We start from the raw sequence: 144179 nt of genomic DNA on the forward strand, positions 1-144179 counted from the left end.
TGACGTGACGCATTTAATCAGTGATGCAATCCGAACAAACCTAAATGCAGTGAAAACTTCAGTGTTTTCACACACGCGTAAAACTGACCGCTTGCATTTTCATTACTGTGCTGAAGATTTCGCTTTGCCTCGAATTACTGCAGTCATGGCCTTGATGTGCTCCTTGGTAGCGCACTTACCTCCACGCCGCATGCTAGATCCATCCATCCATCCATCCATCCATCCATCCATCCATCCATCCATCCATCCATCCATCCATCCATCCATCCATCCATCCATCCATCCATCCATCCATCCATCCATCCATCCATCTAACCGCCCGCCCGCCCATGTCTGTCTGTCTGTCTGTCTGTCTGTCTGTCTGTCTGTCTGTCTGTCTGTCTGTCTGTCTGTCTGTCTGTCTGTCTGTGTCAAAAAGCGAGCTTTCGAGCATTTGGGAGCCGATATAGGATAAATGCTCAAAAAGAGCAGTACGAACAGAATGAAGACACCACACAGCGCAGGGCGCTGTTTGCAGGGTCTCTAGCGAATGTCACCTCTGCAGGTCACGCTGCAAGAAAAATATACGCTGTGCTCCTAGTCCTTCCTGAAACTACCATGAACTGTCGGTCGCCCATGGTTATGCAAATGCCTCGGTGGTGTGAAAAATGGCGCGTGTAAATCTAATAGCCTGGATGTTGATAAAATACCAATGATGGATGCTTAGACATCGCTTGCATCCTGCAGGCTAACCTTCCTGACGCAGGGCTGCAGGAATCGGGAGGGCTGCCCACCTTATGCATTTATTCTGAAGCTGATCCCTGGAAAAGTTAATTGGCTGTCCTGAACATCGTTTGACACTAATTTACCGGGATTTCTCTGGTCCAGCTAGCTGTCCTCGATTAAAACCACCGTAACACGCTGGTTTTTTAGTACTCTCAGCTCCTGTCGCAGGCGCTATCTCCTGTTGAGGGTGCACAGTACTTCTATTCTTCCGGCGTCAATATTTTCAACCGCTGTTTAGTTCAGACGTTCGCAGGGTATGCCATGTTTTCTCTCCCGTGAAACGGTATGGCATATTTTTTTCACTGTTCGCCGGATGGAATTAATTTTTTGCCTTCCCTTGGATGCGCTATGGCTTCAAGAAACGCTCCGCGTTCATTTGAGGAACAGGTTACATGCAGGAACCCATTTCCTGTCCCGTAATGCTGTTCGAAACGAGAACTCTGGGCTTTGGACAAAAAAATATCAATGCCTCAATTCTAACTCAAGCACCGCCGACCATGCCACGGAACTTCCCGCCCCGGGACTCTGACGCCCCTCCGGGTAAAATCATTCATACCTGAAAATGATTCGAAAAATCATATACCTCAAATTGGCCATGCTGCAGATGACGCTTACACATATTTACAGATTTTACTCTGCAACTTCTCACATTTATACCGATGGATCGGCAACGCCTGAACGCAGGTATACACGGGAATTTTTATTCCATCAGCTGACAAAACATTGTCATATCGGACCGACTTCGCCTGCGTCGGCGGAGCTATACGGGATTAGAGAAGCCCTTAGACCTATCTACACCAGCCGCCAACATGTTGGACGAAAGGAATGGGGAGGGAGGGTAAGGGAAAATAAACAAATGCTGGTCGTTCTCATTAGAGTTAATAACTGGGCCAGTACGCGGAATCTGCAGTTAATGGTACAGCTCGTGGTGATCCCAATAGGGAGTCAGGAGGTCGTGCAGGTTTGCTAGTTCGTTCGGGGGAGGACCCACTCAAGAAACCCGCGCTGGACAGCTTTTAACTGAATAAACTGCAATTTCAGATAATAGTTGTGCATCAGTTTGTTGTGGATCGGGACAGTTGTAAGAACAAAGGCATTAAGCAAGTACCTGCAAAGCCCAAAATGGCATGGACTGACTTCTTTTTCTCAGCTTTCGAAAACTGCGCGCACTCGAAGAGACTTCCGCCTTGTCTTCGTCGCATTGACTGATAACATATCGGTTCATTCCTAAAGCAATATAAGTCGGAGGGAGTACCAAGAAACGGATTTCTCAAGTAAACTTCTAACTGAAAAAAAAAAAAAACTACTCATTTACAAATTCTCGTTACTGGTTTCAGTTATCAACGTATCGCGAACACTCAGTCACTTTAAAACAGTCGTCTGCTCGGCCGAAAGCAATAAAGCATGCGTTGAAAGTTGAGTGCCACTTCCGGATCCGTTTTGTAATGGTTATCAGCATATCATCATCGCTACCACATCGCCGTAGCTTGCCTGCGCTGCAGAACTTCATTTTGCACTTCCACTCCTCTCCTCTACTCTTTTTTAGATGCAGAGCATCTGATTCACTCGCCTTGTACCCCTGGCGTCGTTGTCGTCGTTGTCGTCGGCGTTGTCCACCCCTCCCCATTCTCCTCGCCGCGCCAGCTGCGCTCTCCGCCGCTCACCCCCTCTCCTCTCCGATAGCGAACACTCTCTCGCTAGAAGCATTGGATTGGATTTGATTGGATTGGCTTGGATTGGCTTGACTTGGATTGAATTTGGATTGGATTGGATTAACGTGGATTGTGTTGGATTGTGTTGCGTCATAGCCGCGGCACGTTGCGTCATAGCCGCGGCAGACGCGCTGGGGCCGGCGCATGTGCAGTACTCTCTCTTCCGCGGTTTCCTCTCCTTCGGGCGCGCTGCGCATATAACCGGTGTGCCGTTCTCCGGCGAAGCAACATCCACGCTTGGCTCAAACACCTAGAGTCCACGACGCTTTACAAGTACGCCAACGTTGCCATCGACTGGGACCGGCTTACGCAGTCCCCTCAACGTTATGCGCGCTATAAAACGCGGTCCCTTCGGCGCTCCGCCTATGCGTCGCATCTACACAGGGGTTCCCGCGAGGGGAGGTGGGAGTTTTATTATCTCTCTTCACCGTACTGACTAAATAATTTCTTCTGCTAAACTAGTTTCATCTCATCTAATTGGTTTCCATGGCTACGGCAAATTCTTCTTGGCGAATCCCCCGAAGTATGCATGCGCCATTTTCTATGGGCCACCACCACCGCCACCGCCCAGGTCTCGAGCCTGAGAATCCCGCTTGCTGGCCTGGCGGCCGGTACTCATCTGTCGCCATGAGTGCCACCAAACGACAGCTGACGGGCTTCGGCGAGTTCCTGGACTGGCGCCCGCTGGAGTTTGTCGGCGAAATTCCCCACGTTTTCGTCTGCGTCATCTGCGGCGTTCTGGCGGCGTTCCCGAGAATGCTTTCAACCTGCTCCCACGTATTTTGCCCGTCGTGTTACGAAAAAATCGCCAGCAAAGGACACGTCTGCCCGGTGGACCTCCACTCGTTCTCGAAGCAGGCGGTCCAGGTGCTCGATTCGACCCGTGGCGGCATCAGAGACCTCACTGTCCGGTGTCCAAACGAACCCCGCGGCTGCAAGTTCGTGAGCAAGCTGTCCGAGCTCCAAGCGCACTTCTTGGAGCAGTGCTGCCGCGGAAAGGTTCACTGCTCGAGATGCGGGCGCGCCATGCCCTATTCTGCGGTGTTAGACCACTACATCCAGTACTGCCCCGAGAAGGCGAGAGGCAAAGACACGCCACAAAAGTCCTCGAAAACGTCACCCAGCTGTGATAACGGCCGGGCAGCGACCGCAGGGCGCTCGTCTCTCGTGGATTCTTCCCGAACCCGCAAGTCACGCTCGCTGGATGGTTCACCTTCGGGAAAAGGCCAGGGCACAGCCGGAAGCGGTGCAGGCATCGGGGCCCGCCAAGTCTCCTCAGCTGACTCCTCTCCTGCGGCACACGCAGTCGGGCGAGCTTCGACTTCATCCGCTGTAAAGCAGCAGCTTCAGCGCGGTCCCATTGGTCCCGCTCGTTCCGTTTCCGGCAGTTCCCTCCGTTCAGCTCCCAGCAGCGTCCCATTGGAAAGACCTTCGCCGAAAAAGATTAGCATCTCGATTACACACGGACAGCTTAAAACTGCAACAGCTTCGAATAGCAGCGAAGGCCCCGCGAAGGTTCCCTCTCAAAAGGCACCCTTTCCGGAGAAACTGAACTCAGCCGTCACGGAGACACAGAAAACGCCGTCAGTCACGCATGCGAACAAGCCGTCCATTTCCGGGACTTGCCCAAGTAAGCCATCAACGACGACGGTTGGCTCAGCGTCTGCGTCCTCGGACAGTGCCGGTAATAAGGTCACCGCTCTCCCGTCAGGGTTCGCGTTCTGCTACATCACGGGCCTCACTGACGCCCAGTCGAGTCTTTCAACGTGCGAGGAAGTGGTACTGCGTAGCGACAGCTCTCGTGTGGCCGACTGCGAATTCCGTGTCCACGCCAGGCTTCGCCGGAGCGCGTTCGGGACCGTACTCGTTGGATTTTCGCTCTGCCTTTGTGGCGGCACATGGGAGTCGATCGCCTCTTGGCTCCTAGCCAAGGAAGTCTACGTGGTCCTGGTACATCCGTGGGACCAGTCGAGCAACGTCCGTATGGCGCTGGCGCCCAACACAGACACCGTGCACGAGGGAGGCCGCCTGGTCGGCCGGTGGGACTTCTGGCGGCCCACTAACGAACTGATGATTGGCGACCTCGAATCGCGCGGGTTCGTACCGAGCGGTACGATCTGCGTTGCCGTGGAAATCGAGTGACCACGGCCAATTATGATGCTTTCGAAACTTGTAGAGCGTACTGAAGCCCCGACTAATAATGTGTCAAACACCGAGTAAACTCGCAAATGTTTGAATCTGCGGGTTTCAAGGTGTAATCTTACTTTTATCCGCATACTATACGTGGGAGGAAACGATACTCATCAGCGAGAATACAAAGCTGCAAAAATTAGCAGTGGCTTAGCTCGGCTATGCCAGGATATACGTAGCGTGACCTAAGATTCAGCTGATTATTCATAGCTGTCCTGGTTGTCTAGGATTAGCACGATTATCATGCTTACTGCTGCTTCAATGACACACACACCGTATACGCATTATGTGACATTTATATTTCTCAAGCGGCTCCACATTGAAAGCTGACCTTGAAAGTGTCCTGCGTCGACGCGACTCGAACTGTACAAAAACATAACGAAGCCCAGAAGAGAAGCAAAGCAGGGCAGCCGTGTATAAGAGATGATTAATGATTACTGAAGGTAATTTATTAATTAGTGACTAGTTGTAATTATTAGCAAGGTAATTTAGATTATGCGAATTCTGTGGCTAATTTTTTATTATAGTGATAATTAGCAGATATTAGTCAAGAAGGACCGAGATTTACTGATGTAGATTATGGTAAATGATGATAAAAAGATGCGGATTAAAATGAATTAGGGTGTATGATGATGAATTGAGGACGGTGAAATACCTTGGGCGCTGTGCAGACGGATTCACTTGTATATAAAACGTGTCCGTCACAATAGTACGCGAGGCCTTCGCTTTCAAAGCACGTAAGCTCACTTAGCCGAGAAATTTTAAAGCGAAGCTTCCGTGTTCTCACTGATGGCGTCTGTAACACGAATGCGCCTTGCAGGAAAGACAACTTTCTCTGATGATGATGTAAACCAGACAACTCAGGCCTTGAAGTGAACCAAAGAACGGTAGGCCGTTTGGCCTTAGGAGTGCGTGGAAAAAACTACTAACGAAGCAGTGCAGGGGGATATGGGCTGGGCGTCGTTTGAAGCTCGAGAAGCGCAGAGTAAAAAAATGTTTTGAGAGGAGGTTGAGAACAATGGATCAACGTAGGTAGGCAGCTAAGGTGTTTAGGTGCCAATACTTTAAAAGCGTGGACACGCAGTAGTTAAGGAAGACTATAAGGCTAGCGATGAAATGCGGAAAGAATACTGGAGAATCCAAAACAGCCAAGGTAACCAAAAAAGAGACAAGGCAGATAGAAACGGATAAATGGAGAGAACAAATGGAAGCTAAAACGTCGTTAGAGATGTACCATTATGAGCAAAATGAAAGGGAACGCACGAACGCGTAGAAAATACCCTCAGACCCAGCTATGAGTGATACGCAGCGGCCACCGTCGGAAACAAAGTGGAAAGGGGACGCTGTTCTAACAACTGACCCCATTCCCGTCGTGCGTCTTATCGGCTGTCGGACGATGCCATATTATCGGCGACATGGCATAAGCTGCTGCTTTGCAGAAATGCCAGCGTGGTGGGAGTGCCGACAGTTATTGGAAGAGCACCCTCCTTTCCCCCTTTGTTTTTCACAGCGCCATCCGCGTATCGCTCCGAGTCTGTTTCGAGGCTGTTTGCCACGCGTTCCTGTGTTCCCTTTCATATTGCTCATAATAGTACAGGGCGGATAAATTGGACATCAGAAAGGAAAAATTCTACGATAATTCCCAAAGCAGTTCTCTGCTTTTGAGGCTAGAGCAGGTTGCTTGCAAACTAAGAGCTTTGTGGGGAAGCATTCATAAAATGATAAGGTATGCGTGGTCTGCAGAAAAGAAACAGAAACTATGCGGCACATAGTGTTAGGACGCGAGGGTATCCATCCAAATCTACACGAGGGAAATATTCGGCTTCCAGAAGCCCTAGGATTTAAGGGTAGCACAGAGGAAGTCAATTTCAAGGCGGTCGAGGCGACGAAAAGAAGATTAGAATGCTGGTAGACGCAAAGCAGAGAGGGGAATATTGCCTAGGACAGTTACCACCTGTAACAGGGGAAAAAATATTTTGTGCCTAATAAGCTTTTTGTGCCTGCCCTAAGCAGAGCTAGTATTAAACCAAGAGTATAAAACATGGGTATATTAGTCCTTTTTGGTAAGATGACACGTTATCACACCGCTACAAAGGGGAAACCAATAGCAATCATCATCATCATAATCACGATGATGGTGGGTGAAGTGTAGCAAACTGAAAACGCTTCTTTGCGAAGCTTGGCGACAGCTCCGTTACGTCCCCTCCGCTAAAGGTTGATGTGCAGCAGAGGGAGGAAGTGATGCAGCCGTGCGACATGGCGACGCAAATAGGCCTAACATCATGTTGTGAGGCGAACATTGACAGCCGTTACCCACAGGTCGACGTAGAATGAGAATGGCGTTGCTCTGCGTGCCGTAAGGCTGTCAGCCAAAAGACGTTAGACCTAACTTGCTTTTTTTTTTAGGTTTAGGGCGTTAGGCCTAACGTCACATCTTGGGGTTTAACACGTACTATCGGCGTCAAATGAAACGTGAACACGAAATATATGAACCTGAACACCCAAATAGCGCGATTTCTTTCCATGCAAGCCAAAATGAAGCGTGGCTTAGTTACAAAAAAACAAAGTTGGGAAATGTGGATTTCCAAATATACCAGGAGCGTGCCATTATATGAACTCTACAAGCAGCATTTTTCAATTTTGCACGTTCTGGTTTATATTTTCGTGTTCGCGTTTCATTTGACGCCGATAGTGCCTCAAACCGGCACCCGCTCAAAAATTCCCCGCATTTCCCCGAGGGGAAGAATGTGAAAGTGCGAATGCACGAGTTGAATTTGCGCGGTTCGGTAATGTTCGCGAAAGAGAGATCACACACACACACACACAACTACAAAGAAAGAAAGATGCATTTATTCACAGACACCTATTTGTGTTGTCGTTGTACTTGATTGCTAGAGCGGATCTCAGCTTTGAAATTTCGTGTCAGTACTCCTTTAAGCGGGTGCATTAGCCCTTCTCACGCCCGATTCCTGGCCAATCCCCCACGTGGGTATGTGCCATGCACAGACACCTATTTGTGTTGTCGTTGTACTTGATTGCTAGAGCGGGGATCTCAGCTTTGAAATTTCGTGTCAGTACTCCTTTAAGCGGGTGCATTAGCCCTTCTCACGCCCGATTCCTGGCCAATCCCCCACGTGGGTATGTGCCATGTCAGCGGCCAGGCAGCGCGCGCCCATCTCCCCCCGTTGCCAAGGAAGACGAGGAGATTCGTGGCCAATCCCCCACGTGGGTATGTGCCATGTCAGCGGCCAGGCAGCGCGCGCCCATCTCCCCCCGTTGCCAAGGAAGACGAGGAGCGCGCGCACCCGCAGCTGTTGCTATGCGGACGGCGGCGGACGCTTCAGGCTCGCTTAAGAAGTGCATTCGCACTTAAAAATTGCTCACTGAACGCCAAGCAGTGCAGGTAGCGATTCGCTCCGTACACCCCGCACCCAAACGTTAGGCTTACGGAGTGCACACCCGAGAGTTGCTGTGGGTATTCCAGAAAAGTTGTGCGTACTCCCACAATAACACATACTCGCAGTTTGGGATTGGCCAACCAAAGAATCCATCACGAGAAAACTTCGCGTTCAACCATCGTCGTCGTTTGAAGGAGGGGTGCATGATTTTTTTTTTAATTGTAGGAACCAACGGCAGAATGTTGCACTCAAGCGCGCCAACCTCTATGAACAATAACCCGCGAAAGCCTGGGCGTGAACGAGCGAAGCTCACACGTACCGCGCAGTCGAAAATGAAATGACGGCTGGCCGCAGAAGGCCAATGGCGTGACTGCACCAGGCAGCTAGATACGCGCCACTGACATAAAAAAAAAAAAAGAACTGATGGCACCAGTACAACAGTGAATGCTACGAAGTGAAGACACAGCGTCGTGTTCACCAGCCGGTGCGATGCATCATGCCAAGCTGACACCGGTACGGCACAACGAATGTCACCCACCGCAGTCTGTTGCCCAAAGGCCCGTTCACACTTGCGACGAAGCGACGCGATTTCTGTCGCGGCAACAAAAACTGGTCCAGACCAGACCACAAAAACGATCGCCGCGCGACAAAGCGACAGAATTCCCGTCGCTTTCGCTCGCTTTCGTCGCAAGCGGGCAACAGCCAAATGGACACGCAAACGACTCCAGATAAGTAAAGAAATAACATGTGCTAAAATATCACATCCTATTTTAACGGGCTGAAACTGAGTTTCTACTTGCAAGCGGTGCTGCGCCCAGCCTGGTATAGCTGCGTCTTGCTGCGCTCTTGCCTGTTGGTTGTCGGGACTGACGCGCCAGTCAATGCGCGCTTGTCCACCGCACGCTCTCGTGCATGCATGCGTCGTCTCTCATTCGGCATCTGCTATGTTTTCTATGTCCCGGTTACCGTTTACGTTGCACCCAATCAATATTTCCAAGGGACGACGGTTAACCGAACGCGAGTGTCCAATCACCGTTTACTGGCGCCCAATCAATCTCTAAGCCAAAGTGCCGATGGGTGGCCGAACGCTCGGACGCCAAATGTAAGTTCATTGCGTGTCCAACGATTGGTGCGTGCACTGCCGCTTGGGCTGGCTCTCGCGAAAAACGTTCCCTAAGTGCAGTGGGTCCACGCGGGCGAATATCAAGGCAGCGATCGCGTCATTAGGCCGTGCTGGGCAAGACTCACATCACGGGACGGACGAAGCTTGGAGAGTATCTTAAAAACCGTATACACTCCCTCAAAGATACCGCATTTTCGCGCGTATAACCCACACCAAAAAATGCGAAAATTTCAGTGGCAAAGTAGGGGGCGGATAGTACGCAGGGTTTTTCCTTTAGTGCAGCTTCACGGCAATGCGCGTTGTGCCGTGAAGCTCCTACGCAGTAACACTGACAGCTCTAGCGAGAGCAGTGACACTTAGTACATTGTGACTTTCGCCTTGCAGTCAGTGTATTCTACTTGCTAAATATACGCTTTTTCTGTCTACAATGCATGTGATGTGTTGCTTGAGCAGTAGCTTTGGTGCAGCCTTTCCTGTTTCAAATGTGCGGGCAAAACGGGAGGATTTCTTTTTCTTTTCTGGCGGGCTGAAAGTGGGGGTGCGGATTATATGCAGGGGCGGGTTATACGCGCGAAAATACGGTACACAGCTCTACATTCAGGACTGGATAAACCAACTGCAGAGAGGTCCCGGCACGCACCTAACTCACGCGGACAATCATAGCAACATCGAATTCCGTCCCCCTCACGTGTAGGAGGCGAGAAAAAGCTTGCAACGGAGGTGATATAAGCAAAACCATAACTTCCGTCGCGCAGCAGGAGAAACCGCAATGTACACAAAGCTCCCCTCTCTATGCGAGGCACCCTCAGCAGTGCTGGGAACTTCTACGCTACATGTTGAATTCCTCAAATAGCAAGGCAGACTCCCAACACAACGTGGCTAAAATCATAGATCAACTTCCTTAGTACACATCCGACCAGGAACAGGTGTCTGTTAGCATACCACTCAAAACCCCTCGGCAGTGCTCGGGCGCATCGAACCCGCGGCGCGTGATGAAGACATCCAACTCCACAAACACAGAATTGCCAGACATATGTGAGAAGACGCACAGCCCCGGAGATGGAAAGGATACTTGATAGAGTATTCGTCAACCTTGACGACCCGTCATTTCTAGAGGTCACTAACTGCTTAAAAAATATCTGGAAGACAGGAACTCTACCGAATAAATAGAAGACGTTACTTGTCAAACCCGATTATAACGAACCCGGATAGAGCGGATTATGCTATATATCGAACAAAAACAAAGCAGTTACAACAATACATGCGAAACATATTCCGTATAAGGAAGTTCACATCGGATATATCAAACTCGGTGAACCTATAGACTTGCCTCCGAAATGCATGGTCTCACAGCGGTAATTGAGATGTTGATTGGCCGCGGTTGAGACGTTTACCCTCACATGGAGCGACGTGACGCCCGACAAGTTTCGTAACTGAAGCAGAGTGGAAAGCCGGGCTATAGTTGAAAATGGTTCGTGACTACAACTGCGCACAACAAAACGGCCGACCATAGAATTTTTTCGGGGATCTCCCGAGTGTCGTCGACGACCAGGTTGCCGTCACTGTGAGCCCCTCAGATGTAGACACCGTCGTCGATGTCATGGCTTGATTTGATTTGATTGTAGGGTTCAACGCGCCGACGCAACGCACGCGATGAGGCGCGCCGTAGTGGAGGGCTCCGGATTAATTTTGACCACCTGGGGATCTTTAACGTGCGCCGAAATCTCGTACACACGGGCGTTTTTGCTTTTCGCCTCCATCAGAAAAGCGGCCGCCGCGGCCGGGAATCGAACCCGCGACCTCGTGCTCAGCAGCGCAACGCCTTAGCCACTGAGCCACCGCGGCGGGTCGATGTCATGGCAGCTGGAGCTGTTGAAAGTTCTAAAGAGGCAGAGGATGTCGCGAGGGAAAGCCGTCGAATGCTTAATGAAGCGCTTTCGGCAGTTGACGTGCGCAGACATCATTGCTTCGATATTGAAGGACACGGACTAGAATGCTGTGCTAGTTGACGTCGTCAAAATGAAAGTGAAAACTTGAATCATTTCTTTTTTGTGAAGTAGGCTGTTGAGGTGGAAAGTAGCCTTATTGCTTGAAATAAATGGATTGTTTTGCGCATGGTAACGGCATACTTCATATTGTGTTGGTTTCCACATGCGGGGACGGGAGGTGCCCCACGTATTGCGAACTCGTTACAAAAAACTCGTTATCGGCGGATTTCGCTATATCGAACTATTGGATATATCGAACTAATTGCGGCGCATATTACAGTACGCTATAACCGGGTTTCACTGTAGTGTAAACGTAGTCTTTGTTAGAAGAAATGAAAAACTAAAGAATAAAATGAACGGAACGAGAATATCCTGCCGTGTATACTGTCTTCGCGTGTGCAAATCAGATGACCCCTTTTTACACCATTAGTGCAAACTCTTATTCTCTTTCTTCTCCGTAACTCGTACGGCGAGGGAAAAGAAATGGCCAGCTGTTTTCGGGGTACAAGACGCGCGCCAACATACGTGGTCGCTTACCCACCACCGCTCTTTCCGCCTGGACAACATGCGGTCGCCTACATGCGAAGGGAAACTGCTGGCGGGAACAGATAATATTTAACAGACTTTCATCTTTTCTGGAGGATAGGGGTAGATGACCCCTATCAATGGTTGGTTTCCGGTCCCACCTATATATATCCACGCAAGATATACACCTCGAAAGAAGGCACCGCAATTTCCAAAGACGGCAATATCGGCATTCAATTTAAGGGGTGCCTTCGACAACGTCAAATATACCTCCATCCTGGCAACCTTGCCGAACACTGTGAACTGATGCGTCATGACTAATGAGTACATCAATCACGGATCAAATCAAACCAAGTTTGTTAATTGGTCACAAATCAATGTTGCGGCCTCTCTGGCAAAAAGCTGTAACAACAGCTTGACAAGGCCAGAGAGCAGTGGTACTTGAGCAAACAACAGTGCATGAGGGCAATTTTAATTTCTCGTAAAGGTCTGCAGTGCAGCAATAGATAAGAAAGTGCTTTCCGGTACCAAGATCATATAAATTACTACCATACGTAGAAAAGCACGTGATAGTGCATACAAATCGTTTTCTCATAATAGGATACCACGCCTGTGGCGCCGCCGACCTCTCCGTGGAACTCCTAAAGGGGCTGGACTGCCCCCTTTCTTCTTTAATCCTGGTTTATAGCACCCCCCCCCCCCCTCCCCCTGGAATGCTTAACTATATTCGCGGCATCAACCACGACTTCTACGGAAACGACATCTAGTACGTTGTACGGGTTCGCTGGGAGCAACGCAGGACGGCTACAGAAGGCAGCGGACGTAGTACGTAGCTTCTCCAAGTACCCGCCGCGGTGGCTCAGTGGCTAAGGCGTTGCGCTGCTGAGCACGAGGTCGCGGGTTCGATTCCCGGCCCCGGCGGCGGCTTTTCTGATGGAGGCGAAAACCAAACACGCCTGCGTGTGCGAGATTTCGGCGCACGTTAAAGATCCCCAGGTGGTCAAAATTAATCCGGAGCCCTCCACTACGGTGCGCCTCATCGCCTGCGTTGCGTCGGCGCGTTAAACCCCACAATCAATCAAATCAAGCTTCTCCAAGTCCTGTGGGCTCAGCATGCGCACCCCACAAATCCGAATTATGGCCCGTGTCTCCAAAGAAAAAAATTGCAGAAGCCCCTGAGTGGGAACGACGGGACAAACGCGTGAGCTGCTCTGCTATACAACGAGCCTTTACTGCTATACGCGTATGCAATTCTGGGAAGGAAGGGGTTTTTACAGGGGCATAACAAATCCCCCCGTCTAACGACGACGATGGTTGAAACGCGAAGCTTTCTTGTGTGTGAAAATCAAATGGCGAAGTGCCAAAGCCAAAGCTGCTGCAATCAAAGTACAAGCGTCAACTACCAAAGTACAAACCGCCTGAGAGTTTTAAGTACAGCCGTCTGCGATCAGAAGTGCAAACTGCCTGCGATTCCAAGTATACAAACTCAGACGACAGCAAACGAATCCCTCACGAAAGCTGAGGGATTCGTTTGCACGGTCACAAAAACGATTTTCTTTGTGTTGCATACTTCAGCACTTTCCGTGAAGACATGTCAAAAAGAGAGAGGCTTCTTCGTACCTTGGGACACTAACTGCAGGATATGCAAGAAGCCTGAAACAACAGAGCATTGTAGTATTGATTGTTGGGATCCTGTGTTTTCAGGAGTGTGTTGCAGCGTACATTAAAAAAAAAAAGATTTTGACCTCAACTTTGCTATCATGCGATTTCTCACAGTAGCAACTGACAGAAATGTTCCCAATGATCTCCTCTTTTAAATTGTTTGATTGATTATGAGGTTTAGCGCGGCGACGCTTCACAGGTGATGAGGCGCGCCGTAGTGGAGGGCTCCGGATTAATTTCGACCACCGGGGGATCTTTGTTGCGCGTATCGAACACACAAGCGTTTTCGCTTTTCCCCTCCATCAGAAAAGTGCGCGCCGCGGCCGGGAAACGAACCCGCGTACTTGGGCTCAGCAGCACAACGCCTTAGCCACTGCTCCACCGCGGCGGGAATCTTTTAAATCTTCCTTCATTGCCTATGGCGAGCTAAGACGCTATGGTCACACCGAGCCTGCGCGATCAACGAAAAGCCTCTTTCAAGAAGTGCGCCTTAAGATTCAAGCGATGCTCTTGACTGACTGGTTTTAGTGTTTCACTCGCTGCCTGCCAATGCCCGGCTCTTAATGCGAGTTATTGGGATGTTACGACTGTTGTTGCAGCTGGGGTTTCGTTGTAAGTTTGCTTTGTTGTTTGCCGCGTCCGATATGCGACTAAAGTTCGCCTCCCTGCTGCTGGGGTTATTCGAGTCGCGTTTGCTTTCACGTAATAAAAACGCGACGATGACGTAATCGGATAGACGTCGGCTTTGTAACGCGAGGGACTCAGGTTTGATTCTGACCACGGGAAGCGCTTTTTTTTTGTTTCACCATTGACATCATCGTTAACACCACGCGTGCCCTCCCATTGTGTAAAGTTGGCTTTCCTGCAGTGAGTTTTGCTTACGGCGCCACGATCAGGGAGTCCAAGGAAGCTTCGTTTTACTCGGCGGTCTGATATCGAAGTAGGAAGGCCTCAGAGCGTTTTATTATCAATACCATAAGAGCCCATATACAGGGTGATCAAAGTTAAGTCGACAGGTTCTTTTTTTAAAATAGGCGCTTAGATTTACGCGGAGACCACCTCTACAGTGAGGTTATGCCCCCAGAGGGTCACATAATTAGGCGGTAATTATCGATGTAGGTGGCTTCATTAATTAATTGATTAATTAACTTTTTAGTGGCTGCAGTAACCAGGCGTTTGTATTGCAAAGTTATACGCAATCGTGTTTCTGCGCAGTTTCAATTGGAAGAATTCTTCTAGCGCATCCGTAGTCCGAGATATCCAATGGCGAATTCTAATTGCCGTTCGCATGATTACGCAAAAGACCGGCGCATAGCTCCTCCCTTTTGTTCTGTGTTTCGATAGCGGTTCCGAGTACTGCAGATTGCGATAACGCCAGCCAATAATGAATGGGTGCCAGTTATCACTTTTTCCTGTGCCTCCACCCCTTTGTCGAACCGTATGGAGCTTTGCGCCGGTGCAGACTGTCTTGCATGCGTAATCATGCGAACGACAATTAAACTTCGCCGTTTGATATCTCGGACTACGGATGCGTTTGAAGAATTCTGCCAATTGAAACAGTGTAGAAATAAGATTGCGTCTAACTTTCCAATACAAACATACCTGGTTACTGCAGCCACTAAAAAGTTCATTAATCAATTTTAGTTAATCAAGCCTCTGAAATTAATAATTACCTCTGATTTATGGGTCCCCTTGGGTGCATAACCTCACTGTAGAGGTCGTATTCGCGTAAATCTAAGCGCCTATTTTAAAAAAAGAACCTGTCGACTTAACTTTGATTACCCTGTATACTTGCGATATATACACCTTGCTCCTTTGAAGTCGGCTTCACTACTACGCGAAGATGCATTGCTGGGAAGACATTTTTCCAGTTTAATGTAAGAGGTCGGGTGTCAAATTATCCTGTGCCTTTTATTAAATGCTTCCATGGGACCCCACGTAACCGTAGGAACCCTATACATACATTACGTCGTCTTAAGGTCGGCTTCACTGCCACACACAAAAGGATTGCCGTGAAGACGTTCGTTCAGTGACGATATGGCCCATGGGCGTTCTTGTCTTAAATTACGAAAGCCCTACGGCCTTCTGTAAGCAGCATTTAAGGCAAGAGCCTGAAACCTCCATGATTGAAGCACGCGCGTTGTGAAGTGCAGAAAATTGCTGGTCCAAATTCGGACCGCTTCCACCCTGTGAAGGCGGAATCCCAGCGAATCTGGTGCTCCGGGTGGATTTGCTATGTTGGGGTTTACCAATACTGGGGATTTGCTATGATGAATTATATAAGGACAGTGGCCCGATCTGCAATGCGTCACAGACTAGGGACACACACGATTGGTGGGTAGAGTAGTAGTAGTAGTAGACTTTATTGGAGCCCGAAAAGACGGCGGCACCTTTAAACGGGGCGGTTCCCTGTTCACGGGACCCGTATGTGGCCAGCAGCTCCTGGCCCCTGGCCGCTAGCACAAGTTGAGTCTGCAGGGCGGGGCTGGCCAGCAAGGTCTCCCATCGCTCGTGGAGTGGGGGTGGGGGGTTGGGGAGGGGGGTGGGGGGTAGGGGTGCCTGGGGTTTAGTGCACTCTGCGATTATGTGTGCAAGAGTGCCAGTGCTGTTGGTGCAGAATGGACAGAAAACGGCGTTTTATTGTGGCGCGGCTACGCCAATCGCGGTGAAGGCGATAGTGCACCGCACAGGCGGGCGCCGCCATGTGGAGGAAGAAAAAAAGCTTTGTTGAAAACAGTTGGCAAACTCAAAAACGTTTATTCTCTCTCCCCTCCATGGCCGCCGCACAGCGCGTGGCATTGCGCAATGCCCGGGGTTGGGGGGGGGGGGGGGGGGGAGGGGGGAGGGGGGGCAGCGCATGGCGAGGAGAAGCGACGACTGTGGAAAGGGCCGGCGGTAGAGAGGAGTACAAAGTCGGGCTGTAACAATGCTCCCTCCGTAGATGGGTATGCTTCAGTGGGGAACACACAACGTGGGAAAACCAGCTTAACAAAGACCAATAAAGGAGACCACCGGCCTCCTTAGGGTTGGCTTCACATTTAAACACAAATGCATTGCTGGGAAAATTTTTTCCCGAGGGCAGACCGTCTTCACGAGTGGGCATCGCCTCCTCTGGGCCGGGCGCTACAAAAAGAGACTGCGATGTCCCTGTGCACTTTTCGCATGTAAAGGAGGTGGGAACGTCTACACAAGAGAATGTAAACGCTCTCACCTCCTTTACCGCCTTCCTCATCCCTGACTAGACCTTGAGTCACCCCTTATAAATAATAATAATAATAATAATAATAATAATAATAATAATAATAATAATAATAATAATAATAATAATAATAATAAAGATATGCAAGCCCTTGGACATTTTTTTATTTTTGTGCATTTTTTCATACGGTGAGAGTAGTTGCTCTACGCTCGGTCTACTGTCGGAGACGATCTTCTGGATCCTATCCATAGACAGCTCCGCCCTAAAAAAGTTTCATTACCGAGATCCGGGGAGTGGGAGCCAAGAAAAGGAAACAGCAGTGAGGGAGGAGATTGTTTTCATGAGCTCAATAACCCTTTCTCGAATAGTTATTGGCAGGGAAAATAACTCATATCTATGAGAACACTAGCCCTGGCATCATATGGAATGTTTTGTTAGCATTCATTGGTAGTTGGGTTTTATTCCAAATGAGAATAAATGGTGCCCTACAAATTTCATGCCATGATGTAAGAGTAGGATCCATGTTCTTTTACAAGTACTCGGTGAACCAGACCCACGGCACTTGGAGTAAATAAAACATATGGCTTTGCACTTGGGTGTTTGTTGTAGGGCCTCAGACTATTGATATATATTATAGCGTCAGACGTATAATATACGTATAAGGTAGATTTAGTTTTTATCGCGCTGTGCGCATATACCAGTTGGGGCGACCCGGTCTTCAGGTGCTTCATATGTATTTTTCATTGATGAGTCCGCGTTTTGGCTGCGCACATCATTCGATGTAATTGCACAGCAGTAGTTTTGCTATTCTTGTTTTTTCAGACCTGTTTACACACGCAGTTTTATCGCTCGTGCCAAAACAAGTGAAAGAAAGCGCAAAGTCGTCGTATCTTCCTTCGCAATCTCTCAAATCACGCACGCACGCACGCACGCGCACGCACACACACACACACACACACACACACACACACACACACACACACACACACACACACACACACACACACACACACACACACACACACACACGCGCGCGCGCGCGCGCACACACGCACACGCACACACACACGCGCACACACACACACACACAGATTTGAATTGCGCGCGCTGCTTCATGCCCTGTCGGCGGTGAGGCATCTTGCGATTCTCCTGTACGAGTTGTCCGTCCGCGCGTTGATTTCGTGAGAAACGAACTGCGGGAGGAGGCAGAAACCTGTTGCCTTACAAACACTCCACAGCGTACGCGCGTCAGGAAAGCAAAGAAGCGAAGCGCAATCTGCAAACACAGCCGCGCACGCAGCGACGCGAACACGCGCCCGAGAGCAGACCGCGCGCGGCCCACCGACAACGGCTCGGCTGCGCGATCGGGCGCCGCGTGGTCGCGTACCCCACGAGGTGCCGGCGTGGAAACGGAGCCGATGCGCGAACATGATATAAGGGCGAGACACAATGGGCTAATAAAACGAGAAGCGCGCGCGGAGATAACCGAAACCTGTGTTTTTCGCCCGAGCTTCTCTAGCGCAGTCGCGCGGTCGGCAGCCGCCGTTGGTAGGCGCGCTCTGATTGGTCCGCGCGCCGACTCCCAGCTTCTCCTGTGAGGCGCGCCGCGATTGGCCGTCGAGGAAGCGTTGCGGTTTGTGGAGTCCTCTCGAGAGTCGTCTCCCGGCAAAATGTTGGAAACGCGACTGGTGTTGCCCCTCGGAAAAAGCTGCGCGTAGCGCGTTTTTTCCCCACTGGAATACACACGGAGCACGCCCGTCTACGTCCCGGCAATCCAGATGAGATGATCGTGAAGCAACCATGCCTACTAGTGGCTCTTCTCCTCTGCCTACGGAGCCCCGAGTCAGGTAAGGCTGTCACAGCTTGATGGCCGGTCAGCGCGCTAAGCCTAGCCGCGCTGCCACTGGACGCACTCCTCGCGATCGCCGAAGGCTGCCCGGTGCTCGAAATCGCCGGTCTCGGACTCGGCCCCGCGGTCGCGCCCTTGAGCGGGACGCTCGCAGGTGTCCGCGACGGGCCCCCCGGGGCCGCACCGGCGGTGCCGCCGTGTGGTTTCGCTGCTTTCTCCACGGGGGCGGGGACGCGCGGCGCTCATCTCCGTTCGAACCTGTTTCTCCACTGCTGGTCCTGCAGCTTCGGCTATCAAAACGGCGCTGACCGCTAGATCGTCCCTTCGTATCGAGGGACGTTCACTTCTGGTCGTTGCCGCTTCGTGAAGTACTGCGCGCCTACACGCGCGCATATTCCGTCGCGGTATTGGACGTCGCAGCAGCAGCCGCCGCCACAAGCGCGCTTCACCGCTAGACACGAGCATCGAGTGCTCGAGCACCGATTCTCCACTGTTTTATTCCTTTCGCGAATCCATTTGAATATCACTTGAGGCTGTACAAAGGGTGAAGCTCGGAGGCTGTAGCGTTTGTGGGCATGCTGGGTAGCTATCCGTGCGCGGAAGCTTCGCTGCCGGCGCAAAATCGAAAGCGTCTGCGGTGTCGTGCATGTTTATCCGATCGAGCTTCGGCGCCATCCAAGAGGGGGAGAGGGCGATCGCCGACACGCGCTCGGTCGCGCTCTTTGATCCGGTGACTACTTAGTTTAGGTTGTTACACTCGCGCGCGCACAGCATCCAGGCAAGCGCGCTCAGAAACTGCGAGCGCGACGAAGCGGAGAGCGCGCCGCGCGATTCCGATGCAGATAGGATCGACGCGCGCAGGCTCTTATGCCGCGCGGCCGTCTCTCGCTTGATCCGACATTACTGTCACTCGAGCGTGTGAACCGACACATCGCTCCTGCGAGCGAATTCCGACACTGCGCGCTCACCACCTTTGTTCAGCGCGAATATACCCGGGCAGAGTCCGACGCGCGAATGGGATCGTCCGCCAAAAGTTTCGACTTTAATAAAAGCCGCCGTCGGGAATCGCGACGCGCTGTTTTATCGCTCGCCGCAGCATACGATTTGCGTGCGTTTTCCGCGGGCATTCCGCACGGCGCAGCATGTCCGTATTCTGTGGGAGATTATATTTTGACTGCGTGTATCGATCGATCAGCGGCCAGAGCCCGCGTATACGAATAAGGCAGCGCCGGTGAGCACCCACTCTAGTCTGTGCGGCCCCGGGGTGGTGGAGTATGTTTTCCCGTGCCTCCGAGGACTCTTCTTTGCATTCGACGATCGACTTTTGTCTGTGCCGCTGAAATCTGTGGCACGACTTGCCAATGTGCATAGCCAAATAGGCAGCGCCTCACCGGAATTCTCGCGTCCTTTTTTTTTTCCTCGTTTTTTCTCTCGCGTTTACACCTCGAAGTGCGGTGTTAAGTAAAAAATAATGCGATGTGCATTAAAACAGCCTGCTTCACACATGCCTACCGATTGCGATGGTCTCTTCTCTTTGCTGTCTGTTTATTAGATTTCCAGCAGCCACTTTTGCCGTCCTTTTTCTTTTTTTTTTGTCGAGAAATTCAGCATCGCGCAGTTTTTCTTGAGAGGTGAATCTTTCTCGTTTGTATTTTTCATTCATAACTAGGTGATGGAATGCTGAGCATATGCATGCGTTGCGAAAAAACAAACATGACTGCAACGTTGCGTGCATGAGACATGAACGTCCGAAGCGACATGTTCTCCGAAAAGTTGCAGGCTTGACATTTTTTGGCTCTGCGTATAGAACACATTCACCGCAAAAGGTTTTTGTTACTGTCTCTTTTATTCCCGACAAATAAAAAGAAACTATTATTGACGATGCTGGCTACGTTAGTTTGGCTAAAATGCCAAGCTTGGCACCCCAGACGTACACAAGTAAAAAAAAAACAGAAAAAGCAACTGACACCCAAGGAACTCGCATGCACGCAGAAAATTAAGTGGTTAACTTCCGCTTTGGGGGAATTGGTGGTAAGATTCGGAAAGTGGTGGGTGGTGTACGCATATATGCATGCACATACTTCCTTCAATTACCTTATCATTAAGGCTAGGAGCAGGTGACACTGGTAATCAGGAGGGAGAGGGGTAATAGTGAGTCGCTTCCATGTGATAACGATCGTGCTCTCTATACCTATATCTCTCCACGCTGCCGGGAGATATGGGTAGTAATGATAATAATCCATTGTGACGTACATGTAAATGTACGCATGGAAAAATGTTCTCTTGTAGCTAGGCATAATTCGGTACAACAAAAAGACAGTGGGGATGATTTTAGGGCAGCTATTAACACACGCACCAGGTTATTCTACATTGTAGGTTCGTGGGTGGGGCTTTCGCTGCATGAGGTGCTCGTCTAAGGCATGCTTGGCGGCCTAAGAAGTCTCTCAGTGCTAGTCCCGGGGCTTACATCTTTCTCTGGATTAACACTTTGATCGCTTATGCTGTTAGGCAACTCGGTCTTAAAGTTCGAATTTAGATTGCGACGTAGTGCAGCTAAAGAACACAGTGTTTGTGGCGGATCTTTACTGCTACACGTTGGGAGCCTCCTTTCTATGCAGCTGTGACTGTGTCCACAACGACTTCTAATACCAAACTTATAAGTCCATAACCAGCAGGTCTTCCTTCAACATTGATCGATAAATAGCGAAAACTCTTAATTTCTACATATGTGCATGCAACTATCCACAGTAACAAAACGTACATTTAGCCATGTTAAGTATTTTCGATTCTCAGTGGCATATTTTAAAGCTATGAAGAAACATTTCTGGACCTAACTGTAGCAGATGTTTTTTCGGCATATGAAATCTGGACCTAACTATAGCAGATGTTTTTTGGCATATCAAATCAAACTGAATAAAATCACGTTGTGTGTAAGAACTAAAAAAATTATACACGCCTCTTGTTCAAGCAAACACCCCGAATTTAGGAAACTAAAATGTGACCTTTGATGCTTCAGTACAAACCTAAGTTATAAAGATTAAGCAGCAAGAAAAAGGTATAGTGTCTTTTGCGCTGCAGACAATGCAGAAAATCGAATGCTAGTCTAATAAAATAGATATAAATCTAGAATGCTACGAGTGCAAGGGATACAACGAGTCATTATCTCCCTTCAGGCAGAGCAACAACATGCATAATTTTATAATATTGCATTGATAGAGCTTGTTCAAAATTTAATCCATACTTTTTGCATAACAATTGTAGGTAGAAAGGTGCAGCTAGCGGGAAAGGTCTTTTATTTCGTGTTTCTTTGAACCTAGTATTAGTGTGTGTGCTGTGCCCACAGCAAACAACACTTCATATTTAAATTTGTGCCGTCACTTTGAAGTTCCAGTCCATGTTCATTTTGTAAAAACGTTTGCACGCAATATTCTCCCTGGGAGTCATTTATTATGCAAATTGAGGAACCTGAAGTTGTGTAGGTGCTCTACGTTGCATTGTAGAGGAGCATATGTTGACCGCATAATGGAGCATTCAGATTCTCTAGCTTTTGTTGTTTTCTTGTCTCATTTTATGCTTGCTGTATTTTCTTCCTGGACTTCAAACACACTGAAGAACCTTTCCGTTGCTGATAAAAGAAGCTCGATTGTTGTTTTTTGGCTGCTTTGAGTGCTCACGTTGTTTGTTGGCCATTTTTGTTTGTGGCATCCTTTTTGTTCTTGCAGCATTTAAGGGGGATACTTGCAGATATATGTTAGAAGTATCATACGTGAGCACCAAATTTGGACTTGGTTTCGCATTGAAAACAAGCTAAGAGGTCTTCTAATAGTGAATATATAAAAAAAAATATCGTTAAAACATTGTAGTTACAACTGAGGACTGTTCCCAGAAGACCATTCTTTCTTTCGTTCTTCTTTTTTGCAGATGATCCGCATAAACATTTTTGTGAGACGTATAGGTGCTGTTTTTCAATTCTGACACTCGATGCCCTTGTTTGCGTCTCGTGTTTCGTGGACCTGCCATCCTATCAGCCCTCTTACTTTTGATGTTTGAACCATGAAACTTGAGGTCTTCACATTTCCAGTCTACATCTTGCAGGTCATCCATTTTGTTTTGCTTCTGCTGCTGACTCAATCGGCGCTCTTCCGCGCTTCCACCCCCCCACCCCTTCTTCATTCCCCAATCTTCGAAAGAAAGAAGTCTACTTGGTCATCGTTTTTTTCTCATGCATAGGGCACAATGTTGTTTGCATGAGGTATCCGTCAAGGAACATCTCTGATTTGCGTCACAGTTATGCCCTTCATTGCATTAAAGAGGTGCGGGCTCAGTGCTGAACTTTGTTGAGTTTCACCGTTGTCGGGACGCTTTCCGCTTTTTTTCTCAGATAGTGTGGACTTTTGTGGCCGTGTATCTGTAGATTTCCTTCAATTGGTGGGATGCACTTGCCAGGTTACTTCATTCTCAAAGGCTGTTCCAATCCATTTGCCTTAAGACTGCTACGTCATCAGCTTTCTCCAGAGAAACAGATACCGTGTAGAGTTGTTAATTGTACTGCATGACCTCTTTTAGCCGAAGTGTTAGGTGCCTTATCAAATGCAAAAAAAGTGACCCTAGTTGTAGTCTTCGTTGTCATTGTCGTCGTCGGTGCTAAAGAGAATGTTACGAAATGGTCGCCGCTGTGAGAGGAAATAAGTTGGCTTCGTGTGGGAAAATAGAAGAGCCGCAAACGCACTGTAGCAGTAAAGATGTCTTTGATAATTGCTAGGTTTTCGCTTTCAAACCATGTAAGCAGACTCCAGTGACCGAGGAATTTCACTGTTTTTTTTTTCTATGGTTGCATTTTGTGCATTTTTGTTGACAGACTTTTGCCGTGGAAAGAAATTCCATCTGCGAATTTCATTTCCAGCCTCCTATATATAGCTGGTGCACTCATCAGCGGGAAGAGAAATGATTAGCTAGTGCACTCTTTAGCAAGCAGTTATAAGTACAGTCGAACCTCGATATATAACAAAGTAGAATCGGGACTGTAATTTAGTTCAATATAACCGATCTGCGTTGCGACAGAAGAGCTAAAAATCGGTTCAAACTAATCATTAATCTGGCTCCAGTGAAAATCTTTGATAAGAAACACGTTACTTTAATCTCGGAACCTACTATAAACAAGGTAACCATTATCTTCCTCCTTGTGGCATTTCAAGCTCAGTGGACCGGAACATGAAACGGGAAATTACAACATAACAAAGTTCATTTGACAAAACAGGCCTGCGTTCCTATTTTTTTGAGGAATGATGTGGTCTTTGTATGGTGGCTCTTCACAGCACTGAGCAGCATAAGTTTTCCACGGTGTCCACGAACACGGGGGCCTTTTCTACTTCTCCAGTTTTGGATGGCGGGAGTTTTTCCTCTCAGCCTACTGGTCAAATATTTGTTCATCATATTTGATAGTGCGCGCGGCCCACACAGTTTCACTTTCGTTATAAACGAATAGGTGTCATTGAAATAAAGCGGCACCAGCCAAAGTTCCTATTTAGTTTGCCATAGCTGATAATTCGGTATACCAGTGTTCATTATAACGAGGTTCAACTGTACAGTACTAATGATGGTTGTTAGAGCTAGTTGGAGGAGGAGCAAAGTATGTAATGGAAGGAGAGAGAGAGAGAGAGAGAGAGAGAGAGAGAGAGAGAGAGAGAGAGAGAGAGAGAGAGAGAGAGAGAGAGAGAGAGAGAGAGAGAGAGAGAGAGAGAGAGAGAGAGAGTATCATTCCCACTTTATGGCTGGTTATCTTGTAACACGATCTCGAATTAACTATCCTACTCAACTGATAAGCCCACTCAACTGACAAGTGACCGTAAGAAAAAACTGCTTATTGCTTGAAACAGTTACGCCTCCACAGGGCACCTTATTCAAATTTGCTTTGTCCAGTGTACAGTGCACAACGCACCTGTCTATAACAGTGTGCTCAACCTCTGAGAGTTGCGGACACAAGCTTTTCTCAAATATGTCGAGGACAAAAGTGGTAGGCCTAGACTTCAAAACGCCGCAGTAGTTTTCTTCAAGTTCTTTTCGGACGAGGCAGGATGAGACCTGAAAGTATGAAAGCTGCGTCATAGACAAGTGTGTTGCCCCCTGTTCGTCGATCCCACAGAGGCCAGAAGATTTAGCGGAGAACCCGGCTCTGGGCCCACAGGCCATGTGCTAGAGTAATAATAGGACATGTTCCGGGTTTCTCCCCCTCGGGCGCTTTATAGAGCAGTCCCAAGTGGGTTGCCAAGCACGTACAAGGCATATGGTGGTGGTGCACACAGAGCGGAAGAGTGGTCAACCAAAGAAGCGTCGTGTTTGGACAGCGTAAGCCAGCACGTGCTCTGTGTTTACCCTGTGGCTCAGGGGAAAAATAAACGCTCTCCCCCCATTCTCTAAAAGGGACGCCTTTTTTGTGTGCCTGGCCACGGCTATTAAAAGGCCCCTCCAGTCCGACTTTTGTTATGGTTTCCTAGTTCTCTGGGCTGTGCCCCTTCCAAACATGCACTACAAAGCGACGTCTGCTTTTGTGCTGGAGGTGTTAACACTGACCAGAAGGCGGCTCCCTCGGAATAGTCATTATCGTCATCACCGCCATCAGGTTATTTGTGTCCACCGCGGGACGAAGGCTTTGCTCACTTTCAACTGCTTTTATCTCGCGCTCTCCGAATTCATTCTTTGCCACTGAACCTCCTCATCCCATCTCCGAAGAGTCATCGGTCTTCTCCTGCTTCTAGTCCTCTCTTTCAGTGGCCACTGAATTGCCCCATAATCCACCACTTGCCAGTTTTAATTACTCCCATGCCCGACTGCTTAAGCTGATATCTCTTGATTTCAGCTAGAGTATCGTTCACTCAAGTTTTGCTTGCACTCTACCAAGTCACCCACTTCCTATCTCTAAGCTTTCCTCTTATTACTCTTCTTCCTGTTCCAGCCTGAGTTTTCGGTCAAGGTTCTTAGGAATTGCTCCCAAGTGTTGTCTGTGCCATGCCATGAATCATCACTGGCAGTATGCATGGGTTATGTGTATAGATTTCTTTTTATTGAGAGGAGTAGTCTACTGTTAATTGTTTCAGAGTGTTTGCCAAATGCTGGCCAGCCCATGGTAATTCTACACATGGCTGCTTTCCTTCTCATGCTTTGGGTCACTAATCTCAACTTGCCCGAGGTTGTCACAGTGTTCACCAAACTTATTCTTGCATATGATTGCCTAGGCCCTAGGGGGTGCTTTCTGCATTTCTATTTAGCGCTAATTTCATCTTGCTCATATTTATCTACAAGCCTACGGAAAGGCTTTCTGAGTACAGTTCATGAAGCATTGTTTGCAGATCTTCTCCCGTGTCGTCTGAACAAGACGATGTCATCCACAAATCTTTAAGTGGCCTAAATATCCCCCAGTTACTTGCATCCTGAATATCCCCTCTAGGCAAATGCCCTCAGGCCACCGTCTAAAAACCCTTAATGTGTGTCATAGATTATATTCTGTTTGAGAAAACTTCTGCTGCTGTCAAGCTGCAGGCCTCCGCTTTGGAGCTCTGTGTTCATTTTCAAATTCAGGATACCGTATTTTGTGCATATAACCCGAACCAAAAATGCGAAAATTTCAGGGGTGTGAAGTAGAGCTGTGGACTATATGCGAGGTACCGTAAAAACCCACGTATAATACGGACCCGCGTATAATACGGACCCGCGTATAATACGAGGTGTAATTCGGGGACAGCAAAATCAGAAAAAAAAAAAGTTTTCATCCACATATAATGCGAGGTAAAGAGCACAGAAAACATTTATTTGCACTGCAGTTACCGTACAGTCATTCTCAGTTTTCACTGGCACTGTCTCCCGACGTCCGTTCAGTCATCGTCACGTTCGCTGCTGCTGTCTCCTGAAGTCGCCTTGTCGGAAATGTCTTCCCACAGAAAGTGGTCCTCAGTGCCATCAAGGGCGTTCGAGATGCCGCATTTCTTAAAAGAACAACTGACGAGCTCCTCTGGGATGCTGGCCCATGCATCCGCGATCCAGCCACAAAGCACCGCTGGCGAAACCCGCGTCAGCCATTTGGTGGCTGTCACTTACGGGTCTCCTGACCTCATCCACTCTTGGTAGCAGGACCTGATGCAGTCTTTGAAAGGCTTGTTGATGCAAACGTCTAGTGGTGGCAGCTGGGATGTCATTCCTCCTGGAATGACAATGAGTTGGGTGCAAGGTTCGCGCAACAACTTCTTCACGGAATCGGCCAGGTGGCAGTGAAAGGCGTCCCAACACGAGCACTGACGGGAATCCACAACAGTGCTCCAGGCCGCCGACACCACACAGACCTTATTCAGTCAAGCACCAGTTGCTTTCTCCACCCACGAATGCTGCCTTCGGTGACGCCGAATTGCCGTCCTGCGGCGCAATTCCTGATGGTCTCGGCACATAAAATAACTTTTCTTTTAATTGCAGCCGAATACTGTTTTTGTGCACCCGACATCGTGATAGACTTGCGGTGAACGTGCTGAGATCCTTCCCGTGGTCAAAACAATCAAAATGGCACCGGCTGAGAGAAGCAGCAGCCAGCTAATGCCACTGCAAGATGGCACACCCTCCACTGAAACCGAAAGTGCAAATTTTCGGCTGAAAACTTTGGGATCCACATATAATACGAGGCAGAAATTTTACATAGTAAAATTTGGAAAAAACCTAGTATTATACGCGGGTTTTTACGGTATTTCCTTTGGTGCAGCTTCACCGCAATGCGCATTGGACCGTTATGACCTACAGCAGTGATAGCGACTAAGCCATTGTTGTCCCATTGCCAGTGGTTATTTTGCACACGCAATACACCAACCTGAAAAAATGTATGCGGCAAGTCATCTGGTTATGTAGTCAGCTAGGTAAGTTCTTTTGCATAAACAGACGTGCAGTGTTGCTTGAGTAGTAGATTTGGTCCATCCTCTTATGTATGAAATATGTGGGCAATATGCGGGGATTTATATTTTTTCATTCGTTGACGGAAAGGGCGGGTGCGGTTAATACAGGGGCGGGTTATACGTGCAAAAATAAGGTACCAGCAATCGAATGATGATCTTTGAAATCCCCTTCATGACAGGTTTGTTTGTATGTGCAGGCAATCGGGTTGCTTATGATTCAGCAGCTCTAACAGGGGTGTGGTACTGCAGTTTATCTGATGGAAAATTGGGAGCAGGCCTTGTAATTTTGCACCGCGTTCGAACAGCTTGGGTACAAGTTGGGACGAGCAGAACAGCTGTGTTTCGGTCGTAAGAACAACGAAGCTACATTCAGGTTGGGCAGAGCTTAGCAAACAGGTTTACATTTTCTAGTTTGTGGCGCAGGAAATGGATCACAGGACCCAATGCATTCAGGGGGATTAGCTAAGACAGATTGGTTTTAAACCTACGAGGAATTTGATGTGGCACGGCTTAAAAAAAGGAATGCGAAATGCAAAAATAAGCAGTTCGCATTAAAATGCATCTGAAAAGCGGTAAAGACATGACCTATGTAAATTAATGTACTACGTAGAAGAAGAAAAATGGGGGAAAGCATAGATGTGTGGAGGGTCCCACACAAAAGGGGGCCAGTTGTCATTAGAGTCCTTCTTTCCCCCTTAATCCCACCCCCTAAAATGTTACCTTGGCATCATGCAAGGACTTAATTACTTGTTACTGATAATTTGATATTTGTTAATTAAACTGTTTGTTAGTTAAAATACTCGATTAATTATCTCTAAAACAGGCCTTGCTTTGCACTTTTGCCACTCTCACTCTGCGCTCTGAATGGCTTGCGCCCCCTTTCGAAAGAACTATGCCATCAGTGAGGCACCTTGGCAGTTTACAGTTTTTTTTCGCGTTTCGTTTCCCCTTGAGATGCTCGTTGTTCAAAGCCTTCGTCTAGCATTGAAGCAACTGATCTGCTTTCCCTGGCGCAGTCGTAAGCATGACTGTCAGATTTTTCATGCTGGTCGATCTCCTGTTGTATCACTTTCCTCCATTTTCCAAACCCAGCGGACACAAAGGAGGAGCTCTTTTTTGAAGTGAGCCAAATCCACCTGAAGAGAATTGCAGAAAAAAAAGCGAAATTTTTGTTAGTGGGCCTAAATGCATTGCTGTAAATGCTAACTTCCCCTAGCTGACATGTGGACCATATCATATAATATAGCTTTTACGGCGTTGCACTTACGCCGGGTCACAGAATGTTTGCTGGTTTCTGCAATTCCGTTCGGGTGAATTTGACTCATTTCGAAAAAGAAGCTCCTCAAATGATGGGTCCGAATTCCTTTTATATATACCACTCCACCGTGGAAGTGCACAGCAAGGAAAGCAAAAAGCACCATTTTTCGCTGGACCTCACTGAAGCCAGTAAAATGTTTCAAACCAGTGTGCACAAGATCTGCCCTTTCGATTGTTTGATTCTGTTTGTGCATGGCTGCCCAGATGAGGCCGGAAAGATCCTTGGATGGCCCTTGGATGGCCCTCTTGTCGATCTCGTTAATTGGCATTGCTAGTGACGGTACATGGTTCATGCTCGCGTGGTTCTCATTGCTGAAAGGCATTGAAGAAGGCCTTAAGAGTTCATTTGGTGCATCTCTAGTGCTGTTGGTTCGGGGGATGCAGTCAGCAGCTTGCTGCCGGAAAGTCTTTTTCGATGCGTCATATACGGGCTGCTCTCTGGAGTTAGTGAGCTGTACTGCAAGAAAAAAAGTGAAGCTTTAAATTATCCGTCCCTTTTTACGTAAAATAGTTGTTAGAACGGCTCAAAAATAATTATGACTGAACCAAACCTTAAAAACACAGTAATAATACGCGAGATATTCCCAAGTGCTTTAAATTACAACTTTAGTACTGACACGTTTAGTTTGAGTGCCATCTTTTTTTTGTTTTTTTGCTTGAGTCCTCATTCCACTAGGCAAAGGTAAGCCTTCTGCTACTCGCAGCTGTGCCAAATACAATTTACTGATCCCTCTTTGTACTATTGTATGATAAATCCCGTTCAAAAGAGCATGGTTGTTTTAGTTGGTGCATAAGTCAAATTGGCAAAGCTTCTTAGAAGCCATTTTTTATGGTGGTATTGTGCGTAGTGTGAAAGATACTATTTGCCAAACAAAACAGCATTTCCTAGGTCATAGTAATTTCCCTGAATAATTTCTCTGACTCTCTCTGAATAGATCAGAGAGAGTCAGCAGAAAATGTAAAGCCAAGGGCTGTAAGTTGCTCAACTAAAATTAAATTTTTTACTTTTTAAAAAGTCGTCACAAATTTTGCACCCTTCCCTAGTAGTCGAAGGGGCCTTGGCCCTTTGAACCTCCCAGTGGTAATAGGAAGTGTGACAGAAAGAACCAGGTCATTGCAAACAGGGAACCCGTATGGGTTCTGAAATGTTTCTTAACTATTTTTGACTTGGCCATTGACTGCGTTACCATTTCTTCAAAGAACCAGGTTTGATTAATTTAGTTTGGGGCCATGCATGTTGGTACACAGATGTTGACAGGGATAAGGAGCCACACTGATACAGTTGACACATATATTTTAGGAAATGCTTAAGCATACCAAGAAAAGAATAGACTTCAAGAGCCCCATCTGCAATCTAATTATCTGTTAACTCATTTATTACTGCAAACCTCGCTTCCGAATTCTAGGAGGTGGTCGGTAATGTTAAAATCTGGAAAAAAAGAATAAAATGCAGGAGAAAAATACGTGAATGTGTAGGGAGCCAGAAATTCGAATGTTAAGGTAAGACATCAGTGAAGTTGGTAAATGCATGTGCTAATAGTGTGCATGGCTAGGGGTGTAGCTTTTGCTTTCCACAACGTCTATGTTCACTCTTTAAACACAAGTATCCCAAACTACTGATTGACCAGTCTAGTTTTTCTGTTAGGAGTGAACTAACCCACAAAAAGTATTCTGACTGCTTGTCCAAAAGTGATGAAAGAACTTGTGGAGAGCTCTAACGAAAACTACATGACTATAGCAGCTAAAACTTTTCGTATAGGTATGCAGCCATTATATAGGGCAAAATGAGAGCAACAAAGTAAAATGGTGTTTTGTTGGTATTTCCCAAAGACAGTTTAAATGCATAGCTTGTCTTGTACATCACTTCATATACAGCGCCTGAATATGCAGAGGAATTCTGCATATCCGAGGCAGTATGGAGATGGAAGGAGGTTGTTGCGAGATCAATATTTGCTTAGTTATTTGTATACCAGTTACGTACAGTTGATAGTCTGTTTGCCGCTGGTATGTCTGAAGCACAAAACGAAACAAAACGGCAGCTAACGCACACCAACCATTTTGTCACTGTAGGCCTTTCTTGCTTTACAGGGTGGCACATATTTCTGCCTTATTTATCTTAGGCATGAGGGGGATTTGGGGACAGAACAAATTTTGTCGCCTCGTTTGAACTCATTTTTGCGTGTTTGTTATTCTTTGCCATTGTCGGCTTTTGCCGTTACCATATGCCATAAAGTCATTGTTCTCTATTAGATGGTCTTGTCTGTTCAGAAGTTTTCTAGGTGCAGTGGATTTCTGGGCAAAGTATTAAAGCTGTCGAGCATCTGTTTGCAAAATTAAAGCTGTCAAGCATCTGTTTGGAGGTGTGATGTGGCCTGCGCTAATCTGAATGCTGTTTAAGCAGTAAAAGAGGTGGACGCAGTGCCATCGATTGCATTCTGCTATACAACCCCACCGTCTGTACCTGCAAATTAGCTTATAATTGCCAATTCTGGGTTATCTGCCCAGATAGCGGGTTGCACGGCCCTATGCTGTGCTTTATGGGAGACGGGGCTGCTCAGTTATTGGGTTGAAGAAGGTTGCTCAGAAATAGAGGCTGCCTAAAATCAAGGCACTACAGTGTCTTGCTCATTGCAGAGCTGAAATTTCTGAAACACGGTGAAGGATTTCATGTGGTGTTTCTTGTTATGAACTGCTACTGGTGTGCCCACTTTAGAACAACGCTTTGAAACTCTGCAGAAGTTATTTTTGTGCTGTGTGCACTGTGTGAAGAGATTTTTTATGCAGTGCACATATGCACCCACACGTGCATGCAGGCATGCCCAAGCACATGGGCACACGCAGATAGGTACATGGCAGGTGAAGCAATTTTTTTTAAAGGTGCAAATGTGGGGATGGCAGTCTGCCAGCCAGGCATGATGCAATTGTGCACCAACATACGTCGATTAAAACTGTGGCAGGCAGATTTCAGGGTGAGGCGTGAGCAGGCACTGCACCCTTGAAGGTATTGTGGGTTTCCATGTACTATGCTTTAACAGTACTAGTAGCAAACAAACTGCATTAAGGTTCGCTTAGGTTGGCTGCGAATGCAGATGTGTTTTTTAAAACATACAGGTACAGTTTTACGAACTATGCTGATAATTTTTTAAAATTATGGGGAAACAGTCAAAGATGTAGCACTGGATGTGAAATGTGAAATTTTTGGTAATGGCCAGCTTGGTCTGCTAGAACTGCCAACCGTTTGCACCGAAAATATACCTCAGTATCTTCCTGTGCAAAAAAGAAAAAGAGAGGGTAGGAAAAGGAAAGGAAAAAAAGAGAAAGGAATGTGCATTATCACATTTTTCTGTTGAAACACATTTTCTGCTAATTTAAAAAGGCACTTTTCTTGGCATTTTTGTTGCACTTGGCACATTTTCACAGGCACAAAAATGTTCTCAGCAAGTCAGTTACGAAGCCAATAGAAATCTTTTCTTTCCTCAATTCCTGTGCTGAAATAGATGGCCTTGAAGCTACAGGCATGAGCACTTCTTGCAAGAAGCCCAATACGTACTGGCTTTAAGTGTCTTCATAGTTCGGAATAGGGGTTCAAAAGTAACACACAATACTTGTAAGCATATACGGTAAAACGCTAAGAGATAGCCCACCCAAAAATAGCTCCAAATCTAGTGAGGACAAGGGAATGGGCTATTCATCGGTGAGAAACGAGGAAATGTGAAGGTGTGTGGAAAAAAAAAAATCACAACAAATTTTAGAGTATACGTTACCTTTCGGTGGTGGGGCATCTTGCAGGGTTTCGCAATAGGTGCGAAGATGAAATTTGGAATGCTGTTGAGCAACACTAAGAATTTACACCTGGCTTTCATTGTAGATGCAAAGAATCGCTCCTAAATCACCGGCTTACTAGCTCCACAATGCAACTTAGTCGGTCCATGAGAAACTATTTCACAAGGACGTCTTAGGCAGGGCAAAAGGAGCAGTCTGACGGGATATTTTTCTTTTAATTAAGACACAAATTCAAAACTTCTGCAAATAAGTGTTCACATCCAAGTCATGTTTTAGGGAGGCATCATTGTGTGTTCGCGTGGCACGTTGTTTTACTGCGTCTGCTGTTCTAGCCAGAGCATTTTCTGACATTAATGAGTTGCATTACGGAAATAAGATTTAGCTCATGAGTTGTGTGCTTTGCTTGGCCTCAACTTTTGCCAATCGTAAACTTTTGGATTCTTTTGCATTTTGTCCATCTCACATCAATAAGGCCTGTGTTGCACTAATCCAAAACTTTGGATTCTTGCACATTTTGCATTTATTATATCAATAAGCTGTGTTGAGCTAAGCCTAAGCTTCTGCTAATCCTGAACCTTGGATTTCTTCCCATTCTGCAGTTCTCACATTGGCGAAGCCTGTGTTGCACTAATCCTAAACTTTGGGTACTTTCGCATTTTGGATACCTCGCATCGTTGAGGGACGCGTATGTTGTGCCCAGTTAGTCCTAAGCACGACGCCAGTCCTAAACCTTGGGCTGCGGCTGCTCCCTCCTTGCTGCAGGTGCGTCTGGGCTTCCCCTGTCGGAGCCGGAGCACATGACGGCCCTGCTGGGGCAGGACGTGATCCTGCACTGCCCCTTCGAGTACCCCGACGGCATGCCCGTGCCCTACCTCGTCCAGTGGCACAAGAAGGACCACAAGATACCCATCTACATCTGGTGCGTGCACGCCTCCTTCCTCTCCAATGGTAGACCTCTAAACTGAACAACGGGACATCCCGCAGTGACTGGGGCGGTGCATTTCGCGAAGGCATTACACTGTGAAAGCAGATAAAGACTAAGAGACAGCACAGGACAGGTGCAGCCCTTCTCGGTCTTCTTAGTCTTAGTCTTCTCTCTTAGTCTTTGTCTACCTTCACTCTGTGATGTTTTCCACAGATTCATGAGTACCAACTTGCCCAGCAGCATGTTTTTCTGCATTCTGGGAAGTTTAATTCTCAGGATGTAAAGAGTTGGAACCAAAAAAAAAGAAAAATGAGAAAAAAGTGTATTTCTATTGTCTACCAAGCAGTAACCACTGGACATCCATCGGACGTTTCAGATATGCCTGTCCTGGCTGTGATCAATATTTGTAAGGCATATGGTTAAGAGCCCACAGACGCCTCGCATACATATGTAACATATCAGTTTATGGCAATTCTATACAGGTTGAGCAAGTTAATCACAGCACAAAAAAAGAATGGCGGATGAAGGGAGGTGACATGAACAAGCGATCGTCTGAGTCACCCCTCTTTTTTCGCGCTGTAAATATTTTGTTCAGTGAAGTGACTAACTGACCCAGACTTCCCTGTTACTTTGTATGTTTTGGCATGCCTCTGGGATCTTATCTTTTGCAGAGGCGTATTTGCATTCTACATGTTGCATTTATATCTACAGTCGAACACGGATATATCGAACTCCAAGGGGATCGTGAAATAGTTCGATATATAAAAAATTCGATATAAAAAATATGGGCTCTGAGACCTCACCTATGGCGGACGAGCACTTACCGATCGTCGCATTCAAGAATGACAACTAATTCCGCACTCACGACGCAACAGGACGCTTTATTTCCGTAAAAAAAAAAAAAAAAAAAAAAAAAAAAAAAATTCGCTGACTTTGGCCTGCTTCTTCGTCCTGGAAATTAAATTAAAGAAGCTGGTCTCGATCTTCTCGAGGCTGCACAACTACAAAATTCCAGCAGTACGCTGCGCCTTCGCACACCATGCACAACACGCACGCAAAAGAAGAACAGCGCGCGCACCACAAGAACTTTGAAGGTAACAATTCCAAGGCTCTCTGAACGGACTCCAACAAAGCGCTCGCGATGGCCATCTCCGAGAGAAACAGTGATCTCCGAAAGGTGCGAGACAACTCGCCAAACAGCAGCAACAGCATCAAAATGCAAAAGGAGGAGGAGGCCGCCAGCTCCTTTGTTCCCTCTTCCCTTTCCCGAGACGACATCGGGGGAAGACAGACCCAGAGAGAGATAAAACAAAACTCTTTTTCGGCAAGCCGGGGAACGTACGCAGCCGCAAAAAAAAAAAAAAAAGGACGTGCGCGGTCGGGGCATCCCTACCTCGCACTGTCACATTTTCCGAGCGTTCAGGCTTCTGTGCCTAGAGAGATTCAGCATACCGGGCTCCGTCCGCTAACGCTACGGCGGCCGGTAGTGGGGCCCGACTGGGCAAGCGCAAATTCGTTCCGGTAAGAGTGATTAGTTCCGCGAGCCAGTCTTCGCCATGCCCCCCCCATTCCTCCACATCCTCCTAAACCTCAATCGGGGGTGCAGCGACCGCCGAAGAGCACCTTCCAGCTCGCGCGGCGTTCGATATAACCAATGTCGGGAAAAATGCGGTTCGATATAGAAGTACGAATTCCTATACTTTTACATAGAATTTTCAAGGGGATAATTTATGAGTTCGATATAGACAATAATTCGATATAGCCGTGTTCGATATATCCGTGTTCGACTGTATATGTATCTTGTAAGCCTCCAACGAGCCGTTTGTGAGCACCGAAGTTGATGAATAAATTGGAGCGTTGCTTCGCAAAGGGAATCCGAATTTCACAGGTGCACACTTTCTCTCTGCCGTCACTGTTTGTATGATTCAGTAGTTCTCGAATGGAGGTCCGGGAACTTCTAGGAATCCACGAGGGAATATCAGGGCTCCATGAAGCCCTTGCCAAAATCCGCCCCTCCCTATCCATTCTGTTTTCCTTTTTGCCAAATCTTGCCAGCAATGCAAAAATGTGGCTTTTGCTGCATGTTGTCTACATTTGCTTTTCCGCGTGGCACATGTTTTAAGGTTGGCTTTTTGCGCAGCACACCAGTTGTGTGGCAAAGCCAGACACACAATGGGCAGCCATATAGTAATAGGTGTTTTGGTGACTTTTAGCTGCTAGAGCCAATTGTTTGATATTGTGACACGGACGGACGTAGCTTATTGTGAGGTCCTACATCACTCTTGCAAGCCTGAAGGGAGTCCCTGGCACACTCATGGTTTAGTACCCAGTACCTATTTATTTACGTATTGTTTACATAATTGTTTATTTTATTCTTTGCCTATTGGTTCCTTTTATTTTCTAGCCCACTTTAGGACAGCTCAGTTATGTACAGTATTGTGCCGTAACAGCTGTGCGTTATCACCGAGGTTCATACACCTGTGGTGGGAATATTTAAGGTTATAGCATATACATTCACGTGTAAAAATGAAAGCGGTCTCACTAAGGTGAATGTGAGTGGTAGTGCGCAAGCGGAACAGTGGCAGGTAAGGCCATAAATGCTAACCCGCAAAAAGAAAGCTTGGTAAATAACTTCTGATATGTTATATATGTTATCCTAGGTGTATTCTTGTTCACACAAAAATATGCTTCTGTGCACTGATATACATACACACTCACACACTGACCCACACATACACACATGCGTGCGTGCGTGCACACACACACATACACACACACACATATCATATATACATATATTTCTTTCCATGCATATTGACATGCAGTGTACCACACACCAAGGAGCACTCGATCATGTAAAGAAGCAACTAAACACAAGGCACAGTAAACAGGGACATCGAAGGGCATGTGGACTGATCTCATATTATCGTTAGTGGAGTACACTGTGGGCATGCAGTCCTGAAATATTTATGCTTGGCTATTCCATATAGCCAGTGCTGACGCAATTGCTGAAATGCCCAGTTTCGCAGCCCCCTCAATTACGACAGTACTAGTAGTATCTACTGACAACAGCCGCTCATTGCCCTTACAGTTGGCCAAGGGGTGTTGCCAGCCTTGGTGGGGCGCTTGGACGAGCGAGGAATTTGGAGTCAGATATTTTGCTAGAAAGATTAATCAATATTCTGTGCAGGTCAGCATGTTTTTCTGCAAAAAAATTCTGATAGAAAAAAATTACCCCGCATTTCCCCGAAGGGGAGTATGAGGAAGTGCGAAGCACGGGGTGATGCTATGAGGGGGAGTTTGTTGAAGTTTGGTGGCATTTTGCCCGTTAGTTACATTAACACCCCCTCGTGATCACGTTCGGCTTAACACGCCTCGTTTGTCCCTCTGCGGAAATCTTGGTGAATTAACGTGTATGTTCGAGAGGAGGAGGGCACCGCACCGCAGCGCACCGCAGCTGCGAAGCGCCGACCGGAGTGAAGGGAGAGGAGGCGCAGTCACGTGAGAGAATGCAGAACTAGCGGGTTTGTAGTATCACGTGTACACCACGCAGTTATCAAGCCGCTATAACGCCGCTGAGTCGCCAACGCACGCCGCCGCCGACGTAGTTTGAATGCGTTAAAGATATAAGGCGTGTTACTAACACTGATATCAACGTCGCGTCCGTGGCTTAGTCGGTAGAGCGTCGCGCTGCGGCCGCAAAGTCCGCAGATCGAAACCTGGCGCCGGATGCTGTTTTTTTTTTTTATATAGTGTAGTGGCCTGGCTGGCGCGCCGAGAGAGGGTGTTGCGAGCTGGAGAGTAGTAAAGGGGCTTTAGGAGAGTAGGCGAGGGGGGAGAGGAGGCGCTATGCGAGCGCGACGATTCAGGCTCGCTTAAGAAGTGCATTCGCACTTATTCCTGGCCAATCTCCCACGTGGGTATGTGCCATGTCAGCGGCCAGGCAGCGTGCGCCCATCTCCCCCCGTTGGTAAGGAAGACGAAAAGCGCGCGCACCCGCAGCTGTTGCTATGCGGACGGCGGAAGGTTCGGGGTCGCTTATAAAGTGCATTCGCACTTAAAATCAGGTTTCCATTGTCCTGCAGTTTTTATGCACAATTTTTGATCCTTGTTCAAAGTGCACGTCGTGGCTAAACATTTCATCCATTAGGGCATGTGCCTTCCTTGAATGTCCCGCACTGTATTTTCTTTGCACATTTGTTTTTGCATATCTTCTGTGCATTCACAAATGTGTACCCCTAAGTGGATGTCCCTCCCATATTGGCACTGCATGTTCAGATCTTCGGACGCGGGTTCGATTCCCAGCCGCGGCGGCCGCTTTTCTTATGGAGGTGAAGAACAAGAACGCCCGTGTGTATGAGATTTCGGCACCTGTCAAAGATCCGCAGGTGGTCAAAATTAATCCGGAGCCCTCCACTACGGCGCGCCTCATCGCCTGCGTTGCGTCAGCGCGTTAAACCCCACAATCAGTGTTCAGATCTTCAGCGAGAGTGTTAGGATCGTTTAGAGCAGGGGTCGGCAGCCTGCGGCCTGGAGAGCAGCATTGTGCGGCCCCCAACACGTCGTCAGAACCCCAACCCCTCCCCCTGTTACTTCCTATCCGAAGGCCGACATGCCAGTTTTGACCTCAAATGGGGTTAGACAGGAAACAAGAACAAAGAATTGATCACTTCCAGTGGACGTTGTCCCCCATCTTCACATTTAGCCAGATTATTGTCAAATATTGTCAAATATTATTGTCAATTTTCTGAATTTTACGTTTGCTTGCAAGAGAAAAAAAGATTTCCCCTCCCCCCAATTTCCCCCTTGGCCTTCTGCTATGTTGGCTTCATGCAACTTGGCCATCCACCTCAAAACGTTGCTGGCCCTTGGTTTAGAGTATGGCACTGCATGCCCCAGCAGATGGCCACTGCACTGGCCTGTTAGGTGACTATTCCCCCCATAAACATGCCGGAGCTCCACCTACTTTGGGTATAATTAGAATCAAGTAACCCCCTCTCTTCAGTTGCAGCATACGATTACCTGAATAGGGCAAAAAGGTTCCTGGTCGCACCTGGCAGAAGCAGCCAGGAAGCAATATTTCCAAGCTTTGGGACGCTCATCCCATTTCTTTTTAAAGGATAAACACTGTAACCCTGGTGAGTATTTTGCTTACCAGGTGGACAGCAATGGAGTTCTACGCAGAGCGAAATGTATGACTGTTATATTTCCAAAGTATCTGTCCATCTGCCTTCTACCGTAAAATTCCGAGCAAGCGCCCCCCCTCCCAGCAAGTCGAAATTACCGGTTAAAGTGGAGGGGGGCGCTATCCCGGAACGGCACCGAAATTCAAGATGGCGGCCACAGTTGTTTTTACGAAAAAAAAAAAAAAAAAACAGTGCGCGTGGTTTTAAACTTTTATTAAGAAGATGAACTTTTTTACGCAAAACATGTTACTGTTGGTTACTTTGGAAGCCATTGAAAAACTTAGCAGCAAAAAAAGAAAGTTCGCAGCACTCTGCTGCCCTGGTCTTCGGGTGCCACGCCTTGATCTTACTATTGTTCGTCACTTTCGAAACCATCGAATAACTCCTCAGAGTCAGTAGCAAAAAAAAGTTTGCCGCACTCGGCTTGCAGTCCGCCCCGGTCTTCTGGCGCCACGGCTTCGACATCTGCCAGCCCGCCGTGCAGGTCGCCGTCCTCGGAGCCGAAATTTTGCTGCAGGAGATTGTCGAAATTCTTCTCCCATTCCCGTATGCGCTTTCGGCCGAGCTTGAATTGTCGAGAGGTCTGGTGCACGTTTTTCCCGTGCTCTCGATGCCATCGGATCACCTCAATTTTCTTTGCAACTGTGTAGGAATGCATGACCTATCACTGCCGAAACAAAGAAACAAATGGCGCGTAGCATTTGGGAAGCAAAGTTGAAGTAGGATTGGATTGGATTGGATTCTTAGACTGGATGCGGCAAGCCAGTGTTGCCTGGGCGCGGTGCGTGATAACTGCGCAGAGGGATGTGGTGGGGGGGGGGCTTTCCCGGAACGGCGCAGAAATTTGAAATTAGCACTGAAGTGGGTGGGGTGTGCTCGCACGGTTGGGGGCACTAGCTCAAAATTTTACGGTAATCTAAAAAAATTTCTGTAAACCACGTTTCACTGCAACTAAGTGCGCTATGAGGGAAAGCCAACTTTGGGAAGGAGGTTAATGTAAACTTCGAGGAAGTGCGGTAACCACATTTCAACACAAAGATAGGGCTAGCATTCACAGACAGAGCACTGTGATGGCACATACTTTGTGAAAAGAAGGGCCAGGAAGTTAGACGTAACATTTCAACTTTTACCCAGATGCACTGCTGCTTATTGCCTGTGGCTGTATGCGTCCAGATGCCCTAGAGAAGAACTCATACGGTTGCTGGAGTTGGCATCACGTGTTCGGCTGCTTAGGGTGCTTGCTGTATGCCAGCAAAATCCTCAGTCACCTTCAGAATCGCTGTAGGGAAAATGTAGGTCTGCGAGAATCTGTTTAACAGAGCAGTGTAGTCTACTCAAGCTTAGCTGAGAATGCTATTGCATTGTGATCGAGAAATGGTGAAGGAGAATGTTGTGTGGCTACTGAGCTTTACTGTAAGTCCAATTTTTAAAATCGTTCTATTCATTCGTACCCTCTTGTCACGAGACATACTTTCAACATATTTTCAACAAACAAAGGCATGAATTTAAAATTACTCGGCCTCGTTTTCTTCAGGAAAGAATAGATTAGTAAAATTTCGCCTGTTTGATGTGCTTTGTTTAGTAGCAGTTTTATGCTCACGGGAGTCTAGTTTGTATACTTTACGGCCAGTTGGCTGTAAAGTATACAATTTCAGCAATTTCTGGGGGTGTGCGAATATTAGAAAATTTCGAATATCGAATTTGAAGTGACTACCACGATATTCGATTTCAGTTTCACTACGTATGAAAACTTCAGAATATTTTTGAAGTATATTTTGAAGTTTGAAAATACAAAGTGACACTTGTTTCAATAAACTTAGATAAATGAAACTATGTCGGGTCAAAAATGAGAAATGCCCTGCTAAAGATACCTGAGAAATACATTCTTTACAACTAGTTTGAACTAGTTTGGCTCTGGATGTATTGCGCTTTGAGTGTGCGATACAGCACCAGCACCTGCACCTGTTTTTCATGCTAGCGGCACCAGGCTTTCCTGCAAAGCACTGGTGACGTGACAATAAGGTGCTTTTGGGACGCGCTTCTTATCTCCTTGGCACTGGGCGTCTCTTTTCGCACACTGATGAGGTGTTTGAGCTCTGAAGCTAGCCTGGTCAACACTCCTAGTTGCATAGTGATATAGTCAGGGGTTTTATAGCCAAGTGATGGGCAGTGCTTATCTTTCTTTTTATTTGCAATGTTCATTTTTTTATAGGACATATAGAAATGCCATAAACGAGACTAGTTTCGTGTTCCAAGTCACCAAGATAAAGCTTTCTGTTCAAGGAGGCGTTGGCACTGTGGGGAGTTTTATTACCAGGCTCTCCTGCCAATTTTGGTCTCTCTCTCTCTCTCTCTCTCTCTCTCTCTCTCTCTCTCTCTCTCTCTCTCTCTCTCTCTCTCTCTCTCTCTCTCTCTCTCTCTCTCTCGTACCCTTTTGTATATGTTTATATTTATGTTTATATTTTTTATATGTTTATATTATATTTTATTTATGTTATATTACCGAGTTTTCATCCTGTAACTGACAGGAACATGTGTAGATCTACCATTTATATTGTACTTTTAGAGGCATTGTGTTAATCACATGCATATAGTTTGTCAGAATATCTATCCTCATTGCAGTAGTACCGAAACAGCTTCGGTTGAAGCCAACACATGAGATGAAAGTTGACCCCGTAGAAAATACAATATCATAAAGACACCAAAAGCTGAAGTATAGCTTGCGTACGCTTGTTTTATGCTATTGAAAAGCTTTGTAAACCTTCTTTTAGCAAAAACTTTGCAGACCTTGAGCCTTTCATTCTTCTACGGACTAGTTACTGAAGCTTACCCAAAAAATTGTAAATTTCATTTTTCTTATTAAAAATTGGGAATTATTCGCTTTTGAAAGCAGAAATTACTATATGGACACCACTAGCGACTTTTGCTGAACTGGCAGTCAGAGTGCCGTACAAATTCCCCAAATTCAGCCCTTAAGCACCCACTAAAAATACATCACAAAGCTTGAAACAGTAATTGAGTGAAAGAGAGAAGTCAGAACACTGGTTTGAGCTTTTTTGTAACTTCTCTGTATCTGTATATCACTCCGTAATATGTCAGAACGTTATGTTTTCCGATTTGTGTCTGGCCATATGCTCTGAACTGTCATTACTGCAGGTGGTACTAGTTTTGTAAAGAACATAGAGTGGCAATAAGTGAATTACCACACATCTCATTTCAGGCATTCTCTCTTGTTTGTTTTTTGTTTAGAACACTCCGAGTGCCGGCACCTTTTCTTTGAAAGTGTTTCTACAAAGTAAAACAGAATAACAAGGCACTTAGGAATATGGCAAATGGAATGGAATGGTCATAAATTTATTACGGATAAAACCGCATTAGCGAACGATCGGCAAACCAAATATCACCATTGATGTTCATTTCATGATCAGCAGGAAAGCCTTCGCTTTCATAAGATCTTATGCACATAACTGGTGGCAAAGAAATTTCCTGTTTCAAGAATTGGTTCAAATTTTGTGAGCATAAAATGCGTAACAGGATACATTTTGAACTTGAAAAGCAATTTTTTTTGCATTGGGACTGTTTTTGTAGCTTGTGAATGATAAGAAAAACGAATAAAATGAACGAGATATGAGCATGGTTGTTCCAAACGAGTTCACAGATTATGGAGGAGTTTTCGAGCTATTTTAGCATTCTTCCTAGTTAGGGATTTCTTTTTTCTTTCTATTGACCTATGCGACAATAGGCCTTTGAAGCAGCCTTCCAGGTCAAGAAATGTTGGGTACCCTGGGCCCGTTTTGTCAGGTGCCACTGTTGTTTGGGTTTTCTGGGGAAGAGGAGGTTGCTTTACAAGGTATCTATTTCAAGCTTTTTGTAAAAAATGGTGTTATGCAACAGGCAGAGTAAATGTTGAGGAGATTTCGCGGTGTCACATGAAGTAGAAATGCCAGTACCTTTCGTCCCTTATTTAAGCAACCGCGGACTTCTGTGGCTGCATGGATAAAAGTGCGGGTAAAAATTAAATGATTGACACCAAGGAACGGCACCACTGCATGCCTATATTGTTAAATGTGCATCTGCAGATGCATGATGGGCATCCAAGCGTGGATTGGCAGTGGATGTCCATTTTTAACATTCGAGGGCTATCCTGTTGTGTACAGAGCTGGACTTCTAGCAAAATTATGCAATTAGAAAATTTACTGGACACTGTGCTTTTTAATTAGAAACCTTTTGTTAGTAACCATATTGACTTGTCTCTTGTGATCCATACATCTGTTTATAACTTGCAGGAACGGTATGTAATTAGAAAATCTATGGGAAATTGTGCTTTTTAAAAACCTTGTGTTAGTAACCATATTGACTTGTCTCTTGTGATTCATTCATGTGTTAATAACTTGCGCTAAAATGTTTTTTTCTGATCGAGTTCTGTGCGTGTACAGTAGAAACTAGTGTGTGCCGGATATCCAGCGGATGTGTGGCGGTTATGATGTTCCTTAGCATTCGGCATTCGAAAGGCCTTGTATCCTCTGTCAGGAAGTGTCTCTGTCGTCTTGTTTGGCCTAATTCATATTTGGCCCAAGATACTTTGACTACTTAACCAAGAGAAGAATTCATACTGTTGTGCAGTCATCGTAAATTTTATGTTTCGTTGTCGATCTGCGAGCGAGGACAGAGGTCGTAGTTGGTATGTCGTCACTATCTCATGTGATGCCACGTAACAGCATTACTGGCTGCTGCTGCTGTTATGGTTGCTGGGCACCGCCTAGTGTGGCTTAATTGCTGAGGTCATAGCACTTTCAGTTGCAATGGTGATACAACATCTCCCACTGGAAGCTGTAGGGCTACTCGCCGTATGGCTACTCAAAAAAATATGCGTTGCACCGAATGGCCATCAACTTGTGGGTGTCCCTGGCCTGTGATCCTTTGATACTATTTAATGTATATAAAGTATATGATATAATAAATAATAAAGACAATAAAAATAATAAAGTATATAATATAAAGTGTAAAGTATAAAGTATAATACTTTTAAGTATAATGCTATGCTTTCGAATATTCAGTTGTCAAATGCTATGGATGACTTATTTCTCAGTTTTGACAAGGATTGAGGAAATGTCCATATACCGTGGCAGCCTAGCAATCGAGTCCCAAAAGTCTCTAACGCATTACTGAATCCTACAACAGTGTCCCAGTTTCTGGATTAATGGACAGTCTAAATAGAAGTAGTATTGACATCTGCGAAAATGGTTATTGACTGGTTCGGGGCTGTGCACGTGCCCATGCAGGTACGACGGCTACCCCCCGCACGCGGCCGACGACTACAAGGAGCGCATCTCCCTGTCGGGCCAGTCGTCGCTGAACCTGACCAGCGTGCGGGAGACTGACAAGGGCTGGTACGAGTGCAAGGTCTTCTTCCTCAACCGGGAGACCATCCGCAACGGCACCTGGATCTACCTCGACGTGCTCGGTGCGTTCCCCAAGGCAGATTGTGATGGAAAGTCTCGCTTGGCTCAGCACCTGCTTTTTTTTTTTTTATTAAAAATGACAAGTGGAGGTTACTGTTATGCTGATTTTACATTAGAACAACTACATTTGGATTAAAATAAATGAGTAGCAACTTCTCAGTTGAAGTTGGCACCCATAATTGTGCTGCTAGAGTTATTGGTGTCCCTCTTGGCCATGTGTGCTTATTCAAAGCATAAAATTGCCCATATCACTATGATGTATGGGAGGATTGACTTACAGGGACACTGAAATGCTTCTTGAAGGTGGAAATCAAATGCATTAATGGTCATTGGGAGTGGTTTGGCCAGATATTAGCCCTGTACATTGTGCACATAATACGTAAACAATCCTTAAAGTTAGCCTATCTGAGCTGGTGGCACTGCACCAGACGACGTTTTTTCTTCCAGCCATGTTCATGCTGGCTTATGAAGCTAGCTATCTTGTTAACTGTGTCTTACGAAATCGTGTGGGAATCCAAAGCTGACCGATGGCATGGTTCTCATTAGTGTGTGCATTTTATTGTTATAATGTTGGTTCATAATGGGCTGGCCAGTTCCGCTGCGGTTTACCTTAGATGCATTTGTTGTAGAGGCAAGGCCGCACATGGCACTTTGACCTTTTGGAGAGAGTGATCAGACAAAGCAAAGGATTTCAAGGTTTAGCAGTGCGCGTCCGCTTGCGTGAAAAACAACAATTTTGCTTGGTCGTCAGTTGTGCGGTGTTTGTACCAGCTCTAAATGGGAAGGATTTAGATGGCATTGCTTGAGGCAAGGACAGGCAGTGATGGGGGGACATAGGGTTATAGATGTTGTGGGAATTGCGGAGCTCCGCCATCGTTGCTATCCCTCTCGGCCCGCCGCGGAGGCGAGAGGGGTGGTACCCCTCTCTCCGCGGTCGCGCGCTTCCCCTCCGGGAGGATGCCCGTGAGAGCGAGGGGGCGCGGCCGACCCCCTCACGTGACAGGTTTGCCCGGAAGCTCCGGCGCCCTGGTCCGAGGCGGGCGATGGAGGTAGGGCCTCTTTGGACACGAACCATCGTCGGGAGCGGCCGTAAGTACGACTCGCTCCTTTTTGGCCTTCCTTTGTCCGCCCTCGCGCCTGTCTCTCCCGCTTGCTAAGGTGGTCGGCGGTGTAGAACGACGCGCCCGACGTCTCCTTTATTGCATTGCAATAAACGTCGGAGTGGGCGAATTCTGTGTCCTGTGTTCCTTGCTGTTCGCTGCCGATACGCCAAGTTGGTGATCTGCGGCGGTGTTCAGTGGAGCTAGCCTTGCGGCCGGATCTCGAGGATCGAGCTAGGCTGCCGTTAGAACCCTGGTCCCCACATTTTTTGGCGCCCGAACGTGGGACTCGTTTTCAAGTGAATTCGAGGTTCGCTAGCTCCGAGGAACATGGCACAGGATTATGAGTTGGTGGATTTGATGCTGTTGGCCGACCTTTGTGATCATGCCCGGGAGGTCCCGCGATGCTCTGCATCAACAGCGCCCACCGCAGCCGCAGGAGCGGCTCGGGTCCCCCTTCTCCACGGCCCCTACGCAACCGTGAGTGCGGCTTGCGCACCAGCGAGAATTTCGGAAAGTTCTGAATTCCGCGAGCGCTATACGTCAGGTGACGCCGCGCTTTCAACCACCATGCGCCGGGCCTACGCAGATGCTGCGGCTCGCGCACCAACAAGAATTTCGGAAAGTTCTGAATTCCACGAGCGCTCTACGTCAGGTGACGCCGCGCTTTCAACCCCCATGCGCCGGGCCTACGCAGATGCTGCGGCTCGCGCACCAACGAGAATTTCGGAAAGTTCTGAATTCCACGAGCGCTCTACGTCAGGTGACGCTGCGCTTTCAACCACCATGCGCCGGGCCTACGCAAATGCTGAAGCCCCATGCGGCGCGCCTCTCGTGCAAGTGAGCACGCAGGCGCCCGTAAGCGAAGGAATGACTGTGGATGCAGCTTCCATCGCGAATGCTCTCGCAAGCGCCATGCAGCAAGTGCTGCAGGCGGCGCGCTCACCCGCTCCCAGGGTGCAGCTACCGATGCCGACGTATAGCAGTTATAGCGATCAAGTGAGCGCGAACACTTTCCTGCTGGCTCTGAGCCGTTACGAGCAGGCGACCGGCATCAGCGAGAGCGAGGTGCTGCACAGAGTTCTGCCCGCAGCCCTAGTCGACCATGCCGCCCGATGGTATCGAGTGATAGGCCACACGGCGCGCACGATGGATGACTTCCGAACGATGTTCAGGGAGGAATTCCTGCCCGTCGACTACCTCCCGCGGATGCGTAGAGAGTTGGAAATGCGCACCCAAGCTTCGGACGAATCGATGATCGAGTATGTCCGTGCGATGCAGGAGCTTTACGAGTACGCCGACCCACATGCCCCGAACTCGGAGTGGGTCGATCGGGTCATCAGGCAATGCCACCCCACCTTTGCTTTGTACTTGAGGAACTGCAGGTGCAGAGATCTCAACGAGCTGGCGGCCGAATCTCGTCGTGTGCAAGCAGCAATTGCGGCTGCACGCGCGTATCGGCCACCGCCGCCTCCGGTGGAAACACTGGAACCAAGCTGTGCTTGGCGCGGCGTTACGGGCAGCGGACGAGTCGAGGTCGGCTCTACGTTGATACCCGGCCAGCGAGAAACGCTCGGTCTCGGGGACCGAGCGATGGACCCCTACTCGTATGGGTTGCGCAACGCGGAGGCGATACGGCCGGAGGTCCTGGCAGCCCCGCGCGCTGTGCACACAACAAACCGGTCAGGTGATCGGCCGGCGAACGCACGCCCAAGTGGGCTTCCCTACACGGGATCGGCGCTGCCGCAGTTGCTGGCACCCGCTCACAACTCTCCCCCGGAGAACCGGATGCGGCCAGCTGGCCGCGGAGCGTACGAGCAGCCTCGAGCGGCGCAGCAAGCAGCACGGAATTCTGTTCGCTGTTTCAGGTGTGGCCAAGTTGGTCACATGATGCGAATCTGCCCAGGTGGACAGGGAAACGCAGCGGGCCGCCGGTGAAGTCGCCGGCGGCTGATCAACGCGCCCGAGAGGAAAACATCACCGCGCCCGCCGCATTCAGAGTCGGAGTTCCGACCAGCGCGCCTGCGCCCTTTCTCGACCTCGCAATTGCGGGGCGGAGTTTTAAGGCATTGCTGGACACCGGGGCAAGCACTTCACTCGTAGGGGACGAGGTCGTTTCCCATCTCGAGCGCAAAGCTATTCGGCTGCGCGCGCGGAAGTTGCCGCTCCAGCTTGCGTGTGGTGATGTTACGTCACGCGGTGACGTATGCCTCGTCGTGCGTTGGAGTCAGCGTGTACGGCGAATGCGTTTCGTCCACTTGCCCGGACTGACGGTCCCAGTCATTCTGGGGAGAGACTTTATGTCCAAGGTTGGACTGGTCGTGGACATCGGCAACGGAGGCTATCGGGAGGGCCCGTTTACGCCGCTAAAGATGTTCGCCGAACCGCCGCCTGCAGCGAGGTCGCTGTGTAAGGCTGCCGCCGAAACGTCCCGCGCGCCGAGGGAAGCAAAAGCTCCAGGCGCAGCCGATTGCCGGCGCGCGCGGCACCCTCCGAGCTCGGGTGTCGCCGCTCCTGGCGCGGTTGATTTCTCCTGCGCCGCCAGCCCTCCAGCCCGAAATCAGAGCGAGGAGTTAGGCGCGCTCCTAGCAGGTGCTAGTGAGCTGACAGCGGCGCAGCGTTATCGCGTCGTGGACGTCGGCAACGGAGGCTATCGGGAGGGCCCGTTTATGCCGCTAAAAGCGTTTTTCGAGCCGCCGCCCGCAGAGAAGTCACTGCATGGGCGCGCCGCCGAAACGTCTCTCGCGCCGCGGGAAGCAGAAGCTTCAGGCGCTGCCGGTAGCCGGCGCGCGCAGCAACCTCCGGGCTCGGTTGTTGCTGCTGCCGCGGCTGATTTCTTCTGCGCTACGCGCCTTCCACCCCGAGGTCAGGGCGAGGAATTGGGCGCGCTCCTAGCAAGTGCTAGCGAGCTGACAGCAGCGCAGCGTGACCGCGTCTTGTCGTTGTTAGGTGACTTCGGCGAGATATTCACTGAGCAAGCAGGTTGCACAAGGTTGGTGCAGCACTGCATAGACACCGGCGATGCTCAACCATGGAAATGCAATCCCCGGCCCGTCAGCCCGGCCAAGAGGCAGGCAACTGACGAGGCGCCGGAGGAACTGCTGAAAGCAGGCATTATCCGCCGCTCGACGAGCCCTTGGGGGTTTCCAGTGGTGCTCGTACGAAAGAAAGACGGTAGCTGGCGTTTGTGCGTCGACTATCGGCGGCTGAATGCGGTCACGAAAAAGGATGCGTACCCCTTCCCGAGCGTTGACGAAATCGTCGCAAATCTCGGTGGCGCAAAATACTTCTCCATTTTGGACGCCAGCAAGGGGTACCTTCAGGTCGAGATGCGTCCCGGCGATGAATGCAAGACAGCGTTCACTTGCCATCGGGGGCTGTACGAGTTCGTACGTATGCCTTTCGGTTTGTGTGGAAGTCCGAGCACATTCCAACGCCTGATCGACCGGGTGCTCGGTGAGGCAAAGTGGCAGTATGCCCTCGCCTATTTGGACGACATTGTCGTCTACTCCCGCACTTTCGAGGAGCACCTCTGCCACCTGAGAGACGTCTTGGGACGACTCAGGGCGGCTGGCATAACCATCAATCCTGCCAAGGCGCAAATATGCAGCGCTCAAGTGAGCCTGCTCGGCTATCGGATCGAACGCGGACAGGTGTCCCCCGATCCCGAGAAACTCCGGGCGATCTTGGAGTTTCCCACGCCGAAGGATGTCGCCGGAGTTCGGCGCTTCCTAGGGATGATCGGCTACTACCGCCAGTTTATCCCCGCTTGCGTGCGCCTGCAAGCACCCTTGACAAAGTTGTTGAGGAAATCCGCCCCTTGGGAGTGGGGAGAGGAGCAGGAGAGCAGCCTACGCCAACTGGCGAAAGCTGTTGCAGACACTGCATCGCTGAAACTGCCGGATCTGAACAGGCCATTCGTGATCCAAACAGACGCGAGTGACCTCGGCGTAGGGGCAGTGCTCCTCCAGGTGGATGGAGAACAACTGCGACCCGTGGCTTTTGCGAGCCGTGCGCTGACACCGGCAGAGCGAAACTACTCGGTCACCGAGAAGGAGTGTCTGGCCATAATCTACGCACTTCGAAAGTTCGAGATGTACGTAGAGGGGGTCAAATTCACGATCGAGACTGATCACATGGCCCTCACATGGCTTTCCCGCCTCCGTGAGCCCAGCGGGAGGCTCGCGCGATGGGCCCTGGCATTGCAACGCTTCGAATTCGAAGTTCGCTACCGCAAAGGTGCCACGAATGTGGTCGCGGACGCGCTGTCACGGGCGCCGGTGGACGACACCCAACCGGCCGGAGAGGCCGAGGAGGACGCTGTAGGTCAGCGACCCTTCTCGGCGCGGGGAGAGCGCGGAACGCGGGAGGACCCAAGTTTCGGAAGCTCAGAGCACGTGCATCTCGTCGGGGGAGGAGTTCCGCTCGAGGTTGCGTTCAGTCGGGAAGAGCTAGTCGAGGCTCAGCAGGAGGACTTGTTTTGTCGGGAGGTGATCGCCAGTCTTAATGAAGAGACGGACCCTCAGGCAAATTGAACACCGGAGAATGACGGGGGGCGCCGGGAAGCTGCTGGTATTGCGGCTGGCGCGGGCTCTAATGCAGCTGGTATTGCTGCGAGTGAGCTGGAAAGTTACCTGCTTGACGCCGACGGAGCTCTGCTGAAATACGTGCCCGGCAAAAATGACTCAAGTGAGTGTTTTAAAGCCGTTATCTCGAGCAAGCTCAGGTGTGCTGCATTGCAGCACTACCACGACGCAGACGGCCACGGTAGCGCGCCAAAGACATGGCGGAAGCTTTGTCGGTATGCTACCTGGCCCGGCATGAAGGCACAAGTATGTAGGTACGTACGCACATGCCACGTCTGCCAAGAGCGCAAACCGCGAGGCGGTAAGGCGCCGGGTTTGCTTCAGCCTATCGTGAGCACAAAGCCGTGGGAGGTCCTGGCGTGCGATCTGATGGGCCCGCTGCCGCGCAGCAAGAGAGGGTACAAGTTTGTACTCGTGGTGACATGCCACTTCAGTGGGATCGCTGAACTCTATCCGCTGCGCAAAGCGACGGCACAGGAGGTCCTGCAAAAGCTGTCCGAGGTGTTTTGTCGCTACGGATTTCCGGAGCGGCTGATTACCGACAACGCCACGTATTTCACATCAAGGTTGTTTCGTGAAGCGTGCGCGGCCATGGGTGTCAGGCAGCAAACAACATCGTGCTATCACCCCCAGTCTAACGTGACGGAGCGCCGAAATCGAGACATAAAGCCACTGCTTGGGGCATATGCCCGGCGGCAACAAGACTGGGATGAGCACTTGAGCTCGATCTCCTTCGCTCTGCGCACAAGCGTGAATCGGTGCACGGGCTTCACGCCCGCATTCCTGATGTTCGGCAGGGAGCTGAACACACCGACGGACATGGTTCTGGCCAGGAGGTCGACCGCAGTCCCCGCGAAAGCAGCAGATGCGGCTTACGCGCGGCGCTTGCGCGAGCGTTTGGCAGAAGCCATCAAGGAGGCGAATCGCAGCCGCGGTAAAGCCAGGGTCGACCAAAAGACGGCCTATGACCGAGCTCATCGAGACGTGGCGTACCAAGTGGGCGACACTGTCTTGAAACGTAACCACGCGCTGAGCGATGCCAGCGCAGGGTTCGCGGCCGGTCTCGCACCCAAGTGGGTAGGACCGTTCGTAGTCGCCGAGAAGATCTCGCGGCTGAATTACAAGCTGAAAGACCCGAGGTCAGGTCGAATAAGCGGCCCCATTCACGTGGGCGAGCTGAAGCAGTACTTTCCACGGGGAGAAACTGCCGACGCTCCCACTCCGTACTCGCGAGGTCGCGAGCTAGAGGGAGGTGCGGAAGGAAGGTTCCCGACGCACCGCTACAACACCCGCAACCGGCGAGATCGCTGACCGGATCACCGCCCTCCAGCGCGCAAAGTTGCGCACAGGAAGGGTTGCCAGAGGAAGCTCCTCGCGGCGCGCCAACGAAACGCGCAGCCTACGCCGTGAGGTCCGGCAATGGGTTGCACGGGGTGACTCCAGAGGGCGCCAGCCGGCAGGAAGCCACTGCTGACGCTCCCACTTCGGGCTCGCGAGGTCGCGAGCTAAAGGGAGGAGGTGCGGAGGGAAGGTTCCCGATGCACCGCCGCACCGCCCCAACACCCGCGATCGGAGAGGTCGCTGACCGGGTGGGCCACCGTCTCCGGAGGGTTCAAGCCCGCACGCCCAGGGTTCGAGCGACCCTCCAACCACGATGCCACCACACCACGCCAGGCCTGCAGCGAGCCAGCCGGGCCAGCCGCCACCCCAGGGATGAACGAGAGCCCAGCTGTATGCCAAAACGACCCCGCAGCCCGTACAGCGAGTGCGCTGCGCGGCGGGCCGGCTCTTGCGGTCAGCTGATCGCGCCCCCTTCTCCATGGTGGCGGAGGCGCTCGCCCGAGGTGCGCCGAGCGAAAGCCATCGCCGAGCGCTGGGCTAACTGGCCACCTGGGAGGCAGCACTACGAACGCGGCCTCCAGCCCGGGTCCATGAAATAAATTCCTGTTCCCCGGGTCCGGGCATCAGAGGTGGTCACTGCTGAACCCGCAAGCAGCGGAAGCTGCCGGCGGTGCGGCAGGCAAGCGCCCCGTCAGCGCGGGGCGAACCGCTGCGGGAAGTGACCGCCTGGGAGCAGCCGGCTGCCCGGGCCCTGTGCTCAACCGGCCCAGCCTACTTCTCCGGCGGGGCCTGCGGACCTTGGGCCGGCTGACAAAATCAGGTCAACCGGCGGACTGTGGCGAACTATGTGGTGATTGTGGCGAACTATGTGGTGGCAGTGCGGTGCAACGCGGACGTTGGCGCAGTTGCGCATGTTCGGGATTGGACTTTCTTGGACTTGCTCAAGGAGGTGTGCCAGGCAGCGAAACGAACGGTGAGGTCATCGTTCGCCGGAGCCCTCGAGGTCGAGCGGCTTTGGTCAAAGGGGGGAGGGATGTGGGAATTGCGGAGCTCCGCCATCGTTGCTATCCCTCTCGGCCCGCCGCGGAGGCGAGAGGGGGTGGTACCCCTCTCTCCGCGGTCGCGCGCTTCCCCTCCGGGAGGATGCCCGTGAGAGCGAGGGGGCGCGGCCGACCCCCTCACGTGACAGGTTTGCCCGGAAGCTCCGGCGCCCTGGTCCGAGGCGGGCGACGGAGGTAGGGCCTCTTTGGACACGAACCATCGTCGGGAGCGGCCGTAAGTACGACTCGCTCCTTTTTGGCCTTCCTTTGCCCGCCCTCGCGCCTGTCTCTCCCGCCCGGCTAAGGTGGTCGGCGGTGTAGAACGACGCGCCCGACGTCTCCTTTATTGCATTGCAATAAACGTCGGTCCTGTGTTCCTTGCTGTTCGCTGCCAATACGCCAAGTTGGTGATCCGCGGTGGTGTTCAGTGGAGCTAGCCTTGCGGCCGGATCTCGAGGATTGAGCTAGGCCGACGTCAGAACCCTGGTCCCCACAATGTGAAGCACAGTGCAGACAGCAGAAAGCTCAAGTCGAAAGACTGGATCAGAGGTCGCCATTTCTTTAGCTGTCTGAAACGAACAGCACTCAAGTAAGGCGGTCAGAAAAAGAGGTACTTTTGATAGCTGGAACATAAATTTACGCAACTATAAATTGCTACATTGTTGCTACAAGACACCAGACAACTTTCGCGATTTCTTTAAAAAGTGTTGCTTGGCCTCTTTAATTAAGTGGTGTGCAGTAGCTATGGACATTGCAGCTGTGCTGGCGCTCTTTGAGAAACCGTCTGCCCATTCTAAATTTCCTGGCATGGCAACAATAGGTCAAAAACAAGCTCTCTGCTACTTCTTGCTAAGGGTAAGCATGTAACAGAATGCACAGCCTGCAGAGTTTGTCGGCTCTGCCCTAGTTGTGGTGAAGCGTGCTGCTTCTGCCATTGGCAGTGTGGTGATGGAAACGGCCAGTGTAGTGGAGCGACGCTCACGCATTGCTTACCGTGCTGCAGCGCCCCCGCACTTCAAGTCCAAGCCGGAGCAGATCATCTATGTGAAGGTGGGGGAGTCAGTGGTGCTCCCCTGCGAGGCTGAGGGCACCCCGCCCCCGACCATCATATGGTACAAGGTGGGTGCGCTGTCTCTTCATATGCTATACATGCCACCATATCCTCCAATATTATTAGTACCGGGGGGTACTAATTAAAGGGACACTAACGGGTGAATAGCTTTTTGTTTGACTACCAATACTGCCTGGTTTACTGAGGAGGGAATAATTAAAGCTCACATCTCCTTCTCCTGTGTTCCTCTATTTTTAGGGGTGAACCCCCTTGGGGACTGGGGCTGTTGGTGTCTCCTGTCCTCGTCCTCGTCGTAATCGTGGTCATAATCGACGTCTCATGTAGTCACATTATTAAAACACCTGAAAACTTGTTTACGCCTCGCGTTAGAACGTAACGTGTGCTAAAAAAACACCGGGACACTCGTTTACGCCTTGCGCTATAGAGCTTCGTGCTTCAAAGACAAGAGACTTCTACAGCAAAGCTGTACACCTCTGCCCCCCAGAGTTTCATCTCTGTGGGCGAAAACGCCAAGGCCCCAAAGATACAGTTGTACACTGCAAGCTTCGCCCCTCCCCAGGTTTGACGTTAGTGGAGATGGCCAGGGATTTTTTTGTGATGTTTGAGAGCATGTCAGAAAGTGCCGGGTCTAGATTCTCAACTTGACTCAATTGTCTTCCTTGACTGCTTTTTTTTCTTGGCTTTCACTGCTGTCGGGAAGCGTGAAGTTCTTGTGTTCAGCATTGAATAATTTCACGCATTTGAGTTCGCTGAAACAAGTGTCCGTGTTTGCTACCAAACTCAAAATACTTTGAAAATATGCAAAATATTTTGAAAGTACAGTTTGGTTTGATGCTGAATCGAATAGTGTGTTATTTGCTTTGATATTCAGAAGTTTCGAATATAAGCGCACCCTTTACTTAAAATGCATTGGCAGCCACTTGCCGTACAAGGGTGTCATTCTGAGCTCACGTCTAGTTCTTGAGCATTTTGTGGCTTTCCCCAGACATTGGACTGTTTTCAAAGCTTTGACACTGGACGTGTGCCTTTGGAACTGTCGCAGCAGATAGACTTGAGGCATGCACTGAAAACTGACTTGTGGATTATGTTTGTGCTCCTTCCCTTGATGGTTGTCATCTTTCATCCCATGTCTTTTCTCCGTCCTTACCTCGTCCGAATCTAAGGTTTGCCGCAGGCTCACACCTCTTTGCTGGTGGAGACGGTCTCTCTCCCCCTCATCTCACCACCAGTGGTGACGATGACGTCTCTCGCATCTCGATCGCTGCACGCAGGACAACCTTCCCCTGGAGGAGGGCAACAACGTGCAGATCCACCCGACCGAGCTGCGCATCTCCAACCTGCGCCAGACGGACGTGGGCGACTACACCTGCATGGCCCGAAACTCCGAGGGCAGCGACTCGGCCCTGGCCAAGGTCATCGTGGCCGGTGGGTGCCCCCCTCTCCTCCCTTCCTCCCTTCTGCGCTGGGCCGACTCTCTTATTAGGTGCTTAATTAAAGGGGCCGTGCCGACAAAATTCAAGTTTTGTTCGTTCGAAAGATTGCCTCGTTAGAATCATGCTGACGGCACTTTTAACGCACACTTCACTCAAAGAAGCTACAGTAAAACCTCGTTATAACGAAGTTGAAGGGGGAGTCCATTGTATATAACGAACGTTCATTGTATATAATGAACGTTCATTGTATATAACGAACGTTATTGTATATAACGAACAGTTCATTGTATATAACGAACGTTAGTTCGTTATATACAATGTTCATATTATCTGCCGCTAATTAACAAAGAAAGGAGGATGTACTCACCACCGAACCTCACAGCAGCCGCCACGAGAGAAAAACGACCGTGGCGTGGAGAAAAACCAGCGAAAAAAAAATAAGAACAGCAAGAATCACAACTTTATTCGCGCGAAATGGCTCTTCACTGATAGAAACAGCACATCGGCCGTTGCGGCTCACTTTGCAGAAAAGAAATCCTTGATGGATTGCTGCCGCGTTTTCTTCAGACGAATGATGGCTTTTTCAGCTGCAGCCGCTATTTCGATTCCGTCCTCGCCGTCATCATGCGCGCCAAAGAAGTGGCGTAGCAGGTCTGCCGCATCCAGCACTTGTGCGGACGTCGGTACGTCGGACTCGCCGACATTAGGCTCCGGGCTGTCGTCGCAGTCCTCATTAGGCACCCCGGTCACCTCACGTACAATTTCCTCCTCTGTTAGCTCCTCCGTCATTACCGCGTCAGCATCGGCACTGACGAACGTGTAGAAGGTGTCGCAGTCGGGGATGACACCGGCGTGAGGAAGACGACGCCAGGGATTGGTCGCCTGCGGCACCCTCATTGACGGCAGCATCTAGATCGTCGCTGTCACCACTGGTTACGCCAAATGAGGCATGCCGAGGACAGCGTGCTCAACGCTATGCCGAAATCTTCGGCCACTTTTTTTTTTCTTCGCGCCCGACTCAACGACTTTAAGCATGTGGCCGCCTTCTGCTCGATTGATATTAGAGAGTTTTAGCATAGCGGCTCCCGTACGCTACACTAAGTTTAGCGGGTAGCGGGACCGGACTGCGCATGCGCGCGCGGGGAGTGCGAGGAGGTTGCCCCTCAGCGGAGGGAAAGAGCGGGCATGGCAAAGGCAGGCCGTCCGGAACTAATTCACCCCACCGTGACGAATTTGCTCTCCCCAGTCGCGCCCCGCTACCCGCCGCCGTAGCGTTAGCGGACGGAGCACGCTATGCTAAAACTCTCTATTGTTTTGCGCTTCCGTTTGCCGTTGCCGTCGTCCATCCTCTTTCTGCTCGTACGGCCGATCCGATTGAAAAGCTGACGCTCGAATGATCGCAGGCAACGTCAAAAACCGCGGTCAGAGCAGCGCCCCAATATGCCCTGACGCGGAAAAGCGGGCGGGTCCACCAGTTCAGCACAAAGGGGGAGGCCGGCAGACGCGCCAGTTCGCACTGGTTGCCAGGCGGCTTGTTGCCATTTTAGCGCGCGGGAGTTGGCGGCGGCCCTGCGAGCGGGAGTTTTCAATTACCTCGTCTGTAATGGGACGTTAACCATCGCGCGCTATAAGACATTGACCTGTCGGTCGCAAATAGGTCAGTAAGTGCTCATTTTGGGGAAAAAATGGTTCGTTATACCCATTGCAAGGACATTTTAGCTTCGTTAAAACGAGGTTTTAAATACATGGGCATCTATGGAAATTTCTAGGGGAATTACGATTGCTTCGTTATATCCATTAGTTCGTTATATACCGTTTCGTTATAACGAGGTTTTACTGTACATAACTAGGAAAAAAGGCAATGGCCATGCGACCCACTAGCTCATTTCCCGCAACAGGACCCATGATGTCATATGTGGCAGCTCTGCGATTGGCTGAGGCTGGAAAAAGCAAATGCAAATTAGGCAGACCTTATAAGCTTGCTGAACAAGATATTTGTGCTTAAATGTAATGCATATCTATTTTACAGTAGTGAGAATGGTGTGGTAAAGAACAAAAGTTATGAAAATACATGTAAACATAGAAGTACCGATGCGCACTGCTGTTGGTACTGGGCGCATTGTATTTTGTCTTCATGGCTCGATTAATGAAGTTAGGCACATAGCGGAGTGGCTTAAATGAGCATTAAATGAGCATAAATCCCATCTGGGAAGAAGTTTCTGCAATTTTCTTTTATTCTCGTACGTTATGGTACTGGAAAGAAAAATATTTGCGAGAAGGAAAATATTTGCGAAAGCTGTGATTCAGCCCCAAGCTATGTGTGAGAACCAGACCGATTACGCCTTTACTCTACAGCAACGACCTTTCAGCTAGACACTTTGGTGGGCTGAAGCTGGGCTGTGCGTCTTGTCAAGTACATCCTCTACCTGCATTATGGAATTGGCACTCCTGTCCCAACTTGCAATTTTTACGGCTGAGCTTACTGCTAAGAAAAAAATATAAGGGAAGCAAAGTTTTGCTACGTGACTACTGCACTTCTGTGAATGACTTGGGGTTGGAAAACTGTAAACACTTGTAGTGGCCCGGATATGTGCAGCTTTTCAGCCACCTCTATTCTCTATTTTGGTGGCATTTGGCACTGTTACGATCAGTGGAATGGCCACGCTTTTGCAGCCACGACTATTTTGACAGTCTGCCGCCTTCGTCTTCGATGTTGCGCTGTGAGGGTAGTTCTGTACCATGTGTCAGAGTTACACTTTGCCCTTTTTGGAAGGTTCTGCATTTGGCTAGGGGCAAAGAAATTTTCCTCATGCCTCTGAACTTGCCATGGAGACTGACCTTTGCCACACAACCCACGGAAGAATGTTGCAGTCAAATCTGCCGGAGCATGTCATAGCCGTCTGCATGGTGCGCCATTGTCTCCTGTATTTATCCGATGACAGTTGAGTCGTCCACTTCACAATGGGAGTGCCAACTAGTCGTTAGATGGTGCCATGAACTTAACCGGGAACTATCAGGCCAGGTGGACCACAGCGTCACTTATCAACCGGCCACTGCATGGTCGGCATGCAACTGAGGCTCGAAGCCATCCTTCCCAGCTGTGAAAATATAAGCTCCATTTCGTTTCAAAAAGTGGCAGGACAATGTTACTCACACCTCCCTGCTTTTCGCCATGCTTCAGCACATGTCTCTAAGGCGGCGAGATGAAGATCGGGAGAGTAGCAACAGTGGCAGGGAACAGGGTCTGATGTGTTTTGCATATGAGGCAGTACACCGCTTTGCGAAGGTAAAAAATCTCGGCTCGAACAACCCGTGCGCTGTGCTTGCAGGCCCCGCGGTGATCACGACCCCTCCGCAGAACCTGACCAAGCTGGAGGGCAACTTTGCCGAGTTTGTGTGCGAGGCGCGCGCGCTGCCCTCCAACATCACCCACCGCTGGTTCTACAACGGGGTGGAGATCTCCAAGCTGACGTGGCTGCAGACGCGCACCCTGGTGCGCCAGGACGGCACCCTCTTCATCAACCCCACGGCGGCCGACGACTCGGGCTTCTACACCTGCGAGATCTCCAACGGCATCGGGGCCCCCGAGTCCGCCACCGCTTACCTCAACATCGAGTGTGAGTGGGTCGAGAGAGACGCAGAAAGAGAGGGCTCTTCAGTCGACAATCCAGGTGGCATGGGCACCCTTGATTTGTTCAAGAAGCCGAGGGGCCAGCCAGCTAGGGGACAAGAACAGGGCTTTAGGGCTGAACATTTACTTAATAATAACGCAGCTTAGTAAAATAAAGCTTGCTTTTCTAATTAGGAACTACTAAATTATGCGTACTTTATGTCTTACGGTAGCAGCCACAAGCACTCTTTCTGTCGACAGATGGCAGGCTAGTCAACTCGCTCCGTGCTTGCCCTTCCTGTTTGCCACCAGCGGGTTTTTAAGTGCAGAGCACTTTAGGGGCTCGCCTTGTCATTGTAGCTCGCTGTAACGCGTAACGCATAACGCTTGACTGCCGAATCAGGCGTCTTACAGAGGCTTTGAAAATCAGGTGGTTTAAATAGTCATAACCGTTCGAAACTCATGAACCGCCGGCGCTTTTCATACATCTCCCCATTGTTTAGCGCAAAGAAAACTGCAGGTACATTTGAGGCAAAACACACAGCGCTCGCGTTCATTTAGTCAGGAATGCTCGTTGGGATGGTTTTGATGATAGTAAACAAAAAAAAGTGGGAGTGCAATGCCAGCACGTGCGTGAGGACAAGCAAGCACAAAAAGAACAGAACTCCCGCTGGCGCTGTTCTAGGCAGGGGGCGCGCAAGCTTTGCAAAGGCAGGAAATTTGAATTGCATTGGATAAACCTCCGTTCCATTCATCAAGAGGAGTGAGACAGGGTGGCGAAGAGCGTGATGGGTGGTAGCAGTGAGCGGATAATGGCGCCACAGCCCATTATGGCGAATCACTGTTCTGCACTTCCAACAGCTTTCACATTGATTGCAACGGCTTCAATTTTTGATACACGGGGGGGAGCAGTTTCGCAACCGGTGCGCGTCGGGTGCCTCTGGGGGGTGGGTGGACGCGGTGGGGGTGACGACGGTCCTCCCCTCCCTCGCAGACCCGGCGCGGGTGAACTTCACGCCGGCCTTCCAGTACATGCCGCTGAACCTGTCCGGGGTGGTGCGCTGCTACATCCAGGCCAACCCGGCCATCCAGTTCGTCACCTGGTTCAAGGACAACCGGCCCTTCGAGGCGTCCGCCCTCAATGGGGTGGTCAACCTGAGCAACGGCTCGCTCTTCTTCCAGCGGGTCTCCTACGAGCACCAGGGCCGCTACCTCTGCTCCCCCTTCAACATCCACTCCACAGGCGGCTCCTCCGCCGTCATGGAGGTGCTCGTGCGCGGTCAGTGCCCGTGGCCAGAGCCAGGGTTTTCTCCTCACTGATTGCAAGCTCGCGAAAACAGCGCCCGGACAGGTCAATAGTATATAGCCGCGTCCTGCTGTTCCTCATTCGTCTCGTCTGTGCACTGTTTCCGCAAGTTTCCATGAGATGAAACTATTCGGCACAGCGTACTTCTGCGGGAAAGCGCAAAATTATGTGCTTGTTGTTCTGCCGTCTCTGTCGTAATTTTGCGCTTTCTTGTAGAAGTTTGAAACTTCACCTAGTGTTCAAGGTAGTCAAAAGTTTAAATTGGAAGGTACAGTGGATCCCACTTATAGTGACACCATTTATAAAAGTTTGTCAGATATAACGATGAACAACTATGCCACCGTCCACTTTTGTTTGCTTCCTATGGTAAAATAAACCCCTTATTACAATGCTCCAGTGCTACGCCATCTAGTACAACGATTGAATCCGGTTACAGCATGCACTGAAAATAGCCGGCTCTTTGTGCCATTGGCATGCTATGTGGGCTAGAGCACCGCACAGGTTTGATTTTAAGGCTGGGCCCGACCCTAGTCTGCTTTGTGAAGCTCGAGGGTGACCTGGGCCTGTAACACCTAGCCCGATCCCGTCATCTCAAGCGTAGGCCTTCATTTATTTTTAAGCCTATGGAGGGCACATGTGTGCACGACCAGGCCCAGACTCGGACACTGAAGGGAATTTGTTTGTTATATTTGGTTGTTTATGACATTTTGTAAACGCAGTAGGGGTAGGCCAAAGACTTGATGGAGGGATGAGCTTCGAAAATTTTTGGGCAAAAAGTGGACCTAGCTAGCACACGATAGACATTGCTGCCTTCGTCCTGCAGTGGACCCAACCAGGCTGCTGATGATGAGATGATGATGATGATGATGATTTGGTTGAGTGTCATCGGAGTGGGCAATAAGACGGAGCATCTAATCTATACAGCACGTCATGGTTTGAAATAATGAAATTTAGGGTTAAGTAGCGCATGTACTTTAGCTTCCACCGTCTTCAGTACACGTCACATCGGTGTAATAATAGCTCATATTCTTACACCAGACACACCATCACCTTTGATGGCGAGATTCTCGGCAATGTTGCGTGGTTGTCTCGGCCTTGAGTTGGCATGCCGAAATTTTTGGTGCTGCATTTCGATCCACGAGAAATGTTTTACCTGCAGTGGTTGCTCAGCGGTGTTGTTTCTCTAGCAGGCGAATTCGATTGCTGACCACGGTAGCCAGAGTTGCGGAGCTACAGGCTGTCCGAATTTATCCCCTGGCATTCCTTGTTATCGCGTCTTTGGTATGTTATATACCGCAAAATATAAAATGTTGATGCAGCACATGAAATGCCAGTACAATTACAGTGAAGTGACTTTCAGACCTAGCAAAACACGTTTTTAAAACAATGGGCGCAACTAGCATCCAGAAGTGCATGGAAGTAGACTCAGGACATTCTTTTTAATGCTCTTTTCTACACCTCACATCGGAAATATTAATGGCCAGGCCCATGAATACAATCCTGAGCGCGGCTCAGGCCCGTGGTATTGAGCCTGGGCCTGGTGCAGGCCCGCCAGTAAATGCTTCGGGTGGCCTGGCCCGGCGACCCGCTTATAACAGTTACCAGTTGTAACGTGGATTTTCCTTGGCAGTTGAATATTTTTACAAGCTGACTAGACGGTATGCAGTTTTTTATAATTGTTGCTCTTTTGCCCAGTGTGAGAGAGAGAGAGAGAGAGAGAAACATCTTTAATGGGCAAGTGAGGTCAGCCAGGCTGGGTGCCCGACTTGCTACACCAAATGGGGGTGAAGGTGGGATGAAAATATATGAAAAGAACTCTCACTCACACATCAATACTCAAACACACAGGTGCACACGAAAAGCACACACACAATCAGGTGATATAGTCATTCGTCCGAGAGTTCATAGCTCACTCACAAGTCCAGTGCTCTGGAGGAATGTTAAGAGCACTTTTGTTGCGCGACTTGCCATGGCGGTTGTAAGCCAGGGCCCAAGGAGGTGCCTCGAAGAGATCTGGGCAGACGCGGGCAGGCCCAGAGAAAGCTTTGCCGTGGTACGCTCAAGTTCGTAGCGAGGAGATGCGCAGAGAACGTGTTTTAGGTCCTCGCTAACTGTACAGGTAGGCCACACAGGTGAGGAAGCCTGGCGAAGTTTAAAAAGGAAATGCCTAGTGTAAGCCACATTGAGTCGGATGCGATGCAGGACAGCTTCATCTCGCTTGCACAGACCGCTTGGCATCCGAAATCGGCACTCTGGGTCTATTGTGTGCAACGGAAGGTAGGTCTTATTTGGGTCGGTCCACAGCAACCGCTGTGATCTCTTGGCAAGCGATGACACCAGGGTCGCTCCGTCTCGCCTTGTGAAAGGCACTGGAGTGATAATTGGGCTGAATTGCGCTGATGCAGCAGCTCTGTCGGCTTCGTCGTTGCTGCAGCCACACCGCAGTGAGATGGAAGCCACTGTAGAACAACGGCGTGGTGGTTGTTTATTGCCTGAGTGTGCAGGCCATTGATTTCTTGAGCAAGCTGCTCTTGTGGCAGCACCATGAGGTACAGACAAAGAAGCCGATGACAGTCTTGGCACATTTCGAGAAGAAGAGGGGAGGCGCAGTGTTGTGTTGTGTTCCCCCCCTGCAGAGCCCCCGATGTTCTCGGTGAAGCCCAAGGAGCTGTACCAGCAGCCGAGGAACACGGAGGTGACCATGCCCTGCGAGGGAAAGGGGCACCCGCCGCCCAGCATCTCGTGGAGGAGGGTGAGTCGGTTGGTTAAGCGGGAGGCAGAAGAGCGTCCACCCCCGAGCTTGTGATTAAGCTCTGTTGGGTCACTAATTAGTGTCGTTTACGCACGTGTTAGGGTGCATCAGTAAATCTCACGACTGTTTGGCAGACAGGTTTGACCAGAGTGAAAGCAGTGGCGGGACACCAAAAAAAGCTTTCGAACCCTCCCCTTCTCTACTGCCTCCCAGGCGGACGGCAAGAAGCTGCCCAAGAACCGTCACAGCGTGAGCAAGGGCAAGCTGTCCATCCGGAGCCTGCAGAAGGAGGACCATGGCCGCTACGAGTGCGTGCTGCAGAACGACGTCGCCACCCTCGTCACCAGCACCCTGCTGCTCGTCGAGAGTGCGTGCTCGTGTACCTTGTACACTGCTCTTGTACATTGTCGTCACTCTGCCTGCCTACGCGCTAGTCAGCCCTCTTTGCTCTGCGCTGGAAATGTGGGGCTGTTGTGTTGCGACTGCACGTTTCAGCTTGTACTTCTCTATTCCAATGCACGTGAGATTATCTAACCTATTTTCTCAGAAAAAGGGTGCGTGTTAAAATCGAGGAAGCACTTTGTACTGCAGCACGTTTTAGATCAACTTTTAGGACTTTTAAATCAATTTCACTTTTTATATTAATGGCTGTATAAACCCTTGACTAATGCGTGGATAACAGCCGCAGCACAAATATTTTAGTGAACATAAACACAGAAAGATCATGTCAAAGTTGGCGGCATTTTGTGGCCATAATTGCCCTCGCACTGTTAAATTACAAATACCGCTTTTGCACTTTAGCAACAGACTAACTGAAAAATGGCTGGTAACCTCCCTGGATAGCTTGTGTCATCTCTAAAAACTTGAATACAGTGCATGCTTGTATGCTCAATAAGTAACGGCACTCTTAGCCGTACTTATCTGCTGGGCCTAGTAAATATCTTCGCTGCCAACAGTTCAATGTAAATGATTAAATGATTGGGGAACGTGTGATTTTGCCCCACTTCTGTGTGCAGCTGCGTAACAGGCAACTCGCCACGTGTCCCCACTCTGCAGGCACCACACCGCACGCGCCCACCAACGTGTCGGTGAACACGAGCGCCTTTGCGGCCACCGTCTCCTGGCTGCCCGGCTACGATGGGGGACACCCGCAGACCTACGTCCTCTGGTGGGTGGCCACACCCACCCCTGCCTGCTTCCGGGCCTTTGTACCAAGGTGTTGGAGTAGAGCCCCAATGATACGTTTTAGGTTCACACGATTTCCCAGTTACTACGCTCTCAGTTGTGAATTCTCAAAATTCCCCATAGTACGTTTCTTACCAGACAGTGCATTTTCCCGGATTGTATGTTTCTCCCTCGCGTTTTTTTTTTTTAAACGTATCAACGAGGTTTCTCTTGTAAATGGGGCAGCAATGTACCGAAGCAAGGAATGGCTTGGCTACACACATTCGAGCATTGCTGGGCACTCATAATGATGAAGAGGCTGGTAGGGACTGGAACAGCAGGCTGCAGCAATCATTTCTGATCGCAAATATTTTTTGTGTTGGCCATTGGAAGTTTCGGTATGTTGCAGCCCATTTGAAGGGGTTATGAAGTCCGAATACAAGTCAAGAATTGATTACCGTAAGGTGGGAGAGTCATTTACTATTTTTTATTAACTGCGAGTGGTCATTGTGGCGTTGCATTCGCATCGATGAAAGCAAGCTTGGGGTGCAGTTAGTCTCACCGCTAGCATGTGCGTCATACTCTGCTGTTCAACAGTGTGGGTGGGGCACATGAACATAGTGAACAAATGGAGTTCCTGTGGTGTGTTCTGAGAGTGGGCATGCATTGGACTGAGTAAGCACCCTAAAAGAAGAGAGACACGCCATAATGCCTAGCTTGGCTGTGCCAGATGAACATGGTGATGATGATGATGATGGGAGTGAGGTTGAAGAAGTGTCGCGCCTAAAGGGCTGGCCCAATGGTGGCACTGCAGGTACCGGCTGGTCGGTCAGGGGGACGCGGAGTGGCGCACTATCCGGGTGTACCCCGACAACGCCATCACGCTCACCATCCACAACCTGCAGCCTGAGTCCTCCTACGAGTTCCAGGTGCTCTCCCGCAACGCCTTTGGGGACGGCCTCTACAGCGACATCGTGCGCGCAAACACCACCAGTGAGTTGCTGCCGGCCGCTGGACTGGTATACCGTAATCGTTCTTTTACAGATGGGTGGTGGATGTTTTGTCGCTGCCGAGTACACTTTGCTTTCTTTGATTTTCTTGCAAACCTCGGTGTTTGCACACATGGGCAATGCACGCATTAGCAGTGATGCCACTCCTGCGCCAAATGTGCCAAACTGCACCAAACGAGGATTCTTGCGCCATTCTGATAAAAATCTTTGAAATTGCGCCAAGGTGCTCCAAATTTACTGTCGGGGCTTTAGAGCATGGTTTCTCAAAGTGGGTTCCGCGGAACCTAGGGGTTCCGCAGGCCCCTCCTCAGGGTTCCGCGAGCTACTGATAAATTTTCCCTGGTTCCGCAGTCGCAAAGTAATATATGGTGAACTTGAGGTGCAATCGATCTAAGGAACCTCCATTTACTCACGCCCGAGTGTCAGTAAGCACATCTCGGCGCATAACAGAAACGCACGAGCAGCGCAATAAATCTCGCCAGCAGCTTGTAGCGAGCCAGACTCCGAAAACGGGCCACGTGGTTAAACTATTGCACTTGAATCTCGGCCTTATATTACCCCCATGCGCATTTCTCCTGTTTGGAGATAGGTGCCGCTAGCGTACGCATTCGCGTAAAGTCGACAGCAAAAAAAACGATACACTTGCTTGCTTTTGAATTTATTGCACGTTAATGTAGCATGAACGGAATGAAAAATGGCGGGAGGCAGGGGGGTTCCTTGGCACTTAACGGGGGGGGGTCCTTGGCACTTAACGGAACTTAGCAGGGTTCCCTGGGACCAACATGCTTGAGAACCCCTGCTTTAGAGGATGACATTTTGTGCTGGCACTGCAACCAGGGTCTGGAGGCAACGAAGAAGTGGAGAAAGCTACTGAAGACATATAATGGCACCATGGTCAGCCGGAGAGATAGCAGAAGTAGTGCACAGGGGCATGTAGGGCCACTAAATGAGCCTGTGTTTAGCGGCTCTAGTGTCATGCGGCTCTCTGAGCCGTTGTTACTGACGGTCACAAGATGACTGTACTATAGTTGGTGACAGCTTAACTCTGCAGCGGCTTTTCAAGATCAAAGGGATTTTGTGTTCATCCGCAACCAATGGCGTCTCGCCGTTTGTGTGACGCCTACAACGTACGTTTGAAAGGAGAACTACTTCCAATATGGCCGCGCTCGCTTCCCCACCGCTGCTGCGCTGTCGAGCGACAACGAGGTTGCCGAGAACCAACAGCTCTGTAGGCGATTTGTGTTACGACTGTGCTGTAGTGCATCAAGAAGCCGCTTATCGTCACCTGCCCCGTGTGTGTCTTGCCGCGTCGTGGTTTGTACGTACGTGAGGAAATCGTGGCGGCACTGGTGGGCTGTTTTACGTACTCGGAACGTCGTCAACGAACTCGATCTGAGAACGGCAAAGCGTCGAAGCTGCATCTGTTGCTGGTGTGATTGTGGAAATTGTGTCGGTGTAACGTAACCTTTGTGAAGAAATAATGCGATTTGCTTTCGTCTACGGCAGTAGCGGTGACAAGTTGCAAGCGTTTTCGTTTGTTGCTGTGAGCGTAGGCTGCGCCCGATGTTGAGCGCAGGCCTACGTGGTGTCCGTCCGGCCCGACGCGGATCGTGCAAACGTGTGCGGCGTGTTTTTTGGCGGATACGGCCGCTCGTACAGCCGAACACGTTTTTAAGACGATTGCCAAATCTTACAATGTGAGGTATCTTTCCTTGCCGATTCGCGCATTGCTTTAGCCTGCCGGGGTACGAACGGAGCAGCGGTGTGGCGTTTTTTTTCCCCTGGCGTAAACAGGTATGATTAAACCATTATTGCAGAGACTCGCGAAGAAGTAAACGTTCGTGCACAATTATCCGAGACTGGGTTGGGTAGCTTTAAGAAAATCGGTATGAACCTGCCTTCCTGCGAGAGACGGGTGCCTATGGCGTTCTGTTTGTGCCAATGGGCACATTATCGAACATACAAACGTATGAACGAGTTTGCGTTTCGTTTCTTGACTCATTGGTTGGTCGTAATCATCAGTAGCATTTTTGAAACGTATAAGAGGGCTAAATAAACATCGAAACTGCATGATTGGTGGATTTTGAACCATGTCGTTTAAGGAAGCCGGAAATGTGTGGCCCCGCAACATGACCACGTAGTTTTTTATACAGTGCCAAAAATACACACGCCCGCAGCTTTTTATTATGCCTGCTAAGCTTATGGTGTGTATGTTCCCATCGCTACACTAAGTGGCATCAGAGAAACTGACTATGCATGTACTGAGGCTGCATATTTCGTGTGCAGTGTGGTATTTCTCATAAGTGTCGTGAGCTGTTAAAGTTGTTTCGAAATAGCTGAATGCGTTTAGTAGGAATGAACCAATAGTTTATCTTCCCTTTATTTTCATGCAGTTTGTGTGATGGGCTTTATGAGTTATAAAAATTTGTCTATTGCAGCTGTGTTTCATAGTGATGGCTGTAGTTTAATTATTGGGTTTGGTGCTTGTGCAGTTTAAGTTTCAACAAAGGGGTTACAGTGTATTGGCAGACATTCAGATTTCCAGTGTCTCTGTCATGATAGACTGTTATTATACAGAGTGGAGGACATGTTTGAGCACCTTATCATGGAGCATACTTTAATTTAGATTCAACACCGCTTCCCACTTTTAGATGTTTTTATTGTTCCAGCAACTGTGGAGAGCCTTCAAACAGTGACTGAAGGCGGTTCAGGTTGAAGAGCTGCAGTAATAATTGCTAACACTTGTGTATCAGGTAGAAATGAGGTATGTCACCCCTTCAGAATGCTATGTTCATACTTTTCAAGCATGCACTGTAGATTATGGTTATACAGCTGCAAGAATAATAGAAAGCAGTGATGCGGCATATCAAAATGGTTCAACTTCAGGCCTCCAGAGTGTCATGTCGCTGCTTTCTGTGCGCACTGTTGCTTCCAGCTGGTTCAGACGCAGTAAAAATTGGAAAAACTTACTCAGCAGGTCGCAACGATTTTACGTCACTTCTTCAAGATGCTATGTAACTCCTTTGCAAGGTTGAACTGTTCCTTCTGACTAGAAAGCTATGGTTAGAAGTGAAAGCTCTAATAAAATACGTTGGAATGTGTTTATGCCAGGCCTTCAAGCTGTGATGTCGCTGCTTTTTATGCACACATTGTAGCTTCTAGCCATGAAGTTGTGGTGAGGGTTGAAGACACTTACATAGTACGTTAGAATAAATTCATGCCACACTTTCAGGCTATGAAATCGCTGCTTCTCTCGCGCACACATTGTAGTTTCTGGCCATGAAGTTGTGGTGAGAGTTGAAGATGCTTATGTAGTACGTTAGAATGAATTCATGCCACACCTTCACGCTGTGAAGTCACTGCTTTTCACGTACACACTGTTGCTTTTGGCTTTAAAGCTGCATTAGGCATTGAAAACACTGGTGCAGCAAATCAAAATGGATCCAGTGTCAGCCTTTCAGGGTGCCACTTTGCTGCTGCTGGCTGGAAAGTGTGGTAAGAATAGAAAATGCTTGTGCAGTAGCCCATGGCACCTTGACAAGGGGCAGTGAGAATTAAATATTTGTTCTCCCTTTTCCAGTTTGGTGCTCTGATTGGTTGCAGAAGTGGATAAAATGGAAATGCTTGCATGGAGATGTCGGCACATTTTTAAATAATTCACTTAGATCTCACGTTCATACTCATATCATTGGGCCTGTTGAGTGTGATCTAAATAGGTGCAGTAAGAATTGAGTGCACTTGTATTGTATTGAGTGCATTTGTTCAGGTTTCGTATGGGGCAGTCAGTGTTCGACGTCACTGTTTGGTGTACATAGGGGAAGATTATTGGCTTCGGGAACATTATCAGAAATTAAAATGCTTCCACAAAAGCTTGACATGACATGGCTGCAAAGCAACTACATGTTGAACCGAATGTTTTCTTTATGTATGGTATTTCAAAAGCCTCATCAACAATAAAAATATCTTCACGGTAGGCTGCTGCACATCAGTGTAAAGCCAATGAAAGTTGAATGTAGCACAACTTGGAAACGAAGTTCGGACGGATGCATTTGTAGGTCACTATTCGTTTTTTTCCATAAAAGCTCGCAACAGTAATTTTTTTAGGCGGCTGCAGTGCTTAAGGGTGTTTTTCTATCATATCAATTTTCACCGTCAGTTGGGGTTCTCTGCGTTATCATTCCACTCTAAACTGCGCGGTGGTGATATGACACTAAAGAAACGCCGGCAGCTCTTTTATTACATCGCCGGGAAACACCTCGGAAATGGTCGCCTGGATTCAAAGCATGACACTGTATACTGTCAATCTAGCCAACTGACGTAGAGCGTCTTGCCACTCGCGTGTCTCGTGAAGTAGAAATGCTTAGTCTTGTAACGTTTCACATCCCGCAGTCTCTGCTCGCGACATACGGTGTTGTCGTCTCGTTTAAGCGGAATAAAATAACGCTTGTTTCTTCGCACCTACAGCTGATTTCGCAAGGCAAGACACCTTATGCGGCATCGCGACCTCCACGGTTACGTGCGTCACTACGTTCGAAACAGTCGCATAGAACAATGCGTGGCCCGTTGATATCGCGGCCGATTTCTGAAAGACACCGATGAATTTTCGCCGCTGGTTTCCTTTTCACCCTGGGCTTACACAGTCCGTGCGTGCACTGCATCCAGCCATTGCGGAGACGAACCGCCCCTTTCTTCCACCCTGCATTTACAACGCTTGATTTAGCGGTGATGATGGCTGTGGAAGATATTGTACCGACTACATTTGTTGACAATGATTGCACACGCGAAGTGAAGAAATAGTCGAGCTGCGACGAGCCCGACAGAATATAACGACGACCATTATGTTGATTATGTTTCTCCAAACAGACAACGGCTAAGCGACGTGCAGCGGTCGAAATTCGAACTATTCAGACCCAAAAAATCGTGTGCGCGTTGTTTATATGTTTATTTCTGTTGTCTAACAGTAAAACAATCACAGATAGCTTTGATTTAAGCATAAAATACACCGGGAATAGTTTCTATCAAGAATAACCTTTGTTTTAGTGAGTATTTTTTTTTCTCCTGAGCCAGTTTTCAATGAGGATGACTTTTTATTTTTCCTGTGAAAATCATTCATTCTTCGGAATGAAACATATATAAACGACATCATAATCAGATGGTTATACTGTCAGCCGCTCATATTAGTAATCATGGGTATAAACAGCTGCAATATAACGAACTATTTTTTCTAACCGCGGAGAGTCAGCTAGCGGCCAAACAACGCTTGTGGGCGGAGCTGCATTCTTACCCTGTCATCAACTATAGTACTATTTCGTAGTGTGCCGACTGCACTGGAGTATGATGCAATGCAGAAACGTCTCATTTATTCAGCTTTGCCCTCGAGCTCTGCTTCAGCGTGTGTGTTTGGCCAGCGCCGCAGCGCACCGAAGACACTAGGGTTGCCACCTTTCCCCAAAAAGAAAACCGGCCCTCTGTGGGGGGGGGGTAGAAGGTTGAATTTGTGTCGGAAAACAGACGCCACGTGCTTTTTGCCATGCAATGCCGGTTATTGTAGCGTTTTCCTATTGAGAAACAACATAAAATTTGCGCCGAAAGTGCTTAAGAGTGTCTAAAAAGGAAACCTAAACGTGATTTTCTGGAAACACATGACGTATTTTCTTTGCTCACGTGCCTTTGCGCAGCTCGTCGGCACATATTTATTGTCGTAGTCGCTGAATTGACGCCTACAAAACGCCAAAACGATCATAATCGTGGCACGATGGCCAAAAAACCGGCCAATGACGGCCGGTTTTAGGTATGGACCGGCAACCGGCCCGCTGTCTAAAAAACCGGTCGGGCCGGTCAAAAACTGGCCAGGTGGCAACCCTAGAAGACACCGTCAATTTGCCCACTAAAACTGGCAAGGGCTCCTTTGAGTTTGGATCTTATCCGTGCAAAGGACCAATAATTATGGCATAGAAAAGTCGAACTGTAATGCCTTGATGGCTCAAAAGTACCGCCGCTAACATTGGCGTTGCCATCCTTAAGCCTAAGTTTGCATGACATATGCCCGCGCGCAGTTGCAGACTGGCGCTGATTTTCCCTGATTAAACTCAGGTCTTCTTGTCAGTATGCTCGTGTTTTTGACATAGCCTTCGTGCAAAAAATGTGCTTCCTTCGGAATGGTGCTGCCGCTTTCGAATTGTATACAGAAGTGCTGAGCGGCAGTGCGGCATGCTCAATCAGACGCGCCACCGCCTTTGAGGCTTGCGCTACGGGGCTGCTCTGCGTATTGAAAGTCACTGAATGTTAGGTTTTGGTGAACTTTTGAGACTGCCCTTACAGGCATGCCTTATCGCTTATAGCGGCACGGGTGTGGAAGTTGGCGAACCAGGCGATGTGATGCTGTCAGGTTTGTGCGCACAAGGCAGCTAGCTATCTCAGATTTCGTCGCTTCACCAGTTTTGCGTTGTGATAAAGCGCTCACATGCAAGCCGCTAAGCACTTTAGGTGTGCTGTGAAGTACTGCATTAGCCGGCGGTACGTAAGTTCTACGTAAGCTGTATGTAAGTTGTACATAAGCTGTATTAGCTGGCTGTACGCCGGCTGTACGCAAGTCTGCTTACGTAAGCATATACCTTCGTGCATGCCGGAGTGTGTGGAGTAGTGGCGACGATGATTGTCCAGCATTGAAATGATAGGGGAGGCAACACTCTTCTAGAATTGTTCAGCATCCTGGGCGACGTCCGAGATAATGTTCATATTAGCCGAGCTTGCAAAATTGGATTTTGCAAACACTGCAAAAAATCCAAACTTGGATTTTTTGTGCTATTTAAACAACCTCAAAAACCGGTATAAGTTGCTCCATACTGCTCCAAAAACCTTTTTTTGTGCTTCCAAAACTGCTCTAAATTGTTGAACACAAGTGGCACCACTGTATTGGGCTTTTTTCACACAGCTGCAGCATTGTGTGAAAATGGCAATATTTATGAGTAATTCTTGAAAAATTTCAGTGGTACTTGGAACTGCGAAAGTGTGGTGCTGTGTATTGAATCCAAGAGCACTAACTTATCACCAGTTTTTCCAACTTCTGATTATTTGCTGGACTTCAAAATAAAGAAGATAATGGAGCTAGGTGCATTTTGAATACCATAAACAACCATGGGACTTCCATTGGCGATTGAACTTACGTCTGTTATGGATGTACCAGAGGTGTAATCATCATCATCAGCCTATCTGCGCCCACTGCAGGGCAAAGGCCTCTCCCATGGATCCCCAATTATCCCGGTCCTGTGCTAACTGCGACCGATTTATCCCCACGAACTTTTTGATCTCATTTGCCCACCTAACTTTCTGCCACCCCCTGCCATGCTTGCCTTCTCTAGGGATCCACTCTGTAACACTTAATGGCCAACGGTTATCTTGCCTTTGCATTACATTATGCCCTGCCCACGTCCATTTCTTCTTAATTTCCACTAATATGTCCAGGGGTGTATGTTCACTTAAAAGTTGTCATTCAGACACCCCATAAATTACAGCAGTTGCTTGGGTAATTGAACCTATTCCAGCCCCAGCACCCCCGTACTCTATGCTATAGTTGATGAGGATGTAACGATATAAGTATTACATACAGGAATGTCCTATTCTTTGATAGTGTGACTTGTTTAGAGGGCAACTGACATTCTCTGCGGCATTGTGTAATTTGAAACGTGATCAAGAAGTGAGATGTTCACTGTCTTCTGGTCTGTGTCCCTCCTGTGTGCAGAGTGGAACTACATCGAAGGTGCCTACCCAACGGATGCCTATGGCTCCACCTACATTCCTACCGTGAACAGAACCCCCACAGGTAGGGGCCACTCATTGGAGCTGACGTGTCTTCTCCCCCCTCCTTTCGGACTCCGTGGCTGCTCCGCGTTGGTGATAGGTACTCTGCCAGTGCACAGTGTTCACGTTTTGGTAGGTGATAACCTTTAATAATTAAGACATGAGAGTAGGGTACAGGATACATGTGACAGCCGGCTCCATGGCGGGCGGGCACCGACCCCCTAGGGCTGTCCCTGAACGTCCACTTAACACAGGGTAGGGGGCGCTGGCAGACGGCCACAACATCTCCCCCTTTAAGTATAGCCATAACGGCGCGGTGGACGGATCAGTGTCCCAGATCGCGACCTTGTCCCAGGTCCAGCTGCTTGCGGAGATGGTGGTGCCAAGGGAGCCGCGTTGCTGGGTGTGTCGGTGAGTGTGTCACGCGGGGGAGGCAAGCTGTCAACGGAGACTTGATCTTCCTCGGCACTCTCACGACGATCGACAACCAAGAACTTAGCGTTTCGGCGAACGGTGCCCTGGTCCGTGCCAATGATGTAGGAGCGGGGCGCATCCGCCTTCGCAAGCACTGTTCCAGTGCGTTTCAGGTCCTTGATCCAAACCTTCTGGGCAGGTTGAAACTCCGGTCGCTCTCTGGCAGCATGCCTTCTGTTGTAGTTTAACTCTTGACGACTTCTGGCTTTGTGCTCTGAAGCCTTGAGGGCTGCTGCGTCTGCAACTGAAGGCTTCAGCAGTTCTGGTGCCAAAGGGATGTGCGTTCGCAGCCGACGGCTGAACAACAGCTCGGCCGGGCTGTACCCGTTGTCCAGTGGTGTTGCTCGATACGCCAAGAGAGCCCTGTACGGATCCGATGCCTTCGTTATTTTCTTTTTGGCGATCTTGACCGCAGCTTCAGCACAGCCATTGCTTTGTGCATACTTAGGGCTTGAAGTGATGTGTCGAAAGCCCCAGTCTTTGGCAAAAGCCAGAAACTCCGAACGGAACTGCGGCCCGTTGTCCGTGACCACTTCCTCAGGAATGCCATGCCTTGCAAAGATAGACTTTGTCTTCTGGATGACAGTTTCGGGTCTCTGGTTTTCCAGTAGTGCTATCTCAATGTAGCGCGAGTAATAGTCCGTCACACACAGGTACCACTTCCCGTTGGCATAGAACAAGTCCATGGCTAACCTTTGCCACGGTCTGTCTGGGAAGGGGGTGGTCATGAGCGGCTGGACTGGAGTTAGTCTTTGCTCCATGCAGCTGACACACTTCTCCACGGTGTCAGCAATGTCTCTCGCTATACCTGGCCACCAGCAGGACAGTTTGGCTCGCCTTTTGCACTTCGTGATGCCTTCATGCCCGTCGTGGAGAGAACCGAGCACAGAAGCTCTTAGGGCTGCAGGTATGAAGTAGCGCTGGCCTCTCATGATGATTCCGTCATGTAGTGTAAGTTCATCCTTGAACTGCCAGTATGGCAAACACTCCTGCCGCACTTGGGACTTCACCTTCGGCCAGGCTGTTTGAAGGTAGTCCACGATGGCTTTGGAAACGAGGTCTCCACCTTGTGCCTTCGCAAGAGTCTGTAAGCTCACGTCGGGGACGTGCACATGACTGATGAGGGCTTGCTCGAACTCTCTAACCTCGTCAGCAAGGTCTGTGCTTCCATGTGCTGCAAGTGGCTGCCGGGATAATGCATCAGCAACAACCAGGTCCTTGCCTGGTACGTGGTGCATCGTATAGTCGTATCGCATCATCCTAAGACGCAGGCGTTGCAGTCTTGGTGTGAGGTCATCCACTGGCTTCCGAGTGAACAGAGGGATGAGAGGCTTGTGATCAGTTTCAATATGAAACTTCAAACCAAGAAGATAGTCCTTGAACTTGTCCGATGCCCATGTGATGGCGAGGGCCTCCTTTTCGATCTGGGAGTAGCCCTTCTCTGCCTCTGTCAACGATTTTGAAGCGTAGGCAACGGCTCGCAGGCTCTTATCTTCCTGACGCTGCAGAAGAACAGCACCCAGCCCGTAGCTGGACGCGTCTGCAGACAAGACCGTCTCCTTTGTAGGGTGGTAGAGAGCAAGCAGTGGTTGCGATGTGAGAGAAGCTTTAAGATCTTCGAATGCATGTTGCTGAGCGCTGTCCCAGCTGAATGGGACGTCCTTGTGCAGTAGGTCTCTCAGAGGAGCTGCCTTGACAGCTAGATTTGGTATGAACCGTGCGACAAAGTTCACCATGCCCAAGAATCTCTTTAGTTCGGTCACGTCTGTTGGAGGAGGCATGTTAACGATGGTCGCAATCTTGTCTGGGTCTGGAGTCACGCCATCTTTGTTGATCACATGGCCCAAGAACTGGACGGTTTCCTGAGCGAACACACACTTGTCACGGTTCAGTGTAAGTCCCTTCTGTTTTAGTCTGTCCAGGACTTCAAGGAGACGACTGTCATGCTCGGTTTTTGTCCTGCCCACCACGAGAATGTCGTCGATGAGGCACGCCACTCCCTCCTGGCCTTCTAAAAGCTGATGAACCATTCTCTGAAAATGTTCAGGAGCCGAAGAAATGCCAAAGGGAAGGCGGTTGAACTTGAACCGACCAAATGGAGTGATGAATGTTGTGAGCAGCGTTGATTCGGGATGCAGTTCCACTTGGTAGAACCCCGAGTATGCATCGAGACGAGAGAAGTACTTGGCTTGTTTCAAGGTAGCCAAAATCGGCTCTACGCTAGGGATTGGGTGATACTCTCGTTGTATGCTCTTGTTCAGCGCTGTGTAGTCTACACATATGCGCACTTCACCGTTCTTCTTTGGCACGACCACAATTGGCGAGCACCAGTCTGTTGGCTCACTCACTCTGGTGATGACTCCTTCCTTTTCCATCTTCTGGAGTTGGCACTCAACTGGCTTTAGCAGGGGAACTGGTACGCGTCTTGGGGATGCAACTGCCACGGGCTCTGCCTCTGGCTTCAGCTTGATTTTGTACGCGCAAGGCGCTTTCCCCAAGCCCTGAAATAGTTCTGGGTACTCGCTGACTGGGTCTAGACACTGCGTAGAACAGGCTCCGTTTACTCGTTGCAAGATGCCAAAGCTCTCTATCAGGTCTAGCCCAAGGAGTGGTTCGTCCAGGCCCCTTGTGACGTGCAGGTCTGCTGTGACACTCGTTCCCTTGTATGAGACTGTCGCATTCAGGACTCCAACGATGTCTAGACGCTGCTTTGCTGGTCCAAGAATGAGCTTGTCGGGTTTGAGAAGAGTGATCTGCTTTTCCAGCCTTGATAGCAGACCTGTTGGCACAACCGTGACGTCTGCCCCTGTATCCAGACGAAAGTCAACACTGTGACCGTTGACGGCAACTGAAACTTTCCACGGTTTCTTTTTCATCGTAGCGTTGACTGTTCCGGCAAAGAACTGTTCATCATTTGTTTGCGTGCTCTCACGTTGCTGGATGATCTGTCGTAGTCGCTTGGCTTTGCAGACCGATGCAAAATGACCCTGCTTGCCGCACTTGTGACACTGGGCTTTCGAAGCAGGGCACTGTTGCCTGGGATGCTGTACTGCGTTGCCACACCAGTAGCAGGGTTGTTTCAGCGCTGGCTCAGTCCCCTGTTTTGGCGGACCTCCCTGCTTGGGTTTTCTTCCCTTGTGTGACTTCACTTTCAGGCTATCCACGTAGGCCGCTTCGGCAGATGAAGGGTCGACCGGCTGCTTCAGGTTCTCTTGCTGCCGACCGACGGTTTCTGTTTGCTTAGTCAACAATACTGCCCTCTCGAGCGTGAGATCACCTTCCATCTGGAGTTTCGTAGACAGCTTCTTGTCCCGGACCCCGACTACGATCCGATCCCTGAGCAGCTCTTCTTTGAGGTTCCTATAGTCACAGGTTTCAACTAGCGCGTACAGCGCAGTTATGAATTCCGCCGCCGATTCTCCCTCACGCTGTGAGCGTCTGTTGAATACAGCGCGCTCGTAAACGACGTTTCTTTTTACGATGAAAAACGCCTCGAACGCAGCCAACACGTCGGCGTAGGACTCTTGCTTGTCGGCCGGGATGGGGAGAGTGGGGAAAATTTCCTCAGCCTTTGGACCCATTAAGTAGACGAGAGAGTTTACTTGCGCATCTTCCGGCTTGCCGTTCAGTCCCGATGCGGTGCGGAACCGTTCCCAACGCCTCTTCCATGTCGTCCAATGCTCCGGTAGGAACGTGAAAGGCTCCGGCGGTGAAATCTGGTACGGCGACGGCGTTGGCGGCACTGGGCGAGTAGCTGGGGAAGCCCCGTCCATTGTTTCGATGTGCGGGCGGCGTAGGCCTAGCGACGACGCTTGACGAAGACGCCGAACTTCTGATGAGTCCGGGTTTCCAGCGGCTGGCCTGGCGAAGTTTGCGTGCGGGTACTAGTCCTCAACTTCTGACACCATGTTCACGTTTTGGTAGGTGATAACCTTTAATAATTAAGACATGAGAGTAGGGTACAGGATACATGTGACAGCCGGCTCCATGGCGGGCGGGCACCGACCCCCTAGGGCTGTCCCTGAACGTCCACTTAACACAGGGTAGGGGGCGCTGGCAGACGGCCACAACACACAGCAAAGGCAAAGACATCGCTTTGTGAGAGATGAGACAGGGGGTTAGCAAACTTAACCAACATTCGCTTGTTTGGGGAATGATTTCAGCTGGCTCATTTGCATTGTGTCCAGTGGAAATGTTGAGAGCATATGTGTGAAAAGGGCAGAATGTTAATGAAGCTCTGTATAGCAAACATCTGGTACAGAGGTGATGTTCAAGTTGGTTTGAGTTTCGGCATATGCACGTACTTTACAAATATGATGTGCTTTAACCACTGTTTGTGAATCCCTGTGTTCAGGTGGTTGACAGCGAATGGAATTACAGCAGAGTGTTTTGGCTTTCTAATGATATGTTAAAGAATGTCATAACTGCAGCCTGCTGTTGCAAGGTCCATGACTAGCAAAGCAGCCATAAGCTTCGGTGACCATTAGTTCAGCTCGGCAGATACGGCGCATATACCAAGCAATGCGTTTTTTTTTATTTGCTTGTTGCAGACCACCTATGGGCATAGGTCGCACGCAAAGCTTCGCGTTTTTTGGTCAAAGCGAAGGCCGAGCACGTACTTTCGCTAGCATCATTGCGGGCTAGCTTGCGTTGAAGCTGGTCACAGAAGCACTTAAAGGGGCACTGACCCAAAATTTTGAAGGCGAGATAACTTTGGAGATAGATTGGTGGGAACACATATACATCATCTGCAAAATATCAGCGGCGAGTACAGCCTAGAACATATTTAAAATCAATTTTAAAGTGTGCGAAATGCAATCGAGCAGCCAGCAGAAGACCACGTGCAATCGACATCCCGATGATATTGTGTAAATAAACAACACCCAACACGTCACGAGTTTGTGTTTGTTGCTTCCGCACTGCCAGCGTTTTTCGCCGGCTCGCCCGGCTTGCCGCTCCAATCGGAGGGCCGGAGGGCGGAGCTTCTGCTCTCGAGAACGAACGACCCGATCGTTGGCGGCGGAGGCGCCGTGATTTCGTCAGCTCATCGGGCAGCTGGCCGCGACCAAAGTTCTACAGCGATTCCAGGCACTCTGTTTCTAATACTGTCTGTTTCTATTACTGTTTATTACCATTGGATGCGAAAACGCGCCGGAGGCACGAAAAGCCCACTGAGCTAGCCGCACGGTCGCTGTGCAGGCGGCGGCCACGGCTGCGAAGTGGCCCAGGCCGGCGCAGGTAGCTCGAGTGAAATTGTCCCCAAGTCCCGACCATGGTGGCTTACATGAGAAAGGAGTTAATGATGCGATGGCGGGTTGCATTAAAAATTGTCATCTGCACCGCTTACGAGAGCGGCACTCGAATATCCGCCGCAGTGCTAAGCCGAACACATCTGTAGGCGGACCTGTAGGCAGACCGGCCGGCTGCTCCCAGTGCGCGTCTTGCCACCCACCGTCTCGAGCGTCGCGCGTCGTTCTTTAGCCGCGGTAGCATTTGCACTCACAGCGAATGCGTCACATCCAGTACGTGGGGGCATTCGCAGAAACTGTCGTCGATGCGGATTCGACAGTGCTACGGCTACGGCGGCTCTGCTCTGTGATATCCCTCCGACGGTCACGTGGTCAGCTTTGTTCACACAAAATCCACAAAATCCATCGTTTCGCGGCACTTGCTGAAACCGAAACTGCGACTGGCCGCATTGAAAATGCCTCTAATTAAACAACCGTCGCACGCTGAAGCAAATGAGGTTTCTACAGGTTATAAGTATACGTCACTAGCTACTTATCGCAACAAAAAAAACAAGATGCAAAATTTTTGTGTCAGTGCCCCTTTAACACGCTGCCCTGATGATCAGCCCTTGTATGTCCTGAACTATATGGAAGGCCTTGTCACCACGTCTTATTGTTTTCCTCACTTGTTCACCACCTGTCATGCTGTCACCACTTTACTCACCTTCGCTCTTTCTTTCATGTTTTTCGTTTCAATTCCTCTCATTAAGCACCTCGTTATTGCCCTCGTTGACCCTCATTCACCTCAATGTTTCACAGCACTGTTTTTTCCCCCCCCTCGGTCTGGACTTGGCTTGACTGGGAATCGTTGATTCTATCACCCTATTTTTATACGAGCCTATGTGTTCTGCCTGCAGTTGCATGACCCCAATGTTCATGAGCTACCTTCAAAAGGCTGCAAAGTGACTGGAAAAAAAAAAAAAAGGGAGACAAAACAATAACCACTGGTCCGACTGAATTACTCCCACTTGGTTCTTTTCTTTCTCTGGTGGTGGTGACTCATTCGCGTTTACTACGTCTGTTTGAATGAGAAAGGGTAGTGTCACTAGATAGGGTTACAGAGTATCGGCACTGTTTTCTCCTATTGTTCCGTGCTGCCGCCGTGATCATTGGTCAGTTTGCATCAGGTAACATTTGTTTACACCGAGATGGTTCGTGGGCAGCGCCATATTATTTATACGTTTTCTGTCGGCCAACTGTGATAGTCTCGGGTTGCCCTGCCTGCTCTGCGGCTGCGTGCGACGTTGAGGTCGTTCCGAATGCGAATCAAAGATACTGCGCTTCGCAGAATTCCAGCTGCAGAAGTGTATCCCAAGTTGCTGCGTTTTCGGCAGTGTTGTTTACAAATGACCCCGGCGAAGTTAGCGGTGAGGCCGCAGAAACGGCAATCTGGCGACACTGATAAACACCAAAATGGCCGCCGTTGCTCACTTGCGCGCCTCAGTGACGGTACTCTGTATCTCATCTAGTGACACTAGGAAGGGGGGAACTGTGTGGTGTATAGCTGCTGGTCCTTCTTCTGTGTCATGGCTCTCTTGTCTGTGTGTGTGTGCGTGCTTTCGTTGTTCTCTCTCTCCCTCCCCCTCCTCCTCCCCCTGCACCCCCTCTCCCGTGCTGCTGCCCAACGCATGATGCCGCAGGGCGCATGAGACGCCAGCAGAGCCACTGTGTTCCCGATCCCCTTCTGCCCCGAAATGGCCGGGGGAGTTGGTGTGGAGGGTCTTCCACTACTGCTCTCGGGCAGCCTCTCTCTCTCCCTCCCTATCTCTCTGTGACAGCCTGTCTGTCAGCGGAGTTGGCAAAAGGCTCTTTCTCAGCTAGGGCCGAATGGCGGCCACGTCTGTGGCAATTGTATCGCGATCGCATGATCGTTCGGGGCTGACAAGTGAGCTGTGAGAAGATGGCTGCGCATGGTGGTATCACATGGGGTTGGGAAGCTCGGCTGTCTGATGTTCCCGCTTTTAAGTTGTTTTTGCTCTGCCGTGTGTTCCTGAGACGAATATTTTGCAAGTTTCCCAACTCTGTATGCTGGTTTAGAGAGGGTTCGAGGGAAGCCAGCACATGCCAGCCTTTAAGAATAAAGTGTGACGCCGTTGCCACGTTAAACAAAATTAAGAGTAGTTGTTACTCTTTTAAGATATATTTGCATCTCATGGTGGCCTTGATACTGCCCCTCAGAGACCTTTGTTTCAGTAATTCCTTTGACTCTGTATCCATTGCATCGGTCTTTTATTTTTTGACTTCGATTCCTTTTCTGTTGCTTCATTCTTTGTCTACAGTGCAATCCACTTATAACGATATTGACAAAACCAGAAAATCTGATCGCTATACCGATTGTTATATTTGGACCGGCAAAAATAGAAAAAGCATACGTACTTCCCCATGCATGTTCTTAGTTACACAACAGGTTGGTTGAATCGGGTTGAACAGTGCGAGTCACAGTAAAGAACACTTTATAACAGGGTACATGAATAAGCAAAAGATTATTTACTATGCTTATTAAAAAAGTCTGAAATGTGCACTTGCTTGAGCGGCAGCTCAAGCTTGACAATTGCTGTGCAGTTGCTGCCTGGACGCTTGCGACAGTCCTTTGGTGTGCATGAAGCCAATCAGCATCTGTGTGGACTGCAGGGCATTTTGGGAAGACATGGGAGCTGGGGTGGTGGTCGCAAACGATCCAGTCGTGAGCAGTCAAGAACCGCTGGTAAAGAGACTCTTCGACATCGCCGTACAGGAGATCTATGACCCTGTTTCGCTGCTCGTCGAGGCTGCTGGTGCTGGTCTTGCAGAAATCTCCACCTTTGATGATCATTGAAACCGCCAACTGCAAAGGCCCGTAATTTTCTGCGAGGCTTTCAACCTTCAAACGGTGTCGGAAATCCTGATGAATTTGCTGCTTCAGCGCGAGAGATATTGCCTTGCGCCATTGCGCTTAGTCAGCGCCATCTTTGCGATTGCGATGATGGTAGTGCTTGATCCCTAAGGCTACACGTAATGCCCCTGCGCGGATTTCTCCACGCTGGTCCGCTTGCGGAACTTGCGACAAGTTTTCGCGTCATTCTCTTTAAACTGTTTCATTTTTTATCAAACTTGCAGACAAATTTTTGTGGTAAACACTTTCCGGGTGGCCAGAATTACTGTATCCAACATGTCGCTGATACTTGCATCGCTATACTATATGGTTTATTTTTACATAGGGGCACTGGGAAAATTTTGAAATCTAAGGAATTTTATCGTTGTAAGCGATATATTATTATATTTCGCATCATTATAAGTGAATTGCACTGTATATGGATACCTTCCGTTTTATGAAAAGGCATGGAACAGGTTGCTCTTGCAGCAACACACAATTGCAGGCGCATGTGCTGCAGGTAATACCATACCTTTTCATGTATAACCTGCACCAATAAGTAGAGTTGTATGCAAGTAATAGGCTAATTCTGCCCCTAAATGCAGCCTCACCACAACACATGATGCGCCACAATGCGTATGTCGTCACCTCATTGCAATCTTCCTCTTGCTGGCTTGCTGCTTGAAGCAAAAATATGGTGAACTTTTACTGTATAGTTGATATCCTATGTCGATGTGCGATATCCTATGTTTATTGCGAGTGTACTTGTCCTACCAAGGTAAGACATCATCCTGCATCATCGTAAAGGATGAAATAACAAATGCCGGCCCTGAAACAAGCAGAAGGGGAGCCTCTAACAACCTAATAGTTATCTACTAGTGATGAGCTCTTAAAACAGTATAATTTTCTGGTTGCAGTCCCCCCCGTCCACAGCACTCTTTATGCATAAATTAAATGAAAGAATTTTAATTCATAGAATGATAGAAGTGAGAAGTGTGATTTGTGTGTCAATCTAAGTGGATGCTTCTACCATCTTTGCTTACATGGTCTGCTACAAGCATATCATAGATAATATGGATGTACAAACAAAAACAGCCAGATCGATGTTTCCTACCGCTGCTGTGGAGCGACGTCAGTTTATATGCAAGCGCTTTTCAGAAAAGAACTTTGTATGTATTGTAAAACTGTGATCTAAGGGTATACACATTTGTTGGTGCTGCCTTAATAGAGCACAAGTTAGCCAACTGCCATCTTACAGTTGGTATTACGAAATGATGCTCTGCTGCTAGAACAGTTTCGCTGCATTACTTTGTAGCCATGCCATTTATTACTGTTTTTAGAAGGGAACAAAAAAAAGATCACATTACTGTTGGGCAAAATATACGTAGCAGCTGTTGAAGAACATGGTGCTACCATGTAATGCTTCTGTAAGGTCTGCATCCCCTTCTTTTTTCAACAGTTTGGGAAGGTTTAGTGAGATGTGGTTCTTACGCAAACGAATAGTATGTCGGTTATATACAGCCCCTCTGATAACAGTACCCGAGGAGAAGTTATGCAGTCATGGCACCATATGACGCCTGTCGTATGGAGCATTTATGCACCCTACAAGCATTTATTTACGTCATGGCCATCATTGCTTCTGATTAAAACTTTTGGGGATTGCTAGCACAGATTTTTTTAAGACGAAAAGCAAACAACAAAATGAGTACATAGCAATAATCAGTCACTGCTCAGTGTTAGCTTTCACTTTCCTCCTGCTTCCAAGCACACCCACAGCTTGGTTGCAGGCCTCCATAGCTATTTCTGCAGTCCCAAGTGCTTGCTAACATAATATTACTTGAATACTAAAAGCAAGCACAAAAATGCATAGTTACCTTTCTGTACAGCATTTGTGTTACTGCATGGTATCAACGTGGCTGCTCCTCCACTTCTTTCCTGCTTCCAAGAAAAAGCTTATACTCTGCAAGGGCTAATTGGCCCAAGGGCTGCAGGCCTGCACAGCAATCTCCACGATGCCATGTGCACGATCTTTGTCCTGACGAGAGGCCATAAGACTTTTCTAGATAACCATAGCCCCTTGCTTTGTTGTGTCAAGGTTGGTTAAGGTAACACTGAGCTGTGAGGGAACAGATTCTTGTTTTATGACTCTGTTTTTACTTTTTGAGATGGTAGTTTTGAGGTGCTGCTGTTACACAGATGCAGCCCTTACACTCGCATGTACAGCAGTTGCAGCAACGCTGATCTGAACACTTGCCCTGGAGGTCACTCTCGGCAAGGCATGCATCCCTTAATCAGGGTGGCCCTTGGCTCCTTTGGCCATTGGCTTGTTTTCTGTTTTCGCGACCTTCTCTCTCTCTCTTCCACCGCCGGCCACTGGGTCCAGGGGCAGAGCCCCACGGCCTGATGTGCAGCCTCTTCTTCTCCCCCTGGCTCCCCCCCTCCCCCCTCGCACGCGCCCCCGTCCCCACTGCCAGGTCCCAAGCCGTCGGCTCCACGCAACGTGACGGTGCGCGAGACGTCTGCTGGGGTACTGGTCACGTGGCAGCCGCCGCCGAATTCGTCCGTGCCGATCGCCTTCTACTGCGTCGAGTACCGGTCTCCGGACAAGCCCTGGGCACGCAGCACCAACATCATGACCGGGAGCGAGTACACCAGTCAGTGCACCCCCGCCACAGCGACATTACCCTCTCTCCTCTTGTTACCAGTCCAGTTACCGTGGTTTCTCTCTCTTGCGACTGAGTATTTGTCACGAATACCATTGAAGTTGAAGTTTATTGAAGAGTAACCATACATAAAAGATGGACAAAAACGGACATTACATGAGGAGGTCCCACAGTAGGAACTGCCGGAGGGACCTCCTAACACATCATTGCATGATATGCAGCTGGCAGCTTGCTAATTCAGAGTTGTTGAGCTTATGCCCTGTAGTCCATTTATTGCGGGCCTGCTCTTCTTATTCACTGTACTTAAAATTTACTCTAGTCTAGGTCCTAAACCATGTTGGTTAGGGGGCGAGCTGCTCTTGCGGTTTAGAAGCGAGTGAGCTTTGTGTTGGCACCGACAAGCTTTTGGTGGGCTCTTCATGAGGCACCTTGTTGCATCTCACTGCTTTCTCAAACGTATCATAAATGGTGCGTATGGAGCGCACCAAGTGCGTACCGAGCACGGTGGTTTCACATGTGAGCACAGGGACCGCACATCCAGCGGTCACAAGAGAAAGTGATGCGAGAGGGAGAAACATCCGCCGCAGTGGCTCAGTGGCCAAGGCGTTGTACTACTGAGTTAAAGATGTGGGTTCTATCAGGGCGGCGGCCATTTCTCTGACGGAAGCAAAGAAAAACACCCATGCGTCGAGGTTTTAATGCACTGGTATCCCCACTAGTATCCCCAGGGAGCCTACGTTATTCCACAGCTCAGGTGTGGCTTCATCGCCTAGAACCACGAAAACGCTTGAGAGAGAGAGGGAAAGCTAGCAAGTCTTTGTATTGCTATGAGCAGCATAGCTGCACAATGCTGGGAATACTGTGCGAGGAAAGTGAACCCTGAAAGGGGTAAAATATGAAAAGTTCTACAGTCGAATCCCGCTACAACGAAATTGACGGGACGTGCGAAAAATTTCGTTGAAGCGAAAATTCGTTGAGGCGAAATCTGCCGCAACACACCACGGAAAGGCCAGAAAAATAGCCCTGTATGCTTCCGCATCATTGGCAGCATAATACAATGTTTAGAAAAAGGAGTGACGCGCAATAACGTCGTGTTTATTCGGATAACAAAGATACCAATGGTTATCTGTTCTTTCACTGCACGCGAAGAACGCGTTGCGGAGTGGGGTGAAGAAATGCAGGCGCAAAACGTATTGCTGTACAACAAGGCGTGTTCACCGAGCTGATAACTTGCAGATAGCTGCTAGGCCGTTGGAAGCCCCCCTCTCACTTGTAGCAGGAGCAGTGCCGTTATCTTATCATCTGACACGGCGCGGCAGCTACTGACCTTGGCAGGTTAGACGCGCGCGCTTGCATTTAACACAACTGCGCGCTCATGACTAAGATAGGATGACTTGGCTTCAAGACCAAACACGCAAACATGATTTTTGCTCTTGGCTATGAAGAATGGTAGACGGAAAACGGCAAGGACAGCTGCTCACAAAGCATACATGACGGCGCCGCGCCAGCAGCGGAGCACATTTGTGCGATTTCAACTGGATACGGATTGGCTGTAGCTCCGGCTTGGTGAACCAGGCCTGCGCCTCATGTAAAGACGGCCAGCCACATCGTTATCACCATCAAGCAATGGCGTCCGCCTATGAGTTTTTTTTTTTTTTTTTTGTGGCGGTGTGGCCGCACCGCGCATGTTTTCGGTGAAACTAAGCGTCCTGAATGTATAAAAAGTTACATAAAGCTGGCGCTATGCTTATTTTATTGTAAAATAATTGTTCAAACCCAGCCCAAATCATTGAAAATTTCGTTGAAGCGAAAGCAAGCCTGACAAATGGTTCGTTGTGGCGAGGACTTTGTTGCATGCACTTCTATGGCTGGCTGACGGGGAATTGGAAATATTTCGTTGAAGCGGAAATTTCGTTGAAGCGGCGTTCGTTGTAGCGGGGTTCGACTGTACTTGTATATGCTACTTTTACTTTCTATATCCTACTTTATATTCTGCTTTTATATTCTACTTTTCATATTACAATATGAAAAGTTCTACTTTTATATTCTACTTTTATTTTTCCATATTCTACTTTATATTCTACTTGTATATTCTACTTTTCGTATTCTACACCGAGTGGGGCAGAATATGAAAAGTAGAATATGAAATATGAAAAGCTGGAGGATACTCAGTAAATAAGGAACTGTTGTGGGAAGGGATTGCAGTGGACGTGATTGGGAAGGAGGATCTTGCAGAGGACATGTAGATTGGTGCAGGTATAGTATAGGAGGATTGCTTAGAAAAGCAAACGGCAGAGTGGAAGAAGTACATGCGCCCTTCCTGTTTTGTTGCTGACAAATGTCCGAGTGTGATTTTGCACCACAGATGTGGCTTGATTGGAATCAACAGTGATGGCCGGGGTGTAGGCAATAGAAGGGCAGCAGGATTTCATTGTGAAAGGTGCATGTGCAACTTTATAAAATGTTCAGGTTAGTTTACTGGGCCCTGTGGGAATATGTTAAGCGTCAGTGTGTATAGAATTAGGTGCGAAAAACTTTTTTTTTATGGGAGAGGCATTAGTAATAAAAGAAAACAATTAATTGCGGAGTTGTTGCCGTGCATGCCCACGCAACTTTACAGCTAGTGTCAATCACTGTCTTTGTTGTGGTTGCAGTGGGAATTCAGTATTACCTGGAGTGAGCTGCTACTAGGCAACTTAATAATTGATAAAATGCCATTTTTTTTCAAATCGGGAATTAAGTGCTGAACACAGTTTTGTTGCACTCAAGTGCATTCCCCCCCCTCAGTGGAAATAAAATAAACGAATGCAATGTTGCTCTCTGCCTGCGCAGTCACCGACCTTCCTGAGGGGACCAAGTTTTACATCCGGGTCTCGTCCTTCTCCATCACCTCTGCCTTTGAGTCGAGCCCGGAGATTCTGCTCACCCTGGCTGGTGAGTGGGCTTCCCCCGAGGCATCCCTTCGCCTCACTCGCATCACATGTGTGTTGCCCTGTTTTGGTGAGAAGGTATTGGTGCTTGCCTTGTAGGGGAGGTGAATGGCAGTGCGATTTCATTGCTTGTGGCATTGTGCTTGGTAGGAATGTGTGCCCACGCATAGTGAAAGCTGCAGGAAAGGCCAAGCAAAACTAGTGATAGTGTTATTGATTGCTTAGCAGAGTTTAGGCTTGGGCTAGTTGGTATCGGTCATATTGATACCGCTAGTATCGGTCGTATTGATAGTGGTATCTGTTGGTACCGTTTTTTTGAGCTACACGAAGTTATATCAAAGTTCAACTCTCTCACTAGAACTATAGAGAGGAAACTCTGTCAATGCTACTATCGATGGTGCACTGCCGATTGACTATCGTTTGTATTTTGATGCAAGAGTCCTTGTAATAGCATTATTGATACTGCCTATTGCCAGGCTACTAATATAGAATTATTGATTGTTAACTGTCATGAAATTCTTGGCATACGGTAGTGCTATTGAGGATTAGGCGTACCTACTCCAAATACTAGTAATAATTCTGATAGGCTGTGAAGGACGTACCTCCCAGGAAGTCCTCTTGTCTTATGGAAACACTGAAGCCAGAAACATTCGCATAATTATTGAGGAATATTTTAGGGCAATAGAAATTTTTTCTGCAGAGAAAATAATATTGCGCAGATATGAATATATATGCCCACATATGATATGCACATAATATTGTGCACATAGAAATAATATTGTACAGATACTATGTCTGATGAATTATTAAAGAATGTCAAAATTTGTTTTGACTGTTTTTAGACCACTTCAAGTGCTCATGCGTTGTCTGAGTGAACGAAGTGGCCACTCAATAAAATTCAACATAATTCACCCCTTATATGAGTAAATTATACATCCTCGAAACAGGAATATTCCTCCAGTTATGCTGCTAATGCCAGCGCTAGGGATTGATTTCATCCCTGAAGGCATAACTTTGCAAGCATCAGACATACCCGTGCATCTTTCGGTTATCCACACTGCCAGAAAAAAAAAAAAAAAAAAAAGAAAAAAAACAGATTTTCTCTTATGCTCACAGTCTAATGCATATGAGCACCACAGAATGCAATTTAACTTTTATTATTTAACTTGAGTCATTTGACGTTATCTTTCAAAGAAGTCCTTGTACCTCACTTAGTACTTGTAGTGCATAATTTACCAGTGTATTTCCCAAAACTGGTCAGAGGAATCATGAAATTATTGCCACCGAACAAATGTTAAGGGGTGCGGCTGTTTCGAGTGAATGCTGTGATTGTGTGGTGTATAGTGGGAGTCATGAAGGAAGAATATATATATATTGGAGGCAAAATGGAGTGAATACTGTGATTGCGTCTGTTGTGTGGTGGGAGTCGTGGAGCATGAATATATATATATAGGAGAGGCAAAATGACCCATTGTGGCGGGCATGGGTGAGCGACCATATAGCCTGTATTCAATAGCGAGGCATGCATGCAGGCAACATTGTGAGTGCACCATCACTGATTACGTCGGGCTCCGTAGGATGGCGGTACTTGTCCGTGCTAAGCGCATGATCTGGGTTGGACATTCCAAGCTTAGCCCGCCGAACGCAAAGTAATGCCTCGACTCCAATGTGAGTGCGATTAACAACAACTCTGTTGACACCCCCGCAGAGAATGGAGTTGAAACGGAGCAGACGATGCACACTGGTGTTATTTTTTTTATTCGGCGTGCGGCCGCAGTGGCACAAGCCGTGCCACGTCCGTGGCCATTTCAGTGTTGCCAAGCCAAGAAATTGACAGCTAAACTTTTCAGTGAATACCACCTATAGTGTCACAATAAAAACCGACGCGGAATCCGAAGCTTTGAAGCTGTGACGATGAAGGAGAGGGCGGCAGCACTTGATGGACAAAATGGTAGCGGCCACTATTTCATTCTGGGGCTGCGCAGTGAAATGGACATTGCAGCAGCCACGCAGTTTCTTCTTCCGCGACAGGTGTCGTTAGCCTAACTTTGGCCGAGCGTGTGTGACGTCATCTGGCCATCCTAGGGTGCGCCGCTTCCCCCGTGTCTTGTTCTGTTATACCGTGGTGGGTGCGACCTAGCTCCTCGGCGGTTGTTGCACATGGCTGTTGTCTTCAGGGAGTGGGAGTGGTGGGAGAGAGGGGGAGGAGGGGGGAGGAGTAGGAGCCCCCCTGGGGTTGCCACCAGGCTGCTGTGTTTCAGACCGGGGCCCCAAGTACAAGCGGGACCAGGCCATCATCTCGGGCGTCGTAGGCGGCGTGCTGTTCTTCATTGTGGCCATCATCCTCTCCGTGTGCGCAGTCAAGATCTGCAACAAGCGCAAGCGCCGAAAGGCCGAGAAGGGTGCGTGTGCCGCTTCGGAAAAGAGATTTCGGGGGGGTGAAACGTTGTTGTTGGACGCACCAACGCAGTATATATATATATATATATATATTATTAATTTATATTCATATTTTATATGAATTCTGAATGAATATATATGTCCAGAAAATACAGCTGCCACTGGGCTTATGCGGGAAGCATGTTCTTTCAAAATTTCTGAAGAAAGACGGGCAATTGCCAAGGAAGTTGGTGAGCGTCGTAGATCAGGGAAGTGTCTCGTGTCCGGGAATCTGATGTTTCGCTTGGTTGGGGCACGTGAATATTTATACTCATGAAAATAAGTGAATGTCATGCATTGATGGACATACTAGAAATTTGGCTGATGAGAATGGCAAACTTCTGCTCAAAGCCTTGCATTTTGCAGCTGCCACACCACAATGACCAATGACGTTTGTTTCTTTTACTCATATTAACTTCCGATATTAGTAGCTGCACTCAAGTGCTGGAAGCAGTACTCAGCTAGTTACCAAAGATGTGCAGAGGGCAGGATGATATTGCACGCAACTCTGGAGCGAATTGTACAATATTTTTGCCTAGACATCACTCCTAGCATAAACATTTGTTTGTATGCCTATTCGTCTATTTAGTAAAACATGCTTGGTTGACCCACTCCCACCTGGCAGTGAACACAGTACAGCCTTTTGCTGGAACAAATCCTGCAAATGCCCATGGTTGTTTGACAGCACAGTGGCCCTGCAATTACGCGTGTCGCATATGATGACGAGCTGCTCACCTTCGCCCCTGCAGCTTTTTCTGTTAGTGTTCAAGTCAGCGCACCAAGAATGTTTGAAAGGTCTAATGGTAATTCTGTGCATTATGCTAGATGGCCTACCAGGCTAGAGATCTGTGCTTGAACGAGTCACTCTTTTGCTTCCCTATTTCCTATCTTATTAGTATTATAGTATTTGAAACGTGGGCTTATATGCCTGTCCTGTTTTATTTCCTTCGATTGTTTGCTGCTTTATTATTACTTGCTTTCACTTTTTCCTTCCTTTTTTTTTCTTTTCTTTGTTTACAACGGATTCGTTGCATTGACGTTTTTTCTACAAACCAATCCTGCTTGAACTGCCCAAGGCCTGCAGTACTGTACAAATAAATACGTAAATGGTGAACTGCACCGAACCTCAGAAACAGCTCCGAGTTTTGGAGTGCCGCGTAGACATTACGTATGAAGAGATGGGACACGAATTTAGCTAGAACGTTTCTCTTGACTGCAGCGCCTTCTATTGGTTGCTACAACATTGTGTGTTTGTCAACTCTGAGCTCTGTCTCTGCGCTTGATGCAGCGTACATGATGGTGACGTGTCCGGTGGCGGATGCCCGCAACGGGGGCCACTCTCACGGCGGGAGCCCCGTTTCGCTCAAAAAGTAAGCTCTCACCTCCCCTTTCTTGGAAGCGGTCGCTGTTGGCTGCGATGTTCTCGAAATTGGCAGGCGTGATTTTACGGTGTTTTCAACCCAGCAATTTGTGTTAAAGGGGCTGTGAAGACAAAACACAGCTTTTTTCGATTTGAAAGAACCAGCCCTTTGTAGTTCAGTCAGCGTCATTCAGGCCATGAAATACGTTTGTTTAACTGATAAAAAAAAAAAAGCAAAATATATTGAAAACTTTCTAATTTCGTGCTGCAGCAATGTAATAGTGACATCATGTAGAAATCGCTGGAAAGTGACTGGTGAATGGCCATTGCTTCACATGTTACCTTTAACATCTGAAATTGGCGTCATTGCAGTAATCAGGGCAAAGCGGTCTTTGTCCCGATAACCGATCAACCAAACTTGTATTTTGTCTTCGTGTTCCCTGTAAGCACGATGTTGTGCCTTCCAAGTGCAACAGATAATAGTGAACAAAACGGTGGCACGTGTCAAACTATGCAATGCAGGCCCCCGAACAAGAGTTCCACACATTCACTGTAGTGAACTTTTAGAAAAAGACACATAGGGCACCATTTTGTGCATTTTGTTTCAACATATTTGAGCCACTAAACTTGCCTGAAAGTGATGCCTGCTCGCGTGCCAAGTTGGGATGTAATTAGGTGCTAGAGCAATGCATCCCTGGGCGCAAAACTCGTGATTTTAAAGGCCAACTGCACTCAAAATTTCGACCTCTTGAAAATACTATTTCCATATAGTCTGCCAAAAAAGAAAGCAAGATGCAAAATACAACAGGTGAAATATGCGCGTAGATGCCACAAGTGGTCAGCGAAAATCGGCGCTTTTTAAACCGAAATCGAGAAGAGCGCGGCAATTGAAGTGACGTTGCAGCCAGCCAGCGAGCGGCCAGACAGTCAGCAGCTTCGGAGCAAGCCTGTGCGCTAGCTCTAGGCGTGCATACGGCAGCAAATGGGTGAAGCGTTTGCAGCCGAGCTCAATCGGTTCTCCAGCTGCGTAGCTGGCCAGAGGAAGAAACCCCCCTACGGGTGGAGTGTCACAGGCACGTCATGGCTGTTTACGCGATCCGCCGGCAGGTGCAGCGTGGTCTGCGGTGAAGCTTTTTTAAACGCTTCTGACGGATTAACGAGCTGTTTCACGGGGCCACCACCTGTGTCTCAGCTGATTTGGTGGTACTTGCTACACATTATAAAGAAATTTGGTCGAGGTGAAATTTGAGCGCAGTTGGCCTTTAACTTTTCTTTCTCAGGAATCATATGAGCAGTGATCACGTGCTGTTGCGCACATTGTTGCTGAAGTTTCCCTCATTTCTTGTGAGGGAGCGTGACGATTGCGTGATGCGGTATAGTTGAGGGGAGGGGGTTCCACGTGCCTGCCGTCCGTTGACGTCGTTCATTCCCCGTCCGCCTCTCTCTTTCTATCTTTCTCTCTAACCCAACTGACACCATTGCCACCAACGGAGGAAAAAAGGTGAACATTCTGCCCCTTTCTGTCTCTCTCTTGCTTGTCTGTGCTGCTTCATGCTTTCTTTGCCTTAGTCACTTACAAACCAGGAGACAGGAACCCCTGCACCATTACAACACCGTATGTGTTTTCTCTTTGGCATGGGAAATTTGGAATTGAGGATGTAATGGAAGTGCGCTGTGTTCTTTTTTGAGAAGATCGGGTGGTGGAGTGGCCCGAGGGTGGTAGCAGTTTGTCCAGCTTGAAGTAGCTTGTAATGTTAATTGTGAAGCAACGTTTGCATTGCAAGCAATACGTTCACACATTGCCAACAATGTGCCTCTTAATGAAATTAATACTTTCAGAACTGACACTTTTTTTTAAGAAAGAAAGTGTCAGTTATTTTAGTATAGAAAGTGCAAATATTTGCGGATTCTATTTGGCAAAAATGTTTGGATTTGCCGAGCACTGTGATTCTGCGGGTAACTTGTCAGCTCTATGGAAAAGCGCAAAATTGAAGGCGAGTACAATGCAGCGGAAACTTTAAATTCTGCAGAAAATGTAAGAGGGATTTGGTGTGTTAAAAAAAAAAAGGTAGGATACCTAACCATGGTATACATTCTGATGTGATGGGAACACGATAGTGTGTGATTGAACTTTGGACAACAAAGACTTCATAGCGCCACTTCTATCAGACAATGCGTTTCTTACCATAGGTTCAAACTACTTGCCTTAGGCCTGGTGGCGCCATCTAGTGAATCAGGAGCAAGGCAGAACTGAACAGCATGCACAGGGCCATGTTGCCGTACCTCAGGCCGGATTTAGAGTGCACGCCTTCTTGTTGTGTTTTATTTCTGAAGCACGCGCTATAAAGCCACGAGGGGCATACACTCCCTTTTTTGTGTGTTCCATTCCCCCTCTTGGCACCCTTTTCTTTTTAAGTACCTCTAACTCTGTGTTCTGCATGCCATCGGTGTATAGTAGTGTTTAAGTCGCTTGCCTGTTACTGCATGCCTCAAGATGGATTCTCATACCTTCCACGGTTTCTTATTGCCGAGATGACTGGTGTGATGGCGTCGGTTTCGGGCATGGCTGCCGAGTGCGTCGGAAGAACGGAATCGAGCCTACTAGTGTTTTCGCATTAACAGTTAACCCACCCACTAACGGTTAACCCATTAACACTTGGACCATTAATATCTAACTCACCAATCAAATATAACCCATGTTATATTTTGGCCCCGAGAAATTAAAGTAAACCAAAGTTTTTTTTACTAGGCATAGGCAAATGAGTGAAAGTGCTGTTATTGTTCAGGGAAAACTTACAATCACTAGGACATCTGCCCACACCAGGCCAGGCCTCCTTATTAAGGGAACCTGTGTGGCTGTTGTTCAGCAGCAAGCATTGGCCATGAAATTCTCAGTTTAGCTATCAGTAAAGCTTAAAGGAGGCGAGCTCTCAGCATGTGTTAGAAGAGGGTTTCTTAAAAGCGTTATTTTGGTGTTAACCCATCGGGTGCAAAGCTAAGGCAGCTAGCTACATGTCGAGTGGGAGTTGTGCATTGCTCTGCTGTTTCTTTCTTTTCTGCAATTAATTACGCTACCTTAAATTGTGGGCCTCGGATAGAAAGCAGGAGTGCTAACATATCCTTCAAAATAGCTACAAAGTTATCGGTGACACATACTGCAGTACCATTTCTCTTGCCACCACTGCCCTGGAAAAGGGAAGGACTTTTCTTTTTTTAACACGAAAGTGTTTTATTCTGGGATTCACGAAGATTTCACCTACGTCATATCCATAACGGAAGTGACGCCAGTACAGCGAAGCAAACGGCCTGTAAAGGGTGCACCCCTGCACACAGGGTCTCCTTGCATGGAAGAAACCTTTAGTACTAAGGTCATATTTCAGGTTTTTAGTTTTTGGGTTTTATATTTTAACATGAAAGTGTTCTGATAGACCAAGATTTCACTGATGTCATATTTATCACGGAAATGACGCTAGTACACCTTTGCCGAAGCAATCCTCCAGCAGGATGTCGCTTGCCAAGCACACCCACAGCACAGCCGCCGACCCGCAAATCATGCTCAGCTGCAGATTTCGCTGCACATTTCACTTTCGTGTTTTACCGATTCCTATGACAGAGGAATCAACCACTTTTTTTTTCATAACCAGTTCTCTAGAGTAGCTCTCAATATCTTTGAAGGTAAGCCTTTCCATGTGCTTGGTATTTTGCAGGCCTTGATTGGCCGCTGTTGTCACTAGAGAAGTGTGGTAGAAACACTGATACCGAAAGCCAAGTATGTTTCTAGGTGATCTCAGAATTGCAGCTAAATTTTGTGTTCATGATGCATCTCTTTTGTGATCATTTGTGTCCTCTTTGCGAGTTTTTTTTTTTTGCAACTAATCGAGCCGCCCAAACAAATGTGGTTGGAATGCAGAGTGTTAAGGAATTAAAGCTGGGCCGCCACTGTGCTGCTACCCTTTGTACCATGGCTTGGCCTGGTCACAATTTCTTGCCTCATTGTTGGCCTGGAAACTTATCACCCAGCAGAATCTGATAAGAACTTCCAAGCTTACATTTGGGGGGAATTATCTTTGAGAGTATGAGCCTAAGAAGAAAAGTGCAATCTGAGTGGGGCTAGAGCAGTTTTAATATCTCAGTCACTAGTGTATGAACGGCTAAACTGTATTAACTGGGAACGCATCAAGGGAGTCTTGATCCAGTAAGAGTTGCCCTGTGGAGGCCCTTTCTGAAAAGTAAAGATCAGCAAGGGCCACATGATTCACTGGGACATGTTCACTGAAATACTAAATTACAAATAAAAGGTGGCAATTCAGTTGCATCAAGTAGCTTCCTGCACCTTGCTCCTGCTTCCTAGCAGTGGTGAAGTCGCTGCCTGGTGGCCTTCTTGGCTTTGCTGTCTGTGGTAGTTTGCATTTAATGGACCAAAATTGCGAATAAAAAATGTAAAAAGTGCAATTTTACCCGTAGCACTTTTCTTAAATTAATGTTTTGTCACATAGAATGTTTGATTGATTGTAGGGTTTAACGCGCCGGCGCAACGCAGGCGATCAGGCACGCCGTAGTGGAGGGCTCCGGAGTGGATCTTTAACGTGCACCAAAATCTCATACACCTGGGCGTTATTGCTTTTCGCCTCCATCATAACATGGAGCGTTTGTTTTTGGTCTGGTGGGGCCAGTTCTAAATCATGTAAGCAATGAAATCTGCGCTTTCATCCCTAACAAATGTGGTCAAACTGAGTGGTGCTCCCAGAGGATTCAGTAATTTGAGCATCAGGCCTCAAATAATTGTTAAGTTATAACAAAGCTAATTGTAAGAAGGCATGTTGCAGTGCAACTTCCAATCTTGGGAATAAAAAGCACTTACAAATTTATTTTGGGGTGACAGTTGGGAATGAAAAATGCATATTTAAATTTACGAAGTCATGCGCTTCCGGTAACTTGCTGGCTATGGTGGATATGAGAAGCTGACTGCAGTGGTAGTACATGTGCTGCTGCAACCCGTTTGTGTGCTGGAAACATAAGAGCACCTTAGTGACAACAGTCACACAGACTAGTTTACGCTGCAACAAAATACAACAAAAGTTCCTTTTGTGGTAACTCGCCACAGTGTATTCAGTGGCCAAGGTCTTGTGCTGCTAAGCTTAATTAAGGAGTTGGGTTCAATTCCGGCTGCAGTTGCCGCTTTTCAGACGGAAGCTAAAAGCGAAATTGCACTTGTGTTGAGATTTTAGTGCATGTTAGAGATCCCCGGGTGGTCAAAATTAATCTGAAGCCCTCCAATATGGTGCGCCCCATCGCCCAGGGGTAGCTTCGGTGCATTAATGAATTTTTTTTCTTTTGCCAAGCATAAACTCAACAAGTGAGACGCGCCATTACTGAGTGCAATGCACTCACGGTTGGCAGGATATGGATAGGACACACACACCATGATGGCATTTCATGGCCTAAATAATGCTGTGATTGTTGATCAGCAATGCCATTTCTGTTGATGCTAAATGTGTTCGTTCGAAAGGGGCTCAGTGCACAAAAATTAGGAAATGCTACGTTTAACAGCGTCACAGCATGAAAACAGACCAGAGACACCAAGAAGAGGGCTCTTTGTAGTTCCTCTTGTTGTACCTGATCGATTTTTGCACTGTGAAGCTCCTGGATTACTAACTAGCCGGCACCCTCACACTATTTAGCGTAACAGCTCAGAAAGCTATATCAAGTGGCCTGTAAAGCATATTTTTGGCAAGAGATCAGAAGGAAGCCTATTACACTCTTATCACAACACTTCATGACTGCATTCACAGCTAAATGGGATAACGTGTCAGGTAGTTGCTGCAAACATATTTGTACCTTGAGTTTTTATTCTGCTGGTGAACAGCATTTCATAATTTTGTTTTTACAAGCTAGTCATTTTTATCTAGGGAGGGGTGCATATAAAAACAGTGCATTGCACCAGCCTTTTAAAATAGGTGCAGAGCTATACAGGACACAACGTTTGTCACTAGTGCCGTTTTTGCAATAATGCAAAAACAAGAGCACAAATTTTTATTTTTCCCAGTGTTTCACTAGGGGTGCAAACATGGTTCGCATATTATGTGACAGGAAGTGTTGCTTTCAATTGTGGGCTTTGAATGCATAACTTTCCAGCAGACAGCAGAGCAATGCAGTGTACTTGCTTTCTGAAAATGTTAGTGTTGCAACTTGATGATAACTCCTGAGTGTGCTTTTTTTCCCAAACATTTAGGAGCATAGTTCAGGGGCGTAATTCCTAAATGGCCGTATATACAGTGGGTTGTGGTTGGATGGTCACGAAAGCTTGCGAAGAATCATGATGTCATCATTTGCAGATGAGGGGCACACTGCCCAACATTGTCTACCACTCTCTCTCGGCCCTTGGGGAAAAGGAGGGGCATTTATTGCCTGCAGGAATCTTATCAACTCTATCAGCATGGCAGCATAGAGTCATGTGTCCCTGCTATTTTTGCACCAACAGATAAAAAGTCCACTTTTGCTTGTTATTTGTTAGTGCAGCAAGTCCACTTTCCTCCTGCTTCCAAGTGCCCTAGCTTGGAAGCAGGAGGGAAGTGGTAGAGCAGCTAAGCGTGGACCATGCAATAACTGCTTCGATATGCATGGAAAGATAATTGCTTTCTGCACATTTTTTGTTTTTGTTTTCTTGCCTGAGCAGAACCAGACTGGGATAGTTTAATAGAGGCTTTGTTCACCCAAATGAGCAACAACAAAGGCAGCATAGAAAATACTGTGTGTAAGCTTGCATTGAAACTGCCAAGTGGTGTGCAGGAGGAAAAGCTTGTGTCTCAAGCTTATTTTTTACATTAAAGGCATAAAAAGTGCATTCGACGTGCTTGTTAAGTTAATTGATACAATCCATAATTACAGTTCTACCTCAATCCTACCGCAGAAGCCTGTGAGATTTTATCATCTTTCTTGTTGAGCCATGTTTACGTGGCCTAACACATGCACCTGTAAATATACCAACCAGTTACATTGTGTTTGATGGCAAAGATATTCGTTGCTCTTTTGCACATCTCTCAGCCGCATATGTGTCAGGGACCTGCTTGGCATTGGGTTAAAATCATTGAAAGCCTCGCAGAGAAGGAGACGTTGGTGGGAATCTTGTGTGCTGGGTCATGTCACACTTAACCATAGTATATTACTCACATGCATGTCGCTCATTTGGGCATGTTTGTATGCTTCCTTGCAGCATGCATTTGCGTTGCGGAAAAATGAACTTTACAGGGCAAAGGGCGCAGAGAAGCCAGACGAGTGTACAGTGCGCAATGCACTTGTTTATAGCAGCAAGTTCAACTTCAACTAATTACCTCTGGAAACGGCGGACACACGCTTATTACAAATACATTGAGGAGAAAAGCTGTGCATTTAGACTTCAGAATGCCGCAGTAGTTTATTCACATCCCTTTCGGGGGAGGCAGGATAAAGCCAGAAGTATGAAAGCTGTGTTATAGACAAGTGTGTTGCCCTCTGTACATGCTTTGCTGCAAAAAAAAAAAAAAAAAAACCTGCTTGCAGCAGAAATGGAAGTTTAACAGAAGCGAAAAAAGGAGACTCGTTGGACAGATTTTTGGTGTAGAACTGGGGCCTCGAGGGGGCTAGAAACGGCTCTGTGGGGCACTCCCTGATTAGCAGCGTGCGGTGTGGTGGGTGCAGACACCCGGAAGGCCGAGTACCAGGTGTAGCGGCGACTGGTGTGGCGGGCCCGGGCCCCTGGTGGCCGGTCCCCCCTGAGCCCCCTCCGGCAGCCCGACGGACACTGCCCCGACGCCCCCCTGCCACCACCCCTCGGGCAAGCAGCCCCGGCGGCCTCCAGCTGCTGCTCCACGGCTTCCCGGACGACCTGAGCCCCGTGAGCGGCGGCGGCGACCGCTCGCTGCCCAGCACGGTGCCCTCCAGCGCTGCCTTCTCGACGCCTCCGTCCCGCGAGCTGCCCTGCGGCTTCCGGCCCATCCACGCGCCCCCGGCCGCCCCCGTGCCGCGGGCCGGCCTCGGCAGCCGCCAGCAGCCACCGCTGGCCACCAGCTCGCCACCTTGCCTGGGCTACAGGCACGGTGCTGGCGGCAACGGTGGAAACGGCTACACGCGTGAGCGCTTGCTCGGCGCAGTGCAACGCGTCCGTTGCACCGCGCTGCGGCACCACAGTGCTCCCGAACTTCAGCACGCGGCCCCGGCAGGCACCGCCGCCACGGCAGCGGCGGCGTCGTCGCGTCCGGACTCCGCAAGCCTGACGAGTGGCAGTTCAGGACGTGGCAGCTCTGCGGGTGCGACCCGCGGAGACTCTCTCCAGGGGGAGCTCCGGCCCGCGGCAGCCGTGGCCATGGCGCCGTTGTTGTCGTCCAACTGTGCCGCGCCGCGCGATCAGTCGGTGGACGAGAACTACGAGTTTGACCCGGCGCTGAGCCCCGCGCTGGGCGACGACGACGACGCATGGCACGGACTGAGCGACAGCGAGCTTTACAGCACGGCCTGGGACGCCGAGACTCGGTGCGCGGCGCTCAAGCGGGAGTTCTTGCGCCGGCGCCGCCGGCCCCTTGAGAGTGCCTGCTGAGGCGCAAAGGGGGGGCACCCCTGCTCCTCTTCCTAGTCACGGAAGCAATAACGCGCGCCGACTCGCCTGCACCAACGTCACAAATGGAACCTCCCGTAAGGATTCTCTGCCGCAGTGGTCCCTCTTTGTGTCACCGGTCATGCCGTCACTTGGTAGGGAGGTGCCACCCGTCACGACATCCGAGAAAACCAAGGTGTGACGCGATACTTAACACATTCTGGCCACGTTTGCAGGAGCATGCGTAATGCCGGAGAAGCACCTGCTGACGACGCGACCAGATAAAGTGAAACTGCCATCGGGTGCTGCACTTGCACCTGCCAAGTGGCGGCGCGACTGGCTTCACAAAGCCGCTGCGCGCGCCCGGTACCCACATCGGCTCAATGCGGCGATGACAACCCGTGTACAGACTGATGTGCTGCGGCCGCCCCCGCAACGAGCGCTGGACGCTCGAATGCAACGATCCTAGGACACTTGTCTCGTGCCACACGTTGTTTTAACGCATGCGGGCGGCGGCCCACACACAAGGTATTCTGTTCTTTTCTCTTCTCGTGCGCGTCACCAACATAGTACAAGGGCTTTTCTCCTCGGTTTACTATACTACGCCGGCTTCATTCCGCAAGTTCTCCGCTCCGACCTCTCTCCCCGCGTGGAGCGAGATGTCCGAGTTGGAAAAACCTACCCGCCGCACTTTCCCCGAGCAAGGGGCTGTGGGAAATTCGTATGCATGTAAATAGACGACGGAGAGAGGGAGGTGACTGCGAAGCGCCGTAGTTCTCGTAAACATTAGTCCCCAGAAGCACAGAACTGTAGACACTGAAACAAAAGGCATGTTTCTCTTTTGCAGTCGCTTTGCATACCGGTTATTTAAGCCGTGCACATGTGGGTGCACGTCGCCACACACATTCCAAGGTCACACTCGCCCTTACGTACACACTTTTCATATTGCTTCCTCCGAGAACGTCTAAACACATAGAAGACGCGTAACAGCCTGTGAGCCCTGGAAATCCGTCGGAAAAACACACACACGCGCTCCGGGGCTTTGTAGTAACTTGAGCGTGGAGAGAGAGAGAGGAAATGTATTTGTAGGTTACTGTGGTGTCACCGTAGTGCAAATCTTGTCATTTTTGCTCGAATCTAAGTCTATTTTAAAGACGACGGCCAAAAAATTGCATTGGCACATCGTCGCTCTTGTGTTCATCTGACAAGAGAAGTTTGCAAACTGGCTTTTCGACACACCTGAGCTGATTGGACTGTTGAAAATATCTCGCTTCCCGGCACAGCACAGCCCTCAAAGTGGCAACACAGCCCATCAATTAAGCTGCACACCATTATTTTGGGAGGGAGAATGCCCTGACTATTTGGAGGGAGCTACTGCTATTGCTTCCTTCTTGCTCAGGGTACGTATGTCCACTGGATATGTGTATAAGCGCCATTTTCTGAGTATCAACAAAGTAGTCCTGCGTCGTTTAGTTGTATTCAATGCTATAATGATTAAACCGGTGACAGCAGGGCATGCTTTCCCCCATGCCCATAGGTTTTTTAGTGGTGCATAACAGGTACTCTTATAATCTGTACTGTATAGAAGCACCCATTGTAGAGGTTTCGTTAAATGAGGCTTTGATTACCATCAGTGCGGTATGAAAGCAGCATACCAAGATGTACACTCGTGCAAGGGCTGCTTTGTTGAAATAGGAGCATGAGGAATTAAGCTATCCTACTGGAATTGTGTGTGCAACCATTGGAACCCCAATGGCACTAGTATATGGGGCGGATGCAGGCTTTACTTAGAGGCCGAAAAATATGAGAAATGCAGCCAAGAGCTGCGTGTTGTGATGTGGCAACCAAATTCCCAGGCAAAATGGAGGCAGCTGTGGCACAGTAGTTTTTTAGCTGCTCGCCCACTTCCTCCTGCTTCCAAGTGAAATTCGCTTGTAACTTCTTACCAATGCCAAGGTCACAGGCAAGCGTGGAGCTCTATTTTCTTCATAGAAATCTCTTAAAAGTAATCTGTAAAATGATGTTGTGAGACTTCGACAAATGGGACCACAGTTTGTGGAAGCAGGAGGAAGTGGGATAGCACAGCTGAGGCACTAACAGCAACTTCTTTTGTCTTGCCATTACTACCCAACTGCCATTTCGCGACACTTCTTTTGGTTGAATTTCTATTCTTTCTCATCATTTTTTTTCTCCCCCAGTAAAAACATGCGGTGTAAGTTGAAAACAACCTTTGCACGAGTGTAAATGGCAAGCTACCTACTACCTTTAAAGTTTTGTTCAGGTCTCCGTAGGTTAGTTTTTTTCTTTCTCACTGGTTAACCGGTTTTTCTTTTTTGTTGCCTGGTATTTTTCGTCGATTTAATTGCACTGGAATGCATTTTATTTCAAATTAAGTGCGGTGTGGTTCCTTTGGTCACTTGAGGCAAGAGAGCACAGACTGCTTGCTACTTCTGGGTTTATTTTTAGCAAATGTCTAGTTGTGTGCCGCGATAAAATGGAAAACAGAATTTCCTTTTCTTCTTTTTTCGAAGGAGGGAAGTTGTGCGAAAAAACAAATTTTCAATTGCACCATCGTGAGCAGCCATAAGTAATTGCCCTGCATGCCCACTAAAGAGTCAAGTTAACTCGGGTGTAGGGCTATATTGTTTGGAAACTGACGTGAACTTCATGTTTTCACAGCCTCTGTGTGTAGCATAGAATCTGGTGCTAAATCAAAATTTTGTTTAGTGGTACACTGAACTAAATGCATATAAATTTAGCTGGAGACCGGTAACTGCTAAAATCTACACCTTCTGAGCATGTACGTGTTAGCTGGGTTTGAGGAAGCACTTTCTAGGGACCTCCTTTTTTTCTATGTTCGAAAATTTGGACGTGGTCTTGAATTAATGCTAGAAATTTTCTAACTTACTCTGTGTAACTGAGCAAATAGGTGCGATGCTTGAAGTAAGCCTTAATTTGCGGGTTTATGTTGCTGGGCTGGGTGATTGGATTAGGTTTACTTTTCAGTTTGTGAGGTTGCCACTTAGTTTCCAGTCGTAGTTGTTAGGCCTATATACTTGACAGATGTGATCATAAAATTGCCCTTGGGAGATAACATTTCATTATGCATTAACGGGTGCCAGCTCAGGTCTAAAATATTCCAGATCCCTTTGTGAATGCATGCCTCTCAATCTCAGTATTTCTTTGGCTTGCAAGCTTAACCTGAATTGCTTCTTTCTCGGCGGCCGCTTTTCTGATGGAGGCGAAAAGCAAAAACGCCCGTGTGTACGAGATTTTGGCGCACGTTAAAGATCCCCAGGTGGTCAAAATTAATCCGGAACCCTCCACTATGGCACGCCTCATCGCTTGCGTTGCGTCGCCGCGTTACACCCCACAATCAATCAATCAAATTGCTTCTTTCTTGGCAGCAAGTGCTTTTGCTATCACGATCTGTCACAGAAACTTGCCACTTTGAGGGAGTGTTTCACTGCCAAGCAAGCCTGCATGGGGAAGCTATAATCTGAGGCACAGTGCAAAGAAAAGTGTCTGGCGATTAGGCAAAAATTGTACGCCCATTTGACACTCCACGCAGGAAGGTTGTTTAATGGTTGGCAGAGGTCTTACATCTTCCACATTGTTATTAGGAAGCGAATCCGCACAGATAAAAAGAATCTGCACAGATTTGTGCGAGTTTTACAAACAGCTTCTTACAAAACATGAGAGGAGTTATGGGTGTTCAACTGCTGCAACTTTGCTATCACCTGCTCATAGGCTCGGTTTCGAGTGCCAGCCTGCAAATTTTCTAGCCCCTCATTCTTTTTTTTTTTTTTTTTTTTTTACTGTTTCTTGGCGGTATTAGTAAAGTGCGACACCCCAGCCAGCTGCTGTCACGGTCAGATGCGAGGTAACCGTTGCACCAAAACGAAGCAAGAAGGGACGGGTAGGAAGCAATGAAGAGCTCGCAAGAGCAGGGGTGTTTTGTAGCGAGTCACATGGTCGGTTGGCATGCAAGCACAGTGGTCCATTCTGGTGGCTGACAGCCCGAAGAGGTTGCTGGTCAGTACTCGACAAACATTGAGCAGCTGGGCGACTCGCTGAGAAAAGGTTCACCGCTGCTGCAGGCTCTTCATTTAATAAAGCAGGTAGAACGGAGATAACTACATGAACGTATATTACAGCACAAAGGTAGGATGCAAAGTAGGATCTGTTGCTCTTCTCCCCGTGTTGTTAGGGCGGTACTGCATTTGCATGCCAACTAATTTTCACCGGGCTGTTGCGATGTAGCGAAGTGCGCGTGCGTGTGTGTATGTACATACCTTTTATCGTGAGTTGTCTAGGCTTAAAACGAAAGAAGAAGAAAATACTTTTACCAGTGAGCATGTTGGGCTGCTTGGGGAGAATTAGTTGTTGTACGGGGGGGTTGGGGATGCACCAATCAGCTGGCAGTACATATGCGTGCTGAGTCCTCCCCCAAGTCGGTCGTGCTGCTCAAGGGGCAAGTGGCTTTTCTGTATAACCTGTGATATATATATATATATACACATATATTAAGGTCGAGTGTGAAGGGAGAGGTGCTTTAGGGTTGTGTCCTTGCTCCGACGCTTTTTTGTTTTTCTTGTCTTATCATCTACATAGCTGGAAAACACGGCAAAGTGACCACGGTTAGCACAGTAGAGAGCTGTGGGGCTGAAGCTGTCCATTTGCTCAGTCGACCTGATGATGTCATTAACTGATCAATTAATTGTCGTGGTATCTCTGTCATGTGAGGGTGATGGCATACATGCCATCTCGCAATAAGTTTTTATACACCTATACTGAATACTACCAGTCTAATTCTACCACTACTATTACAGACAGCCTTAGGTAAATTCACTATTGTTTGTGAAGGATAGATCTACATTGTATCCTCCTCTCTGCTTTCTCCCTGCAAGTATCATAAGCTACTCGTAGTGGTCTCAACGACTTTGTAGTTTACTTTCGTGTAGGTTATCTGCCATGAGAATTCCAAAGTCAGAGCTTGAGTTAGCTTATTATAGTACAGCAGTTGAACTTTTTCAGAACTGGAATCGTATGTCGTTCCAAAATTGTTCAGCTTTAACATCCAGCACAGGGAAGTTTGTGACTGACATTGTAACTTGTGTAACTTCTAATAGATTGAAAAACTAAAATGTAATAACATTTAGCGATGGGTACCATAGCATTGAAAGGTCAAGGTTGTCAGCAACCTGTGTTCACAAGATGCAGAGGAAAAAAACCTAAGTAATTTGTTCACAAGGCTAACCTAGGCAACACACATCAGGAGATTCAGGTCGGGTACTTAGTTTGAAAAATAGGGCACAGGCAGCTGTCTTGTTTCTTTGATGCAATGAAATAGAGTTGCGGTCTAGGAAGAGCATCAGCATAAGAGCAAAATTTCTGATAGATTGGAATAGAACTCAGCAATATGTTAAAAAGGATGGGAGAGAGAACCGATCTTTGTGGAACACCCCGTGCCCTGGTGTGGGCAAGGGGTGTTATGTGGCTGGGGATTATGCGGCTGGGTGTGCGGTATATTGTGCTTTCTTTGCAAACCTGTCTCCCAAAATGTGCACTTTTTTGATGTCACAGTAGATAAGCACGGCCTCTACGGTGCTTTCTGTGGTCACTGCGCCGCGACGCCTTGTAGCCTGTGGTGCGTGTGTTAGGTGCTTAGCGGGCTGTCTCACGCAGACACAATACTACGCCCGTAGTCGTGGCATCACATGCTAGCCAGAAAAGCCACTTGTCTCCTCAGCGGTTGAGTTGTGCGCATAGTTGTACCTCAGCTACCAAAGGCATTTTGTGCATCGGTCCTCTCGACCCCTCTTTTCTTCATCATGGGTAGGTTGTCTCTCTAGGGCTTCGTAGTCTCAGTGCAGTGTTGTTTATGTTTCATCGAGGGCTGTATGGAAGCTTTGGTGTTGCTTTTTTTTTTGTCCCTGTGATGTTTATCATTCCACATATGTCAGGGTGACTTGTTTATTTTTTTTATATATATTGTTATGCTTTGACTACCTTGGCTGAGCAAGAGAGGGAGACAAGGGTATATATATACATATATATATATATAGCAACCAAAGTTTTTAACAAAGGCAGCGTATGCGGATGGCTGTACGAGCCGAAGTGAAGTGTAAAAACAAAAACAAAACAAGAAAACTGGATGGAGTATTGCTTCTTTCACCTGTTTATTCTTTTTTCCCCTCTAACTGTTTTTTCTGTTCTCCGAAAGTGGAAATGCGGTTCCACTTTCTCACAATGGAAATCGACCAGTTGTGATGAGGCTTTCGAAATTCCATTGTGCAAGAGCTGTGGGTTAAAACTCCAGTGGAAAAGGCAATGCGAAACAAAACTGACCAAATTTAGTAGGGACCCTTGAGCTCTTAAAAAGTCATACGCGTATGCAAAGGCTTTACTGAATCCATTTTTTTTGGTACTAAATGTCAAACGTAAATTTTTACCTACTGACGGTTACGAAGTTCAGTACCTGTCCCGTCCCATTGTGATTTTCTTTTTTTAGCCTGAGCTAGCTGTGTCTATCACATGTAATGAATTATGCTGGCAAGCAGGAATTAGCGAGATCTTTGACTAGCAGGTCTAGCATTAATATTTCGAACAAGTGACAGTGGCATCAACTGTGAAGTGTTTTTTGTTATCTCGAACCTGTCCGTATATCGCGTACTGAAAAAAATACCTCATGGATCAGTTAATTTAATTTCTTAAAGAGGCTGCGAAGACAAAATGCAAGGTTGGTTTGTTAAAATACTGCTTTGTCCGAATAGCAGTGACACCAATCTTATCGCAAAATTCGAGCAAATATTGTGGCTGATTCGCCACTTCCTAGCTGAGTCTTTATGACGTTACAGGATCTTGTTTTTGCAATTTTGCAATTTGCCACCCCGAAACATGATCATGCGATTGTAAGGGGACCCCCCGTTCCGTTTGGTATGATCACTTGAATGCTAACACGCAGTCACATCACATCACTGCTGATGTTGTGTAGCATAAAATTTGAAAGTTTTTCAACATTTTTGTGGTTAAAAAAAACATTTTTAAATAGAGAAGTTTGTATTTTGTCTTTGTGGCTCCTTCGGATTTTACTCAAGCACGCTCAGGGAAACCGTGTGCCTACTAAGTTAGCCGTGCAGACTGGTTTTAGTGCATTTCTAGCATGTCATGCTTGCAAGCTAACTACTCAACGAAAATGCACTAAGTGGCCCACAAAAAAACTTTTTACGTACCAAATTTATTTTTTAGTTCCCTTTCGGACAAGCCTCAGTCATTTTATATTTCCGAAACAAACTTGTTTATACCCATCATTGCCAGCTTTTAAGCCACGTTAGATGTGGCAGCGAGACTTAGTAACATTTATTTTCATCTGATCTTTCGAGAGCAATCCTGCGATTAGACCTGCCTGCCTTGGCATGCACGTACACACCACACTGTCAATCGCCTTTTTACCAACGGCTGCTGTCATACTTGGTATCGATTCACACTTTAATTATGTCGCAGTTGCTCTCAGTTGGCTGTCATTTGGGACCAGGACATGTTTTTCCTCCAACTCTTTGAGAAAGCTGCTAAAATTCCTCTGCAGATGCTTCATTCTAAGTGATTATGCTAGTTTTTATCTTCCTTTCACCTTGGTGATATTTCACCTAAAATATCCAAATGGAAAATAAGTGTAACTGCAGACTTCAGAGAGCATTCAAAGGGATCCTAGTGCACTCTGTCAATTTGTCAAAATTTCAGCAAGATGAACTTAGGTTGTGCCAGGCATATCTATTCCCCCTTTTTTTAACCATCTTCTACCTTGAACTACTGGTGCACTATTGCGGATTTTTTGATACGGGAACCCAATCGTCATCCAGGCATTAGAAGACTGTACTGTATTACCGGAAACTCAAGATGTCTAAAATTGCCTTGGAGTGGCAATCGGCGGTTGCTACATATTTGGTTGTATATTTGGAGGCAACATAGATGTTGAGAGGATTGCTGTGGCCTTGTCATACTCGGGCGTTCTTAATGCCACCAAATGCTTTGCGATCATCTGTGTTTCTTTTTTTTAAGAGGTCTTGAGAATTTATGCAGGTTTGGGAAGATAAATCTTTCAAAGGTGATTTCTCACTGGTAGGAACTTCCAAGTTCGTTACATATGCATTTTGAAGCTGTTCTCGAGACAAGCATTACCCTGTTTTGTAATTAGTACTTTCTGCCTCGTGTCATTTTTCGGCATGCTGTCAAACTCGTGCAGTGCCCAAACAGCTGAGCATTGGATCGGAAAGAATACTCATTTTCCCTTATTTATACACTTATGTCTATGTACAAGGAAGTGTTGATGAATGGACTCGCGTTCTTGTCAGTGCGATTTTTGTGTACTTGTTTCTGCTGTCCCCTTTTGGACTGTGCGGTGTCATTGTCCCGGGGTTGTCTGTTTCCTAGCATGTTCTGGATGTACAGGGCGAGCATTGTTACTCATTCGACTCCGCACGGCAAGCGTAGGTTTGTGCTAGAACCTTAATCCGATTGTTCCGGAATTAAGTTCCCCCGCACAAAGTTTAGGAATAGCTCTGAACGAACAGCACAAAGCAATTCAAGGCTTATTGATCAGGCATTGGAAATACTGCCATCTGTGCTGGATTTGTGACGTTTCCTCTTTTAAAAGCAGTGTTTTTGGGTGATTGGAGACTTTATTAGGAAAGTGTGGTTCTTTTCGTTTGGTGCTAAAAAAATATCGACGCATTAGAATCACCAAAGGAGTGAGTTGCACTAATGCTTCGTGGGGCTTTTGTAAACGACTTTGGGATTTTATACTGTGGTAGTTTTACCTAACAAGTAACCGTAAAGGTCGTTTGGATAAATTAGTCACACAAGCAGGCTGTGTGCCTACAGGTGCAAAAATAAAAAAAGATTTAAAAGAAAATTGACTGTGTAAAAACCCGACAGCCTTCTGAGGGTATAATGACTTTTCAGCATTGGTTAGTCTGTGTGGATTTAGAGCTGTGCACACAAAACCAGTTGCCTTTTCACTGCACGCTTATTCATCTGTTTATGTAGCACAAAAAGAGGTGTTAGTTGACACCATTGCAATCACGTGCTTATGGATACAGAGCAGTGTACCGAAACTTTACCATGCTCAAGTGGTCGGTTAAAAGTAGTATTACAGGGCCAGCAGCTTTAGAGGCAAAGTGAAATGGCCTTCAGTCAGCCCTCAATCAAGTAAGGTTACATTGAATGAAACTCTGAACAAATATCTCGGCAATTACTTGCCTCATCCGTTTGTTTCCCTTCACTGTTCCTAGGCATAACTTACGCTTATTTCCTAGTGCGAAAAGGATGAGAACACGGGAGAGGCGTGCGGATGGGACAGACACTAGACATCAACTGAATATTACAGAACAGAAATGAGGTGCGTGTTTTGGGTTGCGGCAATTTTTCTCATCGTCTTTGCGCTTGGAAGTAAGCGCAAGTTATCCAAGTACTGGCTTGCCCCACTCTCTGCTCCAATAAAGTTTGTTCCTATGACTTGGTAAGTTTTGTACTGCAGGCAGGTGCAGAATTAAAGCCTGATATCGATAAACTGCAAAACTTCGCCCCCTCAGGTTCTACGAACAGGCCCAAACGAAAGACAGAGCATAGTATGCAGACATTTGCCAGCTTATTCGCTGCCTCTGCCGAGTGTCCGAATGCGTGACATTGCTCTCTCTGCAACTCGCAGACATGCAGGTAGACACGTTCCCCCTTTGCTTTGTTACAAGCCGAATTATACACTGGTTATTTATGTATTTTCTCCTCTGTTACGTATGCGTTGCGCGGATCTTGTGTCTCCCTCGGTTTTTACATTGCCGTGCTGCTGCTTGTGCCGCTTGTTGAAATTGTCGGGTGCGCATGCCAGGAAGCAAGTCTGCGTGAGTGCCGTTAGGACACAAACCTCACCCCCTCGCTTTGTTAGAGGCTGCTTGTCTTGATGCCTACGTTGCTGCGGGGTGCAGTGTTGTGAACTGCACCCTACTTACCCGGGGGGGGGGCAAGGGGGTGGCTGGTGGCAGGTCTTCACTACACTGGGGCTACACTACTCGACCGGTGTCGCTATCGATCTTTGGAGCTGCGAGCCACAATTTCCTTTCGAGCATTTTCAGTTCTTGCCAGTTTTATTTAACCAGAACATTGGAGTGAGCCACTCGTGTTACTCGATGCACCCTCGTGCCAGCGATCGAGGTTATCGGCAGGCATTACAGAGCCAAAAAGGCGCCATTTTGGACGCATCTAACGCGACAGAAAACAGTACATTTGACGGAGGATGATAGACACAGGTTTGTGTCGTCCCATGTGAAATGCAGTATTTTCCGCCGCATCATTCTGACTAGCCTGTCTTTTTCCTGTATACTAATTCCAAGGCTCTGCAGTGCCTGCGTACGACTTTGTCGACAGTGTACATGTACGCCAATATTGGTGTGAGGGTGTTCCAGGCATTGCGATTTGCTCATTTCTGTGTTCTGGTTAACACCGTACTCGCTGCATTTGTTTCAGTGTTCTTCAGTGTGCAGGTGGCCGATTACCCTGCTTCTTTGTCTGTATCTGATACACATTGTGCTCCTTGAACTTCTCAAAATGCGCAACTGAACTGTTGAGGACTTTGGCAATGAATGTGGCGTCGTGTAGTCTGTTCCCAGTTTCTTTATTCGTTTGCATTGCTCTCACCTCTGTGATCTCAGCGCTCGCAGCGAAAAACTCGCCTCCGGCTTCCAGGGTGGCGTAGACGGCGCCACCAGCCGCCCTCTTGCTCTTAGAACCTTGCATAGGGAATGCGTCTTTCCACCGCGAAAACCTTCACTCGTGGTCTCCTCCTCACGACCTGTGGTGGGGCGGGACGTTGTGTGTGTTCTGTACATTTTCCGACTGTGTTCTCATGTGTGTCGACATTACAGTGGAATACCCTCTGATGAACTACCATTGCGGAGAATAAAGCAAGACATGGTTTTCTCTTTTTCTTTTCTCTTTTTCTCCCTCTCTCATCCTTTATTCCGGTTGCTCGACCGAAGCGCTGCAATACAGGTTTGTTTTTTAAGGCAATAGTTTTCCTTGGGCTTCCAGAATACGAAATTTTCAGTTATTTTAATTAAGGGGCCATGCAGACGACATACAAGTTTGTTTTATTCCAAAGGTTTCGTGTTTTGCAGTGTCCCCAGAGCTTGTCCGGCAGCAAACGTTGTCGTGTTCATTGAGAAATCCATAAATTTAGGTTTTTGATTATCCGGCCAAATCGTGTTTTCGTGACGTCTGCCATGAAGTCTCAAGGGCGGGTATTCAAACGAACTTACAGTGCGTCATGAGGCTCTACAGCCTTGCTTACCGAAGTCCTCCCAGATGGCGCTACCATCCTCACCTGCGGACCATTGTCCGCCGTTGCTTTGCTTTTGACCGTATTTGCACCTGGCTTGTTTTTGTTACGGTAGAAAGGAATCGTTTTGTGAAACATGGGGTATGCTCGACAGACAGGGTCGTGTAAACGCCAATGGGCCAGTGTCGTGTAAGACAACTCCAAAGTGGCGGACTGCTGTGGAGCTAAAACAAGCATAGTGCGCCCAGTACCAACAGCAACTAGTGTGCATCTGTACTTCTATGCTTACGTGTATTTTCGTAACTTTCATTGTTTACCCCACCATTCTTACTGCTGTAAAATGAATAGGCATTACAGTTTAAGTGCAAATAGCTCCTTCGGCCAGCTTGTAAGCCCTGCGTAATTTGTGTTTGCCAGCCTCAGCCAATCGCGCAGCTAGGCATATGACATCTTGGGTTCTGTTGCGGGAAATGAGCTAGTGGGTTGCATGGCCATTCCATTTTTCCCTAATTATATAGCTTATTTGAGCGAAGTTTTGCGTTAAAAGTGGTGTCCGTACGATTCAAACGAGGGAATCCTTTGAATGAAACAAACTTGTGTTTTGTCTGCATGGCCCCTTAAGTCTGTAACTTGAATCAGCCAGAAGTGTTGCTGGTAAGCCTGCTCACCATGGTTTCGTGACCCACTGGGAATCGTTGATTGAGCGGTGTTGGTAAGGGGGCGAGGGGAAGCAGTACACAGATAATGAGAATAGGTGAGGGAAATGGAGAAGAGGTGCAGCATGAAAACCTGAGAGGACTTGGGAGGGAATGGTAAAGTGGAGGAGGAGAAGATTGGGGGGATTATGAGGGGAAGGAGAGTGTTCTGCGAGAATATTCCTCCATCCTTGCCTTGTTTTTGCTAGTGAAATATATTCGAGGAAAGGAGAATCAGCGATGGGAGAGAGCAGTAGAACAGGTGAAAGGAACTGGAGAGGGGAGAACTGGTAGGTAGAAATGGAGGAGATGAAGAGGTATGGAAAGAGGTTGAGGGGAATAGGAGTGGAGCATGAGGGGGAGCAAAGATGGAGGATCGAGAGGAGGAAAGGTAAGAGTGACAAAGGGGAGAATGCGAGGAGAGAGAATTCAAAGGATTAAAATACTAGGGGGAGTGTAGGAAGACTGAAAAGGTAACGTTGAATAAGAGGGGTGAAGGCAAGAGGAGATCCCCACATGGCAGTGTCAGCTGAAATGCTGTCATTTGCAGCAAAGCAAGCAAATGCAGGACGAATTTTTTTTTTTTTTTTTGTAGTTTCAACTGTTCCTACACGCTGCAGCTTGTGTGCAAATCAGCTACTAGTTATCAGTAAATTTATTGATTTGTCAGATTGGCCGACTGCATTTTTTCTGTTTTATACCAGCCTCCACCCACTGTGCAGTTGTTTCACGGAACATACGGAGAGATTTCATATTGCAAGTTCATCAAGAGCAAATGAAATACCCTGCTGCTGCAAAGTGGCTTCGAATGTCTCATTTTGCAAATGGTAGGGCACACGGTGGGTACCAGACACGTTTACTTTGTTACGGCAACCAAGGCACCCATAGGGAAAAATTGCACAAAATTTGATTGCAAATGAATGCACAGTTTACTAAAAGAAAAAAAAGGTTTTATTCAAACGAACCAGTTTCTGTTGTCACACCATCTGTGCTACAAGTAAGTTGCATAAATTGTTACATCAAAAAAAGGGGCATGATTTGGCGAAACTACTGTTCTCTTTGCACTCGAGTTCACAGCGAGGCAAACAATGCTCATCAAAGAAGGTAACTAGTCACTTGAAACAAAAGATACGCCAAGGTGGTTCAGTCATGCCACTGCGAATGATTGTTTTGCTGGAAAGGAGTAATTTTATCTCGTAATTGCTTTGTCACAGTAAGTGAAACCGCCTGTAAACTATTTATGATACATGCCCCACCCAATTTGCTGTTGTGAAAAGCAGACGTACCAAATGAGGTGTCCCGAGGCCTATCATTTCATTCCTTGTTTATTTTTGCATCGATCAGAAGTACAACCTCTGGTTTAAATTCAAACTTAATTTTTACCGACTGCATAGCAAGAGAATGCCTCGGCACAGTCCGGAATTGCTTTCTGTCCTTAATGAACTGCGGTTTCACTACAGGAAGTTTACGTACAGGTGTAATCAAACTTCGTAAAAGTTGGCTATGATGCAATACAGTGGAACCTCATTATAACAAACACTAACATAGCAAATTATCTGCTATAGCTAACTAAATACGATCTTTAGTTGGCCACGTTTCATTTCAGATTATTCTTTTTATAGTGATACCAAAACCGTGAGAGCCGCGCGATATTGGCTGCAACAAAAAATTTGTTCACGCAAAGCTGAAAACTCCAAAGCTGCGCACCGGAGCTCCTGCAATCGAGAATTACGTTGAAATTGCTTATTGTGCCGCTTTCACATGAACAAATAGCTACAGCAACGTATGCGTCTTTAGTCGTCGGCTAGTTATGAACCTATTCAAAACATAGAAATGACATAGGGGAATATACGTGTACTTCATGGTGGCAGTACCACTGCCTTCAACGGCCATTGCTTTGCGTGTTGACGTTTTGTAGTCTAATTTCCCACTCCATAAGGGGCTAGTTCAACACCTTTTATGTTTCAATCCCACATCTATTCCACTTCCTGGAAGGATTGTCAAAATTTAATATTTCCCTTAGTACGTTTCCACTCTAGCCATAAGATGGTAGCAAAAGTGAGGAACAATTAAGAAGTAAGGTGCCAAGGATGTGGGTTCGATTCCCGGCCGCCGTGGCCGCTTTTCTGATGGAGGCGAAAAGCTAAAACGCCTGTGTGTTTGAGATGTCGGCGCATGTTAAAAATCCCCAGGTGGTCAAAATTAATCCGGAGCCCTCCACTCTGGCGCCTCACTGCCTATGTAGCGTCGGTGCGTTAAACCTTCACAATCAATGAATCAAGAATAAGGGCGTAGACATCACTTGGTACACCCCTTACGTTTTTTTTCCCCCCTCAATTTGTACATTGCAAGTTCTGTGCCCTCTGCCAGTTTTTTTTTCTAGGTAAAAACCATTCTGCTTATGGAGAGTCTCATGTTTTCCATCCTTTAATTGCGCTATATAAAAGCCACACAATTCTTATGGCATTGTTTCGTTCAGATGGGGTTACCTTTCAATGAGAGAACAGACAACAACCACCGCGGTGCCCGTGCCCATCGGCGTTTGGTACTGCAACGCATGTGCAATTCCTTCAATATCTTCGTTATCATGACAGCCAAGATCGAGCATTGCTGCGTGATTGTGATCCGTTTTATTACTCGGTAAGCACGCAGCGTACAGATACAAAACTTGAGCCGAGTTCGTAGTGCATAAAAAACAAACACAAGACGAGGCGTTAAACATCGCCGGTTCAACGGCCTCGCTGCAATCACCGGTTTCGCGGTGCTCAGGTACCAAAAAATGGGAGAAGCAGGAGCGCGGATATAAGGCAACACTAACAGTGCCAGTCGTCAGGGCTCTTGTCGTTCCTTTGCGGCGGAGCCCTTGCGTCTGCCGTCTGCTTTCTTGGCTTGCGGCGGCGGTAGCAGGCCCTGTAGGTGGTCGTGGAGTACGCCCGTGTTTCTGACCATGAAGAGGACGTCTTCGGCAGAGACGGTGGTCCTGCGCGAATGCCGCGACAGCATCTCGAGGTCGCGCGCCGCGCGACAAACCTGGCCGTGAACGAGCTCGGACAGAGCGGCCACCGTCTGCCGCTGCACGGGAAGTCCGTCCTCTCGTTCGGCCATGGACTCGCAGATGCGTCCCACGGTGTAGTGCACGGCCGCTTTGAGGCACGCTGCCGAGCTCAGCCGTTGGACTTCGCAGTCTCGCGGCAACTCCATCATGACAGGGCAGATGCCGCTGGCGAACAAAGGAGCACTCCTGGAGAAGTTTCAAGGTCCGGTTCGACACGAATGGGTCAGATCGACGACGGAAAAAAAAAGACTGCTCTACGCGTATAATTCCTTCTAATGACGGCCTACGGAAAGCTCTGACCGAAATTCACTCGGAAATCTTCGCAACATGATGCTGCACGCGCCCGGAGGCGACCTGACGTTCAGGAACGGTGGACGAGCCTTACTGCGCATGCGCCAGCTAGACATCAAAAAACAAACAAAGCGACTTTTTTTTGCCGGATGTGACGTCATGCTTAAAGAAAAATGGCAGCTGTTGCGCGGTTATCTCGCTGCGCTCTTCTCGTCGTGATTTTTGCCTGCCGTTGCAGCGGTGCATAGGTGTTTGGATTACGATTGTGATGAAGGCGCTCTTGAACTTCTGGAGAGCACTTACGGTGGTGTGCAGCGTGTGACCTGGACGCTGAGTGTGTTCGCGTAGCGTAGTACGTTGCGACGGTGACCACGGGCGCCCTGCATCAGTTCTGCCGCCTCGATTTACGACAGTGATGAGTGCGTTCCCGACGAACTTCTGCGGTGTGTTTTATTAGAGCGCCGTGTTGAGGCCGCTGGGCGTTTCGCCGCCGCCGTGTTGTGGCGAGAGGCAGCAACGCCGGTCAGACGAGGGCACTGGGACGGCGCATGACCACTCCCATCGTAACCAAGCTAGCCACTCCAAACGTAGACCGCAGGGCTGTGTTTTTGTCCCAGTATAACGGAGTTAACCTGTGCGAAGGTATAATGTTCGGAGTCGTGAGGCAGGCAGGTAATGTTCACCATTGCGAAGGTGTAGTAACTACCATGCTGAATAATCTGTCTGCTAATCACTTCGTTGGTCTGAAACCTTAAGCCAGCTGATAATAGGACATGCAGCCCGGTGGGAGGTAGGGCTGCGCACAGGACAAAGGTTTTTTTGTTGTTGTTACCAGTTGTAGGAACCAAGCCTTAATAATACACATCCAGGCCTCAAGTAGTGAATGAGAAAATATTAACTAGCTGCACTTAGCCCTGGTGCCAAGCATTTTTTTTTTTTTTTTTCGTGGGCCCTCTCAAGTTGCCGTTTTTAAAATTATCCCTTCTGGGGCACGTTCAAGCTGGTATAATGCCATGCATTCAACACACGCTGAACAGTTCACTACCCAATATGTCCTTGATGTGTGCTGTCACATGCCGAAGAACAATATTGTATTTAAGTTGGTGCTTTTAGGAACAGATCTTATGATGTGCAATGCTTTCAACTTCATTTCTTCTGTGTTTAGCGTGACTGAGCTGTGTCTGCAGCAATCTTACCGCAAATAAGTTCATCATCATCATCATCATCACCAGCCTATCTACGCCCACTGCAGGGCAAAGGCCTCTCCCATTATTCTCCAGTTACCTCGGTCCTGTGCCAACTGTGACCAATTTATCCCCGCAAACTTCTTGATCTCATCTGCCCATCTAACTTTCTGCCGCCCCCTGCAACGCTTGCCTTCTCTAGGGATCCACTCTGTTACCCTTAATGACCAGCGGTTATCTTGCCTTCGCATTACATGCCCTGCCCACGTCCATTTCTTCTTCTTAATTTCTACTAATATGTCTTTAACACCAGTTTGCTCTCTGACCCACGCGCTCTCTTCTCCGCAAATAAGTTATTGCTTGTCAAACAACACAGAAGTACCACTACAACTTAAAACTGAAATTAGTCAGGGATAAGGTTTTGCTTGTGAGATTTCTCTCTCCAGCAGTGATGACAATGGCAGCAAAGCAGTGGCATTGCTGGGTATAAACTTGCACCCGGGGCCCAGAAAATTTGTCACCCCCTCACATATACAAAACAATTAATAATAAAACTAGTGTTATTGTTATTATTGGTAATATTAATTTCTTCTATTGTGACCATATGAAGGCTGGTTCACACTTGCGACTGTAGCTATCAAAAGCGATTTCTGTCACTCTTGTCACTCGGCATTGCTCTCATCGCGCAACAAGAGCGATTGGTCTCGACAAATTTTGTGTCTTTCATTTGGATACCAATGTAAAAAAAACTTTTTACAGATACTGAATGCGTGGGCGTCGAAACGTCAATGCAAGCATGCATAATATGCGATATGCGATGCGAAATGAAGCCACAGGATAATTGATGTGTAGTTATTTATAAAGAACTGGCAATATATCAGAAAAGTAAGCAGAAAGATAAGAAGCCATGTGGTATTAGGCAATAATAGCTACACGAGCTTGGGTTAGAGAACCCCAAACGACGACTCTGGTGCAGATGTTGATACACAACACCGACCTTTTCAGTGAATTAGGCATCGATAAAAATCCTAACAGTAAGAAGCATCATGGTGTGTCACTCGTGAGCACGAAAACACCGTTAGCAGCCGAGAAAGGAGTGGCCAAGAGCTACTTGCGGCAGCACAGGGTGCAATGTGCCAAACCAAAGTGGGGTAGGGGAAAAGTGAAAGCTGATACGCGGCAGTGTTAGAGTACCACATCTTACAGTCGATACCAAGCAAATGGATGCCTGCAAGAGCAATAGAGGTGTGAGAGAGTCTCGGGCCTCGTCAGAAAACGACACTATAAGGTGGTCGCCAGAGGCGTTCGGAAAGCTTCACAGCCCACTGTGCCGACTAAATCATGCAGACGTCATGCGGGCCTGGAGGAGGGTGGCCAGCAATGATAGGGCTGTTTAAAGGCAACACATGCAAGGCAAATAGTCGCTTCATTCTCATCAATTTTTCTGTGTCTAGGAACACACCTTGAACAAATTACGCTTGAAGGATCACAGGCGGAGCCTGGTGAAAGACGGTTGGGGGAGAAATAGAAGCTGTCCCAGCAAATTAACAGCCGGGCTTAAAAAAAGCTATTTCCAAGTATTGTGCAGGAAAAGTGGTATAAAATGTGAAAGAAACGGCCGCCCCAGAAATTCGGAAAAACCGCCTGCGCCTGCCCGTTTGTCACTAAAGGCAGCCTCTGCGGCAGCATGCAACTGCATGCTGGAAATTTCTCTAAGTGAGAATTTCAGTACGTTTGAAATAGATACATTGTCGGGTCTCTTTATTTCTATGGTTACGTGATTACTGAGAATGGAAGCAGATAGAAAGGGAACATTTAGCGGGGAAAGAGACGACTGGCCGTACATGAGTCGTCTAAGCGGCCAGTGCACGGCTAGTCGTGTGGATGTTTGTCTGCGACGATGTTGTTTCCTTTCGTACGTTGTAAAAAGATTCCACCACACATTTGCAAATAAGTTAATTGACATTGGTGTCTTGGGAAAATGAACACAGTATAAAGTATAAAATGTGAGGTTCGGGCTTACCAGTGAAGCAGCCAATGGAGGAAATCTGAATCGAAGGAGGTTACGAAGCGATAAAGAAAGAACTCTTGAGTAAAATATCAGATTTGTACAGGCCCGAGTGTATCGACGCCACACACTGGCTCACAACCGTTCGGTCATGCCCATCCCGATATGTTGGTGACAACGATTTCATTGACGTCGTCGTACAGTCGACTAGGTCAAGGCAGATCCTAGATGAAACAACCTTTTCCCAGTAGCTGAGGAAATAATATCGCCCTCTCCAACCAAAAGTAATAACCAAGAACAAGACGTTTGGGACCCATCTCGATTCCCTCTTCCTTCAGGGGTGACTGGGGTCGCGTTGTAGCGCCGGTCACTCATAAAGCGCCTCACTGTGGAGCGCGGTGCCCGCGTGTACACAAGTGGTGAGGATTCGGAGGGAAGGATTTATGTTATTTGCATCTTTTCCTCCAGTAGGTCACGCTCCTGGAGCGTTTCACCGAAGTCTCTTTTGCGTTCTGATGTTTTGCAGTACTGGGCAACGGTTTTGCAGCCGGACGTCGTCGTTGTGCTGCCCGAGTCGTTCCAGTAGATTTTTCCTCTCCCCAATGCATGGCGAGGGGCACTCAGCTCAAAAATCTTGTATACAGCACCGGGCGTTCTGTCCTTTGTCGCACAGTCTTCAACATTTTTTTTTCTAGTAATGTTCACAAAGCACTCAGCAGAACGCTTTCACTAACATAGAAACTGCCCCTCACTCCCACCTCAATTATCGTGGGGTCTCCCGACCATATACCGGGATGGGAGCACTCAGCGGATCGAATGCCTAATGATAGAAAGTGGGCGACGTACCTGGTGTTTATCTTTTTGTTATGCACTTAATTTTGTTGTCCTGTTTTTTTTTTTCACCCTCCACCTCGAAAGATGAACCTACCAAAGCAAAATATTTAGGTCATCAGCTTCAAGTATTTCTTCACTTAGAACTCCTTGGGACAGCCACACGAAAACCATTATAAAATGGAAAGAAGAGGAACACAAGGCTATCCGCTTTATTTATATGCGCAATGCAGGTACTCATTTGTATTGCTCTTAACTTACAGGAGAATAAAATAAAAAAACAGATTTACCTCATTAAAAGTTAGGTAAATAAAAAAAATGCCTACATAACTGTTCTATTTTTTGCATAATTTGTTCGACAAGCTACTCGTCTGTTGTTGTTCTAGTTTAATTACACGGGCCACATGGGATACGCCCCTTCCATATAATGCCATCTTCGTACAATCGCCACGTGCTGGCTGCGTCGCTGGGCACGATGAAGGAAAGTCAACGACATAAAAAATATGAGCTTCAACGCCCGATATCAGATCCTTCGCGATTGCTTGGATTGCAAATTGGTTGGTTAGTGCAAGCACTGAAGGAATCTGGTGCAACCAAGGGGAAATCGCGACAACCCATTTGTCTCGCCTAATGTTGGACACCTGAGCTCCCACCCCTCCTCCCAACACAGGCTTAATTTGTACAGTTAGCTCCTCTGCACCAACCTTCATTGCATGCTTTCATTTCGTTTTAATTCTCAGTCCCCAATTCCTCAAGATTCCCCATATTTTTTTTTTTTTTTTTCCAGGTCATTTTCACCTTGGTTTCCTTCTGAAAATATGACAACCGGACCGGGGTACGCGGTCTCCGGCGCGTCACCGCGAATACTCCAGAAAATGCTAAGCATTCACCACGAGCCCGTACACAATATCCCATGTGCGTAAAAAAAAGCCACATAGAAGACCGCCGAGGACACATGACCAAAGTCTCGTAGGCTTGGATGCCTCCCCCTTCACTCCCCCCCCCACCTACTGATCTCGTCCGTCACCCCAAAAGTGGTCCTGGACGTGATGAAAGGGCTTTGTTAGCCCCCTGTCATCCCATTGAAAAGCAAGCTCACTCGCTACACCCCTCCGAGCATTGCAGTCGTATACCGACACACCCCCTCTACAGGAATCATTCCTTGTTTGCCTCCGCTCACCCTGCAGCCAATTAACTCCGCAAGCTGCACCCATCCTCGACTACCGCGACATTCCTGGATGCCAAAATTCTCCTCACTTTCTTCATTGTACCAGGAAACAAATTTGAATAGACTGGTGGGGACGTAAATTGAACAGGCCAAAGCTGTGGTCTCGTTACAGTTGTCTTCCAGTTTTCGACTTCAGCATTACACATTGTAGGTGCACAAGTGGCACCCCCCTCTTTACCGAGGGGCTGGTACCCGGGTCCCAGGGACCCCCGGCACCCCCTTAGCGACGCCACTGCAGCTGAGCGTTTTCTGTCGCTACAAACGACAACTTACCTTTTGTATATATATTTAGAGGTGTGTGATTATCAGCTTTGCATCTGTGAATTGAATACAAGAAGTTAACTTGGCTGTGAATTGAATAAAATATTTTTGGATACGAATAGTAAAAGCTGGCTGTGAATTGAATATTTTCAAACCACACTATCTTTGTTTTGGTGTTTCTAGAGTGTATAGAGCATAGCTACACCAAAAAAGGCAGCTTGGGCAGTCAGAACTAGACACATCTCTGTTCAGGTACTTGTGTTTGACATACAAAAAATTTAATGTAACAGAAAATAAAACATAGACATGCAAACCAGTGCAAGAAGAATATTGCATACATTGCCATGGAGAAATATGGGTTCCTCAAAATACTGTGAACACACTAAGCATATTAAGTATATTTAATATGATAGGCAGCAGTCCCCCCCCACCCTCCTCAATGACTGAAAGGAGGCTGGGCATGCTAGTTACCGGTGGGACCTTACCAACAAGCCAGCAATAATGTTTTATTTCTCACTCCTACTATTATATTTATAGGAAACCTATTTTAGATTATAAATTTTGCTCTCATAGTGTTGCACTTGACCTAACATACACCACAGTTAGCAAACACTTGTTGGGTGCAAGGCATCTACATTGGGCTTTTGGCACGGCTTCGGTGTCATGCAGAGAAACCAACCCGCAAGGTCGTACCACGTAGTGAAGCTTGAAAGTTTGCACGTCTTCAGATAGAGCAAACATTCGTTCCTCTACTATTTGTAAATTTCAAATATTTGAAACAGCTGCAAATCGAATATCAAAAAGTACTCACACAGTATTCTAAGTTGCGAATGTTCACACACCTTCAAATATACTGCCTGGTCACTTCAGTATAAGTGTATAACAAGTTTATACAAATAATTCCATGAATGAAAGTTAAAAATGCTGTAAGGTGTTCCGCATGCAAGTTTGACGCATTTATTTGAAATCACTGATAAGCATTTGGTGCAGTTGATTGGATGGTCAACCTCTCTGTCTTCCCTGTACTATCTCCTACATCCTCTCAAACTCAACGGGCACGGCTTCATTTCTCCTACTCCCTTCTTTAGACACTGCTATGCTTTCCTTTCTGTCTCCACCGGATTCGACCTCCCTCAAAGAATATGCCATTGCCCTTGCAATAGAGCACGCTACTCTTAATGTTATTTATATATTTTCTCCGACTGTCAGTCAGCCCTTCGTAATTTCGCTGACCATGAGACCCACCCACACACCACTGATTTCGTCACTCCGATACTTGCATCGAATTCTCGGCCACGCTTCACACTGGTTTGGGTTCCCGGCCACGCTGGCATGTGCGGAAACGCCTTAGCAGACGCGCTCACCCGAGTACCTTTCCAAGGTCCGCCCATGTCCTGGCCAACCTTGTACCACCCACCGACGGTTCGTACTCAACACCGCGCTTCCCGCCATTACCAATTACACGCCCAACGCCTATCACGCACCCTGTACCCACCCCCCAGTTCCCGTCTAACTTCTGAGGCTGCGTGCCTCATTCGACAGGCTCAAACCTCTTCACTCCCCTCCCATCACATTCTTCACCGCATCTATCGGCGCCCTGGCCATCCTTCCTGCCCCAGGTGTTCTTCCTACCCATCCAACGCTCATTCTTATGGGGAATACACCCCACCATCTCTTACCCAATCCCTCGCTTTCATCACTTCCTGGGAGCTCTGGCTGTCTCCCCCGCCGACAGTGAACATCCAGGCTGCCCAGGAAGCTCTCTACAAACACGTGCACAGGATCCGCACAGGCATTCAGGAGTACTACGTGGATCCGGTGAATTGAACTTTCAAATTAGTACCTGAGAAATAAAAGTTTGTTCTCTCTCTCCTTCCTTCCTTCCTTTACAGGGTGGGCATTCATAGGGGCATGTGTTGGGTAATATGTTGTGTTGTAGTATGTGTGGGTTTGTAGGCATCTCTACAACGGCTTTGGACTTCGAGGTGGATGAGGGAATCTGGCGGGTCTTTTCTGCTTTCTATGAATCCGTGGCTAGTAAATTTGAGGGCAGCAGTGTGTGCCGCCTCATTCCCTTGTAGTTTAATAAGGCGTGATGTCCAGATGAGGTAGATGATCACTAGCTTTTGTATGCGTCGTAGTGTACTTGAGGTGTGATGCATCCTTCTTGATAAAGGGACATGCTTACTGGGAAGCACGGTGGAATCTGTCATGGCTGTGCTTGCATCTGTTTTTTGCAAAGTTGTGGAAGTGGTAGTGGTGAGTGTGGCGGGCATCAAGGGTTTCCTATGAGTGATTAATGGGAGACGTCCCAGGGTTTTGTGCTTAAATATGCATCAAAACAGTGAACTGAATGAAGGTGGCTACGCAGGCTAGTTGAGACTTCATCTTGGAAATTTTGGTCAAATGTCAGGCATGACTCAAGGAAAGGATAGAGACAGGAATGAGCTTCATCAACGAAGCTTCATTTCCCTCTGAGAGTGATTCAAAGTAAACAAAACCCTCATGTGACACTGCTTTAACACCACATGTAAAAAGCAGTTACAGCTGCTGCACACTTCACACTAATTATTCAGTAATCTATAGTGCATCTGTCTCCCATCTTTATCACATAGGCCTCAAAGATTTCTCATTCCTGTTTTGTGCCATACAACTTCAGCACTCTCGTCGTATCAAATTCTGGCATGCAGCCACCTGGCATGCATTGTCTTGGAGTAGAGCACAAAATCGGTTCCTGTTCCAGTCGTCAGCAATGCGGCATGCTCCCACCACCACCTGTTAGGGCAGTGCTTTGTCTGCCCTTTGTACCATCAAGATACATTGAAATACGAACAAAGCACGTGACTTGCAGTACATGCTGTGCATCATGGTGAAAGGGCTGTGTAGTCACAGTCGGAACAAGTTACAAGAATTGGTGTCCAACGTTTCTGTGTAAATAGCATTTGAGAATGTTAATTTGGCCCACTGCCGCATGTCGTGCGGGGCCCGCTACGGTTATCAAACTTTGTGACTGTGTAGGATCAAGCAGAACACGACGAAGGCTGACAGCAGAAGCACACACGGGCACCAAATATGGTGGGGGCAAAATAAATATTTTCACAGACCGAACGGTGCCCTCTCGACACCCACGTGCAAGTTGGTCGAACTGGAAGTACATAATACCTTAAACTGCACAAAGCTTACCATCACTCCCAAACCTCCCGCCTCAACCACCTACCAGACGAGACACCCTTGAACTCCTCGTATATCCAGCGCCCTAAGAGCAGTTACAAAGTGTGCCCCTCCACATCCGTCAACGCATTTGTACAGCTCCCATACCGCGACATACGCATCAATACGCTCCTCAGGAAAGCAACCCTCTAGAGACCAACGAAACTAACGTGGATAATTACAAACTTTTCATTTCTGCGCGCCAAGAGTCCTCTGCAATGTTTTAGCGAGAATATGCAGCAGCACCATGACCACCTGAATGTAATGTCCCGGAGCTTATGACAGCATGCAGCAATTACAAGACACGGGGTTCGACGAACCAAAGCGACGCGTAGGAATCACCTTTGTAGGTCGCAACAGTCTTGATATTTCTTAGACAATGACCGTGTGGTGAGCGACAAGAGTTTCGTGCGAACGATCGTTCGCGGCTGGCCATGATAGCACCGCCGTTTGAAGTTGAAGGCATACGCGCACTCGCACGTCGGAGACGAGACGCCCAGCGGCCTCAACACGGTGATCTAATGAAATGCAGCGCAGAAGCCTGTCGCGAGCGCACTCATCACTCTCGCAAATCGAGGCGGCAGAACTGATGCAGGGCGCCCGTGGTCACCGTCGCAACGTACTACGCGAAAATTAGGCAGTCGCACACACTCAACGTCCCGATCACACGCTGCACACCACCGTGAGTGCTGTCCAGAAGTTCTTAAAGAGTGCCTTCGCACAATCGTAAGCCTGTGCACCGCTGCAACGGCAGACAAAAATCACGGCGAGAAGATCGCAGCGAGGTAACCGTACAACAGCTGCCATTTTTTAAAACCATGACGTCACGTCCGGCAAAAAAAAAAGTCGCTTTCTTTGTTTTTTGATGTCTAGTTGGCGCATGCGCGGTAGAGCTCGTCCACCGTTCCTGAACGTCAGGTCCGGAGGCGCGCGCCGTTTCGCGTGGATCGGATTGGATCGCTCTGGTGAACATATAATCAATAACTTTAATAAAGTAATGCATTATTTACCCAAACAACTTTTTAGAAGTTTTCTATTATGCTGAATGCTAATAGAGTTTAGTTCGCTGCAGTTTGTTTTAGTTTTAAATATGATAACGAACGTCTGGCCGCTGGCCAATTTTTTCCAGTTCACGAAAAGACAATCCAAATCCACAGTCGTTGCGGCGAAATGGAAGAGATCGGCATCATCCTGCCCGAGAAGGTGAGATCTTTTGTATAATTGTGCGGCTTAATTTATTCTGATTTTGTCCCCTCAACGCCTTGGTTGGAAGAATTAGTATTGTTTCACCAACCTGCAGTAATTTTAATGCTTTACTGACCCAGTGAGTGTGATCTGGAAATGGTTGGCGTCCCTCCCAAAGCCCATCACCAGCGTGACGGGGCACAATTTGTTTTAGAGTTCGAGTTGTGCGTATTTTTACGGATCTTAAACGTAATATAATAGCCCAAAACTCTCGCTTTCTAAACTGTGCTCGGCGCAAATGCGAAGCAGGAGTGTTTTCGCGGCCGTCACTACTAGCGATTTATTTGTTGACAAGCTGTCTTTAGGTGTGGGAAGAATCTTTCAGGACGCAGACTCTTTCATTACGATTGTGTTTGAAAGTCAACTCATGCGCGAAGCATCAGATCGAGGGAGTTTCGCTGCCACTTCGCTCGACCCAACAGTTAAACCCTGTTGGTTCAACGACCGTAATGCCAGGGTTCGGCCACCTTGTTAGATCAGCTTTGTGACGGATCTGCTTTCTGGAGTTTGTTCATTGCAACATACCTTCGCACGCGCTGCCTGTTTGAATTTCTTGTACAGTGGTCGGATTTACGAGGGAGACGGAATGAAGGACGTCGCATACTAGTCTGCCGACTCACTAAAATGATGAAAACAATAAACACATCGCAACAGATACAACGCTTTGTGGCCGCTCATGTGTTCCTAAAATGGGTCTCATTATCTGACGAGGAGATGCGTGTTCAGAGACTTTAAAAAAGTGCCCGTGTACAGAGATAGGTCTGTTTCTCCTTGTAATAAATCTGCAGGCACGAATTGATTCAAAGCTGTTAACAAGGGTAGTGTCTATTCTGCCGGCAGCCGGGAGAAACGCCTAGCCAAATTCTTCCGGCACTCACCTCTCACTGCATTTCCTTTACCATGAATAAAAGCATCTTATTTTTCTCGTGACACATTTCAGCAGTGACAAAAATCACTGCAACAAGTAACTTCACGTTCTCTAACGTAATAGCTAAACTAACACAAGGTTCGCACAGGACCTTGAAAAAACTTGAATTTAGAGGTGTAAATTTCAAGGCCTGGAAAGTCCTGGAATTTTTGAAGGGTCCTTGAAAACCCTTGATTTTTCTGGAGAGAATCAATGGCCCTGTCTTGTCACAAGAATTTAAAGTGTTTGTCGTGAATTTTAGGTGTTAAAAATGTAAAGAAACATTGTAACAGTCAAGTTTCAGTGTATTGCGTGAAAGTACGAGTTGTGGATTCTCCTTGTTACGAGGTAACATTGGGAGCAGCACTCCTCAATAGAGTTCATATCACGATACAATCCCGTGAAAGCCAGCTTCTGTTCTCTATCTTGCATGCTCCATCTAGTCTGTGGACGGCCTTTCATTGCATGTTTGCTGTGACTTATACGCTCCATCTGCGTTTGCTTTTACGTGCAAATGGTGGACGTGTACATAGTTCATCCTGCCTTGTAGCAACACTTGCTGAGTTCATTTCAGCTGATACTCTTGTTGACAAAGCAGGAGATGCAGGCAACATTAATGAAGTTTTGAAATCAAACAGCCTCGGCAAAATACCAAGAAAAAAGAAAAACCTGTAAATATAAACTATAAAAAAAAAAAGCTGGGGGAGCATTCATGAACCCATAGCGCCTATCTAAATGTGCATTAATGTGCTTAGGTATTAGTCAATATCAAAATTTTGCATTTTGTTGAAAAAGTTATAAATAATCCCAGATTTTTGCTTGAATTTTGCTTGAAACCCTTGAATTTTTGCTTTTGAAGCCCGTACGAACCCTGTAACACAACCCAGTGTAACTGAACCTAATCCAGCTGAACTACACCAAACGCAATCTTAGCACTCTCCTTCCCATGAGAGAAGCAGGGATTTTGGGTAGTCTAGCGAATTATTTTTTCCTGTTCGCAAAAAATATGCAACTTGTAAGTGTATGGTATCGAAATGTAGAAAGGTAAATTTCCTTTGCAATGGTAATTGTTTCAAACAAGAATATTTATGTGGGAAAAAAAAAGAAAATAAAGCCATACAGAAAAATTTTGTGACAAACAAAAAATAAGTAAAAATGTCGGTGTTGCTCTACGCAGAAAAAAAACTCCGAAAATTGAAGGTACATTTTGTATATGTACTAGCAGTGCAAAAAACTCCTGCAAATATCAAATGCCTAACTGTAAAATTTCTTGACTTGCGAAAAAACACGTTTAGCCCTAATGGGTTTCGTTCCACTGGGGAAAGCAGCTCCTTGAACTTGTGAAACATTTGTTGGCCGCACGTGCACCCCAGAAAACATTCGTTTCCTGCTCCACTCTTCTTTGTTCGTGGCACTGTTTACATTTTCGATCCTTTTGCATTTTCTGGGGCTTGTTTTGAACAGGGGTATCACGTTCCTGGCTGGTTTTAAACACTCGCGCTATTCATACTAAACTCCAATGAATGAAAGTTGTCCTTGTAGTGAGTGCTGCAAATATCATCAAAAAATTGTTATGCAGGCTTGTTCAAATTGCTAAAAATGTGACGTTTTCATGTCGCAGTCATGCGTGATATCGATGCCATTGCCATATCTTCAGAGCGCCCATCACATGATTCCAGCAGCGCTTTAAAAAAATTAGTGCTGCGCAAAAAAGCAAAACCAAAGAGGTGTCTCTACTACTCGGTAGTTGGCACCGGCTCTAAGAGTACACTCGGCAAGTGCCAAAGTCGAATGGTAAAAATTCGAAGTTCTTGAAGGTGTTCATAAATTACTATCGATTTGAATAGGCATGGACGGGAAAGTGTTGAAGCTGACCCAGTAGAATTATTGCGCATTGATATCGGGATAATTGTAGGAATAACCTGACTGCAGAAACATTCACCAACAAAAGCCCAATAACCAAAAACTTGTCAAATTTTGCAGGCGACGAAAAAAAAAAACTTGTACTGTTTGGGATTCTGACCATTGCCTTTTTTATTTGATACCGCACCACATGGACTAGGGATTCCGTCAACTTGCCAAGTCTACGACTTTGTTTGTAAACATGCGGGGGCGTGCAGTTTCTTCCAGCATTTGAATTTTGCAATAAAACAGTGAAACAGCGCTTAAACGAAGACAGTGAAAGAAGACACAGTGCTCTTGTCTGTGTCTTCTTTTACTGCCTTCGTTTAAGTGCTGTTTCATTGTTTTATCATGAAGCAACTGGTCCAAATGTCAGTTTGAATTTTACATTGCGATTAAAACGTGTCAACAGGCTTTCAACCTGAACAACAAACAATTTGAAGTGCTTTTGTTCATGCACATTGCTGCTACACAAGCAATCTTTCTACGCCACTTGCTAAGGCATGTTTTATGTTGTGTATTGGGTTGCTTTTGACACCCGTTTGTGATTATTAATCGAGACAAAACACATTTAGACATTTAGGAGCCGCGATGTTTGGAGCGGGTTGTTGCTCTTTTGTGTGTTGACCGAGCCTTGTGATTCGCCATCTCTCTCATCCGCACACGCAGGAAGAGGTGCTCACCCTTGAGCCCAAGCTCGCTGGCACTGAAGAGCAAGATGCCGAGGATTTCTACACCAAGTACAAGGTGTGTATGGGGCCCCCTTGTCGTCATCTTCTTTTTTTCTTGTTTTTTTTTTTTTTTTTTTTTTTTTCAGTCACAAGAAGCACATTTCTGGCATCTGCATGGTGAACTATCGTGCCAGCACTGTCTATGGGGTTTGCATTTTAGATAGGCTCCCCCTCCCCCCAAAAAATGATGTGACCAGTGGCTTTTACTGGAGCAAAAAAAAAAAAAATGGTTGCATGAAAATAGAATGCGGAAATGTATTCTCTGTCTTCAAAACTCAACTTTGGGCATTATAACTGGGCAGCCTCTACATTACATATGTAGGACTATCGGCAAAGGTTGTGGCCTGTTACAGCTGATGGCTGCTGTGCAGCAGGTGATGGGTCACGAGCCTTCTACCTTGCAGTGGTTATGAATGACTGCAGTTTAATTGGAAAAATTTATTAAAAATTTATTAAACATACAAAACGATAAGTGACCCACAATCGTGCACAACATGGGTTGGTTCGTTGCTGCTGACCCGGCTGATAAACAGTGGGCTGCCACGGCCTATTTTTTGCATTAACCTTTGTGCCTAAGCCTAAATATGGGGATACTGACAAGCGAGTAGGAGTTCCAGTCCGGAGATAGGTTCAATGTTTGCACCTCTTGAACCAGTTAGAGATCAGCTCAGGGCAGGGACTGTCACTAAGCAGCAGTAGTTCTGCACCGTGTTAATGGAGTGTGATGTTTAGGCCTCAGATGGAAAGGCAGAGCCAAGTGAGCAGACCATTTGGGCAAATTTCGGCAGCAAGACTTGTTTATTTTAGCTCAACAGGCACCCAATTGCCACGGCAGCACTCAGCTGCGATGGGGATGCAATATCTCCAGTAAATTGGGGCAGACAGGATGGTGGCGCCATCTGTGCGACCGAATGCAAAATGGCGGGGATATTAAAGGAGTACTGACATGAAATTTTTCATGTTACTTTTTTTTTTTTTTTTTTTTTGCTGTTCCGGGTGCCTACCAGCCCACTAATCATAGAATAAGACGGTTGGTAGCAGCGTAAATAATTTATTTGCAGTCTCGTTTCTTTGTGTCAGTTTCGGTTTCGACAAAACGAACACCGAGGCGGCCGCCATGACAGGAGGGCGCTCGTGACATCACCTTTTCTTGTCGCACCACTGCCAGTCTGGATGTGCTCACGCGCATCCAGACCAGCCGTGGTCTCCACCATTTCCACGTGCCCAGGCAGCATGGCGTCAGTCCCAAAACTGTGACGTGATACACATGCCGAAGCAGCGTGCGCCAACCGCAGCCAGCACATTGGCAATGTCATGGGGACTCTCACGTTGGCAGTTTTGGGCCAGGAGGAGCAGATGGTGTCATGCTGATGACGATTGCGATAGGCTATCCGTTCCGAGTTCCTCGTGCGCTCAATGGTTCATGTGGATTTAAAATATGTTATACTGAACGAATACTGTTGAAATTTCCTGGGAGATATCTTCATGCACAAAGGAAGCCTTTTGCATAGTTGTCTCGGCTTTGAAATTTCATGTCAGTACTTTTTTCAGGGTGTACAATTCAATAGGGAGAGACAAGTTGTATTGTCCTAAAGCAATCGCTGCAACACTAAGGTAGCATGATGAAAAGGTTGTTTTGTTGGTAGGCAGTAGTAGTGTGAGAAAATAATAAAATAATAAAAGCCTTTCAAAATTTGCTTGGAGGAGGAAGCTGCACCAAGGTTCGCTGTTGAAGTGCACTGACCCTGCCCTGTCCTGGTGCTGACCTGGTGCTGGCTCTCCTGTCCCGCTTTGCAGAAGCTGGAGCGGCAGCTGGAGTTCCTGGCGGTGCAAGAGGAGTACATCAAGGACGAGCAGCGGAACTTGAAGAAGGAGTACCTGCACGCGCAGGAGGAGGTCAAGCGCATCCAGAGTGTGCCGCTGGTCATCGGCCAGTTCCTGGAGGCCGTGGACCCGCACACGGGCATTGTGGGCTCCACCACGGGCTCCAACTACTACGTGCGCATCCTGTCCACGCTGGACCGCGAGCTGCTGCGGCCCTCGGCTTCGGTGGCGCTGCACAAGCACAGCAACGCGCTGGTGGACGTGCTGCCACCCGAGGCCGACTCGTCCATCGCCATGCTGCGCGCTGACGAGAAGCCTGACGTGCGCTACGCCGACATTGGCGGCCTCGACATCCAGAAGCAGGAGATCCGCGAGGCCGTCGAGCTGCCCCTGACCCACTTCGAGCTGTACCGGCAGATCGGCATCGACCCGCCCCGCGGGGTGCTCATGTACGGGCCGCCCGGCTGCGGCAAGACCATGCTGGCCAAGGCCGTCGCCCACCACACCACCGGTCGGTGCTGTTGGCTGTCGCTTTTTTCCTTTGCTGACCACTGGCGGTTGTGTGAAAAGGGAAACCCTCTGCTCTGGTGGCTGGGGCAAAGGCAGTGCGCCGTTAAAGATGGCCAAAATTAATCCGGAGCCCTCCACTACGGCGCACCTCATCGCCTGCGTTGCTTCAGCCTGTTAAACCCTACAGTCAATCAAAGGCAGCGCATGGAGCACTTGTTCATGATTGCTTGAGTGGTTTGTTGGAAATTGGTGACCTAGGAGGTCTGTAAATGTGAAAACTGGCTTGGCAGGGTTTGCTGCCCTTCTTGTTCATTGTCTCAATCCCTGCGGGTGGCTGTGCATTAGCTACTGCGTGTGGTCGGGTTGTCAGAGAGAGAGAACCCTCTGCCCTGGTGGTTGGAGCAAGTACGTCGTTGGCAGTGTTTGTTCGTGATTTTTTGGGTGCTTTGCTGGAAGTCAACGTACTCGGGAGGCCTTCAAATGCGAAGACAGCCGGGCACGGTTTATTGCGTGTGTTCACGTTGTGAACTTGCATTTTTTTCTTTCTTTTCTACAAAAATTGACACGTGTTTGGGATGGATTCAAGAGTCTGCCTACTTTTGGTCTTGTGGTTACACTTTAATTTGCTGAGGCTCAGTTTTATGATTGCAGGTACGTGCTTCATACTATTCCCAGCAAATGAGAGGCTATGGAAATGGTGCACCTAGTTTTTGGCTATGGATTCATTAAACACAGCAGCTCGTTACGGTAGCAGTGCCAGAAGTGCGATTGATACTATGTTGCGAGCTTGAGCATGTTAGGTCTTTGAACTTTGTATTCAAAATGGGGGTCTGGCCATCAGTTTTTTCTCCAATTGTTTCGCCCTTAAAAGGCAATGATAGGGTATTACTTAGGACAGGGGAGGGGGGCTGCACAACTGACATTATATAGTGGGACCCTGATTATACGTCCCCCGGTTTTACAATGACCTCTCTGCCACAACAGAACAGAACACCGCCGTCCCGGCAAACTCCCCATAGAAACAGCGCATTAAAAACCTCAATTGTACAACGCTGTCCACTTCATACGATGGATGCTGGCAGGGATAAACTGACGTTTTTCGTACCTTTTACACCACTTCACCGCCTCATTCCGACCTTTATTTCCCAACTCTTTCACGCTGCTTGATGTGCAAAGGTAAACAGTCCGCAGCAGGCCCAACCACTTGCTGAACAGACTCAACCAAGGAGACTCATGCTCAACATATCTCGGTGCCATCGGAGGCATTTCAGTGTTATTCTAAGTTGTACCAGCCCTGCTTTTTTTTTTTCTTTTTGCACATTGCTGGTAGCTGGTAGAAGTGATTTTCTCGCCCACAGCACCGATTATTTGCAAAAGCAGCTTGCGCTTCCCTACCTGTGCTTCTCTGTTAATTACTACCGCACACTCAAGTTAATGCTGATCTTCTGGCCGGCAACAGCCCACAACTGTAGGCTGCACCTGTAAGAGAGCACCCTGGTTTGGGTGAACAATTTCCAGCTGAATGATGCCTTGGCATTACTTTGCACTTGTATCATAATTGGATTTTCGCTCTAGAGTGAGGATTGGGGGCAAGATTTGAGCTGGCGAACCCGGTGCCACTCCTTTGCAAAGTCTGTGCAGTGCAATTACGTATTTCTTTGTGCTCAGTTCTGGCTGGCTGGGAATGAGTGTGGCATACATCCGGTATCAGAGCGTATGTGACTTGAAACTGACGGGGCGCCTTCCTCTCTTGCAGCCGCCTTCATCCGAGTGGTGGGCTCGGAGTTCGTGCAGAAGTACCTGGGCGAGGGGCCCCGCATGGTGCGGGATGTGTTCCGGCTGGCGAAGGAAAACGCGCCTGCCATCATCTTCATCGACGAGATCGACGCCATCGCCACCAAGCGCTTCGACGCACAGACGGGAGGTGCGTTGGGGGGGGGCACCTGACCCTTTTCTCGTGTTCTTTCTTTCTTCCCACTACAAGCAGTGATTTCTACGCGCCGTACTGTCTTACTGCTGCAGCTAAAGAGGGGCTGCGAGTCTGGCATGGCGCGGCAGGTGGCTTGCGTCTCTGTTAAGGAGGGACGCTGGTCTTGGTCTTGAGGGTATTTTTGTTATTTTCTAACCTGTGTGCTTGAGATTTACGCAGTAGGTGTATTTTAGCATCCCGAGCAAAAATGTGTGGTCCGTTTTCATCTACGTAGTATAAAATCAGAGCGGTGCGACATGGGATGCCGTTTCATTTCGGCCAATTTTCTCGTTATTTACCTATGAAATACCCTTATAATTTTTATCCGTCTATGCTCTAGAAGGATCAGGGAGTGCAACTATACCATCGCAGTAATTTTAGCATTGTTTCTGCAAACATTGTAAACTTATTAGGTAACTCTTTCGTTGCGGCGGAAAAACGGCCGATTTTGAGTGCTTCCACAAAACTATTTTTTTCTCTTGAGCTAGTGAACACATTTAGCATTGCGATGCATGTAATTGTAGCTTATAGATTGCTCTTACAAACATATACCAGCAGTTTTGTGAAAAGTACAATTACTTACAGTTTATTAGTCAAATAATAAGAAAAAAATGCACAAAAAAGTATGCACGCATTGTATATAGGCAATTTAATGAGCCTAAAAATTATTTTAGGAATTCTAAGATATACAAATTGTTCCTACATTTCTTGGCTATGATTCAATATATATATCAACGCTGTACACCAAGTTTTGTATTTTTGTGGGCCCGTCAAACTAGCGGAACTGGCGGCTGTGCCACTCGTCGAAGCCACTCGAGTGTAAGTCGGTCATGCATCCAAGCACACTTTTTTGTGTTCTGACACAAAATCCTTTTCACTTTAGTGGTAAAAAACGAGAAAAAAAAATCCAACACTCTTGAGAAGTGTCGCGCATCACTCCGTAGCGGTAGCACGAGTGCCAGGCTATCATGAAGGTGATAACGTGGTATGACGCGGCGCATTTGGCAAAATATTCCTACCGTACGTTGTCCAGACCCTACACATCAATGTGTAAAGCCGCAGTCATCAGATAGGAAGCCCGTTTTGTTTATAAATACAGCCCAAATACAGCGGACGCCGTTTTCACACAATTCGCCACTACCGCGGGTTCAAATTTCACTCTTGGCGCGGTCTCTGCACGCGAAATATCAACAAAACATAATAAAATCGAAAAATGAGTTGTCAATAAATATGCCAGACGGTGTTAGTTGTCCGACAGGTGCCGTTTTTAGCTTTCGCGGGACGTTAGAAATCATCGGACACCGGCGTCCGATGGCCTATGGCGCCGTACTGAAAGAGTTAAATGCCAGGTGATCAATTGCCAATGTTTTCGTAAAAGGGACGGCATAAAAAATTGTGCAAGCAAGAAGATATTTTATATTTCTGTGGCTTTATTGCACTGTTCGGTTCATAAGCTTTCAAATGCAGCAAAAATGATACAGGTCTGATCAGTGCATCCCAAGATATTGTACCCGACAGTTGACATTGTGGGGAAAAAAAATTCGCCGGGAAAACAAGGCACGAATTTTGGATACATAGGTGAAAATGTTCATTAAGGCAACTTCAAAGGATGACAGCTTTGTAAATACTTATGGTACAGTTATAAAATTTTGCAGGTACATTCTTTGGGACTTGTAGAGTGCAAATAAAATTGATACAGAAAACTGATTTTTTGGCGAATTTTCAGTCCTCACGACCAGTGCCACCCCCTAGGTCCACGTATCCATGTGGTGTCCATGTATTTTTCACAAAGCCTGCCGAGTGTGAAGGTGTTTTTTAAGCATGAGGTGTTGGGAAAGGAATGTTCCAGTGTGTGTGCTTTTAGCATGCAGCCACCACCAAAGTCGCATGCATTTGAGAACATGATTTTTACTGCAAGTTTATATGTCTCATCACTTGAATATCCATCTTGAGTAGGCTAGTTAGTGATAAACACCTAGTTAGTGATAAAGCAAGATCAAAACATGACTTAGATTTCAAACTTGTACACCGGCTCTCTGGGTATGCATGTTGGGTAGATTAATTATCTATAGGCACTGTTTTGATGATTAGTAGAATGTAAATACCTAAAAGCATGTGTGTGTATATATGTGTCTTTTTTGGGGACGACTGCCGCCAGTGGTCAAGAGAAATCAAATTTGCTCGTACCCTGCACCTAAACTCGTTTCACGGCTATGCTATGTGCTAACAAGCTTCCACTGTGGATTAGCTTCACAGAGTGGAAGGGCTCATGAATTTTTTTTTTTTTTTGTTCTTTTGAGCTGGTTCCGTGAGAGAGATAAGGTGTTCTAGCTTTTTTCGAACTCTGGCTGATAGAACATTTATTGCCATCTACTGATACATTAAAATGCACATTTTAAAACTGCACCAGGTCTTTTTCACAGGCGAAAAATAGTTACTGATTTTAAATTTTGCGTTTCGACTATTTAGTTTTTTTTTTTTTTTGTACCATTATATTAGTGGAAAGCACATCTATTAAGCTTCGTTTTTGTGTTCCTCGCATGTTTTTGAGCCAAGCAGTTCTTGTGTAGAGAAAACGTGACCGGAGCCCAAAAAGAAGGGCGCTTTTTCCTTTATAGAGAGAGAGCTAAAGTGAAAACCCATTTTGGTGGATTGAGTTGGTGTCCTGCTGTAACCTGCTCTAATGGCAACAGAAATCCTCCAACGAGAGTAATGCCAAAATCGCCTAAAGAAATAAAAAAAGAAATAAAAGAAAGTGGTTTAGAGGTAAAGAGGACCAGTGTACATTTCTGAGGTTGGAGTCGGTGTGTAAGCTCCTTTTGGCCCCACAAAAAGCTTTGGTGAGAGGTGAAGTTCTCTGTGTCCGTGCTTCCAAACAATTCGCGTGTTTTTGAGTGGTAGGCATGCTGGGGAGGTTTTTGCTTTGCTGTGGTGCGCTGACTAGTGTGTGTGGATATTCCCGCAGCGGATCGAGAGGTGCAGCGAATCCTGCTGGAGCTCCTCAACCAGATGGACGGCTTTGACCAGACCACAAACGTCAAGGTGGGTATGCACTCTGGCAAGTCTGCCGAATATCCGAGAGCCTGCCACCTACCTGAGAGGAAGCAAGGGGTTGCTTTGGGCTTGGACGGTATCGGAGGTGTTTTTGACTGTGTGTGATCGCTTACCATCATTCATTCAAGCTTGGAGCATGGCTTCTTTAGGAGTTTGTATAGGTGGACGTATTTCGTAATTACGTGTCTGCAGCTTCTGTGCCTGCATCAACCCATGAAGCTCATTTCCCAGAATAGGCAATTTCGAATTTGAGGGGAGAGGTGGCGTGGGGTGGCTGTTGCAGATTAAACAGGAATCATAAAGGTGCTCTTGTTTATTTTTCACTGCAGTCCTGGCAAAGTCTTCGTTGGAACAATTTAATTTATCTATCAGTTATGCAACGCATGAGTACTCGCAATTTGGTTCATACGACGGCTCATATGAAGCTGGAAATACGCATTGTGGTTGGATTGGATTGGATCAATCCTAGCTGAAGGGATGGCCTCAAGTACAGACTACTGAAACCAAAACTCATGCCACTTGGCTGATTGAAATGAAAAAACATTGTTTGGTAATGGATAAGCGATTAGCATTTTAGTTTGTTGCAATTTGAGATTGTCGCGAAAACTTTTTTGTCCCCGATCATATGACATACCTGCCAACTCTCCCGAATTGTCCGGGAGACTCTCGAATTTTGACCTAATCTCCCGATTGTACAAAAGCTATCTTGAATCTCCCGAACAGTGGCCGCCACAGTAGAGGCGTTTTTTTTTTTTTTAATCACGCGCACACGTCAGTCTTTATTGCTGCGACAGTTGTGGTGCTGCAAGAGAGCACTCGCCACTATACTTCTAGTTTATTGTAACCTTACCGTAGAGTACCGCTAAGTATATTCTAGGCACTATAGACTGCTATAGAGTACTGCGCAACTGGGCGAAGGCCGGCGCGAGACGCGCTCGCCACCGTACCGAAAGAAGGTGAGGGAAATGGTACCACAACTTTCGCGTCTCTCTGTCGTAGCTGACGTTCCACGCATAGTTTTGGCATGAAGCGTTGATGTGAGTACTTCAAGAGTGTCTGTGTTAATGCGGCATGTTGTCAACTTGAAATTTGTAGCAACGTTGGCCACTTCGGATCGCCAACTGCCAATGCAGATCGGTTGGTTCGGTAGAAGGGGGGCATGCACACCACGGCGGCGGTGCGGATCGAGGCGGCCGTGGCCAACGTTGGCTGTGGCCGTGTGTGTGGTAATCTGTTGCGAGCGACCTCCGCAAGGATCGCTAGCTACCACCACTGAAAACAGGTCTTTCATGAACGCGGCAGGCAGGCATCTTGCTATAGGAGCCGTTGTTTAGAGCACGACTGGGTTTGGAGGAACTGCGAGCGCATTTTGTACGCTAGGCCTACGCCGCTGCCTAGGCGTCAGTTGCATGTTTTCCCGAGTTCAGTTGTAAGGTCGATGGCACTGTCAAAAGCAAAGTACTTGCAAGTATTTCTGGACTCATACACAGCTGAGTTTCCGTGCTTCGCGACTTCGCGGAAAGAACAAAGCAGCTCAAAATAAACATCCTTACCCCTTTCCGATGTCAATCTCCAGTCTCGGTAATTTGCAAAAAAAATCCCTCTTTTTCTCTCCCCCCCCCCTCGCGCGGTCTCCCGAATTTTTATGTTGCTAGGTTGGCAGGTATGATATGATGTTCTTGCACAGCCCTGAGAAAGTAACACGATCGGGGTTCTGCTGTAGCGCGGGAGATTCACTTTCGCTTGTGCAGGGGTGAGACAGCTGTGCATATTGCGCAGATTTGATACAAATTTGTTTTCCTGCGCCAGGCTGCTCCAAAAGCTTGAAAATTGCAAAAATTGCGCCAAATTGCTCCAAAACAGTCTGAGAGCCAAGGATTGTAACGCTCCCGTCAGTTTCAGTTGGGGGAAATGCTTACTGACGGCATTATTTTCCAGCATCCCCGATGTGATGGTGTTTGTAAAGATTCAATTGATTGATCATTCAATAAGAAACCAGCATAAAATTGTTCCCGAGATAGTTTTTTCGAAAGTCGCAATGTCGGGTTGCACATGTGCGTTTTTACAGTTTCCCCCATTGAAAACCATTGCAAAGTCCTGTAGAAAAAATACTTATGTGTACTGAGGCATCGAACCACCTGTGCAAGGTGATGAAAAAATGGCAATTTTTGGAGCGCCGAATCTCCAGAACGACATTACTGGGTGCCGCCATCTTGGTGCGGTGAAGGTGTGAAAACGTGGCCGCCGGGCGAAGTGCTCTTCACCGATGTCTATCATGGATTTAGTTATGGGGGTAGCTGGGTTTACATTTAGTCCTTTGATCTTTTGGGGGTATGTTGCGGGACTCGGAAAGACGGGAGTTCATCAAAAACAACGTGGCGCCCATGAATTCGCCGTGTTTCGGCTTTGAGTGTGAGGCCAGCACGTGCTTGAAGTGAAATTTCAGACTCATTGTAGTGTTGTCAAACGCCGAGTTATTGCTGCCTTTCACAGCGAGCTTGCGAGTGGCGTGAATGGGACGATCGACGCTGCAGAAGCTGCGGCAGCGGGCTACATCACCGCAAAGTGTTCAAGCAGTGTCCGATAGCGGGACGGGCTATTATTTCACGCTAGTAATAATGGCTCATTTATCTGAAGTGAAATTTATTGCCAAGATGGAGCCGGCTAAACATACCAACATTACTCAAATTACGATCGTTGTGAATTTGTACGTTGGGGAATGAAATGGGAGGGCTGGTGGGGTGCGACGACTGTCACCTCGCTTGCGGAACTTTTGCCGTGGCTCTACACTTGTGTGAAAAGCCGAGTCAGGGATAACAAAAATAACAATTTTGGCATTCACATGATAATAAAAATGCCTTACGATTAATTAGTTTTTCAATTGGATATTTTCAACGGAGCTCCACTATCTATTCATAGAGCCTAAGAATTAAAAAATTGCTAGTAAAAAGGTAGTGCAGTTCGTACCTTGTGATACTCTGGTAGAAAAAAAAATTATTCAGGGGCTGTTTCAGTGTTATGTATGTTCAAAATCGATTAAAAAGTGCACTTTTCCCCCGTGAGTCTCCAAAAATAGGCTCCTAAGGTGACATAATAAATGTCGTTCTTAATAAATAAATGTCGACATAATAAATGTCGTTCTGGACTGCAGAATACAGATATCACGAAATGCATGCAAAGCACATTGATATGTATTGACAACACATGCGCACACACATATACGGACAAACTTGGTAACTCGGGATCCCTTATATACCATACTGAAGGGGCGTGAAGAGCTTTGGATACTTGCATTTTTAAGAGCGCGGCTGCGCATTCAGCTTTCGCACCATTACGGTTGTCATAAGTGGGGCCGGGTGCGGGGGGCGCACGCAGGTGATCATGGCGACGAACCGTGCGGACACCCTGGACCCGGCGCTGTTGCGGCCGGGCCGGCTGGACCGCAAGATCGAGTTCCCACTGCCAGACAGGCGGCAGAAGCGGCTCATCTTCTCCACCATCACGGGCCAGATGAACCTGAGCGACGAGCTGGACCTCGAGGACTACGTGGCCCGGCCCGACCGCATCTCGGGCGCCGACATCAACGCCATCTGCCAGGAGGTGAACGCCCGCTCTTTCCCTTGACACCCTCGTCTTGTTGTATACTGGGAGGACGTGTGCGACTGAGTTGTGTGCGCTAGTCTTGAAAGACCCCTCCCCCCTGGTCTTGGCATGATTAAGCAAATCGTGGCTCTAAAAACACAACCAGAAGAGTGGTCCAAAGCGCAACGTTCAGCGCGACTGAGTCATTTAGTCAGATCGTACGACCCATTTGCCATGGGTAATCGGTACTTAATTTGAAATTCGCCTTGTTTGTTTTTTAAGTGCAGAGCACTTTACGGGCTCACCTTGTCGTCGTAGCTTGCTCGCTGGACCCAAGTAGAGCTACACGTCATAGCCGCTGCCATTGGGCATAAACCAGAGGCTTCGAAAGCCAAGGGGTTTATATAGTCATAAGCGTTCAAAACTAGTGAACCGCTGGTGCTTGTCATAGATCTCCCCATTGCGCAAAGAAAACTGCAGGTGCATTTGAGGCAAAATACACGTAATTAACCGGCAGCACCCGCGTTCATTTAGTTCAGAACGCTCGTTGGGTTGGTTTTTGCAACAGTAAGCGAAAAAAAAGTGGCAGTGCAACGCCGGCACGTGCGGGAGGAAAAGCAAGCACAAAGAGAACAGAACTCCCGCTGGCGCAGTTTTAGGCAGGGGGCGCACGAGCACTGCGAAGGTGGGAAATTCGAATTGCATTCAAAAGCAAAGGGAAATTCAAAAGCAGATAACTGCGCTACAGCCCATTATGGCGAATCACTGCTCTGCACTTCCGACAGTTTTCACATTGAGTGGAACGGCTTTAATTTTTTCTTGCAACTTGTTACTGACGCATTACTGTTACTTGAGTTTTGCTGCTTTGTAAGGATGTGTAAATGATTTCCTTCCCATAATTTTATTCACTATCGACTGTGTCACGTGTGAAGGCGTGCAGTGCAGTTCATGTGTCCCACTGGGTGTAAAATTGCTCTTCGCGTACCAAAGAAATAATTTGATTATTACAGTGTGTAGGATGTTTTAAGTGAGTACAGGGCTACTACCTGAAATAATTCATGTTTGTTTAAAGATTCTGTTTGAAAAGTTATAGGACAGACTTCCCTAGAAAACAAAAAAATATACACATTTCAGATGCCGAAGGAAAAAAAAAACACGCCTTAGTTTCTACAACCACAAAATCATCATCATCATTGGTTGGCTTGAGCCCCCCCCCACCTTGAGAACACTTCCGAAGCCTCTCGGTGGCAGCTGCATTTTTTGCACCCTTGTGGATCCCTACATTTGCGGCTGCTAACTGCACAGACAGTTATAGCAGGAAGTAGCGAGCACAGCTTGATGAAATGGCTGATCCTGCTTGTGGTCATTGTGTTCCGAGTTTATGTCCAGTGGCAAGCACTGGGAAGGAGGAGGAGATACACTTGGGGCTAGTTTTGTGCGAGCATAAAATTTTCGGGAGTGCCGAAAAAAGTTGTTCAGGTGGCTAGGCACACATTTGTTTCTTGGTCCTGGCCATTTCCACTGTTAGGAGGGCTTTGCACATTCACGTTTTTATACCATTTAGAGAGCTCCATCTAGGTTGGTTCACAATAACCTAGGGAAGCCGAATTTTCACGAACTGTTCACGAATAGTTCAGCTATGAATATCGAAAATAGAATATTTTTGAGGTATTTCAAAGTTCAAAAATGCAAACAAACGATGCACTCACATGCATGAAATTATCCCTCGCCAAATATGAAGAATGCCTGCGGAACACACGTGCAAAATGTATTTTGTGCAAGAAGTTGGAACAAGTTAGGCACCGGACATACGTAGTGCACTGTGTGGGGTTCTTATGGGGTGACATAGCTGGCTCTCTGGTGTAGACCACTATGCTAGCTCCCAGTGCGTTAACCACGAGGGCCGCTGTATTCACGGCAGCCCAGCGAGGTTCGCCGATACGAGAACACAGTGGACAGTAGTGGCGAACGACAGCCATTTATTCGGGATCTCCCAATGCATGCCAGCACGAAGCTCGACGGCGTTCACGAATCACGCCATCCTGTTGTGATTGGGATGGGAGGCACTGATGTCGCGCGACAAGAACAATCCCCACCTGAGATACGTGTTCCACCACGGCAGCGCCGTTCACCATGCTCTGCCGATCCCTCTGTCAGATCTGACCTTCGATCTGACTGTCTTTCGCATGCACACGTTTGCATCAAACCAGTATGAACCAGCTTCCTTGGTAGCATTGACAGAGTTACCCTAAATGCAGTTTTCACACGGCCGCAGAGCATGAAGAAGGTGTGAAGCAGCAGCGTGGGTGAACACTCGAGATAAGAAAACCTATCTGCACACTGGGATAAATGAGAAAAGGCGACACTGAACCGCTCGGCCAAAGCTACCATACTTCTCGTAATGCGGCCCGCACTCTAATGTGAACCTAATTTTTATGGTCCTTTAACCTTGAGCGCCTCGGTCGTTACTGCCGTTTAGTTGGCTCGGAACTGGTCACAAAGCTAGTACAGTCGAACCTCATTATAACAAAGCAGTTACAGCGCAGTAAATTAGCTCGTTATATCCAATATTCGCTGTGTCAGTAGAGCTAAAAATCGGCTGCAACAAATTGGCAATCTGGCTAGCACAATAATCCCAGATACAAAAACGGATTTCTCATGCTTCGAACCCACTATAAACGAGGTAATCATTTCATTTCATTTATTCATACTGCAGGCCAAGATGCCGGCTCATGCAGGAGGGGGCAATACTTAGCAAGAAAAAATACAAACAACACATGAACAGGATAGCACTCTGTTCATAATCCATATCTGCCTCCCTGCGGTATTTCAAACTAATGTACTAGAACATGGCAACGTTAAATTACAACAGAACATACTTGTTTGACAAAACAGGCCAGCGTTCTTATTTACAGTAGAATCTCGATGATACGAATCTCGCGGGACCGTGAAAAATATTCGTGTCATCCGAAATTCGTATGAACCAACACAGACCAAAAAAGTTTTCGTTTATTTCTTTTCTTACTTTCGCGTAAAGAAATCCGCGATATTTATCCGCCTTTTTTTAAACTCCATGTCGCCGAGTGGTCTTTTCTGGACTTTCGTCTCCTCACTCGTGGTGCCCAAGCTCACTACATGGCACAACAGTCAACGTGTAAACCGCATGGCGCGTTTTGGCCCGCGATTCGTGTGCGTCGGCGTTGTGCGTGTGATTTTTTTCACGCCCGCATCGGTGATTCCGCGCCTGTGGCCACCTGTCCCTTGGTCAGAAAATGATGCGCGACGCGCATGGCAGTGGCAGGAGCCTGATGACTTGTGCCGATGGGGAGGCGTGCACCTCCATAGGCTATGGCACCTCATGGCAGCAGCTTCGAAGCAATGGAGGAAAGAATACTCAGGAGAGGCCCCTAGCATCCCAATGCATTGCGAAAAGTGTGGAGGAAGTCACGTCATTTTTCTTGAGCCCATAGACAATGTTGCTTACTTGTTTGCAACTGCGGTGGCCAAACCTGGGCGAATAGAACGGACAAATTTTTAAGGCGCTTGGTATGTGGCTGCCTTGCTACACTTGCAAACCAGCGCAGTCGCTACGACAAACGTTTTTAGATTAGGCCAGTTTGAAAACTCCGCCGTCGGAGGCGGCCTTAACTCGTACCCTGGCCGCAGCGGCGCTTACATCGCGTCAAGATCGGCGGAGCGAGCCGCTGCCGCCGCCGGCGACCTGCCGGGAAAATCCCCTTCGCTTAGCATTGGCGAGAGCCACAGTTCGTTCTTTGCTCACTTTGTGTTTCTTCGTTATGAAGTGAAGTGAAATTTATCGCTGCTGAGACGTAGCGCGCAAAGACCGCAGTGTTGTACGACCCCAAACAATGTTCCCGTCGTCTGTGTTCGCCATCCCGCCAGCCTGTTGCTATGACGACGACAAACGCTACTTTGCTAGGCTTAAGAGCTGAAAAATCGTCCTTCTATCTCAAAAACGAAGGCCGTTTTTCGATTGAAACTTTGGGTGAGGGTTAGAATGGGCAAATTGAAGGCGAAATCAACAGCTTAGAACATGACATCGCACCGAGGAATTAGCGACAAAGCTGTTTTCGCTCTGAAGTGGGAGGGCAGGGCGACGCCATGTTAGTCAAATCAAACCGGAGACAGCAAAGGATGATGGGATAGAGTGCTGGGCTCAGTGGGCTCAAGTCATGGCGGGACTCGGCTTAACAAATGTGACATCAGGGCCTCTCCTAACCTTTTCTTCCCTCCATTTTCAAAGCGCTCGAAACAGCCGGCTGGCTTCGCCGACTGTCTCCCGCCCTCCCGCAGATTTTTCATGGGTGCTTTCACTTTCATGGGTGCTTTCGTTGGCGAATGATGTTTTATAGCACCGTTTTCGCTCATTTACTGCACAAGCATTTGCCCATTTACTGCACAAGCTCATTTACTGCACAAGCTCATTTACTGCGCAAGCAACTTTGTATTTGCTTTGAGCGGAATTTTAAAGAGTGGTTAGAAGTGGTTGCTCGAGCGCCCCGCACCACTTCGTGACCGAAGCCGCCGCCATGTTGCCGCCCGCAGCCGGCCACGCCCCGCGCAGTGTGCGGGTGGTTTCGTGGTGGCATCAGCGCACCTGTAGAGTGCGCAGTGCGTTTTCGCGAGCAGAAAACAACAGCTCGGCCGTTCCTGGAGAAAGAGCGACAAAGAGGAGGGAGAGAGCCTGTACGTCGCTGTTGCTTGCTCGCTCAGCAGTCGGGCGCCTCGCCAACTTGTTCGTATCATCCGCTGGGCCGTGCAGGTCCATTCATAAGAGCCGAAATTTTTCCCATTGCAAACAACGCAATTTCGCCGGGACTTATCAGAAATTCGTATCATCCCGAAATTCGTATCACCCAGAATCGTATCATCGAGATTCCATTGTATTTGAAGAAAGATGTGATCTTCGTATGGCGGCTTTTCACAGCACTGCAGGATGAAGTCTTCCACAGTGTCCGCGCACGAAAGGGCTTTACGACTTCTTAGTATTATGAACTATTGAAAAATTGTTGTGTTGTCGTCTAATTTCCGAGCAGCTTTCGATTTTCGAGCCTCATGCGGACTGAATATTTCTTCGTTATTGCCGATATCCCTTCCAGCTCTCGCAGTTTCAGTTTCATTATAAGAAGAATAAGTGTCATAGAAATGGAGCATGACCAACCAAAGTTCATACTTAGTTCGCTATAGCCGATAATGCACTATATCAGTGTTTGCTATAATGAGGTTCGACTGTAGTCTTTACGAGCCTTTTCTCAAATTCCTGCCCTTGTTTGCTTTGTGCCTCTGCAGGCCGGCATGCATGCTGTTCGGGAGAACCGGTACGTGGTGCTGGCCAAGGACTTTGAGAAGGGCTACAAGAACAACATCAAGAAGGACGAGTCGGAGCACGAGTTCTACAAGTAGTCGGTCACCGACCTCGTTTCGTGTAAAAAAGGGTTTCCCAATAAATGCTGCAGGGGTGGGGCGAATGAACAAGAAACTGTTGCGCTGTGCTTCTCTCCGGTCTTCAAGCAGCGTTTTCGGACCGTTTTTTCGGACAA

General features: G+C 47.9%; 3 protein-coding genes across 6 annotated transcripts in view; 2 read left to right on the top strand and 1 right to left on the bottom strand.

Moving 5' to 3' along the window:
• Positions 1-18185: 18185 nt before the first annotated feature.
• Positions 18186-100991, top strand: LOC144179396 (protein turtle-like). Of its 4 annotated transcripts, XM_077707738.1 has the most exons (18): positions 18186-18409; positions 33201-33357; positions 43832-44013; positions 53082-53197; positions 54422-54575; positions 57913-58200; positions 59188-59472; positions 62136-62251; positions 62465-62618; positions 63308-63419; positions 64230-64408; positions 72167-72247; positions 83250-83492; positions 86334-86435; positions 88678-88833; positions 90159-90240; positions 91800-91845; positions 97908-98130. In XM_077707738.1, the coding sequence occupies exons 1-18, from the start codon at positions 18346-18348 to the stop codon at positions 97983-97985; spliced, it is 2595 nt and encodes an 864-aa protein (XP_077563864.1). In that variant the 5' UTR covers positions 18186-18345; the 3' UTR covers positions 97986-98130. The 4 variants fall into 4 exon arrangements, with proteins under 4 accessions (XP_077563864.1, XP_077563861.1, XP_077563862.1 ...); XM_077707735.1 differs by lacking the exon at positions 91800-91845 and having other exon boundaries at positions 97908-100991; XM_077707736.1 differs by lacking the exon at positions 91800-91845 and having other exon boundaries at positions 88693-88833; positions 97908-100991.
• Positions 100992-113437: 12446 nt separating this feature from the next.
• On the bottom strand, positions 113438-114239 carry LOC144179397 (centromere protein S-like). Its single transcript, XM_077707739.1, has one exon. The coding sequence runs from the start codon at positions 114028-114030 to the stop codon at positions 113656-113658; it is 375 nt and encodes a 124-aa protein (XP_077563865.1). The 5' UTR covers positions 114031-114239; the 3' UTR covers positions 113438-113655.
• A 9748-nt stretch (positions 114240-123987) lies between these two features.
• Positions 123988-144179, top strand: part of LOC144179398 (26S proteasome regulatory subunit 6B) — a 20662-nt gene continuing 470 nt past the window's right edge. The window contains exons 1-7 of the mRNA XM_077707740.1: positions 123988-124097; positions 127618-127695; positions 129477-130014; positions 131770-131937; positions 134948-135024; positions 138412-138636; positions 143929-144179. The exon at positions 143929-144179 is cut by the window's right edge and continues 470 nt beyond it. Of these exons, the coding sequence (XP_077563866.1) occupies positions 124065-124097; positions 127618-127695; positions 129477-130014; positions 131770-131937; positions 134948-135024; positions 138412-138636; positions 143929-144042 (1233 nt within the window). The 5' untranslated portion in view covers positions 123988-124064 and the 3' untranslated portion in view covers positions 144043-144179. The remainder of the gene's footprint in view (positions 124098-127617; positions 127696-129476; positions 130015-131769; positions 131938-134947; positions 135025-138411; positions 138637-143928) is intronic.

This window comes from Haemaphysalis longicornis, unplaced genomic scaffold (genome assembly GCF_048455015.1).
Source record: "Haemaphysalis longicornis isolate Haplotype H1 unplaced genomic scaffold, Haemaphysalis longicornis Haplotype H1 scaffold_4, whole genome shotgun sequence".
Lineage (NCBI taxonomy): Eukaryota > Metazoa > Arthropoda > Arachnida > Ixodida > Ixodidae > Haemaphysalis > Haemaphysalis longicornis.

Coding starts and splice junctions, on each gene's coding strand:
- LOC144179396 (XM_077707735.1), top strand. CDS start 18,346: ATGATCGTGAAGCAACCATGCCTACTAGTGGCTCTTCTCCTCTGCCTA. Junction 54,576..57,912: donor GGCCAAGGTCATCGTGGCCG/GTGGGTGCCCCC, acceptor CTGTGCTTGCAG/GCCCCGCGGTGATCACGACC. Junction 58,201..59,187: donor CGCTTACCTCAACATCGAGT/GTGAGTGGGTCG, acceptor CCTCCCTCGCAG/ACCCGGCGCGGGTGAACTTC.
- LOC144179397 (XM_077707739.1), bottom strand. CDS start 114,030: ATGATGGAGTTGCCGCGAGACTGCGAAGTCCAACGGCTGAGCTCGGCA.